The sequence below is a fragment of the Lygodium microphyllum genome, chromosome 13 (genome assembly GCF_053477565.2).
Source record: "Lygodium microphyllum isolate KBCC chromosome 13, Lygodium_microphyllum_v1.1.10, whole genome shotgun sequence".
Lineage (NCBI taxonomy): Eukaryota > Viridiplantae > Streptophyta > Polypodiopsida > Schizaeales > Lygodiaceae > Lygodium > Lygodium microphyllum.
Genome location: NC_141147.1, coordinates 76,100,604 through 76,231,003, shown reverse-complemented (window position 1 = coordinate 76,231,003; position 130,400 = coordinate 76,100,604). Strand labels below are relative to the sequence as shown.

Below are 130,400 nucleotides of genomic sequence, written 5' to 3'. Positions count from 1 at the left end.
ACTATGTTTTAATTGATGTTGCAGGTATGGTGTGTCTCTCAATTTTGAAAATGGACCTTTGGCATCTCCTAAGGATGTTTTTAGGTGAAAGTGCATCCACCTAAGAATCTCCACAACAAATTCAATTATGCTTGACAATATTGTATCCTTGTGACAAATTCAATTATGCTTGACAATACTGTATCCTTGTGACCACGTACCAACCTCAATCAATTGAGAGGTTTCCTAAGCCATGTTAAATACTACAAAAGGTTGCAATCATTACAACTAAATTTTCTTCGTTTTATAAGCTTCTAAGAAAAGAAGTAGAATCTGTATAGTATCATGAATTTGATAATGCTTTTTAGTTCTAGAACTTTACCTGTTGAAGCATCAATTCTCCAAATCACTAGTTGATGAAGGGATTTTCATTTGCATACAAACACATCAATAGAAGGACTCAATGCAGTCCTAGGCTACAAAGGCCCTTTGAAATTGGATCAACCCATGTATTATGCAAGCCACAAGGTAACTCATTGAGAAAGGAACTATGTTGTGTCTCAATAAGAACTACTGGAATTGCGTTTTAGTAAACACAAACTTCTTGAATCTAGGTGCAAATCCCAATTATTTATCACAATCTCTTTCACAATATTTGCAATTGACCATAAAGCCAAATCTAGCCTCAAGTCCCATTTGATCTTAGAATTACATATATGTAAATAATCCTCCTTTTGCTAAACCAAAAGATGTTGGGGTAGAGTTGATGCAAGTCCTATTGGATAGTTTTGCCATTACCTCTATCTACCCAAATCAAGTTTTATGTGGATCGTGAGGCTCTATCCTTCTTGCTAAAAAAGGACAATGTTAAAGGTTGCATAATTTGAGGATTATTCTTGTTTCAAGATTTTGATGTGAAATTTGTAAGAAAGCCTAATCACTTCCCATTGCTAATTACATGTCTAAGATTAGTCACTCTATTGTAGACAATAACAATGACCCAAATCTACTAGATGCCTCATTATATATTGAAGAGCATATAGAGCCTAAGATAGGGCTGATTGTGACTGTTTCATATTTCATTATCCTATCCTAAAGATTAATGTCAAAATTGGTTGCAAGCATTCATTCATTGCTTACATTTTGCACCTAATATGGAATTTGATTTGTTGGTTGATCATTGATGCCTTAATGAAAATTATTAACCATTGCTATGGAGACATAACCAATTTTCTTTCATCCAGTAGTTCCCTCATGGACAAAGCAAATGAGAAAAGAAAGATTTTCTGCTTTGATCACCAAATCTTTGAGCACATTTTTTTGTAGGGGCTCCAAAAAAACACACTAGTTCTCATGTTATCATTTTCTTATGCACATATGAGATGGGTCTTTCTCTCACAACACATCACCTCCTATATCAAATACTTAGTGGGATGCATTGTTGCACCATCAACTATGCACGCGGCCTATTGCTTCTCACACAAGTGCTTTTGAACTTCTTCTCAATGTAGCTTATGTTATCTCAACCGATTATAAATGAGTGACTTGTGGACTACATCAACAATCTTTGGGCCTCCACAAGGAGCATCATCTAGTCCTTGGGTCTATTGGTAATTCTATTTTTGTTAGGTAGTGTGGATGTGTATTATCAATATGGGTCACATCGATAATTTACGTTATTCTCAAGTGCATGACAAGGTGAGTGTCTTTTGGTACTTCCCATTTGCTCAAAAAGAGTGGTTTTGACTTTTTTCAATACCAATGTGCTACATTGTCCCATCCACCAAAGAGTGGCACTACTTCTAGTTGGTGCCTACTTCTACAATTGACCTATTGACAAACAGTCTTAAGACTTCTACCCGTACTCAATGCACATTTGTATTCCTTGCTTGATCAACCATCATTGTGTATTTCACATTGTAAATGTGAGAACCCCCAACTTAAATGGTTCAACACTCTTTTAAGTATGGGGAGGTTCTATTGGCTTTTCTCTTACTTCACATTCACATGCGAACATGACTTTGCACTTGCTCAATTTTTCAAATCCCTTCTCCATCCCTCCCATTTTCGTGCAATTTTTCATTTACAACTTCATAATTTGAGCTCCACATGAACACCTAATTCTTTCATGTGAATGTCTAATATCTCCCTCTTCCTAAACTTCCAAATGACCCTAGTCCAATGAATTTGCCTCTCTCTCTCTCTCTCTCTCTCTCTCTCTCTCTCTCTCTCTCTCTCTCTCTCTCTCTCTCTCTCTCTCTCTCTCTCTCTCTCTCTCTCTCTCTCTCTCTCTCTCTCTCTCTCTGTGTGTGTGTGTGTGTGTGTGTGTGTGTGTGTGTGTGTGTGTGTGTGTGTGTGTGTGTGTGTGTGTGTGCGTGCGTGCGTGCGCACGCGCATGTGCACAAGCCCGAGGAGGGGGAGGGAGTGGCCGCAAGGGTGGCATCCTTCTTCTCTTCTTCCTCATCTTCTTCTCCCCTCTTCCCCCTCCTTTTGCATCTTCTCCCTACCTCTCATTATAGCTAGAAAGAAAAAAACCTAAACCCAAAAATAATTAATTGCTAATCAATTCAAAAAACTCTACCACCCATCTTCAATACCCACACCCACAACATCCACCTTCCACATTAGTACTAGTGTCAACTAACTGTGCCACATTATGGATATGGTTGTGCATTCTTCTCAAAGTCTACAATGATCCAATGTGTTTATCATTCTTATTTGGAGTTCTTTTTGCCTTGCCCCCCTCCCCAAAACACACATGCACACATACAAATTTCCATATTACTCCTATATTTGACATATACAACAAATCATGACGATGAAATTGAATAAGAGATTTGAGATATTCTTTTGTGTGAGATTTCATGATGAATTTGTCATTCTTTTTTAATCCACGAGAGAAACTTTATGCAAGTTTTGTTTCATTATTCAAAGTGATATAATTGTTTTGTATTTACCTTAGATTTGTTTTTGGATGAAGATAAAGATGGTGTTTGTAATGGTTTCCTTTACCTTGGTGTTCTACAGAGAATGCCATAACTAAATATCATGATGGTGATCAATATCACAATGAACTTGATGATGATTATGATACATATGGTGTTTATGATGCAAAGAAATAAATGCAAGTTGAAGTCTAAATATAATAATGTATTTATGTATAAGCTTGGAATCGCTCAAAATACATTACAATAACAAAGCAATCAAGGTACCACACATACTCTCGAAAACTACATGGTTGGAAGAGATAAGAACAAAGCTTACATGCGCAATGCCAAGAAGATAAGGGGGGTGGTGGGTGGGGGATGAGAAGTGTACCAGAGGTTGTGAGGACTTGAGCAAGGGGGAACTATACCACAAAATGACATGACAAAAGGATGGAGTACATCACTTCAAACCATCAACTCCTTACACAACAATAAGGTATTAGAACTAGTAAAACAAATAATGGGGCTAGTCTACCACATCGAGACTGAAAAAGGAACAAGCTTTTCCAACTTAAGACTTATTCTATATAGTCAACTAGCATTTAGGACACTAATTAAAATTTTCGCATAGCTCTTTTGTCAAAAGCCATAGCATTACTTTGTCAGAGTGAAGCAATGCATAAGCGAATGACCAAGACAAGAGTGGAGAGAGAGTGAGTGAGTGAGTGAAATGTAGAAAATCTGCTAAGATGTCTAATGAGCTCCATCATGGTACAGGCCATCTCGATCACTGCGATTATTTTGCTCCAATATGCCATTCTCTTGAGGGGTGTTTGTATTGGCAAACTCCTCATGAATACCATGATCTACACAAAAACGAGCAAGCTCATTAGAAACAGATTCTCCCACCTTATCTGATCAGAAGGTCTTCAGCTTGCGACCCAATTGGTTCTCCTCAAAGGGCAACCAATCCTTAAATTTGGAGAAAGCCTTCAACCTCAACTTTAAAAGATAAGCCCATGTCATCCTTCTATAATCATCCACAATTAGCATGAAATACAAGCTCCCTCTAAGGGACTCCATCTGCATCGCTCCACAAAGATCGATAGAGGCAAGGTCTAAGGGGGCTTAAGACCACCTCAAAGCCTTACTAGGAACAGCATCATGAGTCTACTTCCCATAGATGCATGATACACAAAGCTACTGGCTCACCACAACATTCGAAAAACCTCGAACACGGCTTCAACGCCTTTCGAATGTAATCATAATTGAGGTGGCCAAACTGAGCATATCAAAGCTCAGTTTGAGTTCGTGATATAAGAAGAAGAGAAGTTGAGGCAAAAGGAAACCGCAACTTGTAGACTCTATTCTCCTCATAACCTGAAGAAAGAACATGTCTCGATCCACGATCAAGAATTTGAAAAGAATCCACATCAAGAGGCGGAGGGCACAAATCTTGTGCACGAAAGGTAGATGGTACCCCAAGGCCGAGGCACACAAAGCACCTCGAACATATAAGCACCACCTTGTCCGTCTAGAATAAGATGCACATCTCCATGTCCCTGTATAGGAATAAACGAATTGTCACTAATGAGAATCTAGCCATACAAAGGCCACAACTAATCAACACTTGCTGAAGAAGTCATATGCCGTAAAACACCACTGTCAACAATCCACCTTTAAGTGGAGGAAAGCAGCTAATGAGGGAGCAACCACCACTCCGAAATCCTTTAAAGACTTATCCTTCTTCTCCTCCTCCTCCTACTTGTCGACGCAATCCTCCTTCCAATGACTTATTTTGCCATAAATGTGACAAATATACTCATTTTATCTATTCTTCTTAGATTTGTTCTCCTTTTAATCCTTCCTCTTCTTCTAAGAGGGTTGACCAACCAAGGCCTCATATTTAAAAACATTAGTCCGTTTCAATTGCTGCTCTTGGTCTAAGACTATAAGAACCAACTCTTCCCACCAAAGAGTCTTAGACCGCCCTAAAGCAATCAAGGCGGAATAAAAATCACTAAAACAGAGCAATAATTATGAAAGAAAAGTTATCGCCATGTCTTCAAAAGTGATCACCTTCCCTACGTTTTGGACCTGCATTTGAAGCTATCTTAGCTTGTTAATATGCTCTCACATAGAGGACGACCTGTTGACACTCATGGTTCGCATTTGCACTTCCAAAGAAACTCACTTCATGACAATCATCCGATTATACATCTGATCAAGCTTCAACCATATCTTCCAAGCCACCATCAAATGCTCACTATGAGAAATAACAATTGTAGTACATAAGAGATAAAAACAAGTGAATATGAGCATTGAGTTTATCCCAATATACTTGAGCCTTCGCCAACTTCACCTTATCGCTGGAAGAGAGTCTTGACTCGTCTTGCAAAGAACGATGAATAGCCTCCGTAACATGCTCCGCTAAATCACAGGACTCCAAAATGGCAAACATCATGACCCACTAGATACGGCAATTCTCACCATCGAGCTTTTGATCCGATGAAAGAGCCAATAAGACGAGCACCTTTTGATCCATGATCACCTAAAACTCTGCCTCGACCTCACAAGACATCTTTACCTACGATGCCTACACAAAACACAAAAAGCAACCCCCTCTGACTGTGAGAATACAGCCTTCAAAGGCTCTTGACCACTCGTCCCACTCCACCTAACAAAGGCGATGAAACTATAAAATATGTACTTCAAGACCCAAAATGCAACCTTCTTCCTTCTCTAATAGCAAAAAATAGAAACAGCTTCAACAAATCTCCTTTATCATACATCCATGCTCGCCTCAATCTTATTCTGATTCGCAACCCTCCTCCTTGCTCTTAAACATTGAAAACACAACCTTGTGTCGCACTAAAATCTCCTCAAATGGATCCATCCTAAGTTGATCCTTCAATGTTCTGATACCATGTCAAAATTAAGCAATACAGAAGCAAATGACCAAGACAAAGTGAATAAAGAGAAGAAACAGACATTGAAACACAAAATCTACAATGAAGAATGTTGTATAAGGATGCAAAAATATTCACGGGTGTAGAGAGAATGTATGAGTATGTTCCCACCTCGAAGATCTCAATCTCCATCAAACTTCAAGACAATCTCCACAGTTTGCAACCTAAAATCTAATACAACTGTGAAAGACTACTAAGATTAAGACCAATAAATAGGCCAACAAGAAATCATGAAAAATACCATGTCGACTACATTAAATGCAACCAACTAACGTCGTTGTCGAACCAACCTATCCTACAAAACTACCACGAGTCACTTGCTCCTATCCAACCTGACTGCCATGTGTCATCTACATCGACTACTCCTGCTTGTCCAAGGAATGACCAATTGTCTAGCTCTAGCATCCTCTACTATCACTTGTGGTTCATTTGAGAAGCTCTCGAAGATTCTCCAACACTATATGCCTTCCATAAGCAATGCTAACAAAGAAAAAATGATTAGGTTTAACAACAATTGTGATGGCTAAACCATTTTCCAAGGCAAAATCATCACCACATACCTACCATAACATTATATCCCTCCCATTTATTATCAAAAATCATTATAAACATATATATGCAAGCACCTTCGGGCTAGGCACCTTAATAGCATTATCTTGGATACTCCCCTACAATACATGTTGGAGGCTAAACATTTGCCAGTTTGTGCATCCATCTTTTTTTTTCACATGCATCAAAGGTCCTCTAAATGTCAACTAGCAAGTGGAAATGTGTTGAGTAGAAATACAATGTAGTTTGACCATATACAATTGTCTTTGCAAATCATGCCAAGCAAACAATCTTCAAAACTTAGCAAAATCGGACTTTTTCCTTATAATGCGTGAATGTGTATTAAACTGCAAAATAGTGGTAAGACATTACAGCACCCAGTAATGCATCATGAGCATAGACCGTAGAACTAGGTTTTTTGTTAAAAAGCTTAACGATCCAATGTTTAGCCTTAATAGTTAACAGTCAGACACTCTAATAATAGGATGTTAAGGCACTCCTCAAGGGTCCCACATTTGCAAGTCTCAAAAGCTACCTTATTCTTCCTAGACCACGAAAACTAGAGGGTGCCTGCACTAATAAGGCTGACTAGTCTCCAACTAGCATCATCTAGATTCCCTCAAGATCACCAAAAAAGGCCCCAAAATTATCCCTCAAGTTGGCATCTCTTAGCCATCTCCTGAACCTTCTCCACACAAGAGCCACATGCAGAGTCCCAAACAAGTGGTTCTCCATTTCCTCCGTGTGCTTATAGAAGGGAGGGGGGACACTGTGAACCTCTTGGACAGAACAGACCATAGTGAAAGCTCCGTGATTACCAAGCTCCCATCTTAAAACATTCAATCTGTATGAGGGCATCACTTTCCACAGGTGCTGGAGTCCTCGTCACCAAGCGGCTTATCTTAGCTGTGAAGAACTCCCTTCCACTTGGCCCATCTGGACATGGGAATTACTAGAAGCCCCTTTGAAGTCTCTTCCTCTCTTGCAGACCCAAAGTTGTTTGCGGACTGGGCTTTCTAGTGACTTTAATACTGGGATAGGCTTGAGAGTTGGGGACGTGAGCCAGTCATTGTGCCTGTTCTGCGTTACCAAGAGGACCCATTACTTTTCTTTCTCAGTAAGATTGAATCAAGTTGCTATCCAAACGTAAAAGTAACATTGTGAGTTATCCGCATCCCAGATGGCTTGCCATCAGATGAATCCACGGTTATGCAGGTCACAGGCCATCCTGGCATCTTCATGGACTGGTGTACCTCAGGGCTCATAAGCATTCGGGTTCAGCCATGGACTCTTATTAAGCGAAGAGTCCCCTTGTCAGCTATTCTCTGATTTCAAGGTTGCATCAGCCAAGATCTCCTGCCAGCTTTTCACCAAGGCCTGCACCACATCCGATCACAGGATTTTAATTGATAGGTGTGAGCAGGCTATACATCTTGGCAGTCCATTTCCGCCATTTATATCCCTTTATAGTCACCATGCTAATCCACTGCTTGAGAAGGATTGTCCGGGGCTGGGGCTCCTGCATCCTTTTAAGAAGGGCACTGCTAAGTCTTTGGAACTTTTATGCCAGAGCTTCAAGGTGGACTCCACCATTGCTCCTATCTGTGGTTAAAAAGTCCCGGCTAACCTGTGCAGGGGCTCCTACCTTGTTGGGACCATTAAAAATTGTGAATTAAGTTCTCAACCTTCATCCATGAATTCTTACCAAAGCACAGAAGGGAACTAGCATAAACTACAGCTGGGATCATTATGCGTTTAAGGATAGTAAATATCCCAGCAAACATAGGGGGCACAGATGCCCACTCACCCATCTTGGTTTCAAATTTGCCATAAAACCATTGGAAGCACTGACTCAGGGATATACCAACACCAATGGGAGCTCCCAAAATAGCATACTATTTCACCAGGTTTAACAACTCGGAAGCCAAAACTTAGCAGCCACTGCTCGGGTTCTTTCTAAGAGAGAAAGGCGACCTCTGTTTTAGTCTGACTCACCTTGGAAGCAGAGAGGTCACAGAACTCAGAGAAGATCTTCGGAAGGTTATCCACAGACTCCTCAGGTCCAACTCTAGAGGCATTGTTGTCCACGAAATTCAATGCCACAGCACAAAATGTGAGATGATATTGCTGTAATTAGAAGTATAAAACCTCAAACATGATCAAATCCCTTAACATGTGGCCCTTGTTAAGTCTGCTCATGAACATCCCACAATATCCTGATCTAGTATAACACTTCGTAAAAACTCACATGAAAAAGAATGAAAAGATCATGATCCTTTAAATATTATAATTCACCTGAAGGTCATCTTCCCAAGCCTGATGGCATCCCTAGCATGGTTCCTGATAGTACTGTATGACAGTAAAGCTGCTTTTATGTTCTATATCTCTGCACCTTATGCATCAAAACGGTTGATGACATCCCTAGCCTGTTTAGTGATAAAGATAGGACAGTAAAAATGTCCCTTGCGTTTTGTATCTCCACATTTTACACATGAAAAATATTCACAGGAACTCCACTCATTCACACGCATGTAACACAGTGCACAAGATAAAGATGACGTGGTCGGTGGATTAAGGCACAGAAGGAGATCTACCTCTAGTAGCAATGGTGTCTTTGGTAAATTGGGGTTTTGCACTTAATATCATTATACCAACACCGGAAAAAAAGTGCTAGTTTTCTCTCCCTTAACTGATTTGTTGAGTGGTTTTCTTCTTATGAGACTTCCTTTCTTTTTTATACATGGACTCCAGAACCTTCCTTGATCAAAACCATTTCTGATATAATTCCATAATGAGGACATTCCCTCAAAAAATCAAAAATTACCATACCGATGAGCTCTTCACGTAAGAGCTTATATAGCATTTTATTTATCACCTCCAGCTTATAATGATAGAGATAAACCGAGAGGTACATCGAGAAAGAATGATGCCAACGGCCATATTGAAGATCCCATGCCAGACACATGCATCCAGCTACAGTGGGATGATAACCAAACTCTGGCAGGGGACCAAGCCAAACAATGGTGACTTAAGAATGAAGTGATGGGTAAGTGACCCCAGGACCTGCAAAACCATTTGCATTATGGCTGAAAGTACTGTTCAAAGGTGATGGTTGCTCTCCTGAAAGAAAAGCTCGCCTTGATTTGCTGGCTTTTGGAGAGCCCATGTATGCTGCACTGGGACTTTGTGATCCCAACCCATGCAGATCACCATTGGCCATGGAATAGAAGGATGAAGTTGCACCAGAAGCCTTTGTCAAAGAAGGTGGAAGCCCTGTAGCATCTGTTAAGCTTCCTGACCTTGTAGACGGAACCTCAAAATCTAAAGGCAATTCCTCCAACGTCTGCAAGTATCAACAAGTCCCATGATTAAATAAAAGTTTTCAAAGTTAATATTCTCAGACACTATACAATACTTCATAATGTTATGTTGGCAAATCCTAAATGAAACACAACAAACTTGACCATCTCTGTGTTAGAATCACGAATCAACTTGTTTTGCATGCATTAGATTGTGAAGGATCTAAATTTTTAAGGGAATTTTTCGAGAGGTCTAAAATAGGGCAAACTCTCCTGCAAATGTGTAGTATAAATAATATTAACATTCACAAAGGAATGAAATGCAGCTGGATCGCAATTCTAAAGAACCTTGATGTTTCTCATGAAAAATCTTTAAGTTGCAAATATCAATAGAAAACCCAATTGACAAATGAGAAATGCATCATGACTTACATAAGCAGCTTGTTGCAGGACCTGCAAGACTTCTTTACAACGCTTCCTTTTCACAGCAATTTCCTCCCTTTCTTGAAGCATCTCTTCAAAAAGATTTTCCCTGCATTACACAATTGTCAGTAGAAATGTTTCAAATAGGACAAAGAGCTAGCATTGAGCTCCAGCTATAACACTGCTATCACCTGTACAACTTTCTGATAAAGATGTTATGCAAGTCACGTTTAGCATGGTTCACCTGCACCATTTCAATGGAATCAGATATAGTGCAATGACTTCCAATTGAGCAATATCAAACTGAAGAAAGCCCATTACCAGGAAATGCATGATTGCTTTAGGCACAGAATCTTGCACATTCTTCCTGACAATGTCATAATAAGACTTTATCAATGATTTTGTGACAGAGACCTCCACTGCATCTTCCTCTGACAGGACATCAGATGCCCTTAAGACAGCAGGCGGCTGGTCACAGACTTGACAGGTTAGATGAGCAGCCCTATTAGTACTTGGCACACAACATTAACAGTTACTTTTCTTTACCTCCTTCAGGTGAATGGTTGAAAAGGCAGGTTCAATACTGGTCACAGGTTCGTTGTAAGCTTTATTGGCTGTGGTATCTTGGCCATTGGGACGAGCATCATTTCCACCAAAAATTGACGAAATGCCCCACATTCCAGCAGGCGCTGGCCCTAGCAAATTTGAAGAAAGATAAGCATCAGTAAAAAGTCATCTGTTAATACATACAAGGGCTGAAGCGCAAAAGAACTTCAGATACATTCAGGGTATACCTGAAGAGCTGCCACCCTCAGAACGGGCAGTTCTGATCCCCTGTAAACAAATATTGAGGAAGATTTCAGTCATCACAACAAGCAGCACTAAATATTATCACTAAGGTAAGTCCCTCAATTCCTGGTCCTGTTCATGTACCTCTTCTCCCTCTCTCCCTACCACTCCCCCTCATGTCATAGTACATGGGGAGTACTCACATGAGCACACCTCATCCATCATACATTAGAAGGCCTTGCTGCTATGCTCTTAAGCCATCCCCCAATGTTGTACCACAAATGCAGTTGTATTTTTAAAGCAAATATTGAAGTTCAGCCAATTACAAGAAGCAATCAGCATCACAAGCTTCCAAGGAAGGACGAAGGCAACACTTGACATAATGGATAACAGGCTACAGCAGCCAAGAAACGAGATTGATTTCCCAAATGTTGCAACTACAGCAAAGGGTGAGTTGCCCTCTAATTAATGTGTTTCACATCAGTAATCTTGCATAGTACCATAGTGAACTGCAGTAGGCAGCTTTTCCCCCTGGATACATCATCATTACTGCTGTAACATATATGTAGGAGGATCATTTTCACCTTTCAACTTTAGTCACTCTTTTGAGTTGACAATTTTTTGAGAGTACTGTTTTAGGCTGATACAATAGAATTGAACTAGGTATCAATACTAAAGAACTCTCTACCCCTTGGACATTAAGGTGTCCACTCAGCTTCTTTTACTCCTCTCATGATTGGCACAATATTGCATCCCAAATATCCCACAGGATGAAAAGTTTCTTGAAACTAAAGCTACCAATTTGTGTATGTCAGAAATTGAGGCATACATTACAATCTGGCCACTGTCTAGCTGGCCTTCGCATATATTGATCAGAACTGAGCAATTGCTTACTCTGGCATATATGTATGAGCTTATTCAACATAATCTGAACCCATTGATATGGATGAAAAAGGACCTAAATGCTTTCATTTCACAAGCCATGGAGCTCTTTAAAAAATCATATTCTTATGGGAAATTCCTATAGAGTTTAAGACAATTCTTTGCCAAAAGATGCATGGAAGTCTGGCATTTTTGGTGCTATTATGCTACATTGGCCAGAAGCACCAAAGTAACTTGCAGGGTCAACTGCTCAAAATCTGCCCATCCATGGATGATCATTTCTTCCAGCAAACACCAATAGGTTGTTTCTCTAAAATTTAAGGAAGAAGAGCTAGTAAAAGATGCATATAGCATGCAATTTGCGATAATGAAAATTGCTATGCAGATGATGTACAAACTGGAAGACCAAATGGCTCTCTTAAAATGGAAAACAGATCCCCTTATGGTCATTGCTGCTCGAATATCCCTAACTGGCAGTTCACCTGCTGTGCATCAAGTCACACATCTGCTAGTTTGGATCAGCTGCCAGTCACTAATGTCACCATCCAATCAGTGTCTAACCCTGGCATTTTTGCAAGGAATGTTGGCATCCAAATAAAACGTGCACCAGAAAGAGCTACTGAGACTACAGCCGCAGCAATCAGTAAACTACGATGAAGTCTGACAACCACTTCCATCTGAATAAAGGGTCCATGCCCAAGCAAAACAGATCAGATTAGATGCCTATGCATATGAAAGCTCCTTTTCTTCTCCTAAAAATGCATATTTCTACACATTACATATCTACAAGTATACAAGATCTAGTAAAACTCTTAAACAGGTATTACAGAAGCTCGGTACATATCAATGCAGACAAAGAGGAAAATACACACATGATCAGCAACTACTCCAGATGGAGTCGTCCTTGCAAGGATGGCTCTTGATTTTGAGCCCTTCTCAGACTGTGGAGCTACAGGCAGCCTCTCCAGAAGTGGATCCTTCCTCTCAACCGGGTCCTACCAAGCAATCACAGTTGAATTAGCATAATTTTGTAAAGCAAAAGGTGCACTGTAAGCCCACACCACCCCATCTCAGATATCAAAAGCTTAGGCAAAAGTTGCACTTAAACCACAAGGTGCAGAATTCAAGCACCCAGAAACCTTTGCAATACGATGCTGTTGAGCAGCTGCCTCCAAGGCTTTACTGCCACCTATAAAGGAGGGGTGAGATGTATTGATGTAGTCCATCTGCATAATGAAAACAAAATTACGGACATTCAAAGAAAGGAACTGCCTACAAAGACATTACAACTTTTAACTCCAGTAAGTGAAATTTTAGCTCCAGTGAATGACTTTAACTCCAGTAAGTGAATGTGAAACCAACCTCCATCTCAATAAGATGACAAATCATTGTCTCTGCAGGTACCAGACCCTCACGTAAGAAGTTGGCCGCAACCTCCTCAATGCGCCTGCGCAGGACAGGAAACCTCTGCAACTCAAGAGTCTCACAGCGGTGAGAAATCTGCAAGCCGAAAGTTCCATTAGAACACACAGAAAAGAGAGGGAAACCATATCTGCCTATATGTAGGTTTTTTGAATTTTTGATGAAGCAGCAACAGCAGCCAATTTCCCACAAATATACCTTAACAGAAAGTTCATGAAATTAAGGACAGCTTTTGCATCCAAGCACAATCTTTATTAGGATGGATTCTTTGGGCTGAAATATTAAAAAGGTGTAGTTAAACTCAATATGAAATTTGACAAGGGCAGGGAGGTTGTAGATGTGGGCTGTTCCGGTGATCTGAAAACTTGTGTGCTCTCAACAAGGTCATAAAAGACATGAGCAGGAAAACATGCAATTAAAAAGTACCTTTACAAGCTCATCATATATAAATCGAGCACATTGTAAACTAGGATCCAGCAATCGAGCAATTTGGCGGCGAACTAACACTTCAAATGGTACCTGAAATATGAAATCGATTACCATCTACAAGCTCCGAGCTATTTGATATATAAAGTTCTTGCAATAATTTGAAATCCTTTTTAGAAATATATACCAACATCAAAATGTCCATACAGTGATTACTTTCTGGACCATGTTGAATAAAGGCCAAAAATCCTCCTTCCTGACAGTTTGATTTACTGAATCAAGAGGGCAAGTTTACTGGAAATTTTGAAAAGAGTGAACAGAGGGCCATGGAATGCACATAAGAAAATGCAGTAAGTTGTGGATAGTAAACAAGCACCCGTATTGAACCTTTGAAGTGTCAAGGTTAAATCAAGACCATAAATTACTACGCATGGCCAATTTTCTGATAACACTCTTAGACAAGCTTAAGACTTATCGAAGGACCTAAACAGAAAGGGCTTAGGGATGCCAACCCAGTGTAAAGTTTCCCATAGGTAAGCGAGCTTGATATCACAAAGCTAGCCTCAGCAATATCTTTAAAGCCATTACTCCATGTTTGACAAAACCCCAGAAGTGCCCACTTCTCAGTAAGTTTGACTGTACTCTTAGCCATGGTCCATGTCATGCCCCTACCATGGACATGCCAGCTATATCGTTAGGCAAACCAAGTTGTGTGCTGATTGAAAGGCGTTGGAACATGGAAACCTTTGCTCAGTGAGGAGCTCCATTCTGTGCCTCTAAACAATATTATTAGTACTTACAATCATACCACAAATTACTTTAAATTTAGCCAGCACTGGCACAACAGAATGAAAGAGAAATACGAGTTTAAAGTACAACCTACTAAGAACTTAACTATGTGCTGAAAATGGAATCATCTCAACTGCATAACCTTTCTAACAAGGACATGATAACAATGTTTGAAATTATATGCTGCTCACTGGAGTGCTTTAGGGGTTTCTCTAGGGAGGGGTTCATAGTGAACCTCTCACGCAAAGGGATCCCGCTTGGCACACTGCCTCCATCACCCACTGTTGCTCATTCTGGCCTCCATGGCCTTCCCTAGTGGACCTTCTGGTCATACTGTTGTGCCCCAGCCTCACTTTGGACAGGGCTTCCGTGTCCCAGTGCCTTCACATACACCGGCACCTTATGGAAACATTCATGTTCTAGTGCCTCCGCCTCAATCGGCACTCATTGGACACTCACAACATACTCCTGCCTACCCATATTTTCCCCCTCCTCCTCCTTCTTATCAGACACATCCACCTCCACCATCTAACCCTTCACAATCTTATGCCCCACATCCATTTTACCCTACCTACTCGACAGCTCATGGTTCTAGCTCTCGTCTTCTGCCAAGCATGCATTTAATGGCAACCTACTCGACAGCTCATGGTTCTAGCTCTCGTCTTCTGCCAAGCATGCATTTAATGGCAAGACTTGTTTTAACGGGTCAAACTTTACTACTTGGTCGAACTTGATGAGACATGTCCTTGACTCCCAGAACCTATGGGATCTTGTGCAGGGATTGGAACCCCAACCCGATCCCGCACTTGTTCCATACGAGGTTGTCCGCTCATGGAAGGCTAGGAATGCCTCCACTATTGTCGAGCTGATGCAGGGCTTAATGCCTGAGTTTCATTCTCACCTTTAGCATTTTGACTTAGCGTTAGAGCGATGGGTACACTTGACTCACCGCTATGAGGCTCGGGATAGGACCCGTCATATTAATCTTGACCATGATCTTCAACTTTTCAAAATTACTGATCAGAATGACTTGAAAGTCAAGTTGGTTGAGTTTCGGCGTCTCCTCACTGAATTCTCCACTACGGGGACTCCTAAGTCCTCTGACGATCGGGTCACATTGTTCCTAAACAAACTCCCTAGGAAATACTTCAATTTTGTGGAAGGCGTAATTTCAAAACCTGCCGTGCCTACATTCTATGAAGTTGGGTGTCAGCTATTGCGTTACGCACGGTTGATTCTTCTTCAAAGGGGACTCTTGTTGCTCATTCTCAGAAAGGGCAACAAGGGAAGGGAAAACAAAACCAAACCTCCACTTAAACTCAAAATCAAAATCAAACTCAAAAGTAAAATCAATCCGGGGAATCACAAGGAACATCCCAATCTCTCAAACCTGGGTGGCAAAATGTACCTAAAAAGAATAGGTATTGTCAACATTCTCAAAAGGCTGGCCATTTTGACGATGAATGTCGATCAAAGACAAGAGGCACAACACCAAAACCTAAGTCTCAGACCCCCGCCCCTCAGTTGGACAAACCCCTGCAAGGGAGGCAAGGTGATGGCAAGGGGCAGTTTAAAGGTCAAACTCACATTGCCACCACACAGCCATCTCAGTCGACAACGTTCCCAACTCCAGAGGGCTTGCCTGACTGGTCCGCAGAGGCCCACATCGTCTCCATAGAGACATCAGATGCGAATCTCGTCCATATATGTGAGTTGCCTCCCGACAAGTACCGCAAAGGCCCACTCGACACAGCCAAGCACTTCAGCTCATGTTTGGATTATGGACAGTGGAGCTACACATCACATGACTCCTATAGAGGACATCTTCCATACCCGAGGCCCTGCAGCCGAGCGGATCCGCATAGGAAACAACTCCTTGGTCAAGATTCAGGCACAAGGTTACGTTAGTTTTACCACTGATAAGGGTCCGGATCTGGCTACGCTAGACAATGTATATCATGTCCCTCAGCTTGGGATAAACTTGTTATTTGTTCAGTAGCTTTGCGGGTTGGGACGAGCGGTTTTCTTTACAGCAACCACAGTCGAGATGCTTGACTCTCTGACTGGTTTAGTGATTGCTCGCGGTGAGGCACAGCCTAATGGTATATACCACATGACACTTTCTGACCAAGCCGACAGCCTTGGGCTCCGTGTTCCATAGCTTCTAGGCCTTAGTCATCTCTCGGGAGCCTACAAGCAATGAGCGTCTTTGGCATTTTCACTTAGGGCATCTTGGTTATGACTCACTTTATGAGTTGTCACACCATGAGCTAGTAAAGGGCCTTCCATGCCTGAAGCTCTCTCGAGACGTTTGTAAAGCTTGTCAACTTGAGAAGCAGCACCGTACCCCATTTCCTCAGCAATCCTCTCATAGAGCTGAAGCGCCTCTTAGATTGATTCATATTGATCTTTGTGGGCCGACATCCACTGCTACTTGGAATGGCGCACTATACTTCTTTTTGATAGTGGATGATCATTCTAGATACTTGTGGATGTACTTCCTCAAGCATAAATCTGATGCTTTCACATACTTTTCTGCTTGGATGTTGCTAGTTCATAACTAGATTGGTCGTCAAGTCGGTTGCATGAGGAGTGATAGTGGTGGTGAGTTTATTCCCACGAGTTCTCCGAGTTTCTACAGCAGCATGGCATTTCTTACCAGCTCACCACTACCAACTCCCCCTCTCAGAATGGAGTTGTAGAGCGTAGGAACCGGACAGTCATGGAAATGGCACGCTCTATGTTATTCTCAGCAAAGCTTCTTGAGCGCCTTTGGATCAAGGCTGTTAACACTTCAGTATACATCCTTAACCGGTGCTCGACTACGGCTCATCCTCAGAAGACCCCGTATGAGGCATTCTTTGGCTCTCGGCCTATTATTTCCCACTTAGAGTCTTTGGGTGTCGTGCGTACACACACACGCCTGACGACAAGATAGAAAAGCTCACTCCCCGAGCTGATCTTATTTTTGTGGGATATTCCTCTAAGGCGAAAGCCTATCGTTTGTTCGATCCTCGGACAAACAAGGTGGTCATTAGGCAAGATGTCGTCTTTGATGAGAGGAATATTGTCCAATCTTCTACGCCGGATTCCGATCCGATTCCTTCTTCCATATCATCGGAGATCGAGCCTACTGAGCCTGGTCTACTTCTCGCTCCTGACCTTCCCGCAGATTCTTCAATTCCTAGGCCCCCCTTCACGCAACCCGGTACCTCGCTGGTACCAGCAGACCTTGCGGGATTCGGGGATCCTACCACCAAATTCCACTACAGAGGGACCTAGAAGATCTGTCTGGCTTGCTCCTCAAGCATCATTTGCGTCGCTATTTACAGCTGATTAAATAGCGCACTTTGAGCCGGATACATGGTAGGAGGCTCTTCAACACCCTCAATGGCGAGCAGCCATGGAGAAGGAGCTCGAGAGTATTGACCGAAATGCGACTTGGACATTGGAAGATCATCCGAGCCACAAGAAAGTCATCGGAACAAAGTGGATTTTTAGGACTAAGCTAAAAGCTTATGGGACTTTAGACAAGTACAAGGCTCGCCTTGTAGTGCAAGGGTTTCGATAAAAGCATGGCATTGATTATGAAGAGACCTTTGCCCCTACTACAGGTTCACTTCCTTTCGGTTGCTACTCGTGCTAACCGCTCACCACGGTTGGCCAATACATCAGATGGATGTCAAGACTGCCTTCCTAAATGGTTTTCTCGAGGAGGAGGTCTATATGGAGCAGCCACCAGGCTTTCCTTCTGGCAACCTGAGAAATAAGATGTTCCGTTTGCATAAAGCTCTTTATGGGCTGAAGCAAGCGCCGCGGTCTTGGTTTCATAGAATGGATGAGTTCTTACAGACTCATGGATACCATTCTATTCCTTATGACCCGAACTTATATGTTCAATCTACTGCAGAGGGGGTTAGCTATATCCTGGTATACGTTAATGACTTACTCATCACAGGTTCAAATTTCTGCTGCCATAGCAAAAATTAAGGCTAAGCTTCAAGCTACATTTGAAATGACAGACCTTAGTTTGTTGTCCTATTTTTTGGGGATGGAGATAGTTCGTTCTGGGGCCTGTATTTTTGTGTCACAGCAGAAGTACGCACTTTAGCTCGTAGACCAGTACACTACGGATCAGACATGGCCAGAGGCCACGCCTCTTGATCCTATTGTCCACTTGTCGAATAACACCCTAGAAGAGCCCTTCGATGACCATACCTATCGCTCTGTTGTAGGAAAACTTCTTCGGTTAATTCAGACTAGGCCAAATTTAGCTTGCTCAGTTAGCATACTCAATCAGTATTTCATAGCACCTAGGATGTCACATTGGACTGCATATCTTCGTGTGTTGCGTTATTTGCGGTGTACTTTTTTTTATGGCCTGACATATGGTTTTGGTTTATGTTTGCAAGGATACACTGATTCTAATTGGGCAAAAGATCCTGACACCCAGCGTTCCCATGGCGGCTACCTCTTTACCTTGGGCACGGCTCCCATTTCTTGGTCCAACCATAAGCAGAAGACAGTAGCAACTTCCATGGCCGAGGTTGAGTACCGGGCTCTCTTTGATGGCACCACCGAGGCCATCTATCTAAGGAGTCTACTATCGACACTTCATTTACCATGTGACTCTCCCACAGTTTTCTATTGCGACAACCAGAGTGCCATTGCCCTTGCGGATAATCCAATCATCACACCATGGACACAGCATGTGGAAGTCCACTTTCACTTTTCTAGAGAGCAGGTTGAGCTAGGCACTATTCGCCTAGAGTTTATGCCTTTATCAGATAATTTTGCAAACATTTTAACCAAAGCAGTCAACCGGCTGGTTCTTCAGTACCTGCTACCCAGGATCGGCTTGGGTATACCCTCCCCTACTTCTTTAGCTTGACGGGGAGAGGGTACTTCCCTCTTGCTTTCCCTTCCCATTTGAGAGGAGGTGGCTTCTACTCTTGATAGTGACACTAACGATGCTTACATTTTTTAGACATTACATTCATTTATTCTTTTATATTGTATTATGGACATTTGTAACTTCATCCGCACTGTCAGGATGACATGATTGTAAAAGGGCACTTGGACAAGTGAACAATTCTCCTACGAGGGCACTGTCCAAGTGGCACCGTTGCATAGTATATTATATGAGCATGTCATCTTGCATCTCCCTTTGCATTACCCCATGCATTGGCATTCTGTTCATGTAAATATGCATCTGTGCGCATTTATCCCTCTTCGGTCTTTTGAAGTGGTGGACTCTAGGATCCACCATATTCATGGCATAACACATGGCAGTTCTCCTAAAGGGCAGTTTTCCTACCCTTGCTTGCTTGCTTGCTTGCTTTGCTTGTCTTGCTAAGCCCACCATCATCTTTTTTGTCTCTACATATAATCACCACATGATTGGCACACACATACACACACACACTTTTTTATCATCCTTAGACACTTATCCTAGTCAGTGTGAGGGATTGGCTTGCTAGTTTTGTGAACGTCTTGGGTTTAAAACTCTCTTTATCCTTTCATATCTGTCACTTAATCGGCAACTTTTCCTATATTCCTTATGTATTTTCAAAACACTTTTTCAACCCAAAAAAAAAAACCAAAAACAAAAACAAAACACAACCAACACAGTCCATTGTTGTATCAATCCGCCTTTGTAGGACTTGGTAAGCCCTTGGGCAGCCGGCATGCACCCTTAGTCCGATTCCCTGGCTTCTCTGGGGTGATCACTTGGGCTCCCTTGGTAAGATAACCATCACCTCTATAGTCTTGGTAGGCCACTGGGCAACCAACACGCACCCTTTGTCCGATGCCCTGGCTATTTTGGGATGGGACACCTTAGGGTAAATCAAAATTTAGGCTGGCCTACTTTTCTAGCCCTATTTTGGGCCTGAGAGGGGATGTTGTGCTAAGAAATGCACTTAGTCAGTTAAACAATCCCAAAACATGCTTATTTTAGGCTTATTTTAGCCAGAACCCTAAAATGGGAGCGGATCGAGAGAGTTAAGTGGAAGAGGATCTATAACCCTAATTTTCTATAAATTGGCAGCCAGCCCTCCACTCTTCCCTCAATCTCGTTTTTGCAGATTTCAGGTGTTTCAACTTGTTGCCCACACTCCGTTCGTGTAGAACATCTCAACCGAAGCTGTCCATTGTTGTCTCCATCAGTTGGCACCTGATTTCCAATCCTCTTCACGCGGTTTGGAACTGATTTCAGTCAAGCGACTGTTGTTACTGAACAGATCTGCTGCCATACAGCCTGCCACATCAATCTTTCTCCTCAAGCTGTCCTGCCTGCGTTTTTAGTCTTTCTCTCACATGCAACCTACGTTTTTAGTCTTTCTCTCTCCTACAAGTTGTCTTGCCCTGCGTTTTTAGTCTTTCTCTCACCTGCTGCCTGCGTTTTTAGTATTTCTCTCTCCTCACTATTGTCTGCATCAGATCCAACTTCTCACTGCTACATTTACTGGTGTTCGATATCCGGAGGCTGCCTTGCTACGATTCGAGATCCATTCAAAGTATGACACACTCTCCAGCTCATTACCCCTGCCCTGATCCTTGAGATACAGGAGTTCGAGGTTCAGTTTTCATTCACTGCATAGTGTGTTTGCTGCATGAGCATCATATTATTCAGTAGTTATATCACTTCATTTATTCACTGTGTTTATTGTCTCTGAGTTACCCTAACCCTAACTGTGTTCTTTTATCAGTCTGTGCTTTGTCGTATGGTTTCTATTTATGTTTCTGTATTAGGATATTTCTTAATACTCACATGTGCACAACTTAATAATACCAAAGCTAAGCATTTAAAATACATGTCCCTATGATAGGCCTCTTAATATGTCCTCCTAAGATCCAACTTGCACATGGGACACGACACAAGCCATATCCACAGTAAAAGGGATTGTACGTTCCAACCATAGAGCCCAACAAGCTCACCCTCGAGCTTGGGAGCTAGCAACACTCTGGGTCACAACCACATCCCAAGGGCTGGTGTCCCATACCACCGTCCCACACCATCCCAATGTACAGATACATCAGCCAAGGGGCCAAGAGTCCAAGAGTAGTGACCACACAATGAACATGCACAATAGGGCCTTAAGTCTTGTAAATAGGACTCAACTGCCCTAACCCCAGAGAACTCTTAGCGCATTCGCGCTAAGTCACTTCATCACCATTGTGACCAACGCTACTAGTGCCCATCAAGATGTCCAAGGACGTAACACTTTCCCCCTTTTGAATAATTGTTGTCTTCAACAATGTTCTCAAGGACTAAGTGACAAAAACGACTCTTCAATGAATGTACGAACTCCCAAGTAGCCTCTGCCTCCAAGTGGTTTTTCCACTTGATCAAATACTCAAGATAAACGGTCTAGCGTGATCCTTTAGTAGTAAGATCACGAACCGATTCAAGTTCGAGAGAAATATAACGAGCAATATCCTCATGCCACGGGACTTCCTCAATCGGAAAAATCAGTTCACCTTGTCACAATCGTTCTTTCAAACTACTTACGTGAAACACACAATGAACTCGGATTTCTAAAGATAAATCGAGCTCATAAAATACACCACTTATCTTCTTGGTAATCTAAAAAGAACCACAATAATTTGAAGACAACTTGTAGCACTTATTCCAACACTTAACACATCATGATACTCATATAAAATTTTCGAATGGATATCTTGATCATCAAGCATATACACTTTGCCTTGTTTAAAAAGTAATGCATTACGAAAAAAATGATTTTCTATCATCTTTCTCTCAATAGCGAACTTTTGGGCATCCTTTTGGACATTCAAAGCACCAAAGCTTCTTAAGCTACTAGATCCCTCTTAAACTTGTTGCCAGATCTCACCAAAGTAAAGATCATTTTGGCAATATCCTTTCAGAGAAAGATAAAATCAATCAAGATTTTGGAGAAGGATAAGGCATTAACTTCAAGAATTTGACTAAGAGCATCAACAACCATATTAGTTGTACCCTTTCTATAGCAAATCTCAAAGTCAAACTTTTGCATTAGCTCCACCCAACTCCCCTTACAGCAAAGGAGATCAAGCTGATAATAAAGATACTTTAATGAATAGTGGTCCGTCCAAATAATAAATCGGGTATTGTACAAATAATAATATCATACTTTAAGTGCATGGACAACCAGACAATAATTTATTCTCTTGAGTGGTATAACATGTTTAAATATCCTTACAGCTCTTAAAAACGATAGTCAGCTATCTTAATAAAGGACAACACCTAAAGCATAATCACTCACATCCATATGAACCTCAAAAGATTTATCCGGAACAATAATCTGCAACACCAATGTAATGGTGATAACCAGTCATTTCAATGTTTGAAAACATTGATCGAGCTCACTAGTCCAAACAACTGGCAAACTAACATCCTTCTTCTTTCTTGAAATATTCTAAAGCAAATATGTCAAGGGTCCAACATTATGAGCATAGTTCATTATAAAATTGTGAAAAAACCAAGTAAGATCTTTAAAAATTTTTACTTACCTTATGGTCCCAAAATAGACCAATCAAGTACTACTCCAACCTTTTTGAGATCAATCCAAATGCCATGAATCGAGATTATATAACTAACATATAACAACTCCATGCAAAAAAAATTCACACTTAGTTTTACAAATAATTGCTCTCATCTTAAGAGACATAAGGCGATGCATCAATGTTTTATATGTTCCTCCAACCAATTATTGTAAAGGAAGATGTTGTCGAGAAAAACAACTATCCACTTTTCGTTGTTAAATTTATTTTTACAATAAACATAATGTTAGCCTTAAAATTAATGATAGCACTAATGTAAACAATAAATGTTAAATAATAACATTTAATGCTACAGTAATATTAAAATGAATGCTAGAACTATATGTTAAATTGACAAAAATTATAATCAATCAAAGTTTTGATGTTTATTTGGGCTACAAACTTTTTAACTTTCGACGACGGTTTGCTATAGCCCTGAAGTGTAGCTCATCAAAACCACTTAAAAAACTGGTGCACAAGCATCACCCCAACACAAAACCCAAGCACAAGTACCGTATAAGAAACCTATCTTGTCTCATTGTACCCACCACTTGCAACACATACCCCTCCCACTAGCAGTATTACATACCATCCTTAACAAGATAATGGCATATCTATCAAGTGTGAAGCATCACGGTTCTATGAGCAAAAGTAGATTTATGCACATCATCGAATCCCACATCCAATTGCAACTTAATGTTCTAGAGCTAGTGATACATCCTTCCACTATCCAACCTGTACATGAGACATGACATAAGCTATATCCACATTAAAAGGGACTAGACATCAAACTCACCTCCAACCATAGAGCCAAACGAACTCACCCAAGCCTAAGAGCTAGTAGTATTCCGAGTCAACCCCACAACCCAAGGGTAAGCATCCCATACCATCAGCCTACACCATTCCAATACGAAAACGTTGGCCAACAGGCTAAGAGTCCAAGAGTGATAATCACACAATGAATGTGCACAATAGGGCCTTGAGTCCTATAAATAGGACTCGACTGCCCTAACCTTGAAGTGCCCTTATTAGTGAATTTACACGAAGTCACTTCAAGAGCGCAGTGACCAATGCTACTAGCACCCATCCAAATATCCAAGGACATCACTCCTTCCCCTTAAAATCCTTGCAATCATAAGTAGGAAAGGAGTGGAGTATGTATAGATGGAATCTATTGATACAATATGGAATCCTTGCAATCATAAGTAGAAAAGGAGTGGAGTATGTATAGATGAAATCTATTGATACAATATGGAATCCTTGCAATCCTTGAAATCCTTACAATCCCACAGATGGGATCAGATGATGAAAGAGTGAAGCAAGAGTGTAGTATATACAGAGAATGGAACAAAACCTGAGATAAATAGGATAGCCCTAAATGAGCTGCCCAATTACCCATACAAAAGCCAAAACAACAAAATGATTAATATGCCTACCATCCATCAATGTACACCACTAACACCTTCTCTGAAATCATGGATGATCAATACAATAAAATATAGAATGATGGAAACATAGAAGCACCTAGGAACTACCACCATGTCCCACCCCATAGAAAGACTTTGCCAATAATCTAAATCATCATACTACATACAACAATCACAAGTTATGCTCAAAAGAAATGCTTTAAGTACCTGAGCACACCACCAAAACACTCCAAGACTCCAGCTCTAGATCATGAATCTCAAGCCATAAAACAACCAAACAATAAGAAGCACCAAGTCAACATCAATCGTACTTAAATCTAGATCACAAAAACTGCATATAGTTGGACCTCTATGTTTGTCAAGAGCAATCTCACAAAAGCACATCATGATCATGGATAGAGCTCCTTCAACCAAACCACTAAAGTTTCCTCTTTGTGAAAAGTAACTAGGACCAAACTCCACTCACTATCAAAAGCTCCCGTTATGGTCCTGAAAGTCACATCGGTTTCAAGTTTCGAACCACCAAATTGTATCCATGCATGTAGAAAGTCTCTCTCAGAGTCCACTACATTATAAAGACGTATAGCAAGTATCATCAATGACCTATCTTAATCCTCTCAGAATAACTCCTCTCATCCAAGGATACATAAGGAGCGTCACTCCACTACTATAAGACGAGAATCCTTGCTCCAAGCCAAGACATGCATCAATGGCAAATGGATATTGTTGTAGAGGAAATCACAATACCAAAACTCGCATGGGCAAACCCATCAACAAGAATCCAACCTAGCCATGCCTTAGAAGGCCTTTCTCAGAGTCCACTACATTATAAAGACGTATAGCAAGCGTGTCCATGCATGTAGAAAGCCTCTCTTAGAGTCCACTACATTATAAAGACGTATAGCAAGTATCATCAATGACCTATCTTAATCCTCTCAAAATAACTCCTCTCATCCAAGGACACATAAGGAGCTTCACTCCACTACTATAAGACGAGAATCCTTGCTCCAAGCCAAGACATGCACCAATGGCAAATGGATATTGTTGTAGAGGAAATCACAATACCAAAACTCGCATGGGCAAACCCATCAACAAGAATCCAACCTAGCCATGCCTTAGAAGGGTGAGCTTTGCTTCCTTATACAAAACCACCATCAAAGTAAATCTCAGACATCAAGAGTTGATGTAGCAAACAATGTTGCAAAAAAATGTATTTCTTCAAAGTAAGAAACATACAAAACATTTCAATGTTTTATAATTATCAAACATGCTTTTTAAATAAATTTAAAAAAATATTCTTACACCTTACTTTGAAACTCTTACATGTTATAGCTTATATATAGCATTGTGCACTTTTTAGATTTGTTTGGTACTTACTTATCGTTTAAATGTTCAACAACAAATGGCAATTCGCTTAATCATGGCTCATGATTCATTGATTAGTCATACATCATAATTGACAAATATGGTACTCTTGTGATTCAAAAACCTATTAATTATTTTTTATTTTTTAATCCAATTTAAAAATTAATATTTTTTAAGTCGAGTTCAAATTTGTTTGCTAAGTTCTTGTGAAAGTTGTACAAAGCTTAAAGACTTATTGTACTTTATTTACAAGTTTCTAACTAATGTATCGTTTACTGTTTCTAAAGTTTTATGAAACCATTTTCTATGTATGAAACCTCTCATTTTGAAACTTCTCGCTAAACTAGTAGCAATCATCTCTCCATCAACCAAACAAAACCAGCTATGCCATTAAGAAACCTGGTGGCCCTTTCTACATCTATCACCATCATCTATCAATCTACATCACCACCACTTGGAGAAGCATGACATTATCTCATCTATGTAGCATGAAACCAGCCTTCCTCCTCTAAAAGGGTGGTAATAACCTAATTTAACAATAATTACAGCAAGTAAATAAATCACATAAACTAAAAATGCACACTTAACCACTTTAATCTTGGACAATGAACAACATGTTGGCCCCAAAACTAGCACCCCTTGCAATGTTTCTTTATATTCAATTGCAAATGGATAAAGTGCAACTGAGATTCACTAATCTCCTCCGCTAATCCAAGTGTCTGTTGCTATTATAAATGACCAATAAGCTTTCAAACCAATTTTCCCTTGGTTTACTTGGAGATAGGCCTTCACCCTGCTTCTTGCAAAGACAAATTCAGCCCCAATTTTGATATTGGCTGCTTGGTCTCCTGAATAACCCATAAATTCCTCAATTTCAAGCACTAGAATTTAAGTCTTAGATCTTTAATTCTGAGCATCCAACACGACGCAGCTGTCAAAACCTTAATTTCTACCGTAAACTAGGGTTTACAACACAGATTGACTAAAATCTCTTCCTCTAATGACTTAAACTGCTGGAAAATGCTGAAGCTTGGGGGGAGCTAAGAAATGATTGGAGTAGAGAGAGAATTTCTAATTTTCTTCGTGAAAACCCTTGGTCAAGAGAGTCCACTGGGAGCCATGTCACTAACCTCCAACTCCTGTCACCTACCTATTTTGGCCTTTCTGGGATTGTTGCATGCTTCTATAGACATTCAAACAGCTATTTTCAGTTTCTAAGGAGGTCTCCAATACTATGGAACAATTCAACAACCTCTCCTTCCTCTCTAACAGCCTCCTCTCTCACAATGGCTAGAATAAGCTTCCACCAACCCCCAAAAACGCTTTTCCCACTTGCATGGGCAAGTTTTGCCAAGTGTGGCAACCTTCTAATAATTTAAAAATTAATTTATTAGTTATTCTAGTACTCAAAAATTTGATTTCACTAGCCAATTTGTCTCTCAAGTATCCTTGAGCAGTTACCGACCTTTAGACTAGCATTAATTAATTAATTAACGCCTAGTCTCTAATGCCACCACCAACATTAGTGACCAATAAATTAGTCTAGGCCCAAATCTAACGCCAAGTACCACCCAATACCTATCAAGCATGAAATATTACAACTTTTGCCTTTGGCACCAACAAATATCTCGGGATCCTAGGTCCCACACTGAAATAATTGATATGCAACCCACATGTGTTTGCACATTTGATTAGCTTTTAATCAAACGCTAAGCAAAGCAATAAAATTTCACGTCCTCATGACAAACTACCATCCTTCAAAAAGCATCTACAAGCACCAAAGATGCGGATCAAATCCATGAAGCTTGAAGCATGGTTGAAGCAAAAGGCAAAAACCTGCAGCCAAGAACCAAAATCCAAGCAGCCTCCAGGCTCAAAAAAGAAGGCTGAGAAGAACAAAGTTAGGCCATGGTGAGAGAATCCCAAGCAATCAAATAGAGCCGTCATAGAGAACAACAATGGCATGCAAGAAGATAACAAAGAAGGGAGAGTAAGAGATACCTAGGGCACCAGTGGTCAATCAGCCAGAACAGCGTAAGGGTTCCAAACCTCAAAACACAGAACATGAACACAAGCAAGTTAAAAGCATGGATATGGAAGCAATAATGAAGTGAATGTAGTGAGACATCACCCCAACCAACACACAAGACCCACTATGTATGTAAAAGGCAAAATGCAAGTATGAGGACTAAGAATAATCAGATCAGCAAAAAACACAACATTCACCACAGTCCCGAGCAGGTTAGCCAAAATGATCAAGAACAGCAGGCCACATGTTGAGAACCCTTGGTGATAGCAGTATGACCCTCCATGACAACGGAAGCAGTCAAAACGCAGGTTTCCAGCCTTGTGGACCAGGGAAATCAGGTCAGCCAGCTTAAGAAACAGGTTGCCCAGTTGATTGACAGGTCACCAGCAGTAGACAAAGGTGCAGAGGCACCAAATACAAAATTCAGCAGCTCCAGTGGGAAATACACAGCACTTCAGACCTCAAATGAATCAGTAATAGCACCCCACAAAGCACCGCACCAGCATTCTGGTCATCTGATACCATGTGAGAATGAGCAAAACAATGACAGCAGCAGAACACAACTTCTGAAAACTGAGAAGAATGAACAGTGGAAGACAGAATGCAAGTGGTCAAAGAGTGAACGAATAGGCAATGGAATCCATAATACAAGACATGAGATGTACCATACAAATCGTATTGGTGATGGAACATGTGATGACCAGTATTACCTCCAATCTCCCTCTCTCCAAGTGGATATGACACAACAATACAAGAGTGGAGCAGGAGTCCAGTATAAATAGTCTACAGAATGAGTCCTGAGACACATATGCTAGCCCTAAATGGGCTGCCCAGCTGCCCACACAGGTGCCTGTGCCTAACACCCATGAAATGTGCGCTGGTAACAGTAATGTAACCAGAACCTCTTACCTCAGCAAGCCTATGTGAGAAATCAATAAACTGGTGCCACAGTACCATACTGTCCCAACACAAGCTTTGATCATATATCATAGCTCCTCTTCCATGAGATCCATCTACCTCATCCAAGGTCATATTCTTGTCACCCAAGAGAATAGAATAATCTTTAGCTATATTTCAGTTCAAGTACTCCCAGAATTTCGCCATTTCTCCCAAGCAACTAGGTCCATAAACAGAGTGATAATAAGGTTTTCATTGCCTGCAAGAAAGGCTTACGAGATTGCTTCACCAGAAACATAGTCCCATTTCTCCGCTGCAGATGACATCACTGAAGCAAGCATATCCATTCAGCTCTGCAAAGAGTTAATGCCCTCCTCACTCAGCTTAATCTTCTGCAATCCCACATCAGGCTTCATGAGATTGCGTCTTTGGACTTATTGTGCACAATCTGCATCAAATCTCACCTTTTGCTGATTAAAATTTTCAATTCTGCACTGTGCTGTATGCAATTTCAGTGGAGAAAGACAGAACTTTGTCACTTGGAGACACATACTTGACAATCTTTGATTCACTCTCTCAATCCATTTTCTGAAATACAACTATTCACAAGCCACCATAGTTCAAGTTCATAAAATTCTTTGTCATTTTTGCCAAACAATCAACTATAAGCAGAAGCATCATGCCTCTACTAGTTCATGACAATCATGTACTAATATTAGCAGAAATACTTTTCAATTTATTACCACAGAACTATGATGAATGAAAAATCTCTGCTTGTCTAAACCTCTCAGCCAGTTAAAGGTTAATCTTGAACAATTGAATTTTGACAGACCTCTGGGATAAAAATGATATTCTTTGGTCCTGTTGCATTTTGGATGGCAGTTCGAATGTCCTCATCACTCAAATCATCACAAGGATCTACCTCCTGACAAAATACAGTAACAAATACAACAAATACAAATCATTAAGACCTTAGCAACTACCCAAAAGTTTCAAGAGAGATTAATGGATGGTTTACCTGCAACTACTTACATCTAAACTTTTTACAAATATATTTTGAAATATATAGTGGATCCGAGCTCCTCCTGATAGCTCTGCAGTTGACATCTCCTCATTCTTTCCATCAATAATAGAAGCAAACCCTATTCATCATTACAGCTGCAACACATTTAATATCCTTGAAAAAAGTAGCAGTAGCACCCACATAAAAAGCAACGTTAAATGTCCTCAGATTTTGACCTGTTTGGAATGCACCTAAAAAGCAACTGAAAACGTCAAACGAGGTTCTTACCTTGAGAATACTTTGTGATGATATTAAGCAAGAGTGCACCTTGACCTGACTGAGCAACAAAAGGAACTGATTTCAGAACTGCAATCTAGCCAAAACGTTGGTAAAAAAGGCATCAATGTCAAAGCCCTCACTTTTGAGTCTGTGAGTTCACCATAGCTAGCCAATTCTTTTGCTAATGTGACCATCTGAGTATTGATACGGGCTTTCATATCAGGAAGAATTGCTTTTATATGTTGCACCAAAATCTGCCAAACAAGATAAATTCATGGATCATAACCAGGTGCACCCCCTAATTATGTACCATAACATAAATATTTTGGCCTTAAGTCTTAAAAGAACTTCATACGTTGTTTAATTTCTTTGCTAACTGAGGAACACCACACCGATCAGCCAAACTATGATACACCTGTCAAGTCACAAAATGAGATGAGATGCTTGCAGATCTGAATTTGAAAAAGGAAACCGGTTGGACCATTTGTATCAACCACAGAACTCACTGGCCATGAGCGGAAAAAATTTTCTTCAGAAACAAGTGCATCACGGATACTCTTGTTTTTGTAGATGTCCTGTTTAAAAGCCCAGAAACAAAAACAAATATTTCTGTTAGAATTGGCATATCAGGAGCTAAGAGAAATTTAAACAATCTTGCACAATGGAACAAAAACATTTACCAACAATGTGCACTGCAAGCAAACAGAACAACACTGATCACACATTGCAAATGTGGCACACCTACCAATAGCATTGCTGACTAGCTTCCACGGGAGATTTGTAATTGAACACACTCTTGCACAATGTAACATAGACATTTACCAACAAGGAGTAAGAGGGTGGAATGGAAGGGATAGAAAGATGGAGACAAGAGAAGAGCACATGAACCACAAAAGGACAGAAGGAAAACACTAAGCTCCAATGTGGCCAAAAGGAAGAGAAGTAGAGAATCCATAGAAGCAGGAAACGCCCCTTTGCAGAACCCGAAACACCGAAACGTGTGGAGGCCCCAAAATGCATTTCCTTGTCTGAAACGTTTTCCCTTTGGGGAAACTGCTGCCACATGGCACTTCCCCTTGGAGAAACGTTTCGTGTTGCCCCATTTCCTGACAGGTCTGAAACGTTTTTGTTTAAAAGTTTTCGTGTTGCCCCATTTCGTGTGAATAATGACATTTAAAGTCATTATATTCACGTAAATAATCAATGTGAATAATATCGTTAATCGTGTTCACGTCTCTTTAATTATTTTCTTTTCCTAATGCTTTAATCGTCATGTTTAATGTTTTGTAGCATTGTCTTTAAAACTAATAATGTTAAATAGTATTTAAGATTTAATGTTTAATAGTTAAAAATGTTGGTCGTTTCTATCCGTTTTTCTGTTTATCTCTCGGTTGCTATTGGAGAAACGTGTCGTGCACCAGGTCTACAAGTGCCCATTATTCCAAGATCGTTTCTGGCCATCACGGACTAGAGCAAGGACGGTTCATTTGTGGATGTGGAGTCATCTCTCTCTCTCTCTCTCTCTCTCTCTCTCTCTCTCTCTCTCTCTCTCTCTCTCTCTCTCAAGAGTTCATTTACCAACAGTCTTCAGTTATGAGCATAACAGACCTGTGACTGCCACTAACAGCTCGCTCTCTCTCCACCCCTGAGCCCCCACCAGCCCCACTAACCTCCCAGCCGCGGGGGACCACCCTAGCCATAGCCACGGCAAGAAGCAAAGCCCGACGCCCACACCCAACCGGTCCCCCACCCCCACAGGAGGCACATGTCAAGGATACAAGGGATACTACGCTGCCACCGGAGGGCCCTGCCCCGCCGATTCAGCCTATCGATGTTAGATAGACCCATGCGAGACATTTTAGGATGACCAAGATCCATGAGCAGTTCCACACCATACTTGGAACACATATGAATTGTACCCAGCCTATATACCACCTTGTACCTACTCAATTAGTTTATAATAGCATTAGATGGTAGCTAACTGGGACCTGGAAAGTTTCCCAGACATTTTGTACGTAACGTTTTGGTCTCATAGGCCACTTTGGCCTTTCGTAGACGTTAATATAACTTTCTTTATTTCTTTCTCTCCCTCTCTCTCTCTACACACACACACACACCCACCCCAGTCCACTTACCAACAATCTTCAATTATAAGCATAACAGACCTGTGACTGCCACTAACAGCGCTCTCTCTCTCTTTTTTTTCCTCTCTCTCTCTCTCTCTCTCTCTCTCTCTCTCTCTCTCTCTCATTTCATTTGTCAACAAAGTTACAGACTTCAGTTATGGGCATACAGCAGACTGAGGACTTCCACTAATAGCCTACCACAGTCCACTTGCCAACAACCTTCAGTTATGAGATTAGAGCAAACTCAGGACTGTCACTAACAGCTCTCTCTCTCTCTCCCCCCCCAACAGATTGTAGAATATAACAAAAAGATTAAGTAATTATTACACCCCGCTTGTGTAATTAAAAAAGTCAAAAACTTTTTTAAAAAGGCAGCAAGGGTACCAAGAATACTATAAATATGCAATTGGGCTTTACCCAAAGCATCCTCCAAGTATCCAATCAATCACCATCTATGTAAGCATCCTAGCCTTCAAGCAAACAGCACGCACGCTCTCTCTCTCTCTCTCTCTCTCTCTCTCTCTCTCTCTCTCTCAAAGCATTCTCTTCCTCTCAATATGAATCCCAAAGCTGCTGAAACTTTTCTTAATGAGAGAACCCAAGCCGACTATAGGTGGGATCAAGTCAAGATCCTACACAAGTACAATAGTAAGAAAGGTGGTGCCAAGTGGTGGATGTGCCATTACTATGACATTGAAAAAGGTGGATAGAACCCAAGCCGACTATTGGTGGGATCAAGTCAAGATCCTAGACAAGTACAATAGTAAGAAAGGTGGTGCCAGGTGGTGGATGCGCCATTACTGTGACATTGAAAAAGGTGGATCAGTAGAAAGGGTGAAATCCCATCTACTTGGTCTCAATGGAATTGGGATTAAGGCTTGCGCCAAGATTCCTATGGAGGAGCATGCTCAAATGGAGAGAGAGCACAAAATGTTTCCACAATCAAAAGCTGCTCAAAATCCCTTTGCTATTCCAGTGTAAAGGCAGCCCACTAGTGCAACCTCGGGTCCTCGTGCACATGTAGATCAAGGGAGCCAATCTTCTTTCTCAGCTAGCAGTGCTTTTAGTACACATGGAGCTGCAGCAACTTTCCAACTAGCCTCTCAAGGTAAACAAAACATTGTTTACTTCTTGGCATGCCAAACGCAAGGCACAAGTTGATGTAGCAATGGCTCATTTCTTTTATTCTTGTGGAATTTCTTTTAATGTTGCATGATCTCCTTTCTTGAAGGAGATTGAGACAGAGATCACTCAATTTGTGCCCACCTATAAACCTCCCACATATGATGCATTGCCGGAAAAGCTCCTTGAGGATGAGGCCTCAAGCATTAAAGAGGCCATACAACCAATAAAGCAAAAGTGGAGCTCATATGGTGTATCGCTACTACTAGGCAATGGATGGACAAATGTGCACTGTCATTCTTTAGAAGGAGTGCTTGTAGCTTGTTGCGAAAAAGCACTTTACCTCGAGTCTACAGAATGTGGTCCACGACAAAAGACAACTCCTATCTTACACAAGCTTTGGAGTGAGGTTGTGGAGTATGTGGGTCCACAAAATGTTGTGCAATTTGTATCAGATGGAGAAGCCACTAATAGAGCAGCACGTGGCTTGTTGGAAAGCAAGTATCCTAGCATCACATGGAGTCCATGCATGGCACATTGCCTCAACAATTTGCTGAAGGACATTGGTTCTTTGCCATGGGTTAAAAGCATTATCACTACAAGTAAGGAAATAGTGACATTCGTCACTCATCACCATTTCTCATTGGCATTATACAGGAAGTTTGTAAAGGAGTTATTAAAGTATGCAAAGACCACATTTGCATGCAACTTTCTAATGCTTCATTGTTTACGCAATATGAGACCGGCATAAAAGCAAATGGTGGCTGATCCAAAATGGGAGGGTTGGCCTACTTGTTGCACAAATATGTGCACACTTGTGATATACCACCATCACTCAAGAGGATTATTGGCCCGAGGTAAAGCATATGGATCGGATGATAGAAAACACCGAATCCATTAAGACTAATAAAGCTAGATTGTAAGAGATTGAAGAGCTTGCAATGAGTAGGTGGAATCAGTATTACTCTCCACTACATTGCGTAGCTTATGTGCTAGATCATGAATTTCAACACAAGGGAAGCGCTCTTCAAGCAAATGTTAAGGTCGTGCAAGGTTGGAAATCAACTCTTCAAAAGTTGGTTCCTACTCCGGAGGAACGTAGATAGGTGAAAGATCAACTTGCGAACTTTCACAACAAGGAGGAAATATTTGGGTGGCTTGATGCTCAACGTGATAGGTAATCTCATCAGCATCAAAATTAGAGAGGCTTTGGAGCACTTTTAGTCACATCCATACAAAGAAAAGGAATCGCTTGGGGCCACAAAGAGCAAATGATCTTTTTTTTGTCAATGCAAACCTATGTTTATTGACAAAAATGAAGTCCGCATATTCTCGAGATGTATACATAGGCTTCCATCAAAGTGAGCAAGATTCTGGGCCTATCAAGATGTAGGTGATCAGAACCTTGCGACCACAAGGCAAATAAAGTCATTTTTAGATTTTACTCAAGTTTTTCAAAAATTCATTAAGGACCATGCTAATATTGTTGAACCCTTAGCACTTTTACTTAAGGGTATTCGAAGCAAGAAGAAGCTATTAGCATGGCTGAGTCTATGCATATCAATGGGCTAAGACACTAAGATATTATTCTAATTATCTAGGCATTTTTCTAGCATTTTATGATGGTCATTTTAGCATTTATTGCTGGCCGATCTGACATGATTTATCACATTATATTACCTATTTATTCAGTCTTCTCCTCCACATTCATCATCATGATTATCCATCACCTAACTGGTTCTAGTGAAGAGAGGAGCAGGTGACAGTGCCTTCACACCTTGTGACTCACATTGGTTCTATACCGTCTCATATCTTGGTATTTGTTGGCAATAGGTTCTTTTTGCTTAACTGAGCCTCTTTTAATTTGTCTTCCTCTTTCTTGTCTAGTGCTACCTCTTTACCTTTTAATTTTCAGTGGCATCTACCTTAGCTTCTCCAAGGCTTGGCAATGGAGATACTTGAAATTTTTCCTTAAGATGTGCATTAGCATGGCCTTACAAGCATATCCAAAGTATTAATAATGATGTCTTGTACCTTCTATCAATTTATATAGAGATAACATCAAGTCGACTAAGCTACCAAAAAAGAAAGGTACAAACTACAATTAACATTAGGTGGATGATGATGATGATAATGCCCCGTTTCTTATACTCACTCCATCTATCAGTGAGAATGGAGCAATCATATTTTATCCGCTCCATATTTTATCTATGCGGCTCGAATAGGATCAAGGGCTCTATTAATCCTCTCCTCTTCATCAATCTTTCTCATCCTCATGTCGTTGTATGTGACACAATTCCGTCCTTCACATAGGCCCACATTGGCAATGACCATTGCTCTTGCTTTAGGACATTGAATGTAAGATTGCACTCAATCACCATGTATGCAATTTCAATGTCCGCAAGTCGTCGCCTTTCTCTAAGAAAGGCAACCAATCCATGCACATGACCAGGAGCTCAAGAGAGAGAGGATTGTCTTCTGGCGCCGCATAAACCTCCTCTCTTTGTCTTTTACCGGAGCCAAATATGGATGTGGATCCCCCACCACCAATGGTAGAGGCCTCTCCCACATCGATTGAAGATACGTCCACATCCGATGCTTCCTCGCCTTGTTAGTAGGCATAGGAGTTGGTGCTAATAAGCCATTTCCTCCTCCTCTTGTGGATCCCCCTCTTATCTTGGCGAGAATCTCCTTCGCGATGTTTTGAGGAATCTCCTTGCATTGAGCAACTTGCCCCCCCCCTTCCCCCATCTTGGAAAGATGTTGGAGAAACCAAGTTGCACCACTTACATAGCGCTTCCCACAATACTTGCATGTCCAATGATGCGAGGTGGACTTCTTTGTGTCCCTCTCCACATGGATCATGTGCAAATTGAAGGCCTCGTGCTTCTCACGAGTAATGGTGTCAATGATAGATAAAGAGACCCAGGGGAGAGTGAGAGAGAGAGGGGGACTGAGATGCTTGAGTCTTGACACTTGAAACTTGAAACTTAAAAGAGGGGGAGAGGCCTGAGGGTTGGGGTAAAGTTGAAAGAGCAAGAGTGAGAGAGAGAGAGAGAGAGAGAGAGAGAGAGAGAGGGGATGGGAGATGAGAATGACAAATAATTTGATAGGGAGCGAGAAAGAGGGGATGGGAGATGAGAATCGCAAATCACAAATCAATTCAAGATCCAAGAGAGAGAGATGAGAATGGCAAATGCTTGTTGAAATTAATGTGAAAGCATGGAGGAAAGGAGTATGAGAGAAGGGTAAAACAGTCAAAGAGGGGTCAACAATCAAAGATGGTTGCCAGCCGAATGGAATCCAAGGATAGCTGGAAAAGGAGGTGAGATGAGGTATCCAAGGCTTCCCACCTCCCCCCCAAAAGTGCCACGCAAGCGGAACGTGCTGGTTTAAAGCGCAAGCGCAATGCAAGAGGATGTGCAAATATAGTGGCCAGAAACGGCTTGTTTTTTCATATAAATTCATACGGTACGAATTGTACAGTACAATCAATACCATACGACATGCGGAGACAACTAGGAGTGCTGCTAGCTCCCAGGCTCGCAGGTGAGCCCACTTGGCTCTACGACTGAGAGGTGAGTCTAAAGTCCAGTCCCTTTATGGTGACTTTGTCTTGTGCCTTGTCTCGTGTGCAGGTTGGATCCTAGGGGGACATTTCACCACTCTAGCACTCTATCCATAAAGCATGTCCTTGCCTAATGTCAAACAGCCTCAATTAATCTTCACTATATCACACAACCGCGAAGACTCCCGACTTGCGTCCATGCTCGTCAAACCACTTGCTCATACTCCTCACATCTACAACCCAACACTTGCGATCTCGTCAATGACTTGCCACAAGATGATCTTGGTCATGTTGGAAATAAAGGGTCACCCTGCCTTTTATACATGCTTGGTATGAACACACCCTTGCACTTGTACTTTAGTCCTTTACATAAGTGATATATCTTTTTGCATCCACACATTGTGCGTCACACTCTACTACTGCTTCTCTCTCTCTCTCTCTCTCTCTCTCTCTCTCTCTCTCTCTCTCTCTCTCTCAGTGGCGGATTGGACACGTAGATCGAGACAAACCGTCGTTACGTGCAATGAGAGACAGAGATAGTGAGATAGAGCACAGTCAAGAGTGAGCCCGTTTGTAGGTACAATGACCAGTGAGTACCTTTAGGTTTTTAGATAGATATATATGTGTAAGTACAAGTGCTAAGGGTGTGTTCACACTCGAGTACACTTAAAGGCACGAGGCCTTTATTCCCAACAACCTCCCACCTAAAGGCAATGTGCCTGAAGAGGAGAAAAGAATATCTAAGTCTAGGTATGTACAAAGCTGAAATACATATATCTATCCAACTCCCATCATCTGTCTCGTGAATGAGCAAACCTCTCTATTGGAAGATCCTTTGTGAGAAGGTCTGCATGATTATCATCTATATGCACTTTGACTAGCTCAATGCTCTTGCTATCAAGTACATCTCTAATTAAGTGGTACTTCACCTGTATGTACTTTGTCTTTGTATGAAAGACAAGATTCCGAGCTAGCATCATAGCACTCCGACTATCACAATGGAAAACACGTAACTCTGAGATGCCAAGCTCTCCCACCAGACGTGAAAGCCATAAAGCCTCCTTGCATGCCTCAATGGCAGCCACATACTCTGCCTCTGTAGTAGACAAATACAACACACTTTTGTAGCCTAGAGATCCAAGAGACTACTCCTCCTGTGAAAGTAAACACATACCCAAAAGTGGACTTCCCGCAATCCGCATGACCAGCATAGTTTGCATATGTAAAGCCAACAACAGATGCCTTCTGCTTCCCAAAGCACATGCACAACTCCTTTGTGCCTTTGAGGTATCTCATAATACCTTTCACTACGTCCCAATGCTTCTTGCCAAGGATTGCCATGTGTCTGCTAACCACTCTCACTGCAAAGGCAATGTCAAGACATGTAGCAACCATAGCATACATCAAACTGCCAACAGCTGAAGCATATGGTATCTTGGCCATTTCAGACTTCTCATCATTAGATGTAGGGTTGATCTCTACACTCAGTTTCACATATGAAGCAATGGATCCCCAATTGTTTTCCCCCCTCCATATTGAAACGCTGCAAAACTTTAGAGATATACTCCTATTGAGATAGATAGAGTAAGCCTTTCGATCTATCTCTGAGTATTCCCATGCCAAGAATGTGATTTGCATCACCAAGATCTTTCATGTCAAAGCTGCCATGAAGACTTTGCTTCAATGAATCCAAGGCATGAGTATCCTTGCCAGCAATCAACATGTCATCAACATACAAAACCAAGATAATCAAGCTGTCATCTACTGCCTTCTTGGTGTACAAGCAATGATCCACTTGCCTTCTATGAAAGCCTTGGGACTGCATGAATATATCGAACTTATGATACCATTCTCTTGGTGCTTGTTTCAGCCCATACAAACTCCTTTTGAGTTTACATACCATTTTTTATTTCCCTTGTTCAACAAACCCTCCAAGCTGCTGCATATATATGTCTTCATGCAGATCACCATGTAAAAACGCAGTCTTTACATCCATCTGTATGAGCTCCATATCCTCAACTGCAACCAAGCCCAAAATGGTTCTCAATGCAATCATCTTGACTACACGAGAGAAAATCTCATCAAAGTCAATTCCATGCTCCTGCTTGTACCCCTTTGCAACCAATCTTGCTTTGTACTTTGGGGAAGAACCAGAAGTGACCATCTTGTAAATCCATTTGCATGGAAGTGTTTTCTGCCCCTCAGGCAACTGCACCAAGTCCCAAGTGTCATTTTTCTCAAGAGATTCCATCTCTCACAACATGGCTTTATACCATTTCTTGCTGTCTTGTTTGTCCATTGCTTCCTTGAAGCAAGACGGTTCACCACAGTCTATCAACATGACATAATCAGCCACATTGTTTGCACCATGAACAAATCTGTCAGGTTCTCTAGTAGCCCTAGACGATCTCCTAACCCAATGGTCATTTTTTGCTGGCTGTTCCTGCAAATTTCCATTTTCAGCATGCTGTCCTAGCATTTCAGCCTGCAAATCAGCATTAATAGCTTGCTGTCCTGGCTGTTCCTGCACATGTAGTGGCTCATTTTCATGTGCAATAGCTGGCTGATCATTTCCAGCATCATTTCCTACATTTACAAGTTCATTTAAAACAGGTATTTGCTGTTGTACAGAGGGCACATTTTGCTGTCCAAAAGGTATTTCTTTCCAGAATACAACCCTACGAACCTCCTCAATCTTTTCGGACTGTTTATGCATGCGATCTTCCCGGAAGATAACGTCATTGCTGCATACTACTTTCCTTTTCTCGGGATCCCACAATTTATACCCCATTTCACCCTCATCACCATATCCTAGAAAAATGCATTTACAGGACTTTGGCTCAAGATTACTGCGTTTTTCTTTACGAATGTGCACAAAAGCCTCGCAGCCAAACACTTTCAAATGAGCATATGAAGATGGCTTGCCCGACCACGCTTCTTGGGGAAACCCCCAACCCCCCCAAAGACCTGTTTGGTAACCGATTAATTAAGTGAACGGCTATCATAACAGCCTCCACCTAAAAACCATGAGATAATGTAGCATGAGACAGCATCGTGTGGACCTTATCCTGTATGGTCTAATTCATACGCTCTGCAACTCTATTTTGGGGCGGCTTATGAGGGGGCAGAGATCTTCCTCTTTATCCCTTTGCTGTCACAAAATGTCTGAAAGGCCTTGGACACATATTTCCCACCATTGTCAGAGCGAAGACACTTAAGTGTCCTATCAATCTGATTTTCAACCAATGCCAAGAATATTTTGAACTTGTCAAGCACTTCATTCTTTCTACTAATAGAATAAACCCATATCTTTCGTGTAGCAACATCAACAAAGGTGACAAAATATTTCTTTCCCCCTAAAGATAATCATGGCATCTGACATACATCTGAATGTACTAACTCTAGAGGAGAAGATTTCAAAGAAAGACTTTTTATGAGACATATGTGCTTGTTTACCATAAATACAATGATCACAATAATCACAATGCTCAAAATCAACATAACGAAGACAAGGCAAGTAACCCAAACAAAAAAGCACTTTCATTCACGTTTGACTCGTGTCCCAATCGGCCATGCCACAAAGAAACACTTGGCTGCTCGGTCACAGCAACAACACGGTCACGCACACTAGATACATGAAGTGGATACAAAGTATCACTCTTGCAACCTCTGACAATAATCCTAGATTCCTTACAGATCTTCCATTTTCCATCACCAAAGGTGGTATGAAAACCATCATCATCTAACTACCCTGTACTAAGCAAGCTCTTCTTGAGCTGCAGTACATGCCGTGCATGCTGAAGTGTAAAGACAAAGCCATGCTAAAACTGTAACTGCACACTGCCAATACCTGCAATCTCACATGCATAGTTGTCCCCAAGATGGACAACACCATGTCGACTCCCTGTATAGGCGGAGAACCACTCACGATGAAGAGTGACATGAAAGGAAGCACATGAATCAAGAATCCAAGTATGCATGTCATCATCTGTATCTACAAGTAAAGCATGTGCACCAAAGTGTGAAGAGACAAAGAGTACGTCACTCCCACTGTCACTGTCATGAATGACTATATTCAGCTCTTCAATTTTTACACCGCTCTTCTTAGGCTGACTGTCCTTCTTCTCTTCCTTACTATCATCTATCTTATTGCCTTTTCCTTTCTCTTTCTTCCATTTGTAGCAATCACGTTTAAAGTAACCCTTCTTGCCACAATGATGACATTCAACATCTTTACCATGTGATTTACAACGTCCCTTGCTATCATATTTGCCCTTTTGCTGTGATCTGTCCCTAGTATGCAAAGCACTGGAAGACTTACTGGATGCATTGTTATGTCGATTCATCTCTTCCATAAGTAGAGCACTCTCTACATTAGCATACAAAAGGATCACATTAGAATTGCTCATAGCAGTCCTAAATGTATCCCAACTCTCTGGTAGAGTGCAAAGCAAGAAAGTAGCCTTAAATTCCTCATCAATCATGAACTTCAAGGCAACCAACTGGCTGAAAATGGAGTTAAACTCACTCAAGTGAGTAGACATTGTTGTACCCTCTTTCATACGCAAATCCATAAGCTTTTTCAGCCAATACACTTTGCTTGCAGCACTCTTTTGTGCATACAGTTCTTCCAGTCTAGTCCATATAGCATATGCAAAATCCAAACCTTTAATGTTGAACAGCAAGGCATCAAAACTTTGCCCCTTCGGTTTTGATCGGCTTTGCCTACTTCTTTTGCAACAAGATATTGTAGCACTGCTTTTGCCAAACTGCAAAGTTATGTGCGCCTTCAAGCTTCTTTATGTGCATCAGATTACTGCTATCATTGCTGCCAGTCATGATTTTCAGCCCAAATGTGACAAAAAAACAGCAAATGCAAGCCCAAAACTGTCACACAAGTGACCAAGGTACAAACAAGTACCAATCAGCAATAAATGACCAGGCAGAAGCACAAATTTCATATCTGTAATTAAATTTTCACAAGCACCAAACCATGTGCTACAACATTCAACAACTGATTACAGTTGTTCCAAGGGCATATGCATCACCTTACATGAGAAATCCCAGATTTTAGCTGCAATTTCTGTTGTACATGTAACCACGGGCATGAAATTTGACACGAACGGCCAAAAGCTCCAAAAATTTTGTGCTCAAAGCATCAAACACACATCTGAATTTTCTCTATCATGCATAGGACAGGCCAATTTTGCCAAAATAGAGCAATTTCAGCAAAACCCCCAAATTTTACCAAGTGTTGATGTCCAAATTGCATGGAATTCAACCTGCATGTATATAAAATGACCAAATGCTGCACAAATTTTCCGCAAACTGCAAAAGCCCAAAATTGCATAGGGTCTAATGTGCATCAATGTCGAGAAATTGGGTAAATTTCAGGCCAATTTGTGCATGTACATGAAAAGCCCCAAATGTCGAGGACAAAATGTCACAAATTCCTGCAATTTCTGAGACAAATTGCTTGTCTTGCATCAAATTCCCCAAATCCGGGAAAGGCCCCAAATTTTTGAGCCAAGATTGCATGAAAATTGGAAGTTGTGCCTCCACGATGAAACACCCGCTAGTGGGCAAAAGGAGTTTCAAGAACAAATTGATTCTGTAAGAAAATTATGACGGGTCTGTTGACCCGTCGGGTGGGTCGCGTGACTGACAACCCACTGGCAGCCGTCCCCTGCTTGTCGCCCGTCACGCGGTGCGCCGTCCGCTACCAATTGCTAGTCGTCGCCAATCGCCCACGTGCCCGCCACTCACCCGCCTGTCGCGCGGTCCTCATTTACAGGCTGCGCGCTGCCCGTTGCACGCCCACTGCCCCGCTGGTCCTATCACATACTCTCTTCGCTAGAGCCTGGCCTTATCACCTGTGACAAAATGCCGCCTGATTCAGGCTACAACTCCCATCGGTCGCCTGTCTGACTGGCAACACAACTGCTTCTCCTGCACACAAGCCTGCCTTTGACTTGTCTCGCCTACCTGCTCGCAAACTGGAATTGTCGCCTTGGCAGTGGCAGTTGCCTCCTCACCCAGCTCATGATTGACGTCTCGAGAAGCCTGTAAAACTTGATGACTCTGATACCAATTTGTAGTGGCGGGTTGGGCACATAGATCAAGACAAACTGTTGTTATGCGCAATGAGAGACGGAGAGAGTGAGATAGAGCAAAGTCGAGAGTGAACCCATTTGTAGGTACAATGACGAGTGAGTATCTTTAGGTTTTTAGATAGATATATATGTGTAAGTACAAGTGCTAAGGGTGTGTTCACACCCATGCACATTTAAAGGCACGAGGCCTTTATTCCCAACATCTCTCTCTCTATCATCACCACTGCCTAAGATTGAACCTTCCCTATCCGTCAACCACCACAAACTAGTATCAAAGCTGAAGGTTGCATTGTTGAAGGTTACCGGTCGCAGTCAGGTTGCAAGTCGTCAATCCTGGTCAAGCGTACAGTAGCAGACAAGCCCTCGACAGGGCAAACAAGTCAACATAGGCAGACAAGCCCTTGATGGGCAGTGTGGCAGGTCGTCCAGGTGCCTGTGCAACACATCGTCCACAGACAGCTAGCACGGGACAGGTCGAACAAGCTAACAGGGACAGATCATCACAAGGCAAGTCAACGCGAGCACAAGATTCGACGCGGGCAATCAGTTATCACCCGATACACCCTTTCTTTTTTCTTTAGTAAATCTCTTTTTTCATCAAAGGTTTATCCTTTATTTGAAATTTGTAGACCTTTACAATCACAAAAGCACAATTCAACGAATCTCAGAGATTGAGCATTTTTTCAACTCCGAAATTTGGGAATTTTGACATACGAAAGAGATTTTACTTGTCAAAGTAAAGTTTGTGCCTTTTTTTTTTTTTGCACACTCTTGAGTCTCAAAAATTGGGGCTTTTTGCACATGTACAGAAATTGCAATGCGATAGGTGTAATTCTTGGAATTTTGACACACTGGACCCCATACAATTTGGGGCTTTTACAAAATTTGCAAAATTTGGGTCAAATTTGGTCTTGATATGTACTTGCAATGCAGTTTCTATGCAAATTGAGCACATAGGACCCCAAACAAATTTCGGACTTTTGCAAAATTTGTGAAATTTTGGCGAAATTGGCTTGTGCAATCCATTCGGAAGTTATGTTTGATGTCATTTGAACAATTTGAGTAGAGAAATTTAGGGCTTTTGACTGTGAGAGTTAAATTGGTGCCCATGGATGCATTTGGAGCAGAAATTGCAGCTAAAATTTGGGGCTTTCTTACGTAACTGATGTATTAGCCTGTGATACGGCTGCACTTGCTTGTGGTGTGCTGTAGCACACATTTTGTACCTCTGAAAATTGATTTGCAGATCTGAAATTTCTGAAATTACTTGAATTTTCATTGTTGGTTCGTATTTACTCTGTACTTGGTCATTTGCGTGACATTTGGGCTCACATTTGTTGACCTTTGAGTCACCTTTGAGCTGCAAATCATGGCTGGCAACAATGATAGCAGCAATCTTTTGCACATCAAGAAGCTTGAAGGTGCAAACAACTTTGCTATATGGCATAAGCAGTGCTATAATGTCTTGGTCCAGTAGAAAGAGGTTAAGCCCATCAAAATTAAAGGAGTAAAACCAGCAACCATGGATCAAGAGTGGGATGATTTAGACGAGCTTGCACACTCTACCATAGAGCTTTAAGTGTCGGTCCAGTAGAAAGAGGTTAAGCCCATCAAAATTAAAGGAGTAAAACCAGTAACCATGGATCAAGAGTGGGATGATTTAGACGAGCTTGCACACTCTACAATAGAGCTTTAAGTGTCAGACACTTTGCTTTTCAACATCCATAAATTGAAATCTGCCTATGATATATGGCAAAGACTTGAGGAGTTATATGCTCAAAAAAGTGCAACCAACAAGGTTTATTGGTTGAAATTTTTTATGGACCTTCGTATGACGGAAGGTACAGCCATGTCTGTACATTTGAATGAGTTTAACTCTACTTTCAACCAACTGATTGCCTTGGAATTTCACATTGATGAGGAGTTCAAGGCAACTTTTTTGCTATGCACCTTGCCTAAAAGTTGGGACACTTTAAGAACAGCAATGAGTAACTCAAATGCAATGCTGTTATAATCAAATGTGGAGAGCTCCTTACTAATGGAAGAGCTCAATAGGCAAAATATTTCAACAAATAAGTCTTCCAATGCATTGCATACTTGAAGCAGATCTAAACAGAAGGGCAATTTTGACAACAAAGCACATAGCAAGTCTCATGGAAAAAATGTGTAGTGCCATCATTGTGGCAAAAAAGGGCACTTCAAGCGGGATTGCTTTAAGTGGAAGAAAGAAAGGGGCAAAGGCAAAAACATTGATGATAACAAAGATGAGAAAAAGGACAACCAACGTGCAAAGAAGAGCAATGTGATAATAGAGGAAGTCAATGTAGTCAATCACCAGAGTGCACGTGGCAATGATGTACCCTTTGCCTCTTCTTTTAGTACACAATCATTGATTGCATATTCTGATGATGGCATGCACACCTGGATTCTTGATTCAGGTGCTTTATTCCATGTAACATCACACCATGAGTAGCTATCTAACTACAATGGTGGTAGGCATGGTGTTGTCTACTTGAGGGACAATTATACATGTGACATTGCATGGATTGGCAATGTGTAGTTGGCAATTCAGCATGGCTAGGTGTTCACTTTGCATAATGTGAGGCAAGTACCCTAGCTCAAGAAGAGCTTGATAAGCACAAGGCAACTAGATGATGAAGGCTATCATACCACTTTTAGGGATAGCAAATGAAAAATATGTAAGGGCTCTAGAATTGTTGCCAAAGGCTCTAAAAGTGATACTTTGTATCCATTACATGTATCTAGTGTGCATGATCATGTTATCGCCATAACCGCACAGCCAAGTGTGTTTTTGTGGCATAGTTGGTTGGGACAAATGAGTCAAACTAGAATGAAAGCACTTTCCGTTTGGGTTATTTGCCATATTTGAGGTATGTTGATTTTAACCATTGTGATCACTGTATTTATGGCAAGCATACTCAAACATCACATAAAAAGTCTCTTTCACTAAAACCTTCACCCTTAGAGTTAGTACATTCAGATGTATGAGAGATGCCAGGATTATCTCTAGGGGGAAAGAAATATTTTATCACCTTTGTTGATGATGCCACGCACAAAGTATGGGTTTATTCGATCCATCGTAAAGACGAGACCTTAGAAAAGTTTAAAAAATTCCTGGCTTTGCTGAAAGTATAACCAACAAGACATTAAAGTGTCTTTGCTCTAACAATGGTGGGGAATATGTATCTAAAGCCTTTCAAGCCTTTTGTGATAGCAAAGGGATAAAAAGGAAGCTTATTGCCCCTTATAATTCGCCCCAAAATGGTATTGCAAAGCATATAAATAGGACTATTCAATAGAAGGTCCATATCATGCTATCTCATGCTGCATTACGTCATGATTTTTTAGCTAAGGTTATTATCACAACTGTACGCTTGATAAATCAATCACCAAATAGGTCTTTGGAAAAGGGGGGGGAAAAGAGAGAGTTCCTCAAGAAGTGTGGTCGGGCAAGCCACCTTCGTATATACACTTGAGAGTGTTTAGCTACGAGACATTTGTGCATATACACAAAGAACAACGCAGCAAATTGAAACCAAAGTCCTCTAAATGCATTTTCCTAGAATATCGTGATGAGGGAGAAATGGAGTATAAGTTATGGGATCCCGAAAAAAGAAAAATTGTACGCAACATTAATGTAATCTTCTTTTGGAAAATCGCATACATAAACAGTCTGAAAAGACAAAAAATGTGAAAAGGGTTGTATTCCAAGAAGAAATATCTGTAGCACAACACAGGATGCCTGTTGTACAACAACAAAAACTTGTTGTAAATGACCCTATAAATACAGGGAATGATGTTGATATTGATTAGCAAGAAGTTGCCCATGATATACCACAGTGTCAGCAAGAAAATGTGCCTTTGGAACAACCAAAACTAGCAATACAACATGCTAAACCTTTGGAACAGCAAGCTGTTCATGCACATTTGCAAGCTGAACGGCCAGCAAACACTAATCATTGGGTCAATAGGTCAATAGGTCAACTAGAAATACCAAACAACCAAATAGGTTTGTTCCTGGTACAATTTAGGTTGTTGATTATGTCATGTTAACAGATTGTGGTGAACGGTCATGCTTCAAGGAAGCGCTGGACAGAAAGGACAGCAAGAAATGGCATAAAGCTATGCTATCAAAGATGGAATCTCGGGATTTGATGCATTTGCCTAAGGGCAGAAAATCCTACCATGCAAATGGGTTTACACAATGAAGGTCACCTCTGGTTCCTTACAAAAGTACAAAGCACCACTAGTTGCCAAAGAGTACAAGTAGAAATATGGAATTGACTTTGATGAGATCTTTTCTACTGTAGTCAAAATGACTACTTTACGAACCATATTGGGTTTGATTACATGTGAGGTTATGAAACTCATATAAATGGATGTAAAGACTACTTTCTTACATGGTGATTTGCATAGGAAATATATATGCAACAGCCAAAAGGTTTTGTGGCTAAGGGGCAAGAAAAGATGGTATGTAAACTCAATAAAAACTTGTATAGGCTGGAACAAGTGCCATGTGAATGGTATCATAAGTTTGATACATTCATGCAATCTCAAGGTTTTCAAAGAAGTCAAGTGGATCACTGCTTGTATACCAAGAAGGCGGCAGATGGCAACCTTATTATACTGATTTTGTATGTGGATGATATGTTAATTTGTGGTAGGGATTTACCTGCATTAGACACATTGAAGCAAAACCTACATGGCAACTTTTATATGAAGGATCTTGGTGAAGCCAATCATATTCTTAGGATGCATATACACAAAAACAAATTGAAAGGTCTTCTTTATCTGTCACAACAAGAGTATGTATATATCTAAGATTTTGCAACGTTTCCATACGAAGGGAGGGAAAATGTGCTACATTACATGTTCATGTATTATCATTATTCTCTTGACCTTCATAACCTTTCTTATCATCATTCAATTGTGATAGACTCACTATGTGATTTCCATTCCAAGAGAATGTCATAGTAGTAGCAGCACCCTTTCATGGTTGCTTCAACAAATGGTTGTTTTCAAATCAATGGATACCAATCTAGGATACAGTGGAGCCCAAGACCAAGAAGGAGATGGCCCTAGCCCTATAATTTAGAACCTAAGACAAGGTTGTAGCTGGTCTCTGGCCCTAGCTTGTTTAAAACCTCAACCTAAACCCACAAAGTACTAACTCTTGCTTCTTGTAAGCAATTACTTTGTAGTTTTTCCAAGTTCATAGATGTAGTTTATTGGATAGAGAGGGGAGGTCTATGAAAACTACTTGATTAAGCCACATTCAATATATACATATGTTCTCACACTCTGTGTAACACCTTGAGCTGGGCTTGATAAATAGAAGTTCCTAAAAAGATGACCACCCAATCCTACATACAACTCTCCAAATCTTTAAAGCACCTCAACACAAGCTACATTCAAAATAATAACAGAAGCTTTTAAGAGTCGGCTGAGGGCAAAGAGAGAACTAAATCATAGTACCCTTAGATGTCGATATAAAGCATCCTATGCCCATTAGAATAGCATGGTTGAACCTATAAACTAGTATGAGACCACTCACACATGTAAGGATACATGCTCCAAATGATTGCTACTATCAAGGCAAAAATTGTGCATAGGAAATACCAGTACTTGAGATCACACTCAACATGATGATGATATTTTTGCATGCCACATAACACTTTCCACTACGCTTAATGAGCTAACTTTTCAATAGAAATAGCAGCCCTGCAATATGAAAATTTATCACAATCACAAGCAAAAGAGGGTTTATTGAGGAAAGCCTTCTAAGGTCTTTAAAGCACCTAGGAACATCTAGCAAGGGCTCTATCAAAAATAACAAAAAACCTCGCTTTTAGGGGCAAGTTTGGGTCCCTTCTTCCTTGCACTTGGGGCCATGGGCCCGGGGGGACTACTAATTGACCTAAGCCCTTGGCCTAAGCCCACTATGATAACACAAACCCTAAGAGTAATGCAAGAGAACACACACATACATAGGGATAAATCTTTACCATTACGCAAAGGAGGAGGTATTAACCTAGTACTACAAACTGAGATGGCCATTCAAAACATGCACTACTACAATAAACAACTACCTATTTATACTAAAAAGAACATGTTGCTTGTAACCACCTAGTGCAGCCTGAAAACAAGTACTTCATGATGCGCTTATAAGGTTAGGCATTGCACTTGGTTTTAAGAGATATGTGCAATATAAGCAGCCCCATATTACAAGAAAGAGCACACTCAATGATTGCTCTCCAAAACCTTGGTCCCTGTGAACTTCTTCTCCAAGTTAAAATGAACTCCCTAATTTATTATTTAACTTGTTCAAAAGAGAAAGGCCAACATAAGTGACAAACTAACCAAATCAAACAAATGCAACCACTAGAAAAGCTATGAAGCCATATGAAATATAGAGCCTGCATTTAAAGGGAGAAATAGGACTTGCCTCTTGGCTGCGGTTCACGACTCCTATATAACCAAGTCGTAGGGGTATGACATTTCCCAAAAGAAAGTTTCGAGCATCAGTTCCTCTGTCCATTATATCCAGCTGACTCCAAATATACAAACTTAATGAGCCATGAGAAATGTTTCAATCACTTCAATGGGAGACATCAACACAATAAGGCTCATATTACCTTTGTGATTACACCAATGGTGCGAGATCCTAAAAATAGCAAACAAAGGACACTCAGTGCAATGAAAACAACAAGACATTTACAAAGGGGAACATACATCAGGATTTTACCATCTGGATCTGCTATCCTTGCCATTTGAAGTGCGTCAGAATTAGCAAGGTCAGCATTGGCAGGAGAGACAGCCAATATGATGCATGTCTCGTGCTTGATGTAATTAAGAATCATAGTTCTTACTCGTGCCTCTATATCACTGGGCTGATCACCTACTGGTACTTTTGTAATGCCAGGCAAATCCACCAAAGTGATGTTCAGAACATTAGGTGAAAATATTTTCAGCCGGATTTGCTTCTCAGATATGCCTTTGTTTGATCCTATTTCCTTCTCTGTCTCAGCCTGCAGGTAACCATCTTTTCAGGCAACCATAGCAAGAGGAACAGCGAGGACGCTATGACCCTGCCCAAACTAAATCCCTCCCTCCAATAGACCAGGGGGAGGACCACAAGAAACTCACCTGAATTTCCCTTCGGATCATTGAGAAGTTTGTGAAGCGCTTTCCTGGTAGATGCAAGAATTCGCCCCATTCAAGCACTTCCGATTTGTCGTCGGGCCTGGTGATCAGCTGTACGAGCTGCAATACAAGGGGTCGCCGGGTGCAAATGTCTGAACCTCGGGGCAAGAAGTCACGGCCAACGAGGGCTTCCAAGACGCTGGATTTGCCACTGCTCTGGCTGCCGACAACAGCGACCTGGGGGAGATCAATGGTGGAAGCGCTGCCAAGCTGGGAAAAGATGTCCTGCAGCTTGTTGACGAGCGGGATGACGGACTGGCCGAGGGGGACCGTGATGCTGTTAGCAGCAGCAGGTGGTGCCCCCGCCGCGGCGGCAGCCGCCTGCGGAGGCATCACCTTGTCATCCATCACCTCGGCGTCCGTGGCTGCGTGCTTGCTTCTTTCTTTGCAAGTCTGTGCCCGTTCCTGTGTGTCTGTCCCCGTCTGCCTCCGCGCGCACCGTCTTCTCTCTCCCCCTCTCTGTTTCTGTGTGTGTGTGTGTGTCTCTCTCTCAGAGGCTGTTTTTTACTTGGATTTTGAAATGCCTGCACAGTCCCTCCCCTCCCTCGCTAGAAGAACGATGACTTGCAAAAGAGGATCTTTACCTTCATGATTCTCACACACATAGCCTAGCCTAAAGCGCTTTTCCTTTGCTAATTTTTCCTTTTTTTTCTTGCCCATCACTCGAGACTTCTACATGTACTTCTCTTCTGGAGAGGATCTTTACCTTCATGATTCTCACACACATAGCCTAGCCTAAAGCGCTTTTCCTTTGCTAATTTTTCCTTTTTTTTCTTGCCCATCACTCGAGACTTCTACATGTACTTCTCTTGTGGAGATTACATTCGAGGCAGTCACACGCCTTAATGCCCCGCCCATCACTCTAGGCTTCAACATGTACTTCTCTTGTGGAGATTACACTCAGGGCAGTCACACACCTTAATGGCCCCCCCAAAACCTGCACCCAACTGATGGAGCAATGGCCCATGGTTGTGCATTTGCCCATGCATCGTTTACACATATAAGGAACGATAGCTCACAAATAGTTAGTGACAACTTGAGTTGTAATTGGTCATCAAGAGACAGCTTTGAAGGGGGAGAGGGACCCATCCTACACCCCTAATTCATTTTCTATGTGTGCAAACGAAACTATGTAGGGGAACTTCCTCACCCAAATTTCTTGGAAGTGTGAGCAACAGAGAATTGATTGCTTCCACAAAAGTGAAAAGGTATCCAATGTCTATATGTAAACAAGCAAGTGTTCGCCACCAGTTTTCCATACTCTCATTGGTCCATTTTGCTAGTTTGTACATCCCCAACTATGTGTTTGCTATCACCTTGTTCTAGCCAAAACCTCCTACCTCAAGTGGAAGTACATATGTATGATAACCCAAGGTCACGAGTTCCATCCTTCAAGCAACCAATGGAAGGATCTAAGGATTAAAATGGCATGTGTTGTAGTAGTAGCCAATGCGTGATGAAAGTTGAATGACATGCACACAAACTAGCTACACTCTTTATATAACCTCTAAGAACATGGAGCAAATTCCACTACGGAGAGCCACCGCTTGTTAGTGGATTGAGTAGCTCCCTTATAAGAGCTAATGATGTTGACATAACTACATGAAAACAACACATAGTTTAGTAGAATGGCATTAACTATAATTTCTTGCAAAATGGCTTCAAGCTTCAACCTCAAAGCTTATAGGTATTTATGCCCTTAAGATTATGAAACTCCAATCATCATATCAAAATGTCATTTTCTCAAATTTTCAACTCAAGTTCTTTGTGAATGCTATGTGAATGTGCCAACTCATGTCAATTCTCGCGAGTGGGTTTGTAGCTCAAGTGGTTTGAGTGCATGTGTGAGTTCAAATCTTGGGTTGAGGCACCTTTCAAATTTCAAGCCTTTCTCACGCACCCAAATTTTGAATTTTTAAAAAAAAACTCATGTTGACTTTTTACTGCCACAATTATCATGACACGATCCCCTAAGAATGACCCAAATAGTAAATTTATAAAGGGTTAAACTCCTAATGTCTAGAGTAAATCATAAGGCTTATATTACTCGCGAATGTGCAAATAAGTTCTTGTCAATATTTAACAGTAGTTAAAACCTTCATTTTATTCTAATAATAACTTTGTGGCCTTTTTAAGTATGGTTTTGGTTTTTTGGGGGGGGGGGGTTGTGTTGGGGGCGCTTGTTTGGTTTATTACTTGGATAGATAAGGTGGTTAAGCTTTGAGAACTTTGACAATGTTATAAAGTGATCCAAAGAACCCCCCTATATTTAGCATAGCATGATGGGGGAGTGGGGAGTAGAGACAAACTAGCTATAGGTGGATCCCTTACAAGAGCTAATGATGTTGGCACAATTGTATGGGAGCAACACACGATTTACTAGAATGGCAATGATTATTAGTACTTGTGAAAGGGCTTCGCTTTGACAAACATTGTGTTGTAAGTATTTATATTTTCAAGGTCATAAACCTTTCATATTCACATTTAAGGGTCCATATTTCAAATTTTCCACTTGATTTCTTTTTGTGAATGCTATTTGATGTGCCCAACTCATGTCAACTCTTTTCTCCCACAATTCTCATGACACAATCCCCTAGGAATGGCCCATATAGTAGCTTCATAAAGGGTTGAACTCCTCATGGTGGTGATTGGCTAGAGCCAATCACAAAGCTCATATTACTTGTGAGTATACAAATCAGCTATTGTCGATACTTAACATTAATGAAGGCCTTCATTTTATTGTAATAAAAACTTTGTGGCTTCCTCAAGCATTGTTACAAGGGGGATGGGAGGCAAGGCAATGTGGCATTAGTTACATAAATAAATAAGGTGATTACACTTTGAGAACTCTGACATAATCCCTTAGGAATGCAAGAACTTCATATATACACAAATCATCTCATATCAATACTTAACATTAATTCAAACATTCGCTTGAAAATATCTATTTGCTTCAAAATAAGGAAAACTTTGTGGCTTCTTCGAGCATTGCGAGGAGCAAGGGTGGCATTAATCGCATAGATAGATAATGTGGCTAAACTTTGAGACTTCTAACAACATTAAACTTATGCAATGGATTTATCCTATATCTAGCTTGACATGATGGGGGGCAAGGATATTAGGGCCAATTTTAAGACTAAATAGAAATGTTGACTAACTTCCCTAATGATGGCATTAGTGAGTAGACAAACATGACAATGGCATTCATGGTCAAATATAGCATTTGACTCTCCACTAATTCAATCAATATTCATCTACTTTTAGCAAAAATGTGACAAAGAGCCTCTAAATTTATACTATTGAGACACTTCTAGCCAATAGCTTTGTGCTTGATGTGACATCTTTCACCTCTCTTTTTTTTTGTTCTAGTACCTTGATGTGACTTTAGAAAAGGTGGCAAAGAGTCTCTAAATTTATCCTCTCAAGACACTTCCAGCCAAAAGCTTTACACTCGATTTCGCATTTTTTGCCTCCCTTTTTAAAATCTTCAACACCCTTGATGTGAACTTTAAAACATGGTGTATTTTTTAGTCACCTTCAAACTTTAAAATTTTGTAACTTTTTTTAAGTCTAAGAGGACATTTGAATATTTTGTTGTTCGTGCCCTTTTGTGTGCATTTGTCTTGCAGTTGCATTGTTTTTAGACCTCAACTCTAATCTAACCTCATTTTATGGACACCTTCATTGTATTCTAGCCTCGTTTCTATTTTATACCTTGGACGTCTTCCATGGCTTCTTCTAGGTGACCATCTTACACTATACATGCATGCATATGCTACAATACAAGAAGGGATGATATAAGGCGTCTAACATGTACAAGCTCTACGATCAGATAACACTACTCCTCTCTTATAATAGTCCTCACAAGATCAATAAAGAGAAAAAGTTAAATTTCACAAGAAATAACAGATTTTGGGCTTCAAATCACACGATAAAGAGTGGCATGTAAATATCCAATATGTATATTAATTAAAAAGATATTCACCTAGTATATTTTGTACTGCTATCTTTCCACCTCATTGCAAGGCATCAATCGTCTTTTATTCACATTGTTATTATCTTAAATAAAATTGAGAACTAACTATAAGAACTTGGTTTAGATGTCTCCCAATCAACGAATATGGAATGGCTACATTCGAGGTACTTGACAAGTACATTTAGCATCATACATGTAGAATTTGACAACCTTATTTATCCTTACCATAATTTATCATTCTTTATCAAAACTCATTTGTTTTTTAAATTTACTATGCATTGTTCCAACAAATGCACATACCTATGGAAGGTTGGAATAGATTCCTACACTTGATTTCAATTCACTTACAAATTGTTGGACTTAGGGTTGTAGGAATGCAAGTACATAACTTCAAGAAGAAGAAACTTGAAAGTGTATTGAGAGATATCAATAGAGAAACAAGACTCGATATGTCCTAAACTGAATAGGCATATATACAAGGTTAGGTGAAAAAAACCACTCAAAGAGGGGGAAAAGTGCTTTAACAATCATAATTGTATTCACAAACATCTCTACCAAAGTATAGTAATGCAACGAACAAAAGCTAGCACTCATGTATACAAAAGTGTTGGGCTCGATGGACCAAATGAATCCACAATGAGGAGCCAACCCAAAGCCTTGTGAAAAACTTTGAGCTTCTTACAAAGTAAGGCCTTTATGAAAAGAGGTTGCCTTATGTTGATACATAGGCCAAGCTAATCTCTCTTGCAAAGAGCCTCTCCTTGACATAATGATAATGCACCTTAATGTGCTTAGTACGTGCATGAAACACTAGATTCCATGCAACTGCTAATGGGCTCTAACAAACACCTAAATCAACCAAAAGGCAATTGAGCCAAGCACACTCAATCATAGCGATGAAAGTTACCCTATACTCACCTTCACAACTACAAGTGGTTGGTATGCATGAGTTGCCAAGTATGAATCAAAAACCACTTGTGGAAACATGAGTGTCGTATAACAGCTAGGCCAGTCAGAATCTGAAAAAACATGTAAATCTAGCAATAATGATTCCCTTGGGATAAAACAGCCCAAAGTGCCACAAGTACCACTCAAGTAATGAAATATACACTTCATTGTCTACCAATGAAAGATATCAAAGTAGTCTTTAGCATAAAAAAGGCTCAACTTTAAACCTATCTCCATAGGAGCAGTAATAGATTTCTAATCCTCAAGTCCAAATCTCAACAATAATTGTTCGACATACTTTGTTTAACACAAAGCAATACCTCCATATCTCATTAGGACTAATGAGCAACATATCATCCACATAAACCACAATGATCAAAGGCACATCACCCTCATGTCTTATAGATAAGGTATTGTCTATTGGACTATTCAAAAAACCACGTGCAATCAAGTATGCATGTATCTTCTTATACTAAGCCCAAGGTGCTTGCTTCAAACCACACAACACCTTTTTGAATCTATGGACTTTTTTCTCTTGCCCTTTTTGCACAAAACCACAAGACTAAAAAATACAAATTTCTTCATGTAAATCACCATTCAAAAATGTAGTTTGATATCCAACTAATGTACATTCCAACCATTATGAGTTGCTAATGTACAAATGTTATGAATAGTTGTTATATGACAAGTGGGAGCAAAGGTCTTATCAAAATCAATGCCTTTCTAGGAGAAAATTAAACAAGTAGAAGAAAAGTGCAAGGAGATTAAGCAAAGGAAAAGGTGTCGAAAGAGAAAAAACAAGCAAGAAGAGGAGAAAAATAAGGAAATAAAAGAGAAGATGATGAAGTAGAGAGCCTAAGAACCTGAATGGAAGACCTAGAGGCCATCCAACAACAAGACTAGTGGTTTAAGGCCCAAGTGGTGGAACTCGTGAAGGAGGTGGAGCAAGAAAAGGCTAGACAAGTGATCCTAACCCAAAAGCGTATAGACACGTAAGAGAAATATGACCAGTTAGATGATACTTTTAGTGACTTGCAAACAATCTATTAGAAAACTCTCACACACGTGACCTATGTCCATGACTTGAGGCCCAAGCGAGTCTTGCAAATACAATGCTACATCAAGTTGATTTTGGGGTTGAATATAAAGTAATGAGCCATGAGCTAGCAAGAGGGAGGTTGGAGGCCAATTTTCACGCATAAGGATAATGATAATAGTGGTCTAAAATGTAAGGGCCTCTAGACTGGCTCCTTCCTCTCGACTAGCATAAAATTCCACCTCTAGCTAGAGGATAGCAGGGAGCCACCAATTAAAGAAATGCCTCCAATCAGGATGATCATGGTCTCTCAAAGACTATGACAAAGAAGGAACTCAAGAGGCACCACAAGAAAATAACATGTCATAGGAGTAGAGAGAGATATATGAAAGAATGGTCAATGCACCAAATGCAAAAATGTAGAAAGTAGTAGACCCCCCCTCTCAATGTGCCACAAGCCTAAGAAAGTGTCAGAAGAAGAGGAAGCTCCCAAAGGCACCATTGGTCAATATGATGCGAGGCATTGAGCTAGCGCCCTTAACTTCAAGGTATACAAAAGAATTGACTTTTGGAAGTGAATTTCCGTGAAAATTGTACATCCACTCATCAAGACGCGGGAGAATATAGCTCATAAATCACTTGCCTAGTAGGATGTCAAGGTGTTCCAAGACAATTGTCACTATAAGGGCCTTATGACTAGCTATCCCAACAAGAAGCCCATGGACGTATGGCAGGGGTAGCTAGAATGGCACAATATCCTACCTTAGAAATAGACAAACTTACCTAACCCACCTTCGACTATGTGCATCTCTCTAAACATGTTGATCCCACCTATTACCCCTACAGACATGACCGATACACAAAAGAGGATACAATATTTATGCCTGAAAAGCTAATAAGGCATACATATTCCAACCATAGGATCTAGGGCTTTGATCACAACATGTAATTATCAGCAGTTATCAGTGAAGCTCCTCTGCCAACTAATCACACTATATGAAGATTGGCCGCACCTCTCTTTTTTAATGCAAATACACGTATTAATATGGTTGCAATAGTATACCTCCATCTCAAAGCAAAATTGTTACTTCCTTTTTGTATAGTCATGTAGGAGGACATTGCAGATAGTAGATTTGCCATGTGCACTCACCCTTTCTATCCAAAGTCGCCTCTCAATCCCTACAATGTAATAAAACACTATCTACTAGGATGAGGCCATCTCTAACACACACTACGCCCACTCCTTGAGAAATAGAGCTCTACATATATTATGTATTTATGATAAAAATAAGAAGAATCAAAATAAATAAAAAAGAGACAACAAGAAAAGAGAGAATAATAGAAGAAAAAGATAAAGATAAAAAACATTTCCATTGAAAAAGGAAAAGAGAAAAATAAAACAAAAAGAAAAAGAAAATAAAATGTAAAGCCATAAAGAGTATATTGATGTGTACTACACTTAAGAGTGTACCCTAGCCCATGTTCCCACTTCACCATCCCATGGCACATCAAGGGTAAGACACCACATTTCAATTGTAGACATGTTTCATAGCACAAATAACCATGTACCAAACAAGTTCCCAATGTGGGACAATACCATAGGCTTGCCTAGGGTTGACCCAACTCTCGATTGTACTAGCATGTGCACCTCGTACTACACAATGAAGTAGGCACACCCTAGGGAATGCATGTCATTGCCATTGCAAATGTGTTGGAACTTCAACAAAATCCAACAATATCAATATCCATGCAACCTCCATGTCTCCATTCTCTATGTCGATGCCAATGCTAAAGTAGTCTCTTAGTGATGAAGTGCCAATCAATACGTGTAACCCCTCCATGAAACTACCATCCTCCAATAGGACACCGCTTCAAGTGTTGGGGGTAAAGGCGCCTCTGCCTAGCCACCCGTGTATTACTACACTGATAGTCACTGCCACTTCACACTACAGGTGGCGGGCGCCCGCCACCGTCACCTTATTCTTTATTCTTTTAGTGATAGTTTGAATAAAGGAAGGCCCGAACACACATTGTGACTGTTGGAGTTCCCATTTCTAGTCTCTCCCTTTCTTGCTCTTGCTCTCCCGCCATAGCTCTCAAGTCCAACCTTCAATCAGTCGCTCCCTTTCAACTGGTATCAGAGCTTTGCTTTTCGACTCTTGAGCTTGGTTCATGGCATTCTCAGCATCCCGTCGACTCCCTACTTGCATTGTGTCTCCTTCTCGGCAACCATATCTGACTCCTTCGAGCTCCCATCACTCCCCAGCTTCTCGAGCACCTTCCCGGCATTGTTGGGCACCTTCAGGGCATTACATCAGAGGTATTTGATCATTTTTTTCAGCGTTTACTTCAGTTCTCAGGTCTCACTATAAACAAGTTGTGGGTAGCCATAGCTTGCACCTCTTGGAGCTTCCTTCACCTGGATCTTGCTTCCAGCCTATCAAGGCTTGCTGAGGCTTGGTGTAGGCCTTCTTTGGCCCTCATTTGTGCCCCCTTTGGGCCCCATTGTTGACACGTGAGACATCAGACCCCCCAAGCCAGCTCACGTTTTTTTTGTGCATGTTTTAAAATCTGACCCAAAAATCACTATTTTTGTCATATCTCGGGCATTCGGGACCCGATTCAGGCAAGGTAAGAGTCTAAGTTGGGGTTTTGGCACGCTCCGAACGCAATGGTGATGTCAGATTTGCCAAAGTCTGATGACAAAATCTTTTACAATAGATTTCAGGTCTGAGACAACATGTATTTGTATGCCTATGCTTGTTTGGGCATGACTACATAACCGGTTTGATGCCTATTGTATCCCGATTGATTGGGGGATTGAAGCTACACGTAATGCTATGATTTTGGCCTAATTTTGGGGCTGGAAATATGCAGTTTATAACAATAAATGCATGCTGAATACTCTTGGGCTGAAGCTATCTTTCATGCTTTGACATATGCCTATTGGTTCCGGATGTATATCTTGGGTTATGCTATGACGTATTGATCATCAAGGGACGACTTTGAGCTTGTCATTGAATCTAGATGCTTTTGGAAGCTTGAGCTTATTTCAGCCTACACTTATTGACATTGGTATATGCTTTGATAGTGATGCTTCTTGGGTTTATGCATACCCGTTGCCTACGGCTTGATGCTCATGTCACGGTTGATTACCCTATGCATACGTTGAGCTTGAGTGCTCATTGAAGCTCCACCTTGGATGCATTTTGGATTATCTGGAGTAGTCTTGGATGTTACTTGGCTTGTCAGAGTTTGGATTGGCATGTATTTGATGTCTTATATGCTTACGGATGCTCTATCGCTTACATGTTCGGGATGTACTATTGATGTATTGTCTTGGACTTATGTCATTGGCACTATGTCTTGCCTTGGCTTGAGCTCTTGAGCTTGTACATACGACTTTTGTGCCAGTGGGAGCATTCTTGAATGCTTATCAGACATTGAGAAGGCGGTACTTTTATACATTGAGTCGTTACATGCCATTGAGCAGTTACAGACACTTGAGACTTTGGGACTTCTTACCTTTTGGGATGATACATCATATGTATTGGTTCACTATATGCTTATGAGCTAAGTCTCATTTTTGGATCTGTATCTTTGTGAATTGACACCTACTTGTGTCAAGTTTTGGTAGTGGCAGGAACACTTTGCCCCGTTGCCTAGGAGGTGTGCCTACTCACTGGCAGATGTTTGTATAACATACTTGGGTGTTGGATTCATGCTTATCGACCGTCATATGCTTATGCTATGCCCGCATGATGCTGGATTCAGTCTTGGCAGTATGTGATTGCCTTGGGATCCAATTTTGGCACTGTTAGCTCTCTTTTACTGAAATCTAAAATTTATTACAGCAAGCATATATGTATGGACTGACATGGATTTTTCATGCTGAAACACTCTAAAATTATGTACTTTCACTAGTACTTGGTGGGCAGCAACTTTGGTTCCACTTTCCTCACCATTTTTCCTCGATTTTGGTAATTTTTTGGTCATTTTCTGTAGTAAACAACAAGCAGTTTTGAACTGTCTATAGTCTTCCAATCTGCATTATGGCGAGTTTGTCCACTGATCATGCTATTTTCAACATCACTAAGCTTGATGATACGAATTACTCTTATTGGAAGAGCCAGATTTGACAGGTGTTAGCGCAGAAATCGCACATCAAACCTTTGAGGTTAAGCGGGCATCCACCTGCAACTATGCTAGATGAGGAATGGCTTGAGCTTGATGAGTTATGCAAGTCCACTATTGTATTGTCTCTCACAGAACAGGTTCACTACAATGTATTTGAGGAAGAACAGAGTGCATGACGCAGGATATCATGTATGTTTTGGAGACTCTGCATGGAAGATCACTCGTGGGCAGACTTGTGATTGCGAGAGGTGCCAAGGTTGGCAGTCTCTACCCCTTGATTGTATCAGCTTATTCCCTTGATCATGTTTTGTCTGTGGGTTCTATCCCACATGTATCTCTTGGGCATGCCCATTTGGGCCATATGTCTTTGAAGGGAATGAAAATGCTTTCTGGTTTGCAATACTTACTGCCCCTTGATTATGCATGTTTTGATTCATGTGAGCATTGTCTTTATGGCAGGCAGACTAGGTCTACGCATAAGAAGTCTGGTAGGCCACGCATGAGTGAGCCCTTGGCATTCGTACATTCGGATGTTTGTGGGCCCATGCCTTGTCAGTCTATGGGTGGTGCAAAGTATTTTGTTACGTTCATAGATGATTTTTCACGGAAAGTTTGGGCTTATCCCATTAAGCTGAAATCCGATGTCTTGGTTGTGTTTCAGAGTTGGCTTGCATTGGTTGAGAACCAGTCTGGGTATAGGCTAAAATGCCTAAGGACAGATAATGGGGGTGAGTATTTCTCACGTGCTTTTGAGCAGTTATGTGATGAGAGGGGTATTACGCGTCAGTTGACCGTCCCCTACACCCCCACCAAGAATGGTTTGGCTGAGTGGATGAATAGAACCATCCAGGAGCGTATACGCAGTATGCTTAGCCATGCAGGCCTACCACAGAGCTTTTGGGCTGAGGTAGTTAGTACAGCTGTGCATGTCATAAAAAGATCACTCTCTAATGGTTTGGATTTCCAGGTTGCAGAGTAGGTATGGACTGGAAAACCTCCCTCTTATGCGCATCTCCATGTCTTTGGATGTGAGGCATTTTGCCATGTGCCCAGAGACAAGAGAAGTAAGCTAGAATCCAAGAGTGTCAAATGCATTTTTCTTGGTTGGGGGGATGCAGGCGCGCGAGATGGGTTACCGTCTTTGGGATCCGCAGGCGCGGAAAGTCGTCCGCAGTCATGATATAGTCTTCCATGAAGACAAAATGCATAGGCAGTCTGAGAGAGTTGTTGAGATCCGCAGGGTCATATTTCAGGAGGAGAGGAGAGCTCCTGCACAGCCCGTTGGACAGCCTACAGTTGCAGCAGATGCTCATGGTCAGGGTATTGGATAGGCAGTTGAGCATGTAGCAGAGCCTGCCATGAGACGGTCTACTAGATACAGACGTCCACCTAATAGATTTCAGCCCTTGATGCATTATGTCTTGGTTATAGGTGTAGGAGAGCCTTTCACCTATAATGAGGCTATGCGCAGGGGTGACAGTTACTCTTGGGAGAGGGCTATGTAGTTTGAGATAGACTCCCTGCATAAGAATGACACTTGGGATTTGGTTTTCTTGCCTATGGGCAAGAAGGCTTTGCCATGCAAGTGGGTGTACAAACTAAAAAATACCCCTGGACACCCCAAGCCGGCATACAAGGCTAGATTGGTAGCAAAGGGTTTTAAGCAGGAGCATGGTGTGGACTTTGATGAGGTCTTTTCTCCTGTGGTTAAGATGACCACCCTGCACTTAGTCTTGGCTTTGGTTGCTCAGTTTGACTTGGATTTATACCAGATGGATGTCAAGACGGCTTTCTTACATGGGGACTTGCATGATGAGATTTATATGGAGTAGCCTAAGGGCTTTGCAGAACCTGGCAGGCAACACCTAGTGTGCAAATTGAAAAATAGTCTTTATGGCTTCAAATAGGCACTTAGGGAGTGGTATCATAAGTTTGATGCCTTTATGCAGTCACAGGGCTATAGCTAGAGTGCTATGAATCCGTGTCTTTACACGAAGAAAGCCTGTGATGGTTCTTTATTGATTTTGGTACTCTATGTGGATGATATGCTAATAGCAGGGAAAGCTCATGATGAGCTAGATGCTCTTAAAGCTCAGCTCAAGAAGAGCTTTGAGATGAAAGATCTGGGGCAGACCGCTCACATACTTGGTATGCGCATTAGACGCGACAGGCATCAGGGACTCCTCTACTTGTCACAGAGGGAGTACATTCATAAAGTCCTTGAGCGCTTCCGCATGCAGGACATAAAGCCTATTGACTGTCCATTGCCTTCTTATGTGAAGGTATCATAGGCTGATTATCCGCAGGCAGATGAGGAGAGGGCCGAGATGGCCAAGATTCCCTATGCATCCGCAGTGGGTAGTCTTATGTATGCCATGATAGCCACTCGTCCAGATATTGCCTTTGCAGTTGGTGTTGTGGCATGCTATATGGCTACACTTGGCAAGAAGCATTGGGATGTCGTGAAGGATATCATGAGGTACCTGAAGGGCACTGCAGATATGTGCATATGCTATGGCAGCCAGGATACAAGAGTCGTGGAGTACACTGACTCTGATTATGCAAGACATACAGATAGTAGGAAGTCCACTTCCAACTATGTATTCACCTATGCTAGAGGTGTTATTTCTTGGATGTCCAGGGTGCAGAAATGCACGACCCTTTCTACTATAGAGACCGAGTATGTTGCAGCCCCACTGAGGCTTGCAAGGAGGCCATTTGGTTGGGTCATTTAGTTGATGACCTTGGTATTGATGCTATCCCTACACTGCATTCGGATTCTACAAGTGCTATTCAGTTAGCCAAGAATCCTCGGTCTTCCATGAGAAGATGAAACACATTAAGGTGAGGTATCACTTCATACATGGGGTCATTGAGGACAAGTCTGTTGATCTTGTCAAGATCTTGACTAACCAAAATCTTGCAGATCTACTCACGAAAAGCCTCTCTACAGAGCGCTTTGCCTTCCTCAGGAGGTTGATGGGTGTGGGATGAGATGTTGTCTTTCCTCATCCTGTTGTACATGTGTACATGTTGTACTGTCTTTTTTTCTTTTTCTTTTCACTTCTCATTGGGGTAGATTCGCCTTTAAGTGGGAGGTTGTTGGGGGTAAAGGCGCCTCTGCCTAGCTCCCGTGTATTACTACACTGATAGTCACCGCCACTGCACACTGCAGGTGGCGGGCGCCCGCCACTGTCACTTTATTCTTTATTCTTTTAGTGACAGCTTGAATAAAGGAAGGCCCGGTCACACATTGTGACTGTTGGAGTTCCCATTTCTAGTCTCTCCCTTTCTTGCTCTTGCTCTCCCGCCATAGCTCTCGAGTCCAACCTTCGATCCGTTGCTCCCTTTCATCGAGACATCCCTAGCACAATGCACCCCATTGGAATGTAGAGTGCCAACTGTAGTGGTAAAGTCATTGGGCACACATCCATGAAAATTATAAAAGATCCCCTAGAATTCTAATAGCCATTCAAGGGGCCAACTCAAAAGTGGGCACCCAATGTAATTGTCTAAAAAACTATCCATGTAGATGAGTGGAAAAAGATAATGGAATACTCGTTCTTATGTGTGTGCAAAAGCTTCTTGCTTGCTTCCTTGTAAGAGTGTCCCAAAAATTGTTAGTGTATATAAGCTAAAAAAGATAACAGAAGACTCATTCTTATTTGTGTGCAAAAGCTTCATGCTTGCTTCCGCAATGTGTGTGTGTGTGTGTGTGTGTGTGTGTGTGTGTGTGTGTGTGTGTGTGTGTGTGACAAGGGTGAAGCATTCTCAACTTCACCACCACCACCACCACCACCATCATCATCATCTTGGCTATGTAGGTTATAGATTGAAGTGAGCCAAAGTGTGGATCAAGCTCTTGGAGCAAAGGAGGCTACACAAGGATTGTGAGACAATCTTAAGCTTTGGGTTGGGCTAACAACAATGAAAGGGAGTAAGGGATGTGTCTACTACAACCTCGAAGCTACTTGGTTTGCTTGCTTGCTTGCTTATAAACTAATGTTTGGAGAGAAGAGGAGAGTGACTAGGTGAGAGTTGGTTAATCGAAGGACGTTGAACTCCTAAAACAATAGGAACTATGCTCATGTCCCCTTATTGAGTATGTAGGTAGCTCGAAAATTGCCTATGCTTTGGGAATGGTTATTAGGTTTACGGAAAACCCTAGTAAGAAGTATTGGGAAGTAATGAAGCATATCATGAGATACTTGAATGGCACTAGAGTTGTGCATTTGCATTGGAAGAAATAAAGAATTTAACATTGCATGTGTAGATGTTGATTTTGTAGGAAAGGTGGACTCTAGAAGGTCTACGACAAGTTTTTACTTCACATTCATAGGAGGTGCAGTCTCATGGGTCTTTTGATTGCAACTGGATGGCATTGTGTACCACTAAGACTAAATATATTGTAGCCATTGAGGTATGCAAGGAAGGTATATGGCTTAGTCATCTAGTGGGAGATATAGGTATTGGTGGATAGGTCCCTATTTTACATTGTGATAGTCAAAGTGTCGTCCATTTAGTATCAAAACTTGTATTTTATACAAAGATAAAGCATTTTGAGATGAAGTATCACTTTATTAAAAAGGTACTCAAGGACAAGTAGATTGAGCTTGTCAAGATTCATAAGGATGAAAACCCTATGTATCTTCTCACAAAGGGCTTATCTTTGCTTGGCACACTACAAAAAAGTGCTAATGGGCATTAGATAACATATTTACTTGCTAGACTCAAAGGCACATTGGCCTTTAACTACGAGGTTGTTGAGTATATGACAATGGCCAAAGATTGGGCGGCTACCCTTTATACTAGTATGCACTATATAATAAGTGAAGATAATGAAGAATAAGAGTAAAGTTGTGTACCCATTAAAAACATCTTAAATGCTTCTCTCTCTCTCTCTCTCTCTCTCTCTCTCTCTCTCTCTCTCTCTCTCTCTCTCTCTCTCTCTCTCTCTCTCTCTCTCTCTCTCTCTCTCTCTCTCTCTCTCTCTCTCTCACGCACACACACACACATGCACACACACGCACGCACGCACGCACGCACGCACACACACACACACACACACACACACACACACACACACTGCATTGACTTTACACCCTACCGTCGCTTCCTTTCAATGTTTGTAATAGGGATGAGCTTCCTTTGTTTGGAGTGGCACAAAATTCAAAAATTAGATTATTGCTATATGTAATTTGTCTATGATAATATTAGCACAAATGGCACTTAGCTCTTGTGTGACTTGCCTCTTGGCAAAAAGGCCATTGGTACTACGTGGGTTTGTGAGTTGATATGTAATTCATATGGTAGTGTTGATTGTTATAAGGCTAGACTTGTAGCAAGGGTTATGCTTAAGTAGAAGAGCATTAACTTTGATGAGACCTTTGCTCCCACTTCCTATATGACAAAAAATTGTAGCATTTGTGCATTAGAAAACAATGATGATAATGTACATCAATTGGACATTAAAACTACATTTTTGAATGGTGATTTCAATCTAATGGTTTTATTAGAAAGGGCAAGAAAAAGATGTGTAGATTAAAGAAGGTATTGTATGGTCTAAAACAAGCACCTTAGGCTTGGTATGGAAGAATATGCAGATACTTAACAACACGTGGTTTTCAAAAGAGCAAAATGAGAGCACATTGTATGTCATAGATGAGGGTAATGTTGCTCAAATTGTTGTGGTTTGTATCAATGGCATCTAGCTCATTAATCACAATGAGATACATGTTGTTGAGTTTAAAGTTGATTTAAAATCAACTTTTTAACATATCAAATTTAGGTGGATTGCATCATTATTTGGACGTTCAAATTAAGTAGTGTGATGGAGGCATTGCTTTGTGCTAAGCAAAGTATATTGAGACATTGTTATAGAGGTTTGATCTTGAGAATTGCAAGCCTATTGGTACTTCTACGGAGATAGGTTTGTAGTTTAGCCTTCATGATGTCGGAGATTGCTTTGATGCCTTTCTCTATAAATTGGCTATCAGATATTTGATTTTATGTATGCATTGTGAGGTCTCATATTTACTTTTTGATATTACAGATGAGTAGGGTTTATGCATAGCACATGCATCAAGTATTGGCAGGCAATGAAATATATATTTCACTAGTTAAGCAGTGCTCAGCAACTTGGGCTAGTTTATCATTCATGATGCCAAAGACTACTTTGATGTCTTTCTCTATTAGGAGATTGTTGAATGCTTGATTTATGTATGCATGAGGAGGTTTGGAATTTAGTTTGTAATCTGATAAATGAGTAGGTTTATGTATACCTCAAGCACCAAGCATTGGTAGCTAGTGAATTGCATCTTTTGCTATTGATGCTAGCACCTCATACTATTTTATCCCATGAGTCAAAATACTTTTTTGGATTTTGACTAACTTAATTGTTATGAGAGTCATGTATTTGTAATTAATTTTTACTTCATGCTTAGTATCTCATGCATGTCGTGGTTGAGCAAGAAATAGGCCACTATGGCCACTTCTAGTTGTTGTGATGTTGAGGATAAGACAACTTTCATAGCTACGATTAAGTATGCTTGGCTTAGATGGCTTGTCATTGATTTGGGTGTTGGAAACTCATCCATCACTACAATCATCATTAATCATAAAGTGTGTAGTTATAGTTGCAAGGAACTATAAGAGAAGGAACAAGTTTTAAAGGAGACAAAAGATATTTAATTTTAGGATTGATAATACATCCTTAAATAATGATTGATTGAAATAGCCACAAAATACATAGTCATTAATCACATTATCTATCTATGTAATTAACGCCATCCCCTAGTTGAAGTAGCCACAAAGGACATGCTCATCAACCACATTATCTATGTGTGAGGTGCTTCTTCCAATAGACCCGGAGGAGTCCTTGAGTAGTCGATTGAAATGTGTCCATGCACAATGTTGTCCAACCTCCTTGTTACATAGTCATTAATCACATTATCTATTTATGTAATTAATGCCATCCCCTAGTTGAAGTAGCCACAAAGGACATGCTCATCAACCACATTATCTATGTGTGAGGTGCTTCTTCCAATAGACCCAGAGGAGTCCTTGAGTAGTTGATTGAAATGTGTCCATGCACAATGTTGTCCAACCTCCTTGTGGGAAATATTAGGCTTAGTTGAATATGGAAATCATGGTTTTACTTCATAGGGGAAGCATAGATAAGTCACCCCTAATAACAATCTAGTGTCCACCTAAGAAGAATCACTTTGTAACCAATTAGAGGTGAGAGTAGGATTAACATCGTAGTTGGTTCAAAGAGAGTGATAGATAGGGGAGAGGTAGCTTGATCCCCCTAATGCAAAATCTTAGTTCCAGCCCCCCTAAAATAGTGTTAGACCTAGAAACTAGTCCTACCACAAAAATATTTATTTATTTAGAGAGAGAGAGAGAGAGAGAGAGAGAGAGAGAGAGAGAGAGAGAGAGAGAGAGAGAGAGAGAGAGAGAGAGAGGTTATGATCTAATCAGCTCTAGCTAATATCGAAAAGTTACCCAACTTATTAGGTCCATCCAACCATAGGTGTTTGATCATCAATATCAAAGCCTTCTACTTTCCTCAATTGGGTTTACTTAAGTTTCCTAATTAGCAAAGTATATTGCTGTGCTATGTGGACACATAAAAACAACTTCCTTTTATTATTTTGTCATATAGGACTCGTTAAATGCAATCTTTAGTACATATCATAATAGTAGTTAAAACCTTCTCTCCGCAGAGTGATACAAAACCCTCTTTTCATAGAAAGACACTATCTATCCTAGGATAGGATCTTTCAATCTTGCAAGATTGGGCTATATGTGTGATTACACTCCATCTATGATGAAAAACAAGGAACTTATAGGCTCAGAGCCCCTCTAAGATTCCTTAAACCTTAGGAGCCATCCTACATAATAGAGGCACTTATCACTTAGCCCTTTTTGTGTCTTAGTTCCTCAAGTGATTGAAACAAATACATTTCCCTTGGGATCATAGGACACCCACTCATAGAATAGTTTTTTTGCACTCTGCACAGTGCTAAGGAACGTTGGGCTAGGGATCCCAATGTCTTGAACCACCATATTTCATAACACATAATGTATTATAAGCATGGAACCATAAGATACATATCTCATCATTCCAAAAACAAACTTAACCATAGAAACACATTTATGAAGCAAAAGACTCATCCTACATGGTTTTCCAACATCCAGAGCTTCTTTCTTTAATTACCTTGAAGTGCATATGAGCAATTTATGAAATTCAGAGGTAAAATTAAAAGATTAACTATATTTTTTCCTTCACCAAACATGATTATCTTCTATGCAATAACTATTGCTGTTTCAAGTTATAATTGCAATTTCAAGTTCTCATCCAATGACTAGTTTTTTGGGTTGAATAGGTTCATGGACAACTTCAAGGTGTGCTTCGGCACACTAGCAGACTGATTACCTTGCCATGCATGGAAGTCTTCACAACATCTTTGTGTCTCTTTGGGAGCCATGAAATAGACTCAATGAAATCCAACAGAGCTTTTGTACCATGTGGAGAAGAGAGAGAAGAGCTCGGAGGATTCTAATAGGGCTTCTACATGGTTGGAAAAGAGAGAGGGGGAGAGAGTAGCTTTGTTGCAATCAGTAAAGTGAAGTCCCTAAAGGAGTTGTATTGTTGGGGGTAAAGGCGCCTCCGCCTAGCCGCTCGTGTATTACTACATTGACAGTCACCGCCACTGCATACTGCAGGTGGCGGGCGCCCGTCACCGTCACTTTATTCTTTATTCTTTTAGTGACAGTTTGAATAAAGGAAGGCCCGGTCACACATTGTGACTATTGGAGTTCCCATTTCTTGTCTCTCTCTTTCTTGCTCTTGCTCTCCCACCATAGCTCTCGAGTGCAAGATTCGATCCTTCTCTCCTTTCAATTGGTATCAGAGCACGGCTTCCCGACTCTTGAGCTTGGCTTGTGGCATTCTCAGCTTTTCATTGACTTCCCACTCGCATTGGGTCTTCTTCCTCCCGACAACCATAGCTCATTCTCTTGAGCTCTCGTCATTGCCCCGGCTTCCCGAGCTTCTTCCCGGCCTATTGAGGCACCATCAGGGCATTGACATTGAGGTATTGCTTCATTATTTCAGAGATTTATCTCAGTCCATAGGTCTAGGTAAACAGGGTTTTCACAGGTTGTAGGCAGCCATAGCTCACACCTCTTGGAGCTTCCTTCACCTGGATCTTGCTTCCAGCCTATCAAGGCTTGCTGAGGCTTGGTGTAGGCCTTCTTTGGCCCCCATTTGTGCCCCATTGTTGACACGTGGGATAGTAGACCCCCTAGTCAGCTCATTTTTTTTGCACCTGTTTCAAAATCTGGCCCAAAAATCACTCTTTTTGTCATATCTCGGGTATTCAGAACCTGATTCAAGCAAGGTAATAGTCTAAGTTGGGGTTTTAGCACGCTCCAGATGCGATGGTGATGTCAAATTTGCCAAATTTTGATGATAGAATATTCTACAACAGATTTCAGGTCTGAGACAACATGTATTTGTATGCCTATAGCTTATGTGATGCTTCTACTGATGTCTATTGATACCGGATCACTTGTGGATGCTATGCCTCTTATGTGAGATGCATTTGGAGCTGATTTATCTCAGCCATTGACTGTTTTGAAAAATCCCAGATCTGTCCAAAACAGGGCATCCACCTGTTACTTCAATTGTATGCTTCAAGTCTTGGCATTTGATGCCCAATTATGCCCGGATGGTGCCTATACATATGGGAATGTATGCCTATGGCTTGCCTATGGATTTGAGCTTGGATTGAGCACTGATTTTCTCAGTTTAAAAATGTTATATGCTACTGGAAACTTCAGGGATGAAGCTATTTATGCTACAGTTGGATTGTGCCTATTGGTCATGGGGTGCTCTCGGCTACTCGGTATGATGTCATAATGTATTTGGACTATGCCACATGTCTTGTTTATGCTCTGGAATGCTTTTGAGCTGAGATTAGAGCTTGATTTGGCTTTGACTGTCACTTCTTTGCAACTGGCATTTCATCTATGATAGGTTTATGCATAGGCTACCTAGTACGGGTTATGAATGCTTTATGCTTTGGCTATGGATGGCAGTTGTTTGAGCTCGTTTTGACATTCATTTGAGTATTCCCTTGAGCAGTTGGACATTGACTTGGATTTTTATGTTATGACTTGGCTTTTTCCATTATGACCTTGGATGCTATTGAGGCATTGTCTTGGTTACCTGTCTTTGGTAACTTGACTTGGTTTACTTGAGTTGTTGAGCTCGTTTATCCGCCTTTTGAGCCAGTGGGAGCATCTTGTATGCTTGACCGACATTGAGCAGGAGGTTTATGCTATTTGAGCATTTTGCAAATACTTGAGACTTTGGGATCTCTTACACTTACATGTTACATGGTTCATGCATTGATATCTTGGAATTGCTTTTGACCTGAGCTTGGGCTTTGCACTCTAGTGAGCATACACCTACTGGTGTCAGGTCTTGCTAGTGTTATGTATACTTTGCCCTATTGTCCAGGGGGTATGTCTACTCACTGGCGGATGCTTTGGTAACATGTTTGGGTGTTTGCTCAGGTCTTGATGACTGTTTGGTGCTGATTTATACCCGTTTATTGCAGGTCATGTCTTGGCTGTCATTTATTGAATTGGTGCAGTGATTTGGTCAGCAATTGACTCTCACAGTACCCTGCTGTCATTTATTACAGTAAGCATATAACTCTGGACTGACAAGGATTTTTCATGCTGAAATATTCTGAAATGATGTATTTTCACTAGTACTTGGTGGGCAGCAGCTTTGGTTACACTTTTCTCGCCATTTTCTCTCGATTTTGGTGATTCTTTGGTCATTTTCTGCAGTAAACAACAAGTAATTTTGAACTGTCTACAGTCTTCTAGCCTGCATTATGGCGAGTTCGTCCACTGATCATGCTATTTTCAACATCACTAAGCTTGATGGTATGAATTACTCTTATTGGAAGAGCCAGATTTGGCATATGTTGGTGCAGAAATCATAGATCAAACCATTGAGGTTGAGTGGACATCCGCCTACAACTATGCCAGATGAGGAATGGCTTGAGCTTGATGAGTTATGCAAGTCCACTATTGTATTGTCTCTCACAGAACATGTTCACTACAATGTATTTGAGGAAGAACAGAGTACATGGCAGTTGTGGGATAAAAACAAGAAAAGTCCAGTGAGTCAAATGTATGGCTGAAGCAGCTTATGGATCTGCGCATGAAGGAGAATGTGACTATGTCTGCTTACTTGAGCCGGTTCCATGCTATACTCAAGAACTTGACTTCGCAAGACATCACTTTTGTAGAGGATGTCACTTCTCTTTTCTTGCTTGGTACTCTTAATGAGTCATGGGATGTATTCCGCACTGCATTATGTGCCTCTACTGCTACCTTGAAATTATCTGATGTTGAGAGTGCTCTTCTACAGGAAGAGGTTAACCGTAAGAATTTGGATGCCTCTCGTGTGTCGCATGCTATGACTGTTAGAGGCAGGAATGATGGATATGGAAAGCATGGCAGTGGCAGTGGCCGTGGACGGGATTCTCAGAAATCTCGGTCCAAGTCTCGTAGCAAATCCCGTGGCAGGAATGCAGATGTTACTTGTCACCATTGTGGGAAAAAGGGCCATATTAGGCCACAATGCCATGAACTGCGCAATGAAAGGCGCAAAGATAAGGGGAAAGACAAAGTACAAGATAAGTCTTCTGATCGCAACATAGTGCCTGCAAAGTCCAGTGTTAAAATTGAAGAGATCAATGTTATGCAGCCTGAGGATGTTGATGATAATTATATCCTTCCAGCTTCTTCTAGTGCTTTGCAGATGACAGAGATACACTCTATGTATGCACAGTGTTGGCTCTTGGACTCACGTGCTTCCTTTCATGTGACATCTTGCCGAGAGTGGTTTCATTCATACCGTATTGTTTCGGGTTCTGTGCGCTTGGGTGATGACAGCTCTCTTGATATAGTGGGCATTGGTAATGTTAGGCTGCAATTTCCTTCTGGCAACAGTTTTGTTATGCAAGATGTACGTCATATACCTACTTTGACACGCAGTCTCATGTTAGCTGGACAGCTTGATGATGCAGGTTATCATGTATCTTTTGGAGACTCTGCATGGAAGATCACTCGTGGCAGACTTCTGATTGTGAGAGGTGCCAAGGCTGGCAGCCTCTATCCCTTGATTGTATCCACTTCTTTCCTTGATCACGTTTTGTCTGTGGGTTCTATCCCACATGTATCTCTTTGGCATGCCCATTTGGGCTATATGTCTTTGAAGGGAATGAAAATGCTTTCTGGTTTGCAGTACTTACCGCCCCTTGATTATGCATGTTTTGATTCATGTGAGCATTGTCTTTATGGCTGGCAGACTAGGTCTACGCATAAGAAGTCTGGTAGGCCATGCATGAGTGAGCGCTTGGCATTGGTACATTCGGATGTCTGTGGGCCCATGCCTTGTCAGTCTATGGGTGGTGCCAAGTATTTTATTACTTTCATAGATGATTTTTCACGAAAATTTTGGGCTTATCCCATTAAGCTGAAATTCGATGTCTTGGCTGCGTTTTAGAGATGGATTGCATTGGTTGAGAACCAGTCTAGATATAGGCTAAAATGCCTAAGGACAGATAATGGGAGTGAGTATGTCTCACATGCTTTTGAGCAGCTATGTGATGAGAGGGGTATTAAGCGTTAGTTGACCGCCCCCTACACCCCCCAGAATGGTTTGGTTGAGCAGATGAATAGAACCATCGAGGAGCATGTATGCAGTATGCTTAGCCATGCAGGCCTACCATAGAGCTTTTGGGCTGAGGTAGTTAGTACAGCTATGCATATCATAAAAAGATCACCTTCTAGTGGTTTGGATTTCCAGGTTGCAGAGGAGGTATGGACTGGAAAACCTCCCTCTTATGCGCATCTCCATGTCTTTTGATGTGAGGCATTTTGCCATGTGCCCAAGGACAAGAGAAGTAAGCTGGATCCTAAAAGTGTCAAATGCATTTTTCTTGGTTATGAGGATGTAGGCGAGATGGGTTACCATCTCTGGGATCCGCAGGCGTGGAAAGTCATCCCCAGTCATGATGTAGTCTTCAATGAAGACAAGATGCATTGGCAGCCTGAGAGAGTTGTTGAGATCCGCAGGGTCATATTTCAGGAGGAGTCGAGAGCTCCCACACAGCCAGTTAGACAGTCTACAGCTGCAGCAAATGCTCATGGTCAGGATGTTGGACAGGTAGCTGGGCAGGTAGTAGAGCCTGCCATGAGATGGTTTACTAGAGATAGACGTCCACCTGATAGATTTCAGCCCTCGATGCATTATGTCTTGGTTACAGATGCATGAGAGCCTTTCACTTATGATGAAGCTATGCGCAGGGGTGACAGTCACTCCTGGGAGAGGGCTATGCAGTCTGAGATAGACTTCTTGCATAAGAATGACACTTGGGATTTGGTTTCCTTGTCTACGGGCAAGAAGGCTTTGCCATGCAAGTGGGTATATAAGCTGAAAAGTACCCTTGGACACCCCAAGCCGGCATACAAGGCTAGATTGGTAGCAAAGGGTTTTAAGCAGGAGTATTGTGTGGACTTTGATGAGGTCTTCTCTCCTGTGGTTAAGATGACCACCCTGTGCTTAGTCTTGTCTTTGGTTACTCAGCTTGACTTGGATTTATACCAGATGGATGTCAAGACGACTTTCTTACATGGGGACTTGCATGATGAGATTTATATGGAGCAGTCTAAGGGCTTTGCAGAACCTGGCAGGGAGCACCTAGTGTGCAAATTGAAGAAAGTCTTTATGGCTTGAAGCAGGCACTTAGGGAGTGGTATCATAAGTTTGATGACTTTATGCAGTCTCACAGGGCTACAACAGGAGCACTATGGATCCGTGTCTTTACACGAAGAAAGCCCGTGATGGTTCTTTATTAATTTTGGTACTCTATGTGGATGATATGCTGATAGCAGGAAAAGCTCATAATGAGCTAGATGCTCTTAAGGCTCAGCTCAAGAAGAGCTTTGAGATGAAAAATCTGGGACATGGCGCTCACATACTTGGTATGCACATTGGACGCAACATGCATTAGGGACTTCTCTACTTGTCACAGAGGGAGTACATCCATAAAGTCCTTGATCGCTTTCGCATATAAGACGTAAAGCCTATTGGCTGTCCATTGCCTTCTTATGTGAAGGCATCACAGGCTGATTGTCTGCAGACAGATGAGCAGAGGGCCGAGATGGCCAAGATTCCCTATGCATCCACAGTGGGTAGTCTTATGTATGCCATGATTGCCACTCGTCCAGATATTGCCTTTGCAGTTGGTGTTGTGGCACGCTATATGGCTACACCTGGCAAGAAGCATTGGGATGCCGTGAAGGGTATCATGAGGTACCTGAAGGGCATTGCAATATGTGCATATGCTATGGAAGCCAGGATACAGGAGTCATGGGATACACTGACTCTGATTATGCAAGACATGCAGATAGTAGGAAGTCCACTTCCAACTATGTATTCACCTATGCTAGAGGTGTTGTTTCTTGGATGTCCAGGGTGCAGAAATGCATAGCCCTTTCTACTATAGAGGCCGAGTATGTTGCATCCACTGAGGCTTGCAAGGAGGCCATTTGGTTGGGTTGTTTGGTTGCTGACCTTGGTATTGATGCTATCCCCACACTGCATTCGGATTCTATGAGTGCTATTCAATTAGCCAAGAATCCGGTCTTCCATGCGAAGACGAAACACATTGAGGTGAGGTATCACTTCATACGTGAGGTACTTCATACGTGGGGTTGTTGAGGACAAGTTTGTTGACCAAGAATCCAGTCTTCCATGTGAAGATGAAACACATTGAGGTGAGGTATCACTTCATACGTGGGGCCATTGAGGACAAGTTTATTGACATTGTCAAGATCTCGACTGACCAGAATCCTGCAGATCTCCTCACAAAAAGCCTCTCTACAAAGCGGTTTGTCTTCCTCAGGAGGTTGATGGACATGGGATGAGATGACGTATTTCCTCATCCTGTTGTACATGTGTACATGTTGTACTGTCTTTTTCTTTTTTCTTTTCACTCCTCACTAGGGCAGATTCGCCTTTAAGTGGGAGGTTGTTGGGGATAAAGGCACCTTTGCCTAGCCGCCTGTGTATTACTACACTGACAATCATCACCGCCACTGCATACTACACGTAGTGGGCGCTCGTCACTGTCACTTTATTCTTTATTCTTTTAGTGATAGTTTGAATAAAGGAAGGCCTGGTCACACATTGTGATTGTTGGAGTTTCCATTTCTTCTCTCTCTCTCTCTTTCTTGCTCCTGCTCTCTCGCCGCCATAGCTCTCGAGTGCAAGCTTCGATCCTTCTCTCCTTTCATGTATATTTAGAGATTCCCCCCTACCCCTATTTACATGGGGGAGAGAGAGAGAGAGAGAGAGAGAGAGAGAGAGAGAGAGAGAGAGAGAGAGAGAGAGAGAGAGAGAGAGAGAGAGAGAGAGAGAGAGAGAGAAAATTTAGTGTTTTTCTTAACATCATCGATGATGGAAGGAGGGGGAGGGAAGGCTTTGTTGTTTGGAATGTGGCCGCCTTTTTCATTTCAAAAAATACAAATGATTTTTTATTTATCGAGGCTCCAAAAAGAGAGACTATGGATTTGCAACATGTGGCTAAGGGCAAGGGCCATAGTGCATCGTAGCATCCCTCCAAGGCTCACAACCAAGGCATCAACCAAAGCATACTTGGCAATGGGCTTTGTTGGTACTGTGGGTTGTATGTGAGAAGTAATCACTCACTTGTAGGAAAAAACTTACCGAGAGGTCATTCATGCTAGTAGTGTCATCAATCAAATGTTCTTAACTACCAAGTGACTATCCATTAGGCTAGTTCCTAGTGTCATCTTATACTACAAACATAGTTTTAATAATAAGCTTGACTTGGGAAGGTTTCTCAAGGTCTTTCACTTATTAATTGGTATATAATAGCTCATTAATAATAACAAATAGTATCACTATATTGAGAGACCGTTAGGGCTACTTGAAATGTGTGGATTTTATCATATTTAAATGTTGCAATTTAATTTCTTAAGCATATATGGATTTAATGATTATAGGTGTGGAATGTGACAAGTTTTTACATTCCATAACATAATGTAAAATTTCCAACATAAAATAACTTGTTTTCAAAGCAGACATTTTTTCACATTGTTTTATTTTAAACAAAATGTGTATGCACATTTTTTTATTAAGATGAACTGAGTAATGGGGATATTACAACCTCCTCTTCTTAGGAAAATTGAGATGTCCTCATCTTGAGAGAAACTTGGGGCATTGTTTCATAAGGGTTACCTGATCCACCCAAGTGACATTCTCAGGATAATCCTCTCATTGTACAAGGTGTTCTATTAAGATTCAACTTATTCGAGGTTTTTTCCTTGTTTTTGAGATGTTCTCAAGTTGCTTTTCTAGAACTCCTTGGGTAGGCATGACTATTTGTTTGTCATTGAGTACATGTTTAGGGTTCAATACATGAGATTTGAGTAGGCTTACATTAAATATATTCTAGATCTTAAGATGGGGTGATAGTTTAAGCTTGTAGGCTTAGCTTCCCATTACTTAGATCACTTGGTATGGTCCATAATACTTAGGACTAAGCTCTTTATATTTTCTTGAGGATAGTGAACTCTTTTCAGGTCTTGCCCTTAAAAATACAATGTCACCCTCCTTAAATGTTCTCATGAGTCTTTCAAGATATGCATAATACTTTTTCCAATCTTGAGTGGCTTGGATATCATGAATGATCAATTGGACTTGTTGGTCCATCTCTTCAAGAATGGCCTTGGATACTTCCACCTTGAGAGGGGGAGTTGAGAAGTTTAGAGGCATGTGACATTCTTCCCCATACAAGTTTTAAAATGGCGACATCTTAATTGTTTGTTAAAAGACAATATTTTAAGCAAATTCTACAAGAGGTAGATGTTTAATCAGCCATCTTGATTCTTTGTCACAATAAGACCTTAGGATATCTTTGATGGTTTGGTTCACCCTCTTAGTTTGGCCATTAGTTTGTGTAGGTGATAAGCAATACTAAAGCATAGTTGTGTTCCAATGGCTTGGAATAGGCAAGTCCAGAACTTAGAGGTGAACTTGAAGACTCAATTCATTGTTTATGCTCATTGGTAGTCCATGGAATACTTATTTGATAAAGACTCGAGTAATGTCATGTGACTTATAGGTTGTTTTTATTGATATTAAGTGTACAACTTTTGTCAATTTGTTAAAAACTACCATGATTTAGTCATATCCCCCAGCAACAATAGATAATCCAATGACAAAGTCCATACTTATAGAGTCCCATTTCATTTGTGGAATGTCCAATGGTTGTAACTCTCTAGACATCTTGATTCTTTCTGCGCCTTGACTCTTTGATAAGTCAAGCACTAGGTTACATACCTTAATACATCTTTTTCAGTCTTGGCCAATGATAGTTTTTACGAAAATGTATTGAGTGTCTTGACATATCCTTGATGTCTAGGTGCCATTGCTTCCCATAAGATTTGGGCCTTTACTTTTGGTCCTTTAGGAATACAAAGGCAGTCATGATAACATAGACAACCATTGCTAGTATAATTATCATTTATATTTGTTAGAGCTTCCTCCTTGAAGTACCTTGGCCATGAGTGTCTCATATTCCTTATATTGAGAAACAACTTGGCCCACAAGCTCAAGGACATGGTTATCAAGTATGGATGTGATTTTTAAGCTTCAAACTCAAACAATATTGTTAAGGAAGGCTTTTCAACTTAAGGCATGTGCTACAACATTATCCTTTCCTCGATGATATTTGATTTCAAAATCAATCTCTTTAAAAGTCTCAATCCACATTCTTTGCCTCATGTTTAGGTTGGCTTGGGTAAAGATCCACTTAAGAATCTTATGAACTATTATTAGAGTGAAATTTCTCCCAAATAGATAATGCCTCCATAATTTCAAGACATGGATCATTGAGAACAACTCAAGAACATGAGTGGGAAAATGCTAACAACGTGTGAGGAGTTGGAGACACACACTTGACTTGGAACATAGTCATGTCTTTTGCCAACCAACTATTACTTTCATTGATTAAGAGTTGGGAGTGGATGGATTAGTACTCAAAAGGACTTGCAACTCAAGGATGTGAGGCACATGACAAGAAAACCTTGCTCTCTTAAATTGGTGATCACGAGGAAGGCCTTCCCTAGAAGCTTGAGAGTGGGAATGATAGAAGTCATGAAAGCACAATATCCAAGAGAGAGTAAAAAGATTGAAACATGCCTTGGCTAAAGTGTTACCACAAAAATTGAGGTCGGGTGTTAAATGATTATGCTCGACTTTTGAGGCTTAATTCTTGGTTGCATGTTGCACTAGAATGCTAATATGCTTGAGCACCATTGCCATGATAGCAATTGTATGGCATTGAATCACATTGTGTTTGGGGAAAATTGAAAGCCTAGTTGTACACCAAGCTGTAGCATCTTCACAAAGTGGAAAGGATTTCTTGATGTAAAAAAGGAATGCATAATTGAGTCAAGAAGGAACAATGAAGGAAACTTGAATGAATTGAGAATGACCAAGTAAGGAGAACGAGACCACAAAACTGTACATTTGACCTTGCAAACTACCCTATTGTGTGAGGAAAGGAATACACAAAGAGTAAAGTAGAAATAATCTGAAACAAAGATGAGCAATAGACATAAGAGTATCAACTGAGTCTTATTAACCAACAAAAGTCCAAACCCTAAGCAACCAATACACCAATCTCGTCAATGGATAAATCCTAGTAGCAAAGAAAGTTGTCTTCGATAGGAGCATCCACCTCTCTACTTGACCTCATTAGCATAATCAACCTTAGTTGTGCAAGAAGAGAAAGTGATAATGTCAGCATCATCAAGATTGAGCACCAATGACCTAGGGATTGATCCTAGAGAATTTCTAGCTAAAATCCAGTAATTGCTAGCATAATACGAACAACAAACATGAGTAGTGCATGTGGGTAGACCAGCGCATGAAATCATAATCAAATTAGAAGAAGAGAGAAGGCTAGGGAAGGACCTACTACAATAGTTGCTAGGTTTATATAAGCAGAAAGGATCGATAGGTAGAGAAAAGAGGACATGCTTAACCAAAACCAATGTATAGGGCGTACTAGACCAAAACCAATGTAGACATGGAAAGAGTTACTGAAGCTGATCTCACTCTAGTCAAACTCCTAACTAAGGAAAATTGGAGTAGCATGGCATTAGTGGCCTCAATCCTAGAGCCAGATTAGGAATTGTGCCCATGAAGGATGGATTTTAGGCCCCGAAACATGCCTAAAAATAGGAGAAAAATATGGAAATGCGGGGGAAAATGCTCAACCACGAAGGCGGCAGCTCGAGCGAGCACGATTTTAAGCGTCAAGTACTTGACGGGCGCCCGTACGACACTCCGAGAATTTTCATAATTTTTCTGTACGCCCATGCTAGTTAGTGAAGCTGCAGGCCTGTCCGGAATGTTGAGACGAGCTCACAGAAATTTTCAGAACGCAGTTCGGAGTTCGCACGCGAGAGTTGGCCCGAAACCGGCCGGGGTGCCCAAGAGGGGGCCCAAAATTGAAATTTTAAAAGGTGCAAGTGGGGGGGGGGGGGTGACCTTTGGCACCCCCCCACAAAAAAAAAACGTGGATATGGAGGGGGGGCGGCGGCTGAAAATAGCCGCCGAAAAAAACGCGACCCCCCCCCCCCCCCCCCCCCCCCCCAATCGATTGCAGGGCTTACAAAGAAGCCAATGTACTGAACCTCCAGGCCTGGAAAAAGCATCATGCCGATCAAATCGCCGGTCTCCGCTCCCGCAATGGTGGACTGGTTGGAGAGAGAGAAAACCAGTCTTTCTCTCTCCTCTCTCTCTCTCCTCTTAGCCCCCGTTCGTGCTTGAAGGAATAGGATGGAGATGGACGGCCGGATGGATGCCGATTCTTGACGGGCTGAAAGAGCAATGCAAAACCGTTGTAGATTGCTGATTCCAAGCAGAATTCATGGCTGGAAATCAATCGTGGGACGTGCCAAATTTAATGGAAAAACCCGCAAGACACGGTAATAATTGTTTTTACAAAGAAAATGGTCTTTTGATGCAAATTTGGTTGATAAAAATGTGTTCATATGGATTGAGTTTTGAGTATGTCGTGCTTTGAGTTGGTTTCTAGCTGTTCATCATTTAAAAATCAGGAAACCACGTGTGTGATAGCAGAAAATAGGGAACCGAGACACGAAAAACCATAAAAATGAAGGAAAACAAGGGTTTTGGGCATATAAATGGGGAAAACCGTCGATACACATCAACTAATCTTTCAATTTTGTTGCAAATGAACTAAGGGCCACAGCCCACAAACTGGTTTTCATTTTCAGCAATTTAAAAAATACAAGAAAATGAAGAAAATGGGGAAAAATGATAAAAAAACCATGAAAAATAGGGGAAAAATACATTTGGGGCTACGAAAAATATAGAAAAATAGGATTTATGTTTGTTGATGTATAGCAAGGTTGGGGCATGAAGTTATGCTTCAGTTCAGCCTTGTTTATATGTTTTAGTGCGTGTTTCCTTCCTTTCTCCACATAAAATGACAAGGAAACCCTAAAAGAAATGAATATAATGATGCACTATCAACGGGGGAGGGTAGAGTTGTGGAAAAAAATGGTTAAATGCCGTTGAGCATGAGGAATAATTTGCTGATTTTATATGCATTGCATCTAGGACGGAATAATAATGATAAGAATTAAAACCTAGTAGCACGAAGATCACTTCGGTGCTAGGTGTTGCAACTAAGCACAAAGCGGTTAGAAAGAAAAGCATGAAAGAGATGATTTGCACTTGCACGCTGCTGGTTTTTAAAATGTTTGAGCACTAGGCATCCACCTCTTTGCATGATCATTTAGAGGAAATTAAAAGTATCAGAGTTAGCTCCTGGATATGCATAGCAATTGTTTTCAGTAGGCCTGTGACCCACCGTTGAGAGTGTGAGGTTCCTATGCTGTAGGATAGACGAGGGTTAAAGGGGAAGTCAAGTAAGGACAATGGTACATTCCTGGATACGTTTATTTGGTACCTTGAGTGACGTTTGTGCGAAATGTCTAAATGTTGAGCGACGCATCGAGGGGCCAATCCCCAAGGTGTAGGAGAGTCGCAGAGGGTTGACGGCATTCAGCCGTAGGAGGAACCCCATGTGTGTGTGATTCGAGCCTTTTGGCTATGTGAAAGGGACTCCCTCTGAGGAGTAATATTGGGTTAGGATCAGTTGGACTACAACGTATTACAAACGCAATGTTTAGGAAGGCAGAGATTTTGATAGACGCTCCTGGCCGCGAGGCCGAGGGGTTGTCTTGTGCGTAGTGACGAGGTCCGGCTAGTGCATGAGCCAGTGCCGGCCCGTTTTTTGGTCCATCAGTGGTGCGTCTGCTGGGAGCTGCTTAAAAGTGGCGGTTCTCGAATCCTGGTTGTTTAAGGACCAACTAGCAGTTTATGCCAGAGGATACTGAGCTTGACCCGTTATTTATTGATAAGCATCGTCTAGCAGAAATCCAAAAGCAAGAAAGAGACGAAAGAGCTAGGCGACGTGCTGAAATTTTTAGGAGATATTCCCCTAAGCGTAGCGGTGCTGAACCCTTACGAGGGAGTGGATCTAGTGGTCTTAGGACCACAAGCAGTAAGTTAGGAGAAGGTGGAAGCTCTAGTGCTCCCCTTTCTTCTATAAGTCAGTCCACGTCAAGTATGGGAGGTGTAACCCCACCGTCCCCTATTCCTAGTACAAATCCAATCCGCGTCATGGCGTAGCCTATTGCAATTCCAGCAGGAACGACGGATTTGCCGGCTCTAGGTTACCCGCTACCCATTTTTAATGGGCTAGTTGAGGAAGATGCGGAACTCCACATTAGGGAGTTTCAAAAGCTGATGTTTAATTGTCGCATTCAAGAGGAAGGACATTTGATGATGTTCTTCAATATGACTCTCAAAGGAAGAGCCGCTATATGGTATCATGGTTTAGAAGCCGGAACCATATTGAACATTGATGCATTTTATGGAGCTTTTCGAAGGGAGTTTGCCCCTGAAAGGGGTGGGCAATATTGGTTGCGTGTACTCAACGTGACCCGCCAAGATCCACATGAGGATATTCGTGCTTATGCGAAGAAGATAAAAGAGGTCTTCCGTAAGTTGGACACCTCTATTCCTATCCCCGCAGCTGCCCAATTGCAATATTTTCTACATGGGTTGGACTTCAATATCCAATTGCAGTTGAGTAGTGTCCCCTTGGGGGATATAGACACTGCCATTACACGAGCACAAGAGGTGGAATCCCGACTACAAGCAGCTTATGCTTCTCGAGGCAATTCGAATATGGGTTTAGTATTGGGAAACAATATGGCGATAGCCAATGGCAGTAGTGGCCAAGGGATAGCGATGGCTAATCCTAATGGGAGAGGGAACATGATGCAGAATGTCCCTTTACTACCAGCTCCCCCTAGCATGTCGATGCCTACGGGCAGTCAAATGGCTCCAAATGGTGGAGGCCAGGCGGTCAATTCTAATACCATGCCTGTGGCTCAACAACCAGTGCCTAATCGAATTGTTAGGCCGATGGAGCGACATGGTAATGACCAAGGCTATGAGTCGAGTTCTTCCAATGTTCTTGGCGAGGTTAAGGACATGATGAAGCATTATACTGATATGATCACGGAGCAGTATCGACAAATAGCCGTTGATGTCAACTTCCTTAAAAAACAACAAAATTTGATAGGAAGTAGATACCCAGAGGAGGGTGCACCGTCGAGGTTTAGTTGCAAATGGTGTGGCGGGCAGCACTATCCAAGAAATTGCCCAAATGTTAAGTGCGACATTTGCGGAAAATCTGGCCATTTAGCGGCTACTTGCTGGAGTAAGATTAGTTCCCTCCAGCGAGGAAGTCGGCAACCAGGGCCTGTTAATCATCGTGCCCAAGGAAATGATTCCCAGCCAGAAACTGGGCCTAAACAAATACTTCAACGACCAAAGACTACAGTGGAAGAGCTACCAAGTGGTAGTGGGGTTAGTTTGATTGAGGCTGTACGCGTTAATGATGCTGAAACCTCTAATCTACGAGCTGTCCTTACAAGAGGTAAAAAGGGTAGAGAAGCCGACATGGATAAGCCTGTCGACGGAAACCCTAAACAAGGCGACAAAGGAACACAAGTTTTGGATCCTGCCCTAGAAGGGGGACCTTTGAAGCCCGTAGAGAGTAAAGCCGATAAGGAACCACCAAAGAAGAAGGTGAAAGTTAAGAAAGAGGCAATAAAGCCAGTTCAGCGACCTAAAGAGCGGATGGTTTGGCGTGAAAAGCGAGCTCTATCGAACTATCATGAATTCGATTTGGCGGGCTCTCTTTGCGAAGTCAAGCCGGATGTGAACCTTTTGCAGCTTATTAAGCTTTCCCCAGGAGTACGCAAGGAATTTAGAAAGATCCTACGTACCGGGTATATCGTAGAACCTTTGGGTATTGCGCGAGTTGGTGATGACTGGTTCGAGCATGCTGAGAAGCATTGCCCAAGGGTTGCAGCCTATGTCGATGGGATATTAGTAGATTATGCTATTGTCGACACGGGATCATCTGTTAACATTATGAGTTCTGAACTGATGGAAAGGTTAGGTCTTGCGATTCAGAAAGATACTTCCACAATTCTCAGAATGGCAGATGACAGTTTGAGACAGCCGGAAGGCTGCATTACTAAGGTCCATGTCACTGTTGCAAATGTAGAATGCATGTTGGACTTTAGGGTGATTCGTTTTGCAGGGCGGCCAAGTTACCAAGTATTACTTGGACGACCTTGGATCTTGCAAGCGGATTGCCAAGTAGATATACCCGCTGGTCGACTGTTATTCGGCAGAGGTGCCCAGCGTGTTGTGGTTGATGCTTATCCTGAGTCCCCGCAGAGTGAGAGAGCTCCTCTATCTTCTACAGAATTGGAGACATTAGAAGATTTATCTGCTAGTGAGACATCATCGAGTGATGAGTCCAAAGAGGGATCCACCACGGAGGACATCTATCAGGTCACTTTGAACGAGCCGATAGAGGGCCAAGATCGTATAAGGGATGCAGATGTTATCGAGCTAGACCTTGGTACGCTTGATGATTCGCGGCCAATCAAATTAGGCTCTATGCTCAGCACAGCAGAAAGGGAGGACTATGTGGCCTTGATCCAGGAATTCCGTGATATCTTTGCCTAGAGTTATGATGAGTTGAGAGGCATTCCTCCTAGTCTTGCTGTTCATACAATTCCGTTGAAAGAGGGCAGTCGTCCTGTACGGCAGAAAGTAAGGCGTATGCCTTTCGAATTGAGGGACGGGCTGTTTGAGGAGTTACAGAAGCTTCGAAAAGCGGGTTTGATTTTTCCTGTGCAACACACGGAATGGTGTTCGCCAGTTGTGATTAGAAAAAAGAAGAATAATCAGATCCGTTTATGTGTAGACTTTAGGGAGCTGAATAAGCAGACAGTTAAGGACTACTACCCATTGCCATTTATTGACCAGATTTTGGATCAATTAGCGGGTAGGGAGATATATTCGTTTATGGATTGCTTTGCAGGATATAACCAAATGGCAATTGCAGAAGAGGACAAGTTGAAAACAACTTTTATCACTGTATTTGGCACTTTTGCTTACCACGTGACGGCTTTTGGTTTATGCAATGCGCCTGGTTCGTGGCAACGTACAGCCGATAAGACATTCGGTGACATATCCCCTGAAGAGTTGAGGGTGTTTATTGATGACTTAGGGGCCGCCACCGTGAGGGAAAGGCAGTTGATCATTTTGAGAAAATGCTTTGAGCGCTGTAGACAATTTTGCATCGCCCTAAACCCACGGAAGTGCACTTTTGGAGTACCTTATGGGCTATTGCTGGGCCATGTGGTCAGTTCGGTAGGAATTGCGACAGACCCCGAGAAGGTCAAAGTTATAGTTGCCATGGGTCCACCACGCACTCCGAAAGAAGTTCATAGCTTTCTTTCTTCGGTTGGTTACTACCGTAGATTCATTAACGCCTTAGCAGAAAGAACGTTGCCACTTACAAATTTATTGTCCTTCAGCTGTTCGTTTGTATGGGGTGACCCTTGTAAGGTAGCATTCGAGGACGTGAAACAAGAGCTAGCAAGAGCGCTCGTTTTAAAAGCACCTAAAAGAGGTGAGGTGTTCTATATATTCTCAGCAGCCACCATGTATAGTATCAGCTGCTGTTTAGCCCAATTTTGGGAAGAGAAGTGGTACCACCCGATTGCTTTTGCTAGTCGGAAGCTGGGGGTATCCGAAATCAATTACACCTACATGGAGAAGCTGTGTCTAGCGATGGTCTTTGGGACCAAGAAGTTCAGGCATTACATTCTCTATGAGAAAGTCGTGCTTTATACGAAGGCGGAGGGACTTCGACTATTGATGAATAAGTTACAGCCGCCTGATCGTTTAGCGAAGTGGTTGATCACTTTGCAGGAATTTGATTATGAAATCAAGAGTAAGCCACCAAGGTTGCAAGGCATCGTGGAATGTCTAGTGGACTTTGGGGAACCGAAAGAATCTGTGGCTGAAGGTAGTGACATGGAGTCGTTATTTAAAATAGATACGGCATCTATTCCCTCCTGGTATGCTGCAATAACGCATTATTTATCAACGGGAGAGGCGGGATCCGAGTTATCTAAGGCTGAGAAAAGGAAAATTAAGCAGCAAGCGTTAAAGTTTGCCTTGATCGCAGGTACATTATATCGGCAAGGGGTTGATGACATCTATCGCCGATGTGTGATGCCTGACGAGGTGCCATTCATTTTGGAAGAGTGCCATGATTCTGCTTGCAGTGGCCATTTTGCTGGACGGCTTACAGCACAAAAGGCTTTAAGAGCAGGTTATTGGTGGCCTGCCATCTTCCAGGATGCGTTTGCGTATGTTAAGCGATGCGATATTTGCCAACGACATGATAGTCAAGAGAATAGGAAACGACCACTCACCCCTATTATGGCGATACTTCCATTTGAGAAGTGGGGAATAGACTTTGTGGGTCCTATTACTCCGTCATCGACTACGCAAAAGCGATACATCATTGTAGCAACTGACTACTTCACAAAGTGGTCAGAAGCACGTGCAACAAGGAAAGATGATGCTAAAGAAACTGCTAGTTTCCTTTTAGAGCAGATAATATGCCGGTTTGGTCCACCGAAAGAATTAGTGTCGGACCGCGGAACCCATTTCCTGAATAAGGTGATCAAAGGTTTGACAGAGTTGTGGAACATCAAGCATAACAAGACAACCCCATATAATCCGCAAGCCAATGGTCAGGTTGAAAGCACCAACAAGCAGCTTGTGGGCATCCTGTCCAAAACTGTGTCGGAAAAGAAACGGGATTGGGATAAAAAGTTATACGTGGCAGTGTGGGCCTATAATACGACTTTCAAACGAGCCACTGGCCATACCCCGTTTAAGTTAGTATATGGGGAGGAGTGTGTCTTGCCTTTAGAGATTGAGCTGCCGACTATTCGGTTCGCCATCAATCATTCTTTGAGCGATGAAGACGCTCTTTTTGAGCGCTTGACGACACTGGCACATTTAGATGAGCTTAAGTTGCAGAGCTTATTGCACCAAGAAGTGGCGAAGCGCCGAATGAAGAAGCTACACGACCTCAAAGCCAAGAAATACACCTTCAAGAAAGGACAGCTTGTTCTGTATTATGACGCACGACGTGAATTATTCCCAGGCAAGCTAGAACCCAAATGGGATGGGCCCTATAAGATCGTTAGAATAGGAAAGAATAAATCCACAGTTTTGTTAGCTGACCTTGAGGGGATAGACTTTAAAAATAAGGCTTAATCTTAATAAGATTAAGCCTTATTACTTCTGATTGCACTAATGCTATGACTGCCTTGCAGGTCTAGGCAAGATCGATCAAACATCTGCAAGGAAATCGTGATAGAGGTTGATGGGTCGTCTGATCCCTTATTTAGAACACCCATATTTGGAACAGAGATATCATCAGGGAAAGCTCATTTGGTGGAGCAAAGGATACAAGGTGATTGAGCAAGAAGGCGGGACATTTATTTGGGAAATCAAGGTCTTCTGCCATCACTGCCTACAACTTTTGACGAGTATCCCTGTTGAATTCAATGATGATGGAGGGATGGAGCCTACAGTCCACCCGTTGAATATGCTGAATTTCGATTACCATAATTACGAGTAGAGTTCAGGATGGCAGGATATGTAAACCCTTTATGGACGTACACCTTGTACTTTGATGGGGCGTCCAGGGGTGCATGCAAAAAAGGAAGTGTAGGAGTTGTCATCCGCGACCCCCGACGACGCATTGTCATGAAGTTAGCCGCTTATCTCGGGGCGAATTTTACCAATAATATGGCAGAATACAAAGCCCTGATTATGGGTTTGAATATTGCGAAGAAGGGTGGTATCCGCCAGTTGTTGGTGAAGGGGGACTCTCAGTTGGTTTTAAATCAACTCAATGGGACATACATGGTACGAAACCCCATCCTTTGTATGTACCATCATACTGCCATAGCCCTGCTAGACGAATTCGACAGAGTGTCTTTTCAGCTGATCCCGAGGAATTGGAATCAGTTTGCCGATTCATTGGCTAATCTTGCGTATGAAGAGGACCTCTTCTTTAATTGTGGCCCTTGTCCCGATATATCTATTGATGGTGATACAGGACCTGGTCGTTTGTGGGGTATGCTTTCTGAACATGCCCTCTTTGGCAGACGATGGTTGATTTGGGTGATGCAGAGGGTAAGCGAGACTCATCTATCTTTATTATCTCGGACCCATAGACTGATTCGACGACATGTGATGCGAACACCTCTTGCGATATACGCAGGAGGGATAGGTCATAATTTAATGCACCTAGTTTAGGGCTATGCGCCTTTGTTCCCCTGGGAATAGTATGCTTTGATGTCTATCATGGTGGTTTCCAGGAGGATGTTCTGCATAGTATTGGTTTATTTCATTAGGCCAAGAGGGCCGATTCAGTTTTGTAGCAAAGTCATGTCTGATTTCATTAGGCCAAGAGGGCCATTTTCTTGTCTAGTGCGGGTGCGTTTAATTGGCTTTTTGTTGAGTGTTGTGCTGGACAGGTTTCGTGGTTCATGGAATTTGGTGGAGCCTGGAGGAGCCTTTGCTGCGATGGAAGCTTCTTGTGGCCACTCCAGGTGATATTTCTCCTTTACGAGTACCTTTCTTTCCTGTTATATGTGTATTTGTACTTGTCGAGGGGATCTATTTTTTTTTGGGGACCGGCAACCAAGGCATGAAGTCCCAGGTTTAGGCTAAGTATGTTTGAGGGAGGTCGGAGTAGTCATTGCCTCCTGTAAAGACATTGTTAGACATTGAAAGACCTGTTTTAGAAGGAAGCCCTAGTGGCTCTGTTCTGCTAGCCTGCTAGGTAGCCGTTCTAGGAGTTCCTGTTAGTAGTGAGGCAGTTAGAGAAGCCTGCTAGAAGATAATAATAATGATGCCAAGAAATCCTGAATATCCCAAAAGATGAATATAAATGCGAAGGTGTGTAAAAAGGGGTTCTAACCCCTATCAAAGAAAAGAAATGAAATAAAAAATATATAAGCAGTTGCTCATTGCCTTGCGAAGGCCTGGTAGGTTCCTAGGGACGCGTCAGACCCGGGGCCGATACCTTGTCTTCCTAGGGGTGGCTTCTTGCTGGAAAAATAATATCAAAACAAGGAAGGTTGGAGCGAAAATAAAAGTGAGCGTTAGAAAAGGATTAAGTGTCGCCTTGCGAGGGCTTGGTAGGTTCTTGGGTGCCGAGACAGGTCCTGAGACCGATGCCCTGTTCTCCTTGGGTCACTACGCTCAGCTCCCTCCTTTTTACATGCCCAAGTATGTTCATCCCATAAAAATCCTAAAAGAAGAAATGGACTGAAAGAAAATATCCTTTGCTCAGGCTATAGGAGTCCTCGCCTTGTAGGAGCTCCTAGTTGTGTTGTCTTTAGTTGGTCAGTAGTTCAGACTACCACTTAGGGCAACCTCTTTGACAGTTCTTTTTAGTTTGGCTGTGTTGGAGCAGCTGGTTAGTGATTCACTTCGGATCTTCTGTTAAATGATGCTAGGCCTACTCCTTGTGGATGTCATGCCTTGGTTCTGTCTAGGGGTAGGGGGAGCATTGTGCTGAGTTTTATGATGATAATTGTTTTGTGTCAGTTTGATGCTTCTTTGGTTGTTTATGCGCAGATATGTTCGTGGGTTCGACGGACTGAGTCGTCCTATCCCGTGGTCGCCAATGAAAGATGGATTTTAGGCCCCGGAACATGCCTAAAAATAGGAGAAAAATATGGAAATGCGGGGGAAAATGCTCAACCACGAAGGCGGCAGCTCGAGCGAGCACGATTTTAAGCGTCAAGTACTTGACGGGCGCCCGTACGACACTCCGAGAATTTTCATAATTTTTCCGTACGCCCATGCCAGTCAGTGAAGCTGCAGGCCTGTCCGGAATGTTGAGACGAGCTCACAGAAATTTTCAGAACGCAGTTCGGAGTTCGCACGCGAGAGTTGGCCCGAAACCGGCCGGGGTGCCCAAGAGGGGGCCCAAAATTGAAATTTTAAAAGGTGCAAGTGGGGGGGGGTGACCTTTGGCACCCCCCCACAAAAAAAAAACGTGGATATGGAGGGGGGGCGGCGGCTGAAAACAGCCGCCGAAAAAAACGCGACCCCCCCCCCCCCCAATCGATTGCAGGGCTTACAAAGAAGCCAATGTACTGAACCTCCAGGCCTGGAAAAAGCATCATGCCGATCAAATCGCCGGTCTCCGCTCCCGCAATGGTGGACTGGTTGGAGAGAGAGAAAACCAGTCTTTCTCTCTCCTCTCTCTCTCTCCTCTTAGCCCCCGTTCGTGCTTGAAGGAATAGGATGGAGATGGACGGCCGGATGGATGCCGATTCTTGACGGGCTGAAAGAGCAATGCAAAACCGTTGTAGATTGCTGATTCCAAGCAGAATTCATGGCTGGAAATCAATCGTGGGACGTGCCAAATTTAATGAAAAAACCCGCAAGACACGGTAATAATTGTTTTTACAAAGAAAATGGTCTTTTGATGCAAATTTGGTTGATAAAAATGTGTTCATATGGATTGAGTTTTGAGTATGTCGTGCTTTGAGTTGGTTTCTAGCTGTTCATCATTTAAAAATCAGGAAACCACGTGTGTGATAGCAGAAAATAGGGAACCGAGACACGAAAAACCATAAAAATGAAGGAAAACAAGGGTTTTGGGCATATAAATGGGGAAAACCGTCGATACACATCAACTAATCTTTCAATTTTGTTGCAAATGAACTAAGGGCCACAGCCCACAAACTGGTTTTCATTTTCAGCAATTTAAAAAATACAAGAAAATGAAGAAAATGGGGAAAAATGATAAAAAAACCATGAAAAATAGGGGAAAAATACATTTGGGGCTACGAAAAATATAGAAAAATAGGATTTATGTTTGTTGATGTATAGCAAGGCTGGGGCATGAAGTTATGCTTCAGTTCAGCCTTGTTTATATGTTTTAGTGCGTGTTTCCTTCCTTTCTCCACATAAAATGACAAGGAAACCCTAAAAGAAATGAATATAATGATGCACTATCAACGGGGGAGGGTAGAGTTGTGGAAAAAAATGGTTAAATGCCGTTGAGCATGAGGAATAATTTGCTGATTTTATATGCATTGCATCTAGGACGGAATAATAATGATAAGAATTAAAACCTAGTAGCACGAAGATCACTTCGGTGCTAGGTGTTGCAACGAAGCACAAAGCGGTTAGAAAGAAAAGCATGAAAGAGATGATTTGCACTTGCACGCTGCTGGTTTTTAAAATGTTTGAGCACTAGGCATCCACCTCTTTGCATGATCATTTAGAGGAAATTAAAAGTATCAGAGTTAGCTCCTGGATATGCATAGCAATTGTTTTCAGTAGGCCTGTGACCCACCGTTGAGAGTGTGAGGTTCCTATGCTGTAGGATAGACGAGGGTTAAAGGGGAAGTCAAGTAAGGACAATGGTACATTCCTGGATACGTTTATTTGGTACCTTGAGTGACGTTTGTGCGAAATGTCTAAATGTTGAGCGACGCATCGAGGGGCCAATCCCCAAGGTGTAGGAGAGTCGCAGAGGGTTGACGGCATTCAGCCGTAGGAGGAACCCCATGTGTGTGTGATTCGAGCCTTTTGGCTATGTGAAAGGGACTCCCTCTGAGGAGTAATATTGGGCTAGGATCAGTTGGACTACAACGTATTACAAACGCAATGTTTAGGAAGGCAGAGATTTTGATAGACGCTCCTGGCCGCGAGGCCGAGGGGTTGTCTTGTGCGTAGTGACGAGGTCCGGCTAGTGCATGAGCCAGTGCCGGCCCGTTTTTTGGTCCATCAGCCCAACACCAGAAAACAAACTAAAATGCCGATAATCATGAAACAAATTGAGAAATACAAGGCAAAAGATGACCCTTACAACTTTGTAGAGCAATTTGAGTAGGTATGTGAGGCCAACAACCTCCAAGATCCTACCTAATGCACGCAAGCTTTTGGGCTTTGCTTCGGAGAAAAGGGATGCACTTGGATCACTAGTCTCGGTAATACTGAACGCAATGATTTTGATGCCTTGAAGGACCTCTTTATTAAGAGATTCTTTGAAGCAATATACATGGATAATCTAATTGTCAAATTGATGAATGCCAATCAAAAGGACAAAGAGGAGATTTACGATTATATTACTTATGTCTAGAGTCTCTACAAGAAGTTCCAATAGTTGAATGACCCAATCAAAAAGTGATTGGTCTCCACTATGCTCATTAGAAATGAGATTAAGGATGAGGGACTCTATAAGGCACTAGTAGCAAGAAATTTAAGTTTGCAACAATGAGAAATGCTAGCCAAGGTCTTTGAGAAGCAATTCATGTGAATGATCGACTGAAGGAGAGAAACACCAAAGCTATATAGGCCATGGATAGCCTTAGCATCCACGACAAAAGAGCTATTTGGAGCTTTCAAAAATTCAAGAGGATTGCAATGACCCATAAGAACACACATTTAGTGTATCCACTACATCAACAAATATCTATGTTTAGATTCACGACCACACACATATGAATTGTGAAAGAACGGGCCATGAGGCTATGCATTATCGATTACTAAGAAGGCTGCCATATTCTTAGCCTTTTCCATAGCCATTATCCATAGCCATAAAACATATATTGTCTAGATGCCCCAAAAAAGAACAAGCAAATAAAGACAAAGTGGATTTGAGATGTCTACAATGTGGTATCACACACATCTCTATGTTGATTGCCCTAGACAAAAACCCTCCATGAGGCTAGCAAACATACCATCAATGCCACTCAAACTCTTTAAATGCCACACCGATTTCTTTAATTGTCACGACTAGGGCTTAAGTGAAACATGTTGGTATTTCAGTGCTTGGACATATCAACTTGGATGCCTCGCGCATAGGCAAAAACAACATGAAAAAGGGAAAGAAGAGAACTGAAGCCAAACTAATGCTTAAGACAGATAGTGCAACAATGTTAATGAAAGGAAAACAAGTTCATGATGCTAAAGCAAAGACATCAACTCTAGAAACGAATGAGAAGGGGAGAACTAAAGTTGGGGAATACCTCGATCCTAATCAACAATGGGACTTAATTGATAGAGTGAGAAGCTAAGTAAAGGAGGCTCATGTGTATCTCAAGGACGTTGATCTCATAGTGGAAGAGGAGATGCATAACTTATCGATAGTGAGTCCAACTGCTTCTCCTACCTACATGGAACTAGAGCTCTACATGTAGAAGTAGAGACATCAACTCCAAAAATGAATGAGACAGGGAGTGCTAAAATTAGGGAATACCCTGATCTTAAGCAACAATGGGACATAATTGATAAAGTGAGAAGCTAGGTAAAGGAGGCTTAGGTGCATCTTTAGGGTGTTGAAACCATAGTGAAAGATGAGTTGCAAAATTTGTTGACAGTGAATCAACCCACTTTTCCTATGTACATGTAACTAGAGGAAAACCACATACTTGACACATCTTCTTTGGAGGCAAGTAGAGCTATAGATCAACATCAGTCTATCATAGCATGACCATTGAAAGCATAATATCAATGGATACACATAGGAGAAACCATCACTAGCTACCTTGACTTGAATGATGGTCTACCTAACATTAGTACAATTATTGAAGCGAATCCCTTCACTTTGAAATGTATTGAAAAAGTGGATTAAAGGACCGAGGCCATCGGAGATACCAACCCCACATGACCACACTGTTAACATGCACATACCTTGTCTTACCCGAAATCCCACAACTAGAAACTTGCAAGTAAATGCCTTTTAAGAAGGAATAGAGATGCATGCCATCCTATCTATCATTGCATTAGGAGATTCCATAAGAAAGGGGGGATTGTGGATATAGGAGAAGGGATTAATATCCTTAGCCATTGTTAACTTCAATTCAAGATGGTGGGAATATGAAGCAAAGAGCAAAAAAAGGACTCAATTCGAGATGGTGAAAATATGAAGCAAAGAGCGAAAAAAGGATAGAAAAAGAGCAGAGGCGTAGAGGTGACCCCTAAAGCTAAGTTGAGGCAAAAAGGGCAATTTTAAATGGAAGGCGCCTCAAAAAACTCAAAAAACTCTTGTAAAAGAGTGCCAGGCTCCTTCCGGTGCCATTTGTAAAAGAATAGATGGGTATAGGCTTAAGGCATGAGGCAAGAAGAGAGAAATAGATGGGTGTAGGCTTAAGGCATGAGGCAAGAAGAGAGAAATATGAAAAATGACCTTGCCACAACCGTCGGTCATGTAAAAAGGGATGGGTAAAAGAATAGATGGGTATAGACTTAAGGCATGAGACAAGAAGAAATAGGAAAAATGACCTTGCCACAACCACCGGTCATGTAAAAAGGGATGGGTGCCCACGAGATTTTAGGGTTTGTATATAAAGTACAAAAAGTGAATGGAACCTCATTCTTTGGTGTGTGGCAAACAAGAGTCCTCTCTTCTTCTCTTCACCTTGCTTGTGTATGTGCTCTTGAGAGAGGGAGTGTGAGTGTATGGGAGTGAGGGATCAAGAGGGTGAAGCTCTTCACCATCTCCTCTTCTCTTATTCTCTTATTCTCTTCTTCTCTTCTCTTATCTTCTCTTTTCTCGCACGTGTGCGACCGTGGTGGATGGAGCTCAATGGAGGAGGCTTGAGGATGCTTGAGCTAGCATCTAGGATCGTGGAGCTACTGGTGTGTGCGAGGGAGGAGGCAACTCATTTCGGTATCAAGGTAAGCTCACTACACTCGTAGGTTCGAAGGTGTGCCGGCTAGGTGAGAGATAGCCATTAGAGCTCGCTTTCCATTTCCGGGACCAACGGATTCAAGCTTGAGCACTTGTGCACCTCATATTGAGCATTGAAGTAAGGGATTCATCCTCGAAACGGAGCTTGAGATAGTTAGGAAGTTTGGGTTTTTTGATCTTCAATACAAGTAAGTATTTTGGTTGTTTGATGATTGGAAAAGAAGGGGAAATCATTTCAGTTATTTACTTTCAATTCTTATTGCATTTAGCATAAGTTAAGATTAAGAAATTAGATTGGAAAAGAGTAGGGCTTACTGCTATAAAACATGGTAAAATAGGTCACAAATCGTGGTAAACGGGAAAAAAAGAGTGTTTGAATTGATTAATGTCGGAAAGTGAGTGATTAGGGATAGCAAGACCTTGCCCGGGAAGGGGTTTAAGAGCAGGAGACTATAGAAGAGCTCATTTTTCACCTTGGCATTGAGAGAGAGAGAGAGAGAGAGAGAGAGAGAGAGAGAGAGAGAGAGAGAGAGAGAGAGAGAGAGAGAGAGAGAGAGAGAGAGAGAGAGAGAGAGAGAGAGAGAGAGAGAGAGAGAGAGAGAGAGAGAGAGAGAGAGAGAGAGACTTCCATTGGTGATTCGATTTGATCTTGCCATCGGGAGTTCTTCGCACGTGTCAGGTATATCAAACCTTTCCTCCTATGTCCTTGTTGTGATCTGGAAGTTTGTGTGCCTTGTGATTACTTAGATCAATGGAGTTAACGAAATCATCCTCGGTGCTGCTGTCGTTGCGTGCAACTTGGCCCATTTGAGTGGCTTGGTTCTGGGTCAAGTCCCAGAATCGGCCCTTAGCCACGTCCAGTCGGCTGTTTGAGCCGCAAATTCAGCCACTATTCCAATTCGGCCCTCGGCGCGCCGTCCAAATCCACCACTCGGCCTACAATTAGAACGAGTTGGACTGAGTGAGATTTTTGCAAATTTTTTTGGAAAATTGCACCAGACCCAGCTAGATTTCAACCTTGCAAACCTTTGTGAGCCATCTCGATGCCCATAACTCAATTCTGCCGCAAGGAATAGGCGATTTCACAAGACCAGCCGCTTAGCAGCTTGAGTAGGTTGTTGAGAGAGTTGATGCCTTAACGATAGCCAATGGAGTCATAGACCCCAAAACAAACCTAAAATGAGTAAGACGACGCATCAAGAAACCCTAAAACCTATCAAGATGGCTAGAAATTGATCGAACAAGCCTATCAAGCCTAAGATGAAACGAGAGTGCGTAAGCCACTTAGACACTTGTTCTTCGTACGCGAATGAGCACAAGTGCATAGAAAAGAACACACACACACACACACACAGAGTGGAGGTAATTTGAGGATTGTATGCAATAATTAAGGAACTCACTCAGATAAAAGAACTTGAAGGAACCCACCAATAGGAGAAGATCCCAAGACATAGACGAGCAATCGGAGCCTAGCGTAGGACCAAGCGAACAATGACAGAGACGTGGACCTGCTCAACCTTATCGATAGCTTGGTGGAGCACGAGAATGCAACCATGTTAGAAGAAAGCTCAGATCGTAGGTAGAACGAGGAATTCGACCTAGAAGCTTTCCCAGAAGCGATCCAGTAGTTGGTGAACAGCTATGATTCTCACGCTCTGTATGAGCACTGCAGTAGAACGACAGAAGCCATCATAGCTAACCTAGAGGAGGAAAGGAAGCTAGCCCACAAAGTAGTGCAAGGTATAATGGAATACACCCGAGACCAGTAGACTAGAAGCCTGAGGCAGAACGCAGAGATGCGAGAGATACAGCAAGTGCTGAACCTAGTAGGTAGAAATCAAACTAACCATGAGAGAGCACTAGAAGGAGACTTGATGCTGAGTGAGCTTCTCATGAAGCGATTGCTAGACAACAAAGCAGCAAAGTAGAGTGTTGTGGTGTTAGCAACGTCACTACTAGTAGGGTTAGGGGTAAACCAAGGCTCCAAGAGCCAGCTTAAGATACTAGTTGTCGCTAAGCAACTCGATAGTACTAGTCCATGACGATCCATACAGCTTCATAGAGCAGTTTGAGCAGGTCTATGAGGCCAACGATCTCACCGACTTGACTCAACGCTCTCAAGCATTCGAGCTTTGCTTAGGCGACAAGGGTCAGACTTGGTATACGAGTCTAGATGCTGTAGAGCGAGCAAACTTCAATGGCCTCAAAAACCTCTTCATTAAAAGATTTTTCAAGCCCGGATACTCTAACAACCTGCTAGTACAACTTATAAATGTCAAGCAAAAAGAAAAAGAGGACATCTGCAACTATGTGACCCACGCGAGGAGTCTCTTCAAGAGAATCCCAATGGGCGAACGACCGCGATCGAAAGAGCAGTGTCGACAGTATTCATTAGTGGAATACGAAATGAGGAGCTTTATCCTTGGCAGGCAACTCGACCTTGTAGCGAGACGCACTAGCTAGGGTGTTTGAAGAAGCCATTTGAGTAGTCGATCAGTTGAAGGATAGGAGCTCCAGGAACTCGAACCAAGAAGAGACCAACTCTAGAAGTGGAGAGAGCTTTAGCATCCAGCGAGCGATCAGGCACAAGTACCCAAGATAAGGGAAAGGCCATGCACACCAACCAGGAATTGGCTGACATGAAAATGGAAATAGCCAAGATGTAGGAGATGCTAAGATGACCAATGCACCCACACATTCAATGCATGTACTGTGGCGAAAACCACTTGCCAACCGAGTGTCAATACCATAGGTTACAACCTTACGCTAATTGCGGTAGGTTTGGTCACGACGTTGCGCATTGTATATTGTACTCCCCGAAACGATTCTTAGGAAGGGGAGCCCCATTAGTCCTTCCCGTACCAAATGACGTTAAGTCAGCTGTTCCTAGAATGGACATAAATCCTACTGGAATACCTAGAGCGCCTGGTCCCTACGTGACCCATCCATCGAGCGACGCTCCAATCCACTATGTGGAAGATCCAAACGAGGAAGAGACTTATGTATACCCTTACATCTCACATGATGATGAGGGTAACACACTCCTTATGGACTATCGACTAGTATCGGTGATGGCGTTAGGTAGGGGACGAGGTAGAGGCCTAGGAGGACAGACCTAAGAACCAATCATATGTTGGACTTGCGGTCACCCAGGACACATCTCATCACACTGTCGTGAAAGGGAGCAACAAAATAGAGACAAGGTTGACCTAAGGTGCCCTGAGTGCAGAATCACTCATCTCTTCATTGACTGTCCAAAGCGAAAACCATCCTTGAGTTCGGCTAACGTGCCATCCGTCCCATTGGGACTGTTCAGTGTCGAGAATCACGATGGGGAGACTACACCTATCCCATTGCATGTCATGACCCATGCACAAATGAAACAGACCGGCATATCACTACCAGATCCTAGCAATCTTGATGCAGCCTTGATAGGAAAGAAGAGCCGTAGGCGAAGGAAGAAGAGACCCGAAGCTAAAGTCACGCTTAAAACTGAGAGTGACACAAGCTACCTGCTGGAAAGAAAGTCATTGATGTTGAGGCAGAGACATCAGCCCCAAAGATGGCTAAAAAGGGAAGTGCTAAGGTCAGGGAGTACCCCAACCCGAAGCGCCAACTAGAGGCCATTGAGAAGGTGAAGGAGTGGGTAAAGGAGGCCCAAGAACAACTGAAAGATGCTGAGTCCATCTTAGAGGACGAGATCAATGATCTCTCTAGCATAAGCACACCAGTCTCACCCCCTCGACCAAAATCAAGAGATGCGACTGCGCCACAAGCAGTACTGCTTAGGCAAAGCCTTAACGCTATGGGCCAGTAAATTAGTCACAGCCATTGGTCAGGACAATCCAGAATACGAGAAAGATGAGCATCCAACAACCTCCTCACCACTCTAGTGACCACCCTTATGACACTAAGCCTGGGAGATCTACTTAGGTAACATCCGACCCTATGGCAAGACTTGAAGCACTGGGTTAAAGGATCATGAGAGCAAGTTGCTCTGGAGACCTACAAGAACATGATGCAGAGACACAGATATCGAGTTTGACGTTGCACTCCGTGCCTAAGTCCTTGCATGTTAATGCTTTTTGGGAAGGCACCGAGATGTATGCGGTCTTACTGGTCTTAGCCCTAGGTGACACAACAAGGAAAGGGATTGTAGACATAGGGACGTGAGTTAGTGTATTGAGCCATGCAGTACTCCAAACTTGGGGCAACCCACTTGTCAAGACTGCTAGGTTCAATGTCACATTAGCTAATGGAATGAAAGTGAAGCCATTCGGGGTGCTAAAAAAACTGGCCAGTGAAACTATGGTCTTGGGAATTCATGTTACACATGCTTGGAACTATGAACATGTAATCAAAGTTAAGTTTTCTCTATATTCATAAGCATAGATGTCCCTTAACTGTTGCAATACAAGTTAATGTAACGTTATCATTGATGGTGGAGACAAATATAAAATTGACACCTTAAGTTATACTCAATCAATAGAGATTTCAATATTCTAGAACAACTTCACAAATCAAACATTCAAATTATAAAACCCAAGGCTTATACAGATATTTGACACCAAACAAGGAATCACATCACTTTGCTTCATTACATCCACGATGTTTCATTCAATGAGCAATGGATCAATGGCCTTTGCTACAACTCACATAGTCCATGGATGTAGGGGACCACTTAGAACAAGAACATCAACTAGCACTATGGCAACATCTAGCTCGCTATGATGATGCGATGTGGTTGTATGGTTTATTCCTTATCATCATGGAGATCATCATAATAAATACCATCTCAAGTCTTTGCCATACAATATACAAATCATGTCCCAAAGCAATTATATAACATCTAGGTTGTTGGTGTAACTACTGTATAAAGAAGTCATAAATTTTCTAACTTGATCCTATAATCTCTAGCTAGTGAATCAATATTTTGATAAAAGGGACCAACATTATGAACCTCATGTGATGGCACTAGTACAAATGTTGGAGGTATTTCCATTATGCAAGTGAAAATGCTTTTTGTCTTCGAGCCAAATCTACTATAACAAGCATAGTACAAAAAAAAAAAGACTTTCTATAGTGAGCTATTATCAACTCTCATAGTCTATGGATGTATGTGACCACCAAAACAAGACCCTCAACTAGCATTAATGGAACAACTAGTTGAGCTCCAGTGAGGTATGAATGGTTTATTGCTTATCATCATGGAAATCAACATAACCACTAGCCTCAATAAAATTTCTTTAAAGACCACTGCAAGCAATAGAAAGGAACCAAGAAGGCCCAAAAAGTCTCCAAAGCATATCATATATTCTCAATGAGTACATTAATGGTCCATGTTGATGAGTCAATTCAACTCAACATGGATGTGGGATTAGGTAGGTGCATCTAAGGTTGTATTACAATAGTGATTGTACATTGATCTAGGGCTCATGGTGTTCAACCATGTACTAGTCTATGCAAGCAAATATTCTTTATGTGTTCATTGTCATGATATTGTCAACTTCTTGTAAGCTAGACTCCATTCAATGCAAGCAAATATTCTTTGTGTGTTCATTGTCATGATGTTGCCAACTTCTTGTAAACTAGAGTCCATTCAATGCACATGACTATATGTGACCACCTTCAAAAAAGCCTCAACTAGCATAAAAGCAATAATAACTTCCACTCTAATGACCTTGTATCACCTCATGTCATCATGGAAATCATGGTATGTAATGGATTCACCCGTTCTTTCCGTCTACTATTTAATTCATGGAAATGGTGGTATGCAATGGACTCTCCCATTCTTTCCATCTATGTAGATAATGTCCCATAATGCAACCTATAGATCAATGCTTATATTGAATAGATAGATGATAATACATCAACAATAGGCTTCTATTGGATGCCCAACAAGGAAGCATTATTTCATTGTTTGATTGCACACATGATGTTTCTCTGAGATTGCACCTCATGTTCATTGAGCAAGCAATTATTGAGTTTTGCTATAGATGAAGAAGCCATATAACCTTGTAGAACTTTGTGCTCATGGAATAAAAGAAAAATAATTGAACTACACTTAACTAGCACAACCTTGTTATTGTTAGAGTTTGTTGGTATAGATGAACATCAAAATAGGTAAATACATAGAATTTCATTATGCTATTAGAACCAACTAGAGAGAGGTTTATATCTTAAGGGAGTCATCAAAGCTAGTAGCCCCTCCAACATTTTCCATGTGATGCACAAATCATGTCCCAAAAAGTGGCTCTTTGACCAAGGTTGGGGTAGCTAATGTGTCAATTGTCGTAACTTTTGACTATCTCCTAAAGTGGATAGATACTTTGACTTTATGACATATTATATATAGCCTCTTTTTAATTTCATACAAGCATAGGATATGGCTTAATCTATGTCACATTTCTCAACACTCTCCCTCAAGCTTAAAATGAGTTTGTAGACATAATACCCCAAGTTCACTTCTAAAGTGCTCAAACTTATCTTTACCTAATTCTTTGGTAAAGATCTCAACGACTTGGTCATTGGTTTTGAAGTTTACCAAGTCTATCTCTCCATCCATAACTTTCTCTTTGATGAAATGATAGTATACTTCAATGTGTCTTGTTCTTGCATAATAGATTGGGTCATTTGCAAGTAATGCTATAGATGTTATCACAATACATGATAACTCTAGCATCTATCTCAATCCCCATGTCACATAGAAGTAGTCTTAGTAGCCATCTCTACTCACATGCTACAAATGCTATTCCTCTATACTTTGCTTTAATGCACAACAAAGCTACTGTAGGTTGCTTCTTGCTGCTCCAACTTACCATGGCTAAATGGAATGGAAAAGCATAATCAATGGTGGTTCTCCTATCCATAATACCTCCTACCCAAACAACATCTATGTATTCAAACATTGTAGACTTGATTACTTTTCATAGAACAATCCATAACTAGTTGTCTTCTTGACATACCACAACACTATCCTCATTGTATCCAAGTGTGAGTTGCATGGCCTTTGCATGAATTAGCTTATTACTCCATCTGAATAGCTCAAGTATGGTCTTGTTATGGTTAACTAGTTCAAGCTACCAACCATCTTCATAAACATGGTAATGTCTTCAACATACTGTCCATCATCAACCATCTTTATGTTTTGGTCTAATGGTGTATCAACTGGCTTACATGTAGTCATCCCATACTTCTTCAACATGTTCAAATAATATTACCTTTGTACCAACCAAATTTCATGTGGAGTGTTAATTACTTTAATTCCTAGAAAATATCTCAACAATCCAAAATATTTGATGTTAAACTCCTTGTATAAACCATACTTTACCCCATCAATCTCTCTTTCAAGTGTACATGTTATGAGAAGATCATTAACATAAATAACAACAACCACCATTTCATCCTCCTTATGTTTGATATAAAGTGAGGAACCAACCAATCTTTGCTAAAATCCAATGTTGTATAAAAACCTATTGATCCTTTTACAAGATCTAGGTGCTCGTTTTAACCCATGCAATGCCTTCCTTAACTTGCATACATAATGTAGATTCTTAGGGTCCTTTTGATTGTTCCATGTACATTTCCTCTTCCAACATTCCATTCAAAAAGGCATTCTTGAAATCCATTTGGTATACAACTAAGTCCCAAGTCTTGTTCTTGGTCAAGGTATTCATTTTCTCATATGTTGCATCTCTCCAATCCTTACTTTCAACTGCTTTTTCAAAGCAAGTAGGCTCTACATGCTACACATAAGATACATGTGTGCATAATGCATTTTCATAAAGGAAATGTATATCAACTTGTCAATTGGATACCTTAATCTTTTTGGATTATCTTGATTGGGTGAAAGGTAGAGTCCAAGTGGAAGCACACAAGCGGAAGCAAGAGCTATGGCAGTGGATGGAGTAAGAGAGCAAAAGAGAGAGACATTATATGTGGAAACTCTGACAGTTACAATGTGTGGCTGGCCTTTCCTTATTTAATAGTCGCTGAAAGAATAATCAATAAAGTGAGAGTGATGGATAGCACGTCAATTGTACTATACAAGTGTGCGGTTAGGATATGTGAAGTAAATATAGGGGAGCGTGTGGCATATGTGTCTTTACCCCCAATAACCTCCCACTTAAAGGTGAATATGCCTTGAGTGAGAAGAGAAAAAGAAAAATGAACAAAGTACAAATGTACATAAAGTATAATAAGATAAGGAATAGACGTCATCTTATTCTACAACCATCATCTCCATAAGGAAGGCAAAATGTTTCACTAAGAGACTTTTAGTGAGAAGATCTATACAATTCTCGTCAATTAATATCTTAACAAGCTCAACAAACTTGTCCTCTATCACCTCCTTGATGAAGTGATAGCACATCCCAATGTGCTTTGTCTTCGCATGGAAGATCGGATTCTTGGCCAGTTGAATAGTACTTATAGAATTTTAATGCAGTGTAGAAGTAATAATAATACCAAGGTCTAACCATAGGGCCTTGCAAGCCTTAGTGGCTACAATATACTTTGTCTCAGTAGTATATAAGGTAGTGTATCTCTATACACCCTAGACATCTAAGAAACAACATCTCTAGCAAAAGTAAAGACTTATCTAGTTTGCATGTCTTGCATAGTCGAAGTCAGTGTAACCCATGACTATAGTATCCTAGCCACCATAACAAGCGATCATATTTGGAGTATCTTTTAGATGCCTCATGATACCCTTCACGACATCCCAATGTCGCCTCCCAGGTGTAGCCATATAGTGTGCCATAACTCCCATTAGAAATGCTATGTCTAGCATGGTATATACCAAATTGCCCACTACGGATGCATAAGGGATCTTGGGCATCTCGGCTTTCCACTCATCTAACTAGGGGTAATTTTCCTTGATTGACCTTCACATGGGAAGGTAAAGGACAACAAATAGACTTAACATCCTACATATGGAAGTGCTCAAGGACCTTCTCTATGTACTCCTTCTGTGACAATTAAAGGAGCCCCTTAGAGCGATCGTGCATGATCCACATTCCAAGAATATGTGAGGGTTTCCCCATGTATTTCATCTCAAAGCTATTCTTGAGCTAAGTTTTCAAAGCATCCAACTCATCATGAGCTCTCTTAGCAATCAACATATCATCCACATAAAGTACTAAGATAATAACACTGCCATCACGAGCCTTCTTTATGTAGAGACATGGATCTATATCATTGTGGGGGCAAGACTATGACTGCATAAATGCATCAAACTTATGATACCATTCCCTAGGTGTCTATTTAAGACCATAAAGACTCTTTCTCAACTTGCATGCTAGGTGTTCATTGCCTTTTTCTTGAAAGCCCTTAGGCTATTGCATATAAATCTCATCATGCAAGTCCCATGTAAGAAAGCCGTCTTAATATCCATTTGATAGAGATCCACCAGATCTAATTGAGCAACCAAGGCCAACACTAAGCATAGGATAGTAAACTCGATTACAGGAGAAAAGACATAATCAAAGTCAACACCTTGCTCTTGCTTAAAACCCTTAGCAACCAGTTTGGCCTTATATGCTAGCTTGGGGCGTCTAAGGAGTTAACCCTCAAACGAACGAAGGTGGAAAATCCGAAAAAGCTAAAGCAGAAGACAAAGGCCAAGGCAAAGATAAACGGAAGACAAAGATGCACAAGGAGGAAAGTCCTAAATAAGGGAGAAAGGTGCGCAAGGAAAAGTGCAAGTCAACACTTTTTGTAAAAGAGCACAAGCGCATCATGGTCTAATTCAAGGAGCGCCGGGCTCTCACCCCTGCAATTTGTAAATGTAGATGGGCGGTGGAAAGGAAGCTAGGAAGATAGAAGGACAATGGAAAAAAGGGACTAGGCCACGGCCGGCCATGTAAAAAAGGGAAAAAGGGGATGACCGCCCAAAAGGGATTTAGGGGTTTGTATATAAAGTTGAAAAGTGAATGAGAAGTTCATTCTTGTGTGTGGCCAAAAGTGGCTCTCATCTTCTTCTTCTTCTTCTTCTTGTTCTTGCTTGCTTGAAGCTTGTGCTTGAGAGAGGGAGTGTGAGAGTGTGAGGGAGTGAGTGTGTGAGGGTGAGGGATCCGGGGAGGAGAAGCTCTCCATCTTCTCCTCTCTTCTCCTCTTCTCTTCTCTTCTCTTGTCTTGCTCACGGCAATGGAGCTTGGAGTGTGGAGCTTGAGGATGGGAGCTTTCTTGAAGCTTGCACTTGCATCGTGGAGCTACCAGAGTGCACGAGAGAGGAGGTAACTCGATCGGCATGGAGGTAAGCTCACTACACCCGTAGATATGGATGGCGCGTCGGCTATGTGAGAGGTAGCCATTAGTGCTCGGCTTGGAATGCTTGAAACAATAAGCGGTCCGAGGGTCTTGGCGGTTAAGCGAAAGCTCCCACATTTTGGTTCCGTTGCCAGGATCAACGGATTCAAGCCTTGAGCACTTGCGCACTTCGAATCGAGCATTGGAGTAGGGTTTTCCCCGAACCGGTGCTTGAGGTAGATAGGTAGGAAGCGAGGGAGTTTGAAGAGGAATTTGATCTCCTTAGCAAGTAGGTTTTTGATTTGTTGTTGAATATTAGAGTACGAAAATCCATCTCCATCTCTACTTTTGATTTTTGTTGATTAGGGTAAGGTTAGGATAGGAAAAAAGAGAGGAAAACAACAGGGTTTTCTGTTGCTGTATAACAGGCTGAAACAGGGAAATAGGGGCACAGATCCAGATTGCTGGCTGGAAGAGTATGAGGGACTAACCTCTGAGGTCACAACAAATTGAAATGGGGCAATAAGAGGCCCAGGGAACCAGGACATGCCACATTTGACATCCTGCCCTCTGAGGAGAGAGTGAGTTTGAGAGCCAGAGAGAGAGAGAGAGAGAGAGAGAGAGAGAGAGAGAGAGAGAGAGAGAGAGAGAGAGAGAGAGAGAGAGAGAGAGAGAGAGAGAGAGAGAGAGAGAGAGAGAGAGAGAGAGAGAGAGAGAGAGAGAGCGGTGGGGAGATCGTCAGCATGCTGATCGATTGGAGCGCCACACTATTTTCAGGTAAGCCAGCCGTTTTCCTCTATAGCTTTGCATCTAATTAGGTGGCTCAGCACGATTTGGTGAAGTAGACGTCAATCTAAAGCGTCACGTGTAACTCGCGGGCCGTCGGCCACGCAGTTGAACCAATGCGTCCGAGTCCCAGAATAGGATTGCCCTAGCTCTGGAGTCGGAACCGTCCGACTTCGAAAATCGAACCACCTTTTCGATCCCAGTCCCGGAATCGGACCACCCAGAGTCGGACCACCTAGGATCGGACCACCCAGGATCGGATCAGTCCCAAAGTCGGACCACGTGTTAAAATCGAATCATTGGTCCTAGCGTCAAAATCGAATCACTTTTTCGATCCGAGTTCCAGAGTCGGACTGTCCGATTACTAGAATCGGACCACCTGATCTGATCCGATTCCTAAAATCTGACCACTGCAAGAGTCGAACATGACCAAAATCGGACCACTGGGCCGATCGGACCAACCCAAAATCGGACGTCCGATTCTAATAATCGGACTCCTGAAAATCGGACATCTGAGGATCGGACAGAAAACTGGCAAAATCGGACAGGCATCTAGGACACAAATTTTGATGCATCTAAACCCCGAAATTGACCCCAAAGGCTACATAGACCTAAGGGTACATCACAGATCCATCACTGGGCTAAAACCTAGAGCGAGTAGTTCAAAATTTGGCTATAAACGATCCCCCAAATTGGACCCTAGTGTAGTAATGGCTCGATACGAGCATGGATCCTCACTTGTAAAAGAGCAACGAAAAGCCCATACTCGAACAGAGAGAAACAAAGACCCTAGAACATCAATGGGCCAAACTAGCCATCAAGGGCAAAAAGGCCACACCATGAGAACACAAAGACATTGTGTTCAGAACGTGTCTAGTCAGAGAAAAATGCAACATCGACAAGCTACAAATGCGAAGATGACTAGACATAACACTCTTGGCGAGAGATGCACCTTGAGCAACACTACATAGATGACCCAAGACATTGGTGGAGAATCCACGTCTGGTCATGCAATTGGGGACTCAAGGGCATCTGTCAAAAGGGTTAAATTTACAAGCCAAGACCCGGAAGATGAAGACATAGTACCACCTGCTTATCTTAGGGTCAAACTCACCGCGAAAAGAGAGTATACTATCGATGCTCTGATTGATGAAGAAGTAGATTTTAATATCTTGACCTATGAATCATGGACCCTACTAGGCCAACCAGAGCTCACACTAACTAGTGCAACTCTTAGCTCTTATGGGGGACACCCACAAGCACTCATAAGGAAGTGCAAAATCCTCGCGACAATTGAAATGGAAAGCTTGCCTATCCTATTTCATGTTCCTCCAAATAGTGCTAGTTACGGGAAGGAAACCCTCCTTGGAAGACCCTTCAAAAGGGCGACCAAATGTGAAGCTGACTATGTAGCACAGAGGATACACTTGACACTACCGGGTGTGAGGATAGTCACAACCTTTAGCAAGGGTGACCTCATCAAACCTCAAGGGAAAGGCAATGAAGGTGTTGACATAACAGTCAAGCCTACTAACGAGAGCAAGGACTTGTTAAAAGAGTTGATACAAGCACAGGTCGAACAATGAGAACTAGTGAGTGACACCATGCTTGAAACAAGAAGGTCAAGAGACAGGGCCAAGGACGGGCTTTGGACTTACAAATATCGTAGAAGACCCCAAAAGAAGCCCAAGCCTTATAGACGCAGACACCGATGGAGGGTCAGCACGATGCCATGATGGATATCCAAAGCGTTGCTACGTGCTCAAGGGTATTACGTAGGTGACCGATGGATTTGGGTACCAAAATCCCCTACTAAACCACCTCTATCAGCTGAAGGCCAGATTGCAGCAAAAGAAATGAAGCACAAGAGGAGACCTAAGAGAAACTCTAGGTCTCGAGGCAAGAAACCAAACATGAGTGTTCGAAAGAAAGAGCCTCAGTCTAGCATGCTTAATAAGCAGATGTCATATGTAACCATTGAGCGTGCACAAAGACCATTAGTGCTCAAGGAGCTTTTGACTTCCCAAGAGGATAATGAGCACCAGAGGCACAACATTGCTCAGGGCAAGGCTGACCGCTCAACAAAGCAAATGGCACAATCGTCTAATAGCCTCGAGCAAATCATTCAGCCAGTGCCAAGTCCACCTAAGAGTCCTAAATCTCCTACACCCTCTTTTCCCAAACGGACACAAGAAGCACTACAGCAGTCGTCAAAGGCGACTGCTCAATCCCAATCTCTATCTCCATCTAAGCTTCCAAATGTCCAAGAGATGGGACATGACACCATCTGTAGCTCTCGGCCCAAGGATATGCCTGAGAAACCTAATGCGACTAGATCAACTCATGCTCGATCTACACAGATGAATGCTCAAAGGATAACAAAAGACATGACCACTTCCGATCACCCTAGGGACTTGACACCGCAATCCACCAAGGGTAGCCAGCCCACTAAACTAGCCGCTACTACTTCCAATCAGGGATCATAGCAGTCATAGCCCTTGGCCGTGACAATGCCCCTTGTGGAACATGTCCTTAGTAGTTTACATATGGAGGAGGTGTCGCAACCAACCTCCTCAACAACTCCAGCACTTTCAAAGTGCCTAAAGCCTAGGCTGGAGGAGTTAAACATAAGGGAGTTGGCTGAAGAGCTAGACTCTCCGAAAAGGGAGGCAGTTGTGCCCTCGCAACCTAGCGAGGCTATTCAGCAGGTTGCGGCCCTGTCCCATAAGGACACACTAGAGAAAGAGAATGCTGAGGCCCAACCAAGCACATCAATGGTTGACCTAGTCCAGGGTCTTGAGTCGTTGAGAGATATACACCTTCACTGACCAAGAAAAAGAGGAGAAAACATTGAAAACAACAGCAGCTATAAGTGGGTGTGGACCCCAAGAACATTGAGACGAAGAGCGCTGGAGAGCTGAAGAATAAAGCATTGAGTCCATCCACCAATGAACCCATTGATGCCTCTCCTAATAGCGGTGAAACCTTAGACACATCTGTGTGCTCTGAAAAATCAAAGCAGTCGTTACCATCAACGGCTGCTTGCAACACTCAATCCACCGACAATAGAACTTGCATTGACCAATTAAGAGTGGATACAACACTGTCATAGCAGGGTGACAAACTTATACCAGTCACATCCAAGGAGAACCATGACGTAATGACAAAGCCTCAGGAGAAACAGGAAAACCCCAAGAGCATAAGAAATTCTAGCATTGGCCAAACTTGCTCGTCTAGGCCTTAGCCCCTAGCTACGCTAAAGCCCATGCAAACTCCTAGAACCTTGCATGAGATAGCAACTGAGCAAGCCCTCGTTGAACATAGAAGTATCACAGAATGCTTAACTGAGTTGGATGCTAAGCTCAAAGTGTTCGCACGTGTCTATGTCTTGACAAACATGGGCGCATTCCCTAAAGAGTAGCTCGAAGAATACTTGCCATTTCCCTTATCTTGGGAAGAGCAAGAACATCTTGACGAGCACTATAACAGGCTCCTGTATGAACGATTGCGACTCATATTTGACGTGGAAGCCGACGAACCGCGCTTGACTATCTCATTCAATGATGTGCTTTGCCAACCAAATCTCTTAGAGATCAAGCAACTAAAGCGACTGTCAATTTGAACAACGTTGGTGTGAAAACCGCATTGTAATGGCCGAACTAGGAGCCCAGATCATGACAGTCTCAGAGGAGCGATTGGCCAAATGGCGGTCTCAAAGAGACCCAACCTATGTGGCACCAACTTCCCTTCGAGTGCTAACTGCCATTCGGGGTACGGACTTAGCTGAAACTAGCCAAGTGAACTCTCTGTTTGATAAGGTTCTCATGGAGGAGGAATTACATATTACCAGTAGACTCGGACAAGGTTCCATGCTACTCGATCTTGCAAAATATCTATCAGTATTGAGTAAGCTGCCACGAGTACTAGATGCGTGTGCCACGCTCAAGTACAATCCGGAGTTCTACAATTGGCTTTTACCCTCGTGATGTGACAAGGATTCGTAAATTTGTACATTAATAAACAATAAATTTTGTGACCCTGTATAGACAATGTCAACACACACAAGCAATGATAGTCAAGCACAGGGAGAACAGTTGGGTTCAATAGGCTAAGCTCCTCAGGTCCTCCTCTCACCACACATTAAAAAGTTATATCTTGACATGATTGCATTTGTTTGTTGTACTTGACGCATGCGACTGGCATATACTCTCATGAAGTGACAAGTGGATGCAGTATGACACAGGTCTTGGTGCGAACGTGTTCAATGTCCAAGTCATCGCAAGACTACCAAACTCACACAGAACCACTACAAATCCACGCTGCCGAACGTGAAGAATCACCCTTACAAGTGCGCATGACCCAAAGCATAGCCATGGGCTACGCCCTCTTTCTGGGTCAAGCTCTATAGTGGGCTCACGATGGTTGTTACCTTAATCGTGCCAACATCACGTGTCGCAAAGATTTTTGTAGTATCTCAAGTGTATCTCCCCACCTCAACAACATCTTCTCTAACAATGAGGATAGGGCACAATCATCACTGTAATATCCATTTCCCGAGCCTTCGAAGCTTGACACTTTCCAACCCATTGAAAGGCTGATAGCCTCAACATGTTGCAATGGTTGTACTCAGGCAAAAAAAAAAAGGGATAGAAAGAAAGAAAAAAGCATAAGAAAAAGAAACGAAAAAAGAAAAAAGAGAAAAAAGAAAAAGAAAAGAAAAGAAAAGAATGAAAAAATAAGAAGCACCCACGATCACAGCACCGCACCTAGGGGTCCTCAAACTAGGTGCGTCCAGTGACCTTGGTCGGCTGGCTCCATCCCTAGCCCCCTAGTTCGCTAGCATCACCCACAATAGGTCAGGGCACATCAAGGGCAGGACATACCTAGGGAGCTTGTCTCGCCTATGGTTAGACCTGTCACCCTGACCCATTCACATGATCCCCTCTTGCACTCTGCCTTAATACCATTGTAATCAACTGTGGTAAGCATTGCACGAATGGCTATGAAAAGTACACTGTCCTCATCACACAGGTCCAATAGCTACCAGCTACCGATACTGCAATATCCCTATGTTCTATTATGTTACGTCGAGCAATCACAGTGCAAAGGATGTCGCATACACCTTCACCTGTAATTCTTCTCACCATGGACGACTTTGCTTTATCCACACATTGTTATGAGAAACCAGCCCGCGGTCTTCTAACTACGTAATATCTAGGTATGCACGAGCACTCACATAATATTTGCACCGAAATATGTGCACAGTTTGGGTCCTCAAGTGCAGACAATACTCTCAGCTTGCTTAGAGTTCGAACTGATTAAACTATGTCTTCTGCACAATAGCGAAGACTAGTACTACCCCTAAGGAGAGACCACCTATAAGAGGTTTTCAATTGCAGGTATTAAAGACTCCAATGAAAGTGTCGTTCGCTCTTCATCGACACTCAGCTCTGAATTCCTATCCTTTATCATCCTGCAAGCCCGCCAAGAATCGTCATGTGCAGAATCCCCAACAAACTGCCACTTGTTCTCCATCAGTACAATCCCCACAAAGAATAGCCCTACCACTAGCCACCTAAACCACCAACGTGCCTCCAACGACCTTCCTCCCCACCACTACCAACACTACTCCATGACAACCACAGACGTCCTTGCCACCCACGTCTTCGGTGCATGCTAAAGCCTGCTACTTACGACAGTGAGTGCTATGGGACTGGCACTCGTCTAGGAGGGGGGTAATGTTAACCCTCAAACGAACGAAGGTGGAAAATCTGGAAAAGCTAAAGCAGAAGACAAAGGCCAAGGCAAAGATAAACAGAAGACAAAGACGCACAAGGAGGAAAGTCCTAAATAAGGGAGAAAGGCACACAAGGAAAAGTGCAAGTCAACACTTTTTGTAAAAGAGCGCAAGCGCATCATGGTCTAATTCAAGGAGTGAAGGGCTCTCACCCGTGCAATTTGTAAATGTAGATGGGCGGTGGAAAGGAAGCTAGGAAGATAGAAGGACAATGGGAAAAAGGGCCTATGGCCATGTAAAAAAGGGGAAAAGGGGATGACCGCCCAAAAGGGATTTAGGGTTTTGTATATAAAGTTGAAAAGTGGATGAGAAGCTCATTCTTGTGTGTGGCCAAAAGTGGCTCTCCTCTTCTTCTTCTTCTTCTTGTTCTTACTTGCTTGAAGCTTGTGCTTGAGAGAGGGAGTGTGAGAGTGTGAGGGAGTGAGTGTGTGAGGGTGAGGGACCCGGGGAGGAGAAGCTCTCCATCTTCTCCTCTCTTCTTCTCTTCTCTTCTCTTCTCTTCTCTTGCTTGCGGCAATGGAGCTTGGAGCGTGGAGCTTGAGTATGGAGCTTGCTTGAAGCTTGCACTTGGATCGTGGAGCCACCAGAGTGCGCGGGAGAGGAGGTAACTCGATCGGCATGGAGGTAAGCTCACTACACCCATAGATATGGATGGCGCGTCGGCTATGTGAGAGGTATCCATTAGTGCTCAGCTTGGAACGCTTGAAACAATAAGCGGTTCGAGGGTCTTGGCGGTTGAGTGAAAGCTCCCACATAAGGGTACTCTTCAACTTATACACCCATTTGCATGATAGTGCATGTTTCACATTGGGCAAAGGAACCAAATCCCATGTATGGTTTTTTTGCAATGAGTCCTAGTCTAATTGCATGGCCCTGTCCCAAGAGTGACTATCACCCTTGCACATGGCCTCCTCATGAGTAAGGGGCTTACTAGAATTTGTCACCATAACATAGTTCATGGAGGGCTTAGGTTGATGTCTATCTCTAGTAGACTGCCTCAAAATAGATTATAGAGCTTGTACATTCTATCCAATATCATGATCATGGGCCATTGTAACATCATCTGTAGGCTCTCTAACTAGCTATATGGTAACAGGAGACTCCTCCTAAAATATCACCTTGCATACCTCAACTATCTGCTCAGGTTGCTTATGTATCTTCTCCTCATGGAAAACGACATAATGGCTATGGATGACCTTCCTAGCCTCTTGCGGATCCCATTGGCGATAGCCCATCTCAGCTCCATTTCCTTAACCAAGATAGATGCATTTCATTGATTTAGGATCTAGCTTATTGTGTTTATCCTTGGGAATATGATAAAAAGCCTCACGTCATCTAATGACACGCAAATGAGCATATGATAGAGGTTTTCCAAACCATATCTCCTTTGCAACCTGACAACCAATAACAATGCATGGGAATTTTTTTATCAAGTATATGGCAATAGTAACTACCTCAACCCAAAAATGCTACGATAAGCATGCATGGCTAAGTTTACTACAGAATATCTCATGAATTGTCCCATTCATGCACTCTACAATACCATTCTAGGGTGGGTGTAAGGGACGGTCAATTGAAGCTTAATACCCTGCTCATTGCCAAACTACTCAAATGCTTTAGAGACATATTTACCCCCAGTATCTAACCTTAGGTATTTTAGCCTATATCTAGACTAGTTCTCAACAAGAGTAGGCCAACGTTGAAAGGTAGCTAATATATCCTATTTTTGCTTTGTGGAATATGTCTAGACCTTATGTGAATAATCATCAATGAAAGTCACAAAGGACTTCGCGCCACCTAGTGACTGACAGAGCATGGGATCACATACATTAGAATGAACAAGAGCTAGAGGCTTGTCCATGCACATAATGGCAGATCTCTTATGAGAACCGTGTGTTTGATTGCCACCCATAAAGACAATGATCACATGAATCAAAACATTTGTAGTCAAGGGACGAAAGATACTACAAATGATAAACATTTCATTCCTTTTACAAATATGTATCCGAGGCAACAATGCCATAAAGATATATGTGGTATATCAGCAACAACCAAAACATAGTCAATAGACCTGATACAAGCAAGGGATAGAGGTTGCCAGCCTTGGCACTTCGAGCAAAGACAAGATTTCTTGGGCTAATCTTCCATGTGGAATCGCCAAAAGATACATGATATCATGCATCATCCAACTATCTAGTAGAGAGTAAGCTTTTGGTCAAAGTCGAAACATGGTATACATCATGCAAAACAACAGTGTTGCCTGAAGAAAATTGTAGCCTAATATCACTAATGTGAATAATATCCAATGCCAAGTCATTTTCTAGTTTCACAGAACTTGTCATGCTGTGATAGGAATGAAACCAATCCCTAAGCAGGGTAACATGGAAAGAAGCCCCCAAATCAAGTAGCCAATACTAAGAAAAAGTGGATGAGGTATTAGCCAACTAACTAGCATCAAGAGAAGAAGCTACAAGATGTAATCATTATCAGAATCAGGATCCAAGGCATTTATCTCCTCAATTTTCACGTTGGACTTACTAGGAACAGTGCTATCATCAGACTTTTCCTACACTTTGCCCTTGCCTTTCTCTTTGTGCTTATCATTGTGCATCTTATGGCATTGCCATTGAATATGACCCTGCTTTTCGCAATAATGACATGTACGAGAGATCTTATGACCATGGGACTTACTATAAGACTTTTTGAGACTGAGACCTCTGTGAGTCTCTATCGTGGCAATCGTTATTGCTCATACCATGATGTTTTCCCCTAACAATCAATGCATGAAAAGTACGGGCTACATCCACATTCTTTCTATTTATCTCGTGTGTGAGTAAGGTACCCTCAACATCCTAGAGTTTCAAACCATCCTTAGGCATATTATCACACATGGCAGTACAAAAAATGTCCTCGAAAACTGTCACAAGCAAGAATAAGGGAGGGAGATCATCCTTGAACTCAATGCCTTGTGAAGTTGATTGGCTGAAAATAGAATGAAATTTATTCAAATACATGGACACACTAGTGCCTTCCTTCATGCGAAGGTCCATGAGCTCTTTCAACCAATACATATGTGAAGCAAGTCCTTGCTTGTCATAAAGATTGTATATCTTTTTCCATACTTGCCAATCATTATCCTTAGGTGCCACAACATTGGAATAAACCTTTTGTGACAATGATAATATAAGAGTGTATTTACACAGCTCATCCAACTCATCCCAAATATCTTGATTAGTGCCTTTCGGGCTTTACACTCTTGGTTTTCAAAGACCTAACCTACTTCTTTTGAACAAGTACTTGCCATATCTGCGTCTTCCAATAAGTGAAATTTGTGCCATTAAGCTTTTGAATATTAAAAATAGTACTATTATTCGAAGAAAAAGTTATAATGATAGTATGAAAATATACCAATGTAAAATCCAAGAGAATGGATTGTTGCAAAAACGACTACAAATCAGCTTGCAAAACTCAACCCAAAGAGGAGGGAATATCAAAGTATAGAGTTGTCCACCAATTGCAAGCAATAGATTGCCAAATTTCAATGTTTTCTCTCCAAAAGAATGCTAAAAACTGTAATAACAATGATGTTGAAATAAGGATAGGAGTATATGTCATCCAACTATGGGCAAATAGCCAAGAAAGTAGGCTCCCACTCTGCTAGGGATATCCAAGTAGCAATCGAGATACAAAAAATACAACTAGTAATGGCTAAGCATAGATCACTGGTACCAAAGATTACCATGAACTCAAATGATTAGTAAGCCAAAGAATGCTAAAAACTGTAATTACAATGACGTTGAAATAAGGATAGGAGCATATGTCATCCAACTATGGGCAAATAGCCAAGAAAGCAGGCTCCCACTCTGCCAAGGATATCCAAGTAGCAATCGAGATACAAAAAATACAACTAGTAATGGCTAAGCATAGATCACTGGTACCAAAGATTACCACGAACTCAAATGATTAGTAAGCCATAGACTGGTGTGAAGAGGAACTTGGTTGGACACTCTTGGAACTTCAAGGTATTGATTGGGGGGAGAGCAAATAAGTGATTTATGGCTGGACACTCTTGGAACTTCAGGGTTTTGATTTGGGGGTAAAAAGAAGTGATTTATGGCTGGACACTCTTGGAACTTTAGGGTATTGATTTGGGGGTGAAAAGAAGTGATTTATGCCTCATATAAGCTATGGAAAATAAGGCAAAAAAGAGTATGTGAGGTGCATATTGTTGTCTTGAATTTTTAGCATAAATCTTTGAACACAAAGATCAATACCAGATACATATGCTTGTCTATAGTGAGTGCATCATAAAGGTGATTCTTTGTTGCTATAAATAATAGTAAATTGGGATTGAACTCTTGTATTAAGGCCCATATAGGGATTTCCTAGGTTTTTCACTTAGTATGACTTGGTATATTCTACTATAGCTTTGAATTCCAAAAACTTCTCAAAAGCCTCGCTTTTATGTTGCAAGAACATGAACACGTCTAGACTGCATTTGTTTCAACTTTGCAAGGTTACATGCCCAATTCTTTTATGCCATAATTCAACAACCTTATCTTGTCCATATATAGTCTCCACAACATAAATAGAACTTTCTATGAGGCAAGAGTACGTGCATCCAATGCAAACAACCCACCTTTCTTTTGGCCACAAGTAATTAATGTGCTAACTTTGCCATTTTTTAAACTCCTCACAATGAAGCAGCTATATTTATTGAACCTCACTTGCAACCCTTGATCATTCATTTGTCCAACAAAAGACAAAATTTTAGTGATCATAGGCACATATAAAACATCCCCAAGTTTATTCTCTATTTCATCTCAGGTTACCAATGGAATACTGCCAATGTGAGTGTTCTTATGCAATGTATAATCTCCCTAGCAACATACTATTTGCATTTTTTATTTTATGTCAAATCATTCTATATGATGTGTCATATGATTCGTAACTCCTAAATCCAAAAACTAATCATCCTCTCTAGGGGGATGCATCATGCTACTTACGTGCTCTGTAGCAAAAACATGACCTCTAGGTGATGAACCACCTCTAGAGACATAGCATGTGCTTCCATAATCACATGCATAATGACTATACTGAGTCCTTCAATGACCTCTGGACATAGCATTCTGCTCATGGTAGCATTCTTTCTCAAAACAAACAAACTATCCATAGTAATGATAAGCATAATCTCTATGAGGACTAGACTATCCTCTACGCATGAAGTGTCCACGATCTAAAGAGCTATGACCATGAGCAAAGTTTCCTTCATGACTATATAAAGATCCTATAGCTCTAGATGGACTACCACGTCCACTTTGATGGTAGAATACATTGTCTTGACTAGCCTTTTTCCTACTCCTAGATGCATCAAGACTCAATTTTATTTCTTTAGTAAGTAATAAAGTAATCAACTCCTCAAAGTTAGGTATAGAACCACCTCTCACAAAAATAAAAGTGTCAAAGGACTTGTATGCAGTCCAATCAAGGTAACTGAAACCAAATCATCATCTTCCATGTGTGCATTAATCAAAGCAAGGTCCTTTGCAATCTGTTTTATCTTTGTAACATAGTCATTAATGTTTCCATTCCCACGCCATGCACCATGTAATCTTTTCTTTAACTATTCTTCCTTACCTTAGTGCAAGTGTCATACATTTTCTCAACGATCTCCCATACATTTTTATATGTGCTAGCTTTCTTGATATGCAAGATCAAGGTCTTTGAAATGCATATGGATATCCAATGTGAAACCTTCATGTTTTAAGTTGTCTGATCTTTGAAGGCCTTCTTTTGTTCCTTCATGGTTTTTTCAGGGAGCTCAAGATATGCACCCTCACACACTATGAGGTCTCGTAGACCTCTTCCCACCAATTTTTTTTCCATGTGATAGGACTACACACTGTAATTGTCTTTTGTGAATTTGTCACAAACGATTTGAGTGATTTGTACCATTTTTGACATTATGACTACAACAATTTTAAAAACTACTAATACACTATGCCAAATATTAATATTCAAGTGTATAAACAAGTCCCAAGCATCAATTGTTCATATCCAATATAAAAAAACATTAAAAATGCCCAAAAAATACATGTAAAATGAGTTCCAATGATATGGTTGTCATACACCTATCCAAATATAGTCAAATACATCCATGCATCATGCCCACATCCATACATCAGTTGTCCAGCAAGAAACACGGAAATCAGAGCTCAAATGGTGCTTGCACAACCCAAAAAATCAAGATACAAGTCAAAAAACAATAAAATTTCCTACTCTTTTTTTTGAAATTTTTTTGTGCCAACAATGAATTTCAAGTTAAGCTCAAACTAGTAAAATGTTCAATTATTTTTTGGATACTTTTTAGGCTCCAAACAGTCACATGAAAGTTGCATAGAAATTGACCTTTTTGATCTTCAAAACAATTAGTTCTTACGTCTACAATGTGAACACAAGTCTGTGAACCAATTTGGAGTCAACATGGCCCAGTGTGAAACCAACTCTTGAAATAATATGTTCATCTCTCCTCTAATGTGAGCACACAAAATTTGAACCAGCTCAAGATTCCCAAGTGTAAAAAGGGATAAATTAGAGGGGGGACTAATAATTAAGGTTAAAGGTTAGTTGTAACCTTTAGAAGACAAATTAGAGAAGCACGTGATTGTGAATATTGCACGGGCCTCATCCATGCATTCTCGCTGACGTTGATTGTTGCCACAACATCCTTTTGTCTTGATTCATTGAGTCTTTGAGCTTCAAGCTCTCTCTTCTAACAAACTTCAATTCTTCCCTCTATCTCTTTAATCGATAAGTTCCCTTGCTTCTCAAACAAGTAGGTCTTGTGCTTAGTTTGTAAGCTCCTTTTGTGCTTCAAGGTATAAGTAGGCCCAGCTCAAGCAAGCTGTGAGCTTAAGTAGCCCTTGAGCTTCCAGTATCCAATACATAGTTCAATCCGAGACCAAAGGTAACCAACCATTGCTATAATCCATTGTGTGTGGTCTTTAATGGCTTATGCATCCAATTTGGCAATAATGACCCAAAATTCGAGTCACAATAGCTCTACCAATTCGTGTATTTGTTTTGAGTGGATTGGTAGAAGATTTGTACCTAATTTATTGGCAAACAATAAGTTTTGAATTCAATGTAGACCTTGATTCAAGGCACTTCTCAATTCGATTCTTCATTCTCGCACTCCCGCGTTGATACCAACTGAAAGGATTTTATTTAAGTAGGGAGATGGCACAAGATATGGAGGTTCAATCCATCTTCTTCTTCTCCAACTTCATTCTTTGTGCACACAATGACTATATCCCAAAGTGGATAGATACATTGACTTTAGGACACTTTACATATAGCCTCTTTTTCTTTTTATATAAGCACTCAATAATTGTAAACCCTTCTATGTTTCTACCTAAGCAACTCTTTGCATGGGGAACTTGCATTAAAGAACATGCCCCCAAGATAACCACTAGAGGATACTAATGTAACAAATATTCAATGTCATCCACTAAGGTGAACCTCCTCAAGAATGTGTAAATGATAATGGGGCATAATAGCTTGAATCTTTAAATAGCCTCCATGGGTATGCTTGACCCTTTGAGAGACGATGGCGCCTAATATAACTTTATACCCTTATCAATATCCACCTTGGATGGTTCTTGGCTAGCTTGAGCCAATGCTAGTGGTGGGGCATGTCCTCATGATTATGAAGAAGATCGTTGTGCACCAAAGTATACTCCTAAAGTTCAAAATACTATATCTCCAAAACATAAAGTCCCAAGTCTCTCTAGATTCATCTCAAGATAAAGCCACCTTATCTAGAAGTCATCATTGTAGAAGGCTGTCTTAATGACAAGTAGCGCTTAGGATCTACGTGCCAAGTACTACTCAGGATCTATGTGCCAAGGAGTGCTATTGTTAAGTCATGTCTTATTAATGTGCACCATGGTGGTCCATGTTGATGAGCCCAATCAACTAAGTATTGAAGGGGATTAGGGTAGGTACATCTAAGGTTCTATTATAATAGTGGAGATACATCCCGAGGTGCTTAAACCATGAACTAGTCCATGCAAGTGAATATCCTTTCCATGTTAATCAAAATATCTAATCTTGTAAGCTCACTTTCAGTTCAATGCCTATGGATGTGTGGAATGTATGTGATCACCCCAAAGAAAGCCTCAACCAAGATAAAAACAACAATTAATTCCACTCTTATCATCTTGTATTGTTGTGTATCATCATGGGAGTCATAGTAATCAATGGTCTCTCTAGTTTTTGCCATATAATGTCTAGAACATGTCTTGAAAGGATCTTTATACATTAATGCTTATATTAAATAGATAGTTTACAAAACATTAGTGATGTCTCTACCATTCAATGGCCAACACAAAAGCACCTCAAGTCCAACAAGAAAGGGAGCATGGACCTTTGTTATAAATGATAGACCCACATGACCCTATAGAGAGACATGCTAATTAGAGAAGAAAAAGAATGGCATTGCACTTAAGTAGCACAACCCTATTGTTGCCAAAGTTTGTCACCATGACTTGAATGAAGCAGCATATGCTAGTGCATACAAAATTTTAATGCTTTCTAGACCAACAAGAGAGCGCTCTTTGTGAAACTCTTAAAATTTTCAAACTTAGGAATTGATGGGGGATAAGGCAAGTGCATTTGGGTTGTATTTGTAATGCTAGTAGTATATCCATTTGAAAGCCATAATGCCTCACACATGCACTAGTTCTTGCCATCAAATATCCTTTGTGTCTTCATGCAAGGAGCTACCATATTGAGTATAGTACCAAAACCTTCTCCCCCTTAATGTAGTGAGCAATACATCATCACCCCTAGAGTCCATGGATGTGTGAGACCACTAATACAAGAGCCTCAACTAGCATTAGGACCACTAATTGAGACCTAATGATCTCATGCGATATGAATGGTGTATTGCTTATCAACATAGCAATCAGCTTAACAAGTAGCCTCTTCAATATTTGACATGCAATAATGTACAAATTATGTTTCAAATAGTAGCTTTGTATGTGGAGGTTTTGGGTAACTAGTGTATCAAGAAGTCATAACTTTTGACTTGATCTTAGAAGTGAAAATATAATCTCTCTAGCACATTAAGGGTCACAAAATCCTTATGTATTTCTACATAAGCAATTTTTTGCATGGAGAACTTGCATCAAAGCCCCAAGGTAAGTGTAGGAGAATATCATGTAACAAATCTTTAGTGGTGTTTTTATAGACTCAACATTGGCCACATAGAATGCTTCTTATCTATGTTGAACCCATGCTAGTAGTGGGGCATTTTCTAAGGACTATGGAGAAGATTGTGTTTGCTATTTCTATTTTGTGCACTAAGTACTATTACAAGGATGAATTAGTGAGTCTCCACATTTATGCATTTCCAAAGTGTAAATCCCCAAGCATCTTTAACTAGGGAAGCCAATATTTGGTCCAAGTCTCCTATGCAAAGGATACAAGTAACAACTTCATATTCAATAGTGGGCACAACATTTACATACATTGTGCTCCTCTATCTCAACTCGCTCCTAGAAACTTTCATGTATCCTCTCCTCGTTTGTCTCCTTGAGAATTATATTTCTCTTAACAAGGTCTAATTTGGATTCAAGTCCCAAAGGACATAGCACATCAATGTAATTTGGTCTAGTGATTAAGAAACCTTAAAAAGCTAGAGTGCAATCCTTGTAGAATGCCATATTTATGCCAAGTAAAGCTTAGGGTTTATGTGTGAAGTAGTGATTTTGTAAAGTGCATCTTCTCAATGTACATCATGGCGGGTCACATTGACGCATTGAATCATCTCATGGGGCTCAAGGTAGGCTTCTCTAAGGTTGTATTACAATAGTAGACATACATCAAACTAGGGCCCATGGCAATTCAATCATCTACTAGCCTATGCACACAAATATCGTTTGTGTATTCATGGAAACATCTACCATGGGAATCATGGCTAACCTCTTGTGAGCTCACTGTCCTGTAAATGTTTCCTATAAATATATGTGACCACTATTATTTTCTATGTATGGGACATGTGAAGGCAAGTCATTATGTTTATACCCATGGCTCTCAATGATATTCACACAATTAATGAAAAAAGTGGAGAATTGGTTGGCTTATGGCCAATCATGATCATCTTTGAGAATAGTTGGATTGTGACAAGTGGCCCATCTAGAGGGGAGCCCACCATATGGGACTCTATTGAACATGTTCTATAACTAGGGTACCCATAGCTTCATGCCACAATGGGTTCACAATCAATTCTTCACGATCCTCACTTCAATCACCTTTCAGCTAGTCTCCATATATTCAAACTCCAAAAATTGTTGCCTTAACATATACTTCTTGGATACTTGCTCCATTATTTGACATACTGTATATGTAGTGTTGATTGCCAATCTGACTAATAAAGGTATTATTAAAGTGCCCAACCTTGGTAGTTCCGAGGTTCATTGTAAGGCCCTTCACTGTAAGGTCCCTTTCATACAGAAAGCATGTAGGTCATTAAGAATTCATTGTAATCCCTTCAGAGAAGCATGGATATGCAAAAAGTTGTCAGCCTGCATAAAACTCAGATCAAGAGTATCCTACTAGTAGTGCTCCTTACTCTTTCCTAGGTGTCAACTCTACAATCTAATGAATGTTTAATCCACAGAGTGGGAAATTGGCCCAGATCCAAACAAAGGGGTAAAGATTGAGACTCCTGCTCACAACTTTTGACTATATACTGACTCAGCAATCCCATCAATGTCAGGGACGACTGTGATAGTAGCATAGCTACTGAAACAGATAATGCTTTGGACTATGTCAAACATCCCACTTCAAGCTTGGAACTTTTTTATATAACTCAAGTCCACTCTACTATGGAGTTGATGTGTTAAGGGTAGAGTTGAGAGGCTTCATCAAAGCCTTCCACTGATCCAGAATGCAAGAATATATCCTATGATCCTCCTCAATCATGGCCTGTGGCATGAAAATGTGGCAGCTATCTTGTGCCCAGTGGGAAGCCAATCACGATCCTCTAGTAGTGTTGGGTTCTGTAGGGGTCTTGTGACTGGCAGTAGCATCAATGGCCTAACTCCATGAAAAACCTTCACATAGGCTCGATTGAGCAGTAAAAGCTAGCAAGAAAACCATTTGGGTTCCTCACATTTGAAAAGTGGTCGCAGTAGACAGAAAGAAGGCAAGTCTTAATTTCTGAATAAAATAAATCTCTTTATGATGATGTTTTTTCAGGTTCTATACTTTTCATGAAAAATATGGAAAGGCTTACGAAGTCACTAAAAACATGTCTAATATTTTGATATTTTCATTCTCAAACTTTCAGATGCACAGAAAGCTCAACAGACCTTATACATTATCAGACTATCCCCATATAAGCTACATATGAAAAGTACACAAGAAAGTCCCAGTTGTAAGTAAAACAATTTAATACAGAAATGTAAAATTTGTGCATAGACGTAAGCAACATTAGCTACAGCACATGTAGGTTAATTTAGGCATATACAGCACATAATTCAATGTTTATGCATCTACAAAATTGGTCTGTGAATTCAAGTCTGCACGGAAGGTGTCATGTGTAGGTTCTAGATTAAGTTGGGCTTGCTGCCATTATTTTGAAGTCAGCCTCTAGATTAGGCTGGCCTTGCTGCCATTGTTTTGAAGTCTTCAGAAAAGTGACACCTCTCAAGTTCTGTTTCATCCCAACTTGCATCTGCCTTCTCTCTGCATGCACTAGCTCTTGTTGGGCATTACAATAAGTTTCATTTATGAAAGTTTAGATAAAACTTTCTAAAACCTTCCTTTGACCAATGTACAAAGCAAGAGTTTGGTTTGGCATATGTACACCATTCAGAAGTGCTATATCTGCATAGGGAATCCCATTATCAGTGAATACAATTTGACAAGCTTTCCAACATCGATAAAGATAACATGGATCCTGAATTATTACAGGATGGATACAGATTACTAATGTCTTCAGGAGTTAAATGCCTTCCTTAATTTGACTGTGTAAAAACTCGAGGATTGAAATACGCTGTCAAGTAAGAAACAAAGGTTAGTAAATGAAAATGCATATGAAATTTAATGCAAAATGGTAAAAGTGGCCTTCTACAGTGAGTATAAAATACTGAACAATATACCCGGCGTTCAAGTGAATCATTATCATTTGATTTAGCAGAAAGATTTTCAAGTGTCTTAATAGCCTCCTGAAACCCTTCCTTAGCGATAGTGTCATTGCCCAAAGCACGATCAACATCTGCTACCTTAGCAAGAGAGGTTGCAAGGTCCAGCAACTATAATGATAAACCAGACCACTTTAGTATTATCCATGAAACCTGAATTATCCAAAAGAACAAGTGGAACATGTTATAAATCTGCCACCTGTGAAGATAAATGTGCAAAATCCGTTAAAGCATCCTTCCGAACATCAAGGGCTCTTGCATAATGCATCCGTGCTCCATGAAGATCTTCTGCATAATATTTCAGATCCCCAATTTTGTTCAAGGAAACTGACAATGCATGGACCACCTGCTTCCAATTAAGGTATCTAAGTTGTTAACACAACTTTATAGAACAATCATATATTATGTATTCTTGGCTAGCTATTCAATCTAACAGCATGACTCCATATGTCTGAGCATCTCTCTTTTTTCTTGGGAGAGAGTTTGTAAAGTTAATATTATTGCCTAGCAGCTTGACCCATTTAATTCTAGGGATCTCGATTTTTTTGTAACAAGAACCTCTTCTGTAAACTTACCATAGTCCTCTATATGAAAACTTATAAACAAAACATGGGCTGAGCATCAGTAGTAGAAGCTGTAGCAGCCATGGGGAGGTAGTTACAGAGAAGATGAGCTGAGGCAAGGGATTTTGAGAAACAGATGCGTGCCAAGAATACTAACTCTCAACAATTTCAAGAGTTCAAGCAATAATGAAAGCAGAGAATGGATCAACAATACACAGATTGTGGTGTTGGAAAACATGGCAACTGAATACACACGACCCCTCTCTCAAGCTGTGCAGTGAATCACGAAAGCTGATCAAAAGACAAAACAGTTGCAAAAGGACAAAATCTGATCACGAAAATGATGATTACAGCCAAAAACAAGAAGACAGACCTGCAAACACAGTCATGCAGCCTGCAACAGCATGAGATAGTATGAAAACAATAGTGAGTCACTTGTTGTGTGGGCATTGGCATTGGCTCCCCCTCTCTAACGGAACAATTGTAGGTGTATGCTGAATGAATGCTAGAAGAGGGAGCCCTTTGGCCTATAGATGGACTCTCAACTTGAACTAGTCCACCAGCAAATAAAGGCCAATAAAAGACAGGTTGGCCATAATAAATTATCAGTCAGCCATCAAATCCGGCCCCAAAAATGCACGGACCACATCATGAAGAAAAGAAATGTGCCCAGCCCACAAAGACATGCACAAACTCACACATGAACTGACAATATCAGCTAACAAACCCATGGCCCAATGCAGCTTTAGACCAACAATTGCACAATCTGAGATAAGTTAGCAATAGGAGGGTAGAGAAAGAGCCAGTGAGCCAGCCCACTCACACATCATCCAAGGGTCACAATAGATCAAGTATACACACTTTGTAGATCCACGTGGGTACCATCCCCAACCCCCTTATCTTTGGTAGATTTGTGCCATCAACTCTCGCATCAGAGGTGAGTATCTCCTTTTAGTGGACTCACATATTAAGCTAAACACTGTGTATCAACATTAAACCTTTCATTAAGCTCATTAAAGAACCCCAAAACCCAAATGCATAGATGTATTTTAGTGTCCCATGAGAGAACCCCCAAAACTTCGATTGGTTCCATCTCTATCCATAGAGTGTGCTAAGTCACTTTATCCTTTTACATCCCCAATCTCTCTAGTCTACCCATCATCTTTGGCTATTGTAGTGACCATCTAGAGGCTGCCCACAACTGTATTTGGCTCCACCTGCTGTTGCCACACTTCAGCCCCCTTTTGTGACTGCTCCAACCCTATCTGCCACCTTGCTTATCTTGACCTGGTGGACTTGCTCCACAATAGTTCCTTAGAAGACCCCCTTCAAGGCATTCTTTGGCACTCCGCCTCTTATTCTCACCTTAGTCTTTGGATGTCGTGCTTATACGCACACTCTTGATGGCAAGATAGGAAAGCTTGTGCCTCGAGTTGATCTCTTTATTTTTGTAGGTTACTTCTTTGAGGCAAAAACATATCATTTGTTTAATCCCAATACAAACAAAGATATTACCTAAAGAGAGATTGTTTTTTATAAGAGGTATATTGTGTAACGGGGACATGAAATTTTGATGCTTTGCTTATCATTTGATTAAAAAATTAATCAAATGTGCAAATGTGGCTAGCACATGTGAGGTACAGGTTAGTTATTTCATAATGTGGAACCTAGGACCCCAAGATATCAATTGGTGCCAAAGGCAAAAGTTGCAACAAATTATATTGGGAGGTACAGGGTGTCAAAATTTAGCCTAGAATATTTTATTAGCCATAAGTGTTAGTGGTGATACTAGGGAATTGTCATTAATTAATTAATCAATGCCAATTTCAAGGCTAATGAGTATCCAACATTACTTGGTGATATATTGATCTAGCCAATGTAATTATTGGCTGATAAAATAAATTTTCTAAGCATGAAATAATTATTAAATTAATTTTCACAATTAAGATTCTAAAAGTTAATTTAGTAATGTAGAAAATTGCTAGAAAATGGATTAGGAAAGCTGCCACTTGGCAAAGCTTGCTCATTTAGGTGGAGAGAAGGCCATTGGAGGCTAAGAGAGGGTCATTCTAACTTAGAAGAGGTTGGAGGAAGATAGAGGAAAACTATCCAACTATAGAGGCACCTATTGTGGGAGCTCCTATAACCACTGGAAGGGCCGTTTGTGGTGAGTGATAGATGAATAGGACTCTCAAGGGGGTGATGAGAGCAATAGGGATCAGACATCGGCAATTTTTAATAATTCTCCTATCCAAGTAGCATTGTTGCATAGAATTTCACTTTAGTATACCATTTTGCATTTGCCCTTTGCATCACCCCATGCATTGGCATTCTATTCTTATAAACATGCATTTGTGCATATTTATTTTTTTTCCGTCAGAGGAGCAGTTGACTCTAGATCCAACATATTTGAGACAATTCACGTGGCAGTCTCCCAGGGCAATCTCCATGGAAGCATTCCATACATACCCTCCATATTTTCTTCTCATAGTCACACGTAACGCAAAATAGGATGGGGATAGGGGAGGAGGAGAAGTTGCCATCACTTGTAACTATATAGCCACATGAAATGGGATGTGTGATGAAAAGAAGCTACTATCCCTGCAATCCTAAAGTCCAAAAAAGACCATCACTGGTAACTATATTTCTTCTTAATCAACATTCACAAGTGGAAAAGGATTGCTTTTTGTTTTGTGATGTGTTGGATCTAACCATCCCTTTTATTTCCCCCTCGGACACAAATACTTAATGGATCAAAACAAACTCCCAAAACAAAAAAAGTAAACAAAAAGAACAAAACAAAAGTTCAAAATGGTTCCATCACCTTTGGAGATTTGTTAGGCCACTAGGCAATTGACGAGCATCCATTGTCCAATGGCCTGGCCTATCTAGGGTGATCCTTTGGGTTCCCTTGGCAAGATAACCATCGCCTATGTAGTTTTAGTAGGTCCTTGGGCAGCCGACATGCACCCTTGGCCCGATGCCCTAGGAGCTTTGGGATGGGATGCCTTGGGATGCTATGGATTGAGCTATGCTTTGCAATCCCTTCTTGGTTCCACTTTTGGGTCTAAGAGAGATTGTAAAGCTAACAGATGCATTATATACCGATTAGCTCTTTATAGCAAACCCAAAACTTGATTATCACCAAACTTTCCTAGAGAGTATTTGTGTCCCATAAGCCAAAATCCTAATTTGGGAGGATCTACTCATCTTTAGATAGGAGGCAGCCTGTCCACTTAGTCTAATCTTGTTCTTAGATCTTCCTTCTACTGGCACCTACTTCTCCACTATTGTCTACACCCCTCCTTAGTGGATACCTTAGTTCATTGTGGTGACCAGCTCTTCTATAGCAATTGGCAATCAGTCCACAGCCATCAGGGCCTTGCATTTGCAGCTGCCAGCAGTTTCCACCTTCAGCCAGCCATCGGCTTCAGCTTATGAGGCTCTAACACCTTGTGTTTGATGTAGCCAAGTCCTTCCAGCCTGTGTTTGCAATCTACCAGCTGACACCAGCTTGTTTGGAACACATCTACAGCTGTGTTTACTATTTGTAGGAGCCATCTAGTTCATCCTTACAGTCTTCAGCTTGCTGCCTACTGTTTGAGCTGCTCCAATTGTGTTCTCCCTGATCCAAACTCTCCAATGGTGCGTTTGCTGCTGCTGATCACATCTGGAGGCTGCTTGCTTCAATTGGGGATCCATATAGAGTACCACACTCTCTAGCTCCTACCCTCTACCTCAGTCCTTCAGAGAGAGAAGAGTTTGAGGTTCTATATTCACTGTGCATAGTGTGTTTATTTCATCGAGTATTGTATTTATTCGTTCATTATTCTTTCATCTTCTATGTTCATTGTCTCAAAGTTACCCTAACCCTATTGGGTTGTATTATCAATCTATGCTTGTTGTACAATTGTGTTTGTATTCTGTGTTCAAGTATTTCTTTACAGCTACTACACTCATAAATCCATCTTTGGTGGACAACACCTTCCGACATTTCCCTCGCATCACTCCCACAAGAGTTGGTGATTGTTGGATTGCTCTTCTTTTGAACATTGTGTATATTCATTCATTCATTTAGCATTCATTACTCATTTCTTTACATCTTTATTCTTCCCTATTTTGCATTTTACATTTTTTCAGACTTAAAATTCTATTTCAATTCTATTCACACGTTCTGAGTTTTCTCGATGCGAACCCTAGCATATCTTCACATGGTTCAAACTACTACATCCTCATATCTTTTGGTGTATTTTCAAGCCACTCCTTCAATGGAAGCCCTACTGAGGCATTATGTGTCAGTACTGTGTGTGAATCTACCGGACATGGGTAGGTTATTTAGGCATTTTATTACGATCATTGTATGCTTATTTGGGGCATTTTATGTTGGCTGACCTATCCCTATCTTGGCATTGTTTTCTTCTTTATATATCTGGCTTCCTCCTCATTAAGATCATCATCACCTATAGGTTCTGTAGAGACCCGTGCTAGTGCTTGGGAGCCAAAGACTCACTTTGTATGTGCCATTCTCGTGTTTGGTATATAGATTCCATTTCCCAACAAGCATATCTCTGAGTTCTCTTCCTTTGCAGTGTTCTTCTATTTTCTTTCTCTTTTGTCTTGTGTTTAGGAGATGATTTTAGCACTTGTCTATGCTTCCATTGCTACACCACTTCTAACATGGTATCAAATTGCAAGATCTAGGTTCTTGTTGCAAATTTTCTGCTAATTATAAGTCTTTCTTCCTCCTTCCGATCAAGCACGTTGTTGCTGCTCATGTTTAGCCTGAATATACCCAACTGCCGCCTGCGTTTTCAGATCAGCACCCTACGTTTTCAGCCTGCGCTTGGATTCTAGCCTGCAATCATCAATTTGTTGCATTAAATGCTCAATGAGCCTGTGCCATGAGGACATGTAATTTTGAAATCTCATTTAACATGTGAATTAATTTTTAATCATATGGTTAAGTAAATATTGCACATGTGAGGTGTAACTGGGGTTAGAGTATATTTATGAGCCTAGGACCCAAGGCAATCACGGGATGTCAAAGGCAAAAGTTGCTATAAGTTATGTCACACATGCCAATTGTTGGCCTAGGTTATTCATTTGGCCATAAGTGTTAGTTGGTGACACTAGGGAAGTGACGTTTAATGGTACCTAATACCAATATAATGGTCAAAGATGGCACAGAAACACTTGAGAATGGAAGTTATCAAGCCAATTTAATTATTGGCCAGTCATATTATTTTTTAGAGCTAGATTAATTTTTAGTATTTAAAGACTAAAAATTAATATTTAATTATAAATAATGCTGAAAAAACCATTTGGGAATGCTGCCACTTGTAAAAAAATGCCCATGCAAGATTGAAAAAATGTCTTTCGAGGTTGGAGAGAGAGGCATTTTTAGTGTATTCAGCTTGTAAGAGAGGGAGGAGATGGTAGAAGATTTGATTTGCAACCATTGGAGGGTCTTTTGAGGTAGGCAAGGATAGGAGGAGCAATCAATAGCACGTGACAGCATCTACAAGTTGTTGAGACAGGGCAGTAGTAGTAAATGATTGATTTTCATCAGTTCTTTGCATCTATAAGCTGTTGAGACAGGACAATTAGCAATAAATAACATATTTACTTCAATTCTTCGCGAAGAAAGTCTGAATTTTCTCTCTCCTTAGCACTCTCTCATCTCCCAACCTTTCTACAGCCTTATTCCGAAGATTACAACATTGAGATTACTAGAGGCTGAGAAATTTCAGATTTCTCTATTCTAAACTCTAATTTGTAGCAGAAATTAGAGTTTAGCAGCAGCCTTGAGAAGCATGCAAAAAATTGGAAGCTCCAAGACTTGGATTCAATAGGGCTGAAGTTGTTTTTAGCCTATTCAAGTGGAGGGACCAGCAAATCATTGAATTTGGGGCATTTTCCATCTCCATCAAAGCAAGTGAAGGCCAATTGATTGCCCGAATCAAGGGGCAAATCAGATTGAGGACTTGCTGGTGGTCATTTTGGACAGCAAGGGAAGTTGGAATACTGAAAGGGATTGGGAGAATCCCATTGTACATCAACTTCTTCTTCAATTAACTTAAATAAATACCGAAAGGGGCGCCAATTTTGGGGCCAATAGGGTGTCCAATGTCCAAGATTATCTGGTAAAGTGTACATTTCAGTTTCATGAATTTGTTAATTGTTGTAAATAG

The 130,400-nt window shown here is 41.4% G+C and overlaps 2 protein-coding genes across 3 annotated transcripts in view; both read right to left on the bottom strand.

Moving 5' to 3' along the window:
- Positions 1–9,183: 9,183 nt before the first annotated feature.
- On the bottom strand, positions 9,184–50,733 carry LOC148026792 (dynamin-related protein 3A-like). The gene is made up of 20 exons (XM_087691320.1): positions 50,095–50,733; positions 49,694–49,976; positions 49,584–49,612; positions 49,394–49,495; positions 30,505–30,573; positions 30,354–30,413; positions 30,139–30,252; positions 30,008–30,056; positions 29,749–29,858; positions 29,549–29,641; positions 13,666–13,758; positions 13,180–13,317; positions 12,957–13,043; positions 12,690–12,812; positions 10,941–10,980; positions 10,693–10,841; positions 10,468–10,614; positions 10,338–10,390; positions 10,156–10,255; positions 9,184–9,767 (listed from the first exon to the last, which is right to left on the bottom strand). The coding sequence occupies exons 1-20, from the start codon at positions 50,497–50,499 to the stop codon at positions 9,453–9,455; spliced, it is 2,559 nt and encodes an 852-aa protein (XP_087547446.1). The 5' UTR covers positions 50,500–50,733; the 3' UTR covers positions 9,184–9,452.
- Positions 50,734–122,791: 72,058 nt separating this feature from the next.
- The window catches only part of LOC148026788 (zinc ion binding protein), an 86,037-nt gene continuing 78,428 nt past the window's right edge, over positions 122,792–130,400 (bottom strand). Inside the window, exons 5-8 of one of the 2 annotated variants that reach the window (XM_087691319.1) lie at positions 123,846–123,992; positions 123,605–123,757; positions 123,415–123,498; positions 122,792–123,329 (exon numbers count right to left, since the gene is read on the bottom strand). In XM_087691319.1, the coding sequence (XP_087547445.1) occupies positions 123,448–123,498; positions 123,605–123,757; positions 123,846–123,992 (351 nt within the window). In that variant the 3' untranslated portion in view covers positions 122,792–123,329; positions 123,415–123,447. Of the gene's footprint in view, positions 123,499–123,604; positions 123,758–123,845; positions 123,993–130,400 lie in introns of both variants that reach the window. The other variant, XM_087691318.1, reaches the window with a different exon arrangement.

Excerpts from the sequence above, each read along its gene's own strand:
- LOC148026792 (XM_087691320.1), bottom strand. The coding sequence starts at position 50,499 with ATGGATGACAAGGTGATGCCTCCGCAGGCGGCTGCCGCCGCGGCGGGG. Across the intron at positions 49,496-49,583 it reads CCATTGGTGTAATCACAAAG|CTGGATATAATGGACAGAGG; the intron begins GTAATATGAGCC and ends ATTTGGAGTCAG. Across the intron at positions 13,318-13,665 it reads TATATGATGAGCTTGTAAAG|ATTTCTCACCGCTGTGAGAC; the intron begins GTACTTTTTAAT and ends TTCGGCTTGCAG.